Raw genomic sequence first — 132827 nt, 5'->3', positions numbered from 1 at the left:
CTATAGCCTTACAGAATATAGGAAAAGCTGGGTCCAAATCAAGCTCATCCAATAACAAGTTATTACTCATCTCTGGAGCGTCAGCTATTTTTTTCAATCTTGGCTTCTTTATGGCCTTGAAAGAAGCACATGTTATTACGCAGGTTTCCATCTTAATGTCTTTATTAAAAAGACAACCTGTCCTCCATATTGTGTTCCATATCATTCTTTTGTTATACTTTTGTAGAAGAACGACTCCATTTTGTAAACTATATTAGATTTGACTATTAGCTCTTTTAATGGGAAGAATGTGATTACACTGGGGAGAATACAAATGATACTGACAAGGTAAAGGATACTTTCAGTTATGAGGAGAGGCTGTGCTTGTCTTCCTTGGAGTGGAGGAGGTTCAGATGGGAGCAGATAGATCGGTGCAGATAGAGAGGATGTTGAGAAAGTTCGAAGACCAGAGGGCATAATGTTAATGTAACAGATGGGAGGATTTGAGTGGATCTAAGAGTGATCAGATTCTGGAGGACAGGAGAATAACTAATGTTGTTCCTTTCTTTAAATGAGGTAGAGAGAATCCAGGGATTATAGGCTGGTTTGGTTCATGTCAGCGGCAGTGAAGCTATTGGAGACTATTCTTTGGGATAGAATTTCTTCACCTTTTGAAGAAAATATGTTAATTAGACAGCATTTGGAGTTTTGCTTGCCATTCTGGTCGCCTCATTACAGGAAAGATGTGGAGTCTTTGGAAATGTGCAGAGGAGATTTACCAGAAGGATTAGTGGGTTTTAGCTACAGGGAGCTGTTGGACTTACTTGGATTGTTTTCTCTAGATTGCCGAAGGTTTTATATACTCCTATCAGGTCTGATATAAGTATATAAACTTGAGGCATGGATAAGATAAACAGAACCATTTCCCCAGGGTGACTAAATCACATACTAGAGTGCATAATTTAAGGTATAGAAAGGAACTGCAGATGCTGGTTTAAATTGAAGATAGACACAAAACGCTGGAGTAACTCAGCGGGACAGGCAGCATCTCTGGAGAGAAGGAATAGATGACGTTTCGGGTCAAGACCTTTCTTCAGACTGAACTTTAAGGCAGGTGAGAGGCAAAGTTTAAAGGATATGTGTGGGCCAAGTTTTTTTTAAACACAGAGGTGTTGAGTGACTGGAACATGTGCTGCCAGAGGTTGTTGCTGAGGCAGATATGATGGTGGCATTTGAGGCGTTTGGATTAGCATACGGGAATGCAGGGAATAGATATGGATTATGTGCAGGCAGATAGAAGTTGGTTTTGGTGTTATATTCAGCACAGACATTGTGGGCTGAAGGGCCTGATCTTGTGCTGTGCAGTTATGATCTATGATTTCTAATCTAAACTACTTTTTTCATTCTGCAGAATATTATGAGACATTGTTCCACAAATTGCACACTCAGTACCAGGAAATGCCTATCATGGGATTGCTGCTGATGTATTCAAATCACTATGTCCACCTGCTTGAGGTGAGTCCAGCAGGCAGTGCACAGTCACTCCCAGTGCACTCTGCAAATTTGGCCTCAAGCATCTGGGGGCCCATGTCTAAGATGGGAGAAGGACAGGTGTTGACTACGGGTGCTGTCTGTGTGGAGTTTGAACGTTCTCCCTGTGACCGCGTGGGTTTTCTCCGAGATCTTCGGTTTCCTCCTACACTCCAAAGACATACAGGGTTAATTGGCCTGGGTTTGTATACTTGGTTTAAGCCTAAATTGTCCCGTGTGTGTGTAGGCTTGTGTTAGTGTGCGGGGATCGCAGTCGGCGCAGACTCGGTTTCCGCGCTGTGTCTCTAAACTGAACTAAACTGTCCTGTAGACAGATGAAGAACCTGCCCCACATAGTTACACTCACAGAAACAGACCTTGCAGACAATGTGCCCATCTCCTCCACTGCAATCACTGTGTACATTCTGTACCACACATAGCACGGACATATCAGGGGTAATGGGTCGTGGGGGAGGGTGCAGCACTGGTGTACACGGGGGGGGGGGGAGGGGGGGGGAGGGGGCTGAAGGAGCTCAACAGGTCAGGCAGCATCTGTGGAGGGAAATTGACACATGGTGTTCGAGGTCAGACCCTCCAGACTGATGGTGAGGGAAATGAAAGCTGGAAAAATGAGGAAGGGATGGAGCAAAGCCTGGCAAGTGATATGTGGATGCAGATCATCGGTTGGCCAATGGATGGAGTAAGTGACAAAGGCTAGAGGTGAAAAGGAGATAAAAGGGCGTGAGATAAGGAAACAAGAGGAGGAGTGAACTGTCAAACCTTGTGGAGGGGGGAAAGAGAACAGTGGGAGCAGGGTTGAGGGGGAATAAAAAGGAAAGATAGGATTTGAATGGGAGGAGTAGAAGCTGAGTGCAAGGTGGAGGTATAAAGGAACAGGGTGGCAGGGTAGTGGGAGAAATGTGTGTGTGAGATGGGAAAGAGAAGAGTGGTCAGGGGAGGATATTGCTCAAAATATAAGAATTCAATGTTTATGCCATTGGATTGGAGGCTACATAGAAGAATGAGCTGTTCTTCTAATTTGTATGTGGTCTCAATCTGGCAATGTGTAAGTGATCAGACTTTTTGTTGGAGATGGACATTGGTGAACACTTTTGTGAGAAAATCCTACTTGCCACTTCCCACCTCATCCCAGAACATTGCTCAAGCCTTGTTGCATGATACAGGCTGCTTCCTTCATTTACGAGTTGCAAATGGAATTGAAGATTATGTAATCAATTAATATCCCCACTTTTGCCCTTATGATAGAAGGTGCTGAAGATGGTATGGCCAACACGTTGCTCTGAGGAACGTCTTGCTCTCCCTGGAACTCCTTCGTTTGCTCATCCCTTCCCACCCAATCTGCCTCCTCCATAAGCACTTCCCATGTAACCTCATAAGATGCAATACCTGTCCCTAACGCTGTTCTCTCACTTCTACCCAGGAACCCCAATAACCTTCCAGTTTTTGACAAAGGACCTCTTGCAACTCCTCCACCCACAGACACCAAATCTTCCCAGTATTTACCAACCATGTGTCCAAAGTGTGATGGAAAAATCCATTTGCCTGGATGAGTTCAGCTCCAAAAACTCCCAAGAAGCATGAGCAGGACAAAGTAACCTGCCCGATTGGCAGCCCATCCACCACCCTGAACATGGTTCTGATGACCTTTTTTCTCTTGTTAATTCCAGTCTTCCATTGACATGCTTTATTCTGTTATCCGGGATCTTGCCTCCCCACAGCCTGAAGATGGGTGAGTGTTCCTTGCTGTCTTTGCTGATTGAATTGCTGAACTACTTTATTTGGCTGAAACATTTATGATCAGGCATTGAAACTGCTGGGTGTGATGTCTGGATGTTTCTGATCAAGATACACTAACTCAAAGTTGGCCCACTTGTTCCCACCAACACTCTGCCCTCACCTGCCCGGCTGCAGGTCCCCAAGGGGGCCTCCGCTCTCTTCCGCCAACAACACTCTCCCCTCCCCCAACTCTATAACCCCCTTTATATTGACGATAGCTGTGCCTTCCACATTGTCCAAGCTCCTGGACCTAGGAATCAGCACGTCTCTCATTCTATGGAGGCCCACACTCTGTTACACGCAGGCCCACTCTATTACGAGCAGACGCACTCTCTGTGGCAGGCATGCCCTTGCTCAGTTATACACAGACCCACACACTATTACACATAGACCCACAGTCTGTTACATGCAGGCTCATGCGCTGTTATATACATGCCCACTCTCTGTCTCTGGTGAATTTATTATGGGGAACAAGGAAATGGCAGGAATTAAACAGGTACTTTGGATCTGTCTTCACTAAGGAGGAGACAAACAATCTTCCTGGTGTACTATTGGCCAGAGGATCTGGGGTGACGGAGGAACTGAAGGAAATCCACATTAGGCAGGAAATGGTGTTGGGTAGACTGATGGGACTGAAGGCTGATAAATCCCCAGGGCCTGATGGTCTGCATCCCAGGGTACTTAAGGAAGTGGCTCTAGAAATCGTGGACGCATTGGTGATAATTTTCCAATGTTCTATAGACTCAGGATCAGTTCCTGTGGATTGGAGGGTAGCTAATATTATTCCGCTTTTTAAAAAAGGCGGGAGAGAGAAAACTGGGAATTATAGCCTGACATCGGTGGTGGGGAAGATGCTGGAGTCAATTATAAAAGATGAAATAGCGGCACATTTGGATAGCAGTAACAGGATCGGTCCGAGTCAGCATGGATTTACAAAGGGGAAATCATGCTTGACTAATCTTCTGGAATTTTTTGAGGATGTAACTAGGAAAATGGACAAGGGAGAGCCAGTGGATGTAGTGTACCTGGACTTTCATAAAGCATTTGATAAGGTCCCACATAGGAGATTTGTGGGCAAAATCAGGGCACATGGTATTGGGGGTAGAGTGCTGACATGGTTAGAAAATTGGATGGCAGACAGGAAACAAAGAGTAGGGATTAATGGGTCTCTTTCAGAATGGCAGGCAGTGACTAGTGGGGTACTGCAAGGCTCGGTGCTGGGACCACAGCTATTTACAATATTCATCAATGATTTAGATGAAGGGATTCAAAGTAACATTAGCAAATTTGCAGATGACATAAAGCCGGGTGGCAGTGTGAACTGTGAGGAGGATGCTATGAGAATGCAGGGTAACTTGGACAGGTTGGGTGAATGGGCAGGTGCATGGCAGATGCAGTTTAATGTGGATAAATGTGAGGTTATCCACTTTGGTAGCAAAAGCTGGAAGGCAAATTACTATCTCAATGATGTCAAGTTGGGAAAAGGGAAAGTACAATGGGATCTGGGGGTCCTTGTTCATCAGTCAATGAAAATAAGCATGCAGGTACAGCAGGCAGTGAAGAAAGCGAATGGCATGTTGGCCTTTATAACAAGAGGAGTTGAGTATAGGAGCAAAGAGGTCCTTCTGCAGTTGTATAGGGCCCCAGTTAGACCACACCTGGAGTATTGTGTGCAGTTTTGGTCCCCTAATTTGAAGAAGGACATTCTTGCTATTGAGAGAGTGCAGCATAGGTTTACAAGGTTAATTCCCGGGATGGCAGGACTGTCATATGCTGAGAGAATGGAGCGGCTCGGCTTGTATACTCAGGAGTTTAGAAGGATGAGAGGATATCTTATTGAAACATATCAGATTATTAAGGGTTTGGATAGGAAGAGGCAGGAAACATGTTCCCGATGTTGGAGGAGTCCAGAACCAGGGGCCACAGTTTAAGAATAAGGGGTAACCATTTAGAACGGAGACGAGGAAACACTTTTTCTCACAGAGAGTTGTGAGTCTGTGGAATTATTTGCCTTAGAGGGCAGTGGAGGCCAGTTCTCTGGATACTTACAAGTGAGAGCTAGATAGGGCTCTTAAAGATAGCGGAGTCAGGGGATATGGGGAGAAGGAAGGAACGGGGTACTGATTGTGGATGATGAGCCATGATCACATTGAATGGCGGTGCTGGCTCGAAGGGCCGAATGGCCTACTCCTGCACTTATTGTCTATTGTCTATTGTCTACACAAAAATCTACTCCCAGTTTCATGCAGGCCTCGCCGTTAAGCCTGCTTCTGCCCTGAGCTCCTTTACAGTAGTGCTGACTCGATGGATGATCAGATTCGGGGGTTGACTGTGGATAGGTTTACCTCTGGTTTTACAACCTTAAGCTAATATAACTCATTGCTCTACTTCTTAAAGTTGCCTCCTCCTACCTCTAGGGTGGTTCAGTCAGACATGAGAATCCTTGTTATGTCGCATAACATCCCAGATCGGCTGTATCGCCAGTGGCTGCAGCGACCGATAAATATGCCTGTCACATTAATCATGGACACTTCCGAGATAGAGTCAGTGGAGAAACTGGTCCCTGAGTGCCTCATTCTTCTGCTGAAGCTTGGGAATTTCATCCTGCAAAATCCAAAGGTCAGTTCCAATTTATAATCGGATACTGGATGAGTGCCAGGAACATGCTCGATGTCCCGGCGATCACTTTCTTTGTGAAATTACTGCTGGGTCATACAGTCCTCACTCCAGCCTGCCGGTGATCAGGAATATGGACACTTCACTCTCCGTACTGCTGAAACACTGCAGTGAGGTGAACCTTGTTTTCGGAGCACTGCCGTGTCAAGAGACATCCTATCTTTTCCACCACCTTGGAATGACATTACTACATTCCCATCGCTTGCCCTTAATGGATGCATAGGGAGCATAGACTCGGGATGAAGGGATGAGTTGGTAGTCTAGAGAAAAGGGAGTATAATTGGTTTGGGACAGGAGGCTATTCAGTCTATTGACCAATGTAGAGCAATCTATCCCATTGTATCAGACCTCTGCAGATTTTTCTTCACCACCGTGAGATCCAGGATTCTGTGTTAATGTATTTTATTGCCTAATTTTAATCCTTGTCCCACTGTCCTTGCCCCTCAGATCTTCAAAACCGCCTCACTATTTACTGCATCTGAGTCTATTGTGATTTTGTACATCATGACCGCATGAGACAATGATTTTCATGGAGAATAGATCGGCCAATCCCCAACCTCCTATCTGAAAGATGAGAGCACTTTGCCCAGCCATAGGAATGTTCCAGCACTGTGATCATTTACTTTGTTTATTTATGCAGACAGGATGGAAGAGGTCAGGAGGTTAAGAGGTCATTTGACCATTGGATCCATGCTAGCACATGGGGAAACAAACCCATGGTCCCCTCTCCCCTTACCTTGGTTCACAGTACCCTGCAACATCCTCTTACAAAGCTCTGTTTTTTTTGCCATTAACCTATTATAAGGGGTGATGTACAGCAGCCAAGTATTTTACTGGCCTTTGTCCAGATGTAGAAGAAATCTGTGGCGCTCAGAAAACCCACAGTCGCATGGATAATGTACAATCTCCATGCTGATGGTGCCCGATGTTGGGATTGAACCAGGGTCTCTGCAGCTGTCAGGCAGTGACAGGGCCTGCTGTGCCACGTTGCTGCCCCAAATTTTCTTTCAACCAAGTAAGGTTGTTTCATTGAAAGTTATTAATCAGCCTGCACTGAATTATTAATCTAAGATGAAGATGATTATGGCAGCACGGTGGCACAGTGGGAGAGTTGCTGCCTTACGGTGCTTACAGCACCAGAGACCCAGGTTCGATCCTGACTATGTGTGCTGTCTGTATGGAGTTTGTACGTTCTCCCCGTGACAGCATGGGTTTTCTCTGAGATCTTCGGTTTCCTCCCACACTCCAAAGACGTACAGGTTAGTAGGTTAATCGGCTTGGTATAAGTGTGAATTGTCCCTGGTGTGTGTAGGATAGCGTTAATGTGTGGGGATCGCTGGTCGATGCGGACTTGGTGGGCCGAAGGGCCTGTTTCCGTGCTGTATCTCTGAACTAAAATGAAGGAATCTCTGGTTGCTGAACACTCCAATAAGGAATGGTCAGTGTTAGATATCGGCTCTCAAAGATCACAGACATTTAAACAAGGGCCAGAATTCCAGTGGTCTGAGATTCTCCCACAGAACGCAGCTTGGCTGTGAGTCGCAGGGCATTGGTTGGGTGGAACATAGTCCAAAGAGACAACAGCAGCTGGGGAATATGTGTGAGAAAATTCTTCCACTGGGTCAAGATTGTTTGGAATCTTCCATGAACCTGGCATCTGTAACCTGCTTTATTGATTGATCGAGGGATTTTCCTGTTGCACCTCATTGACTGAAGCTACTTACCTGTCTCGTGATTCCTGTCTTATCTTTATCCTATCTTTGGTATCCCTCAAAATCCAATGCTCCCTGAACATATTACCTTTCACTTTTGCCTTTACCGGTACACGTTGGTCCTAAGGTTTAGTATTTCTCCTTCAAATGCTTCCCACTGTGCAGACATAGACCTACCTGCAAGAGGATGCTTTAATCTAGTTGTCATGTCCTATCTCATTTTAATAAAATTGTCCCTCCCCCCCCCTCCAATTTAAGATCTGTTACTAATATATCCCTACCTTTCCATAACCACTCTGGACATGCACCAATGCACCTATTAATTTTCTATCTCTCAACTTCTGAAGCTCCACAAGTTTCTAAGTTGGCAGATGACACTAAGCAGGTGGCACGGTAGATAGCAATGAGGGTTAGCAATCTTGATCAGCTGGGCAAGTGGGCTTTAGGAACGGATAATGGATGTTAATGCAGATGAATACAACATGTTGTATTTTGGGAAGCCAAATTTGCCCAAATTTAGAACTTCGCAGCCCTCTGTGCATGAAAAATCCCCGTCCCTCTGAGTGACAATATCCCTCAGCATCTCCATTCCTATTATGTTGTCGATCCTTTTAATTTGCAAAATCAATTTCCTTACTATGTTCCATTAAGTTTATATAAAAAGCCAGCCAGTTAACAGTGACTGTTTTCCACTCCCTTGTATAGAAGACCATCACCAAGCCAAACCTCTCCGTGTCTGATGAAGTCCGACACTTGATCATCAAGGAGAACACCATCAAGCATCTATGTGGCAGTTACGACCTCATGAGCCCACAGAGATTCCTCGAGCTCTATGAGAAATCGACACATGTTATCTTAGGCTCAGGTAGATTTTTCATTAGTCATGGCTGTGAATCTGGAGATGAATGTTTTGCCTTAATGTGCAGATACCGCTGGAGAGCCCCAGTGGAGGGCAGCTAAGTGCTTAAAAAAAACAAGCATTTGTTGCCGCAAACCTTCCAATCTATCCCCGTCATGGTTTTATTTCAGCCTCCTGCACTCCAAGGAATAAAGTCCTTGCCTGCCTAATCTCTCCCGATAGCTCAGGCCCTGGTCCTGGCAACATCCTCATAAATCTTCGCTGCACTTTTCCCAGCTTAATGGCATCTTTCCTATAGTGGGATGATCAAAAGTGAATAGGATACTCTGCAGGTAGACAAAAATGCTGGAGAAACTCAGCGGGTGAGGCAGCATCTATGGAGCGAAGGAAATAGGCAATGTTTCGGGTCAAAACCCAGTTTCTCCAGCATTTTTGTCTACCTTCGATTTTCCAGCGTCTGCAGTTCCTTCAGGCACAATACTCTGCATGTGGGCTCACCAATGTCTTGTACAACTGTAACAAATTCTAGACTCAAGTCCGTGCCAGATGAAGGCCAATGTGCCAAAAGCCTTCCTCACCACCCGATCCACCTGTAACGCCTCAGGGAACTATGTACATATTCCTAGATTCCTCTGCTTTACAACACTCCTCAGGGCCCTACCATTCACTGTGAAGGCCTTGACCTGGTTTCACTTTACAAAGTACAACATCTCTCATTAAATATCATTCATTCGTTTATCTGAATTAAACTCCGTTAGCCATTCCCACTTACCCAGCTGATGCAAATCCTTTAGTAATTATTAATAACCATCTACGATACCACGTATTTTAGTGTCATCTGCAAACTTACTAGTCATGCCTTGTGCATTCTCTTCCAAATTGTTGATATCGCTTACAAACAATTCATGTACCAATCATTCTGTCCAGAATGTGTCTCATTCCCCTGCAGTAAATGTAATTGCCAATATGAGTTTTGCTAATTCTTTGCTTTTGATCTGCAGAAATTGTTTGGCCAACTCCTCTTCATCTGTTTCTCGGTGGTTAGTGAATTCCTTTTGGCTCTGTATTGTCAACACACTGCATCTGATGAAGTACGCCAGCGCAATGCTTCTAGTTTTTCACGTAAATGTATCAGATTGTAATTAAATAAAAGAACTTCTCTTAAAACATCTACATTATCATGCCTCACTCTGTGAGTGAATTGTAAGAGTTGAATTCCACTCAGAGTTGACCACGTATACAACGGGAAGTGAAATATCTGTTTTGATCTGGTGCATGAGGCGATAGACCTCACACACATCCGTTCTCATTTCCTGTTTAAATGCTGCAAACTATTTTATTTCAACAGATTTGTCTTCACAATAATGAAAACACTATATCTTGAGCACCATCTTCCTGCAGTCAGCTGTAAATGACATGCTGTCTGTACAAAATTTATCATAGGGATAATAAGCCTTTTTTTTTTAACAACTTCAGTGTTTTGAGTTTGACTTGCTATTTTATATAGTACCAGATGCCATCAAAACAAAGACAGTACAGTAATCTGATTTGGTTGCCCTTTCAGGCTCCCACTCAGTGTTCCCTTTCTTACATACTGCTTATGCGCCAACTCCTATAGACACTGGACTGTACCTCTTGCCCGCTGTCCCTTCTGAAGTCATCAAGTCCCCTCCGCTGGCTCCCTTCCTGGATCAACCCCAAGCCTTCCATTTCTGCCATGCCTGTTCCCAGCCTTTGCCCCACTTTGGCAGCACTATCCTCTGCTGAGACCAGGTTTTGTGATGTGCTGTTCAGGACGTTCAGAGCTTTTGAACCCCACATCACCATGCAGTTCCTTCTTCAAGCACTCAACTCATTCCATGTTTGATTCAGCTCATTCAGTAATTCTGTAGATGCATGTCTTGATGACAAAGATTTCTTCTCACAGTCTTAACCTCTCCATCAGTTTTTCTCTGTTAATCTTTAATCACCCCGTAACAGTGCCTCATGGTGAGCCTTTTGCCTCTGCCCTTGCCTGTGGATTCTTGTCATGCATGGCATAGCTGTTGTCCTATCACTTCTATGAAATGGCTCTCTTGTACTGTGCAAGCACATCATGGACTCTACCTCTGAATCACTGGCCGTCAAAGTAAGTGAATCCTCTCAGTGTCCCAGGTGATGCCTCTGACTCAGGCTCCATTGACTGTACAGTCTTCCCCTGGCTGCAGATTCAGAACATCAACCAGGGAGGTCTCAACATTAACATTGGGGTGGTACGGTGATGCAGTGGTAGAGTTGCTGCCTTACAGGTGCCAGAAACGCGGGCTCGATCCTGACTGCAGGTGCTGCCTGTACAGAGTTTGTATGTTCTCCCTGCATGGGTTTTCTCCAGGTACAGGGGTTTCCTCCCACATTCCAAAGACATGCAGGTTTGTAGGTTAAATAGCTTCTGTAAATGATCTCTAGTGTGTTGAATAGAACGAGTGTAGAATAGAACTAGCCTTGGGGTTGATCCAGGAAGGGAGCCAGGGGAGGGGACGATGACTTTAGAAGGGACAGCGGGCAAGAGGAACAGTCCAATATCACTGATCAGCGTGGACGTTGTCCAAAGAGCCTGTTTCCATGCTGTATCGCTAAAAAATAACTACTTAGCTCTCTGTGCAGTCCAAGTTTCCCAATTGTCCTCAGGTGGATTCTGCTTGGAGTTCCACCTGCAATAATGCAGTGCGTTACTGCCCACAGTGCCGTCAGCAAACCTGGCCTTGTGCAGCAAGGTGAATCGGTCCGAACTTTATACTATTATATCACAGAATAATTTGTGGACTGTGGGAGAGCCGGGGTTATTGGATTGCTGGGCTTCCTCTGTCCTACAACAATTCTCTTAAATATTTTACATTTGCAAGTAATCATCTGTTTCAACAATGTTTGCCACAGGCGATTCTTTGTATGAAGGTGTTTTTCCAAACTTCCCTTCATTATTTTCGGTGCTTATCTCACATGTGGGTTAATCTGCTAATGCTTTAGTAGTAGGACTCAGTCAAACTTCTATTTTCAGACTGTTTCGTGACCATCTGATTGTGTCAGTGTGATGTGCCGTTACTGACAGGAAGAGGCCTGCAGTGTCTGTGCTGTCTGGGAGGCTGAGGTTAACGCGCACCATCATCAGTCTCTTCAAGCCCTTCACGACAGTGAATGTCAAAGCCAACAGATGTTAGCTCGATTTCCGTTAGCCCTGGGATGATAGTAATTGCATTACAGAGGTTGCAATTAGTTATAGGTAGAATTAATGAAACATAATGTGCAACTTGATACAGTTAGAGTGCAGGTTAAATGCGACTCTAAATTATGCTGCAGTTTCGGAAAACAGCAATAGAGTCCTGTTCCACCTTTCCTTTCTTATTAGATTCCATCATCTGCTGCCCTTTGTTATCTCCACGAATAACCTCCTATCATTTCTTTCTATCTCCACCTTTAACTCCCCCCACCTGACTCAATCTGTCAATCAATGCCTCCTCACCTGCAGGTCTTGTCCCATCCCTTCCCCGCATCTTTTGTTCCCAAGCCATCTCCCCTCTACTCTTTCAATCCAAAAGAAAGGTCCTGACCTGAAATGTCTGTACATTTTCCTCCACCGATGCTGCCTAGCCCATTGACAATTGCCTGCAGCAATTTGTTTCTTAATCACAGAGTCGATCGGCACATTTAGTTTATTATTGTCACGTGTACCAAGGTAGCCAAGTCAAGTCAAGAGTGTTTTATTGTCATATGTCCCGGACGGGACAATGAAATTCTTATTTGCTGCAGCACAACAGAATATGTGAATATGTAAACATTGTATATAACGGGAAAATAAGAAAAAGTTCAATAAATAACAAATAAAGTGCAAATAACAAATAATAATATAATCTTTTGCAGTTCAGAGCTCATAGCTTATTCGTTGTGTTTAACAGCCTGATGGCTGTGGGAAAGAAGCTGTTCCTGAACCTGGACGTTACAGTCTTCAGACTTCTGTACCTTCTTCCTGATGGCAGTGGTGAGATAAGTGTGTGGCCAGGATGGTGTGGGTCCTTGATGATTTTGGCTGCCTTTTTGAGGCAGCGACTACGATAGATCCCTTCGACAGTGGTGAGGTCAAAGCCGGTGATGGACTGGGCAGCGGTCACATCTTTTTGTAGTCTTTTTCACTCCTGGACGTTCAAGTTGCCGAACCAGGCCACGATGCAACCAGTCAGAATGCTCTCTATCGTGCACCTGTAGAAGTTTATGAGAAACCTCTTCGACATGCCGAATCTCCGTAATCTTCTCAGGTAGTCGCTGATTCTTTACAATTGCATCGTTGTGCTGGGTCCAGGAAAGATTTTCTGATATATGCACGCCCAGGAATTTGAAGTTATTGACCCTCTCCACCATATAAACAGGATTGTGGGTCCTCATCCTTCCCCTAAAGTCCATACTCAGTTCCTTGGTCTTACTGATGTTGAGAGCCAGGTTGTTGTGTTGGCACCATTTGGTCAGTCGGTCGATCTCACTTCTATACTCTGACTCGTCCCCATCTGTGATTCGTCCAACCACAGTGCTGTCATCGGCGAACTTGATGATGGAGTTCACACTATGACCGGCTACGCATTCATGGGTATAGAGTGAGTACAGCCAGGGGCTGAGCACGCAGCCTTGAGGCGCTCACGTACTAATTGTTACTGAGGTTGAAGTGGTTCCTCTAATTCGAACAGACTGTCGTCTGTGGATGAGGAAATCGAAGATCCAATTGCAGAGGGGTGCGCAGAGGCCCAGTTCTGTGAGCTTGGTAACCAGCTTGGAAGGGATGATGGCATGCTATCCAGTCAAAGACAATACTATACATGATTACAATTAAGCTGTCCACAGTGTACAGATAAAGGGTGCAACATTTAGTGCAAAATAAAGTCAGTTCAAAAGTCTCCAATGAGGTTTATGAGAGGTTAGGACCCCACTCTAGCTGGTGAGAGGATGGTTCAGTTGCCTGATAACAGCTGTGAAGAAACTGTCCCTGGATCTAGAGGTATGCGTTTTCAAACTTCTGTATCTCTTGCCTGAGGGGAGAACCGGGGTGAGACTCATCCTTGATTATGCGGTGGTTTTGCCGTGGCAGTATGCAGTGTAGATGGAGTCAATGGAAAGGAGGTTGGTTTCTGCGATGGTCTGGCTACGTCCTGACGGGACAGCTCTATCCAAGACCGTAAGAAATTCTGCATTCTTGAAGTCTGGGATGGAGCTGTTCCAATGCATCCCATTAAAATGCTTTCTATGGCGCATCTGTAGAAGTTACTGAGGGTTGTGGGAGACATGCCAAACTTATAACCATATAACAATTACAGCACGGAAACAGGCCATCTCGGCCCTACAAGTCCGTGCCGAACAATTATTTTCCCCATGTCCCTTCTGCCTGCACTCAGACCATAACCTTCCATTCCTTTCTCATCCATATACCTATCCAATTTATTTTTAAATGATAAAATCGAACCTGCCTCCACCACTTCCACTGGAAGCTCATTCCACACAGCTACCACTCTCTGAGTAAAGAAGTTCCCCCTCATGTTACCCCTAAACTTCTGTCCCTTAATTCTGAAGTCATGTCCTCTTGTTTGAATCTTCCCTACTCTCAATGGGAAAAGCTTGTCCACGTCAACTCTGTCTATCCCTCTCATCATTTTAAAGACCTCTATCAAGTCCCCCCTTAACCTTCTGAGCTCCAGAGAATAAAGACCTAACTTATTCAATCTTTCTCTGTAACTTAGTTGCTGAAACCCAGGCAACATTCTAGTAAATCTCCTCTGTACTCTCTCTATTTTGTTGACATCCTTCCTATAACTGGGCGACCAAAATTGTACACCATACTCCAGAATTGGTCTCACCAATGCCTTGTACAATTTTAACATTACATCCCAACTTCTATACTCAATGCTCTGATTTATAAAGGCTAGCATACCAAAAGCTATTTTACCACCCTATCTATATGAGATTCCACCTTCAGGGAACTATGCAGTTATTCCTAGATCCCTCTGTTCAAATGCATTCCTCAATTCGCTACCATTTACCATGTACGTCCTATTTTGATTTGTCCTGCCAAGATGTAGCACCTCACACTTATCAGCATTAAACTCCATCTGCCATCTTTCAGCCCATTCTTCCAAATGGGCTAAATCTCTCTGTAGACTTTGGAAATCTACTTCATTATCCACAACACCACCTATCTTGGTATCATCTGCATACTTACTAATCCATTTTACCACATCTTCACCCAGATCATTGATGTACATAACAACAGTGGACCCAACACAGATCCCTGAGGCACCCCACTAGTCACCTGCCTCCAACCTGACAAACAGCCATCCACCATTACTCTCTGGCATCTCCCATTCAGCCAATGTTGAATCCATCTTGCTACTCCTGCATTAATACCCAACAATTGAACCTTCTTACCCAACCTTCCATGAGGAACCTTGTCAAAGGCCTTACTAAAGTCCATACAGACAACATCCACTGCTTTACCCTCATCAATTTACCTAGTAACCTCTTCAAAAAATTCAAGAAGACTAGTCAAACATGACCTTCCAGGCACAAATCCATGTTGACTGTTCCTAATCAGACCCTGTTTATCCAGATGCTTATATATATTATCTCTAAGTATCTTTTCCATTAATTTGCCCACCATTGAAGTCAAACTAACAGGTCTATAATTGCTAGGTTAATCTTAGAACCCTTTTTAAACAATGGAACAACATGCGCAGTACGCCAATCCTCGGGCACTATTCCTGTTTCTAATGACATTTGAAATATTTCTGTCATAGCCCCTGCTATTTCTACACTAAATTCCCTCAATGTCCTAGGTAATATCCTCTCAGGATCTGGAGACTTATCCACTTTTATATTTTTCAAAAGTGTCAGTACTTCTTTTTCTTTGAATCTCATAGTATCCATAGCTACTCTACTAGTTTCCCTTACCTAACATAATTTAATATCCTTGGTGAATACCGAAGAAAATAAATTGTTCAATATCTCCCCCATCTCTTTTGGCTCTGAAGTGATCACTGGACCCGAAGTGCTCCCCAACGCATACCTCCGCCACCTGACCTGTCTCATTTCCTAACAGGAGGTCCAGCACTGCCCCTCCTCTAGTAGGTACCTCTATGTATTGCTGCAAAAATCTATCCTGCACACATTTTACAAACTCCAAACCATCTAGTTTAAAGTCTCCCCAGTAGCCTTTGCAAATTTCCCCGCCAGGATATTGGTCCCCCTCGGGTTCAAGTGCAACCCATCCTTTCTGTACAGGTCCCACCTTCCCCAAAAGAAGTCCCAATGATCCAGAAACTTGAATCTCTGCCCTCTGCACCAGTCCTTCAGCCACGCATTTATCCTCCACCTCGCTCCATTCCTACTCTCACTGTCGCGTGGCACAGGCAGTAATCCTGAGATTGTTACTTTTTTGGTCCTTAACTCTCCTCCCAACTCCCTAAATCCTCCCTTCAGGACCTCTTCCCTTTTTTTACCTATGTCATTGGTACCTATATGTACCACAACCTCAGGCTCCTCTCCCTCTGATTTCAGGATATCTTGGACGCGTTGAGACACGTCCGAGACCCTGGCACCAGGCCGGGGTCTTCCTAAGTCTTCTAACTTCCTAAGTCTTCTAAGGAAGCAGGTGTTGGTGTGCTTTCTAGGCCATAGCATTGATGTGGCTGCTCCAGGACAAATTGCCAATGATATTTATACCCAAGAATTTGAAGCTCTTAACCATCTTTACTTCGGCGCCATCAATGGATGTGTGTGCAGCTTTGCTCTCTGAAGTTAATCACAATCTCCTTTGTCTTGCTGACATTGAGGGAGAGTTTGTTGTCTTGGGACCAGGTTACAAGGTTCTCAATCTTCTTCCTGTAGTCCGTCTCTTCATTATTTGATATCCAGGCCACGAGTGGTATCATCTGCAAACTTGTAAAAAGAATTGGATTAGTATTTGGCTGCATAGTCATGGATGTACAAGGAGTATGGTAGGGATTGAGAACACAGATTTGTTGAGAATGTAGAGGATGATTTGATACCTATCCTCACTGATTGTGGTCTTTTGGGCAGGAAGTTAAAACAAAAAAGGATCCAGTTGCAGAGGGGAGTGCTGTCTCGTAAATTCCACAAGTTTGGAGATGAGCTTGGTTAAGATAATGGTACTGAAAGCAGAGCTGTAGTCTAAATTTAACATGTACGCTGAATTTAACGTGTGCCACAAATCTGCCTCCTGAAGCACTTCATGATGATGAATGTCAAGGCCATTGGATGGTAGTCATTAAGACATCAAGAAGCATGGTGGAGTACATGATCCAATCGGCATCAATGGTGCCGAAGTGGAAATGGTCGAGAGCTTCAAGTTCTTTGGCTTTACATATATCATCATAGAAAGCATGCTGATAGGTTGCATCACAGCTTAGTTTGGGAACCAAGGCCACATGAAATTGCAGAGTTGTGGATGTAGCCCAGTTCATCACAAAGACCAGAGTACCCACCATTGACTCCCATCTACACTTGGTGCTGCCTCGGGAAAGCAGCCAACATAATCAAAGATCTTTTCCTCTCCACTTCCATCAGGCAGCAGATACAGGAGCAGGATACTGCAGGTGCACGCCCAGACTCAGAAACAGATACTTCCCCCGTTACCAGGCTTCTGAATGATCCTTCCGTAACTTAAGATACAGTCCGATTCGTGTCTACCCCATTGGAGACATTGGATCTCTGAAACTGTTGCGCTGTAATGCCGAGAACTAGATTCTGCACTCTGTAGCTTTCTCTTTGTGCTACATATTGTTCTTGAGTTTGGCTTGATTGTATTGTGATTTGATTGGATAGCATGCAAAATAAAGCTTTTCAGCACATGTGATGACAATAAACCTAAAATAAACCTAAAACTAAACGTACATACGAAGCTGCACTACATATGTAGCAAGAGAGCTTGCAGTGGCAGGGCAGTGATCATCCCATGGATCAGATCATAGCTATGAAATGTTACCTATCTAATCATGGACAATGAAATAGCTAACCAGTGGGGGGAGCTCCAAGAACATTCCCATTCTCATCAGCGGCAGGGACCAGTACCAGAGGAGGCAAAATACAAATCTCCGGAGGAACTTACCAGTGGAGTGAAAGGAGTTGTAAAGTTTTCTGGTCAATGAGAGTCGAGAGGTTATAGGTATAAAGAGGGAAGATGAGGCTGGGGCCAATAGGTGAGGCTGGGGCCAATAGATATAAGCCTGCTGATAGCAGATGAAGGATAATGTGAAAATGTAGCCGAGATGGAGAAACTGGGAGAAAGGGATGGCATCCTTACAAGCGACATGGTGGGAAGAGGTGTTGTATAGGGATTTTCAGTCCTGATGCAGGATCTCAACCTGAAACATCCACAATTCCTTTCTCCCTATAGATGCTGCTCAATTTGCTGAGTTCCTCTAGCAATTAGATTTTCTGTGCCAGATTCCAGCATCTGCAGTCTTGTGTTTCATGGGCTGGAGGTAAATCATGTTTGGTGGAACTGTCATAGTCAGAGGGTGCCCTGAAGCCCAGGCCCTCCCTCATGGCATATTGACCAGGTCTTGCCCTGTAGCTGGTCTCCTTCATTGCAGCCATACTGTGAATTGCTTGCTGTGTGTCCATCTTTAAACGGCCAAGGCTCTCCGTGACTGCATGAGTTTCCTTCCACATCCAAAATATATGTGCCTTAGGTGGTTGATTGGCTGCTGTAAATGACTGGGTGTTGAATCAGGGAGGGAAACAGAGGTAGTGCATGGAAATGGTGGAAGACTGGAATTATTGTGGATGGGTGCTTGATGGTCATAGTTGATTGATGAGTCGAAGGTAATGACTCTCGACTATTTAGCATTTGTTTCTATGTATGCCTTTTTTTTTTGCACTACATTTTGGCTGTTTTATGATGCTTTGCAGGGATTAGTGTGTACCACTGTCATGTTAAAAATGCCAAAAATAGTTGAAATTCATTGTCAAGGCAGATTCGGTGTCAATTTGTCCAGAGAAACTCAAAACAATTAAACCGTTGGTTTTCAATCGTATTTGGAATTTATAAATTGAAATTTAACATTATTCACTCAGTATCCCCCATATTTGCTCTGAATTGGTGGTATCTATAATTGAGGCCTTGGTCTTTCACTGGCTGTCAATTCAATAAAATAGACCATGGACATTCAGACCATGTCCACAAGCAACCAGCTTAGTGGTTTATTTTATTTCTTTTTTAATACAGAATTTCAACTTATGTGCATTTTCCAGACTGCACATGTTTCTAATTCAAAACAAATTTTCAAACTGATGAAAACAATATTAAGCTTAACTATTTGTTCAGTTTTAATCAGATATAAAATTGCCTTGAATGCAAAACAAGACTTTTAAGGCAGGAAGTGCACTTCATGTTAAAGAGAGGAAAAAGCTTCAAGGTGAACACCAACCTAGTATGGTTGGTTTTACATTAATCTTACCAGCAATCTGCATTCAGGATAAATACAAATGTACAGATTGAGCAGACTAAATTTCAGCACAGTACCATTCACATGTGTATGTCAAACTCAACACAATAATAATCTTGTACAAAATCTGGACATTGCTTAAAGTACAATTTTTAAAAAGAAAAATATAAGACCACTGTAAATTTCCATCTGGAAACTTGAAAATTGCACAAGGCACTGTTAATACAACTTCAACCTATGAGTGGCTATTCATCCAGAGTCAAAATCCCGTAGGGCAATTGCTTTTCATGCAACCTAGGTTTTCCACAAAGAGACAATATCTGTCAGAGCCATCTCCTGAATACCAAGGGTTTGGAGCAGTACAGAGTCCACATTAGTGGTATTGATGAGCCCTTGAAATTAGATTCCATGCAATATGAGCATGTCTAGTTGAGGAAAAACAAAGTTTACTTTGCTGAAAGTTGCACTTTGGAGATGCAGCAAAATTAAGACAGCAGCAGATGAAGCCTTGAAGAATACAGTATAGTGGTGCAAATGTTGCAGACTGGCGACCTTTCACAAAGCAGTGCTCTCCGTGTCATTATCGACATCCTGCTGTTCACATATTCTCATTTCCACGATCTCTGGGGCAGACATCTGCTCCAAGGGTGATTCAGAGTGTTTCCAGTCCTGCTCTTTCACAGTTGAATCGGAATCTAGCAAACACAAAGCATTAGTGAGTTTTTAATTAAACATTCTCGGGATGATTCCTGTGCATCATCTGATTTTCTGATGCCTGCACCACCACAGCAGAGGCAAAGGCTTTAAAGGCTGGCATCAATGTGAAAACCTAATTTTTCAAGTTTGTATTAGATAATTCCTATACAGCCTACCACCTTGTGGATAATACATCAGCAGTCTGTTACCTGCACTATAATATTTCTTGCACTGTTGTGCAGGTTTCTTAACACTCGCTTAATGTACAACTCACATCTCTATTGGAAACTTCAGAAAATTGATGTACACCATACAAAATTGCTGCAATACTTAATACAAAAATGAAGGCAGCGAAACTGCTATAATCTATGCATAAAATGGAATGGTTGACTGCTTTCACAGTGCAATGATTTCAATGCAGATTTAAACAATTTATTGATGTCCTGAGAAACTGTCTATACCCATGCATTATTAGTGCAGGCAAGCAGCATGATGCAGGGTTAGTAATGGCTGGAAAACATGCATAAAATCACCACTGCGGATTAGCAGGATTAATTGGCCAATCAGTTGCCCAAATCTTACCATAGCTTTCCCAATTCTGCTCAAACTTTGCTGGTCAAACATCTGCATTTTTCAATAGAATAGTTTACAATTAGAAATCATTGTTGAAAAGATCTTTCACATTGGAGGACAGTCTGTGAAGTGGTAAAAGTGCACGCAAGTGCTTATCATACCCACCATATGCATGGAATGCTTAAAGGCTCTGTCGCAGCCTGAGGGCTGACAGTTATGAAAAGGTTAATCTGCTGGCACATGATCCTGCATTCAAATTGCTCTCTACCATTGAATGGCTGGAATGGCCCACCAATTTGAAAGATGCAACTATATGCACCGGATTGATGTTTTAAATCACAACAGGACAGGTCTTTGAATTGCCTTAAACTGCACCACCACCTACCTGATATTGGTCTGTTAAAATTGACCAATATCTTCTGAAAGTAGGATGCAAAGTTAGCATTGACATAAAGTCAGCACATTTAATTTTAATAAGATTTCAAATGTTTTCCCTTTTCCTGTTTAATGCACATGATGCTCCATTATCCCACCAGAACAATGACTGGTGACTAATTGGAATGGCATTGGGGAAGACACTAAGGATCTTGTTTATCATAATTTGCAATCGTTTAAAAAAAAAGGCTCTATCCTTTGTGGAAAATGCAAACATTTTTCATTAGCAGGATTTTATTTGCTTCAATGTTGACCCCAGAAGGCACACATTTACTGACAAATCAATTTGCCTAGTTGACTGACCCAAATCTGAAAAAAAAAAAAAATGCACAACATTGAAATTAGCTATTTTAATCCTAAAAAAGCCATTTGGCCCACCATGGTGGTACATCGTACATTGGTTTTAAATTTAAATTAACCTATCTTAGTTTGTCTTCCCCACTCTTTTACATTCTTTATGAATTAGATTTTATTTTTACCTATGTAATGTAATTTTTGTTTCTATTATTAATCCGTTTTAATTACCTTTGTTACTTAGCTGTGAACATCCTCCAATGAAGTAACAACTCCCAACAGCAGCTGAATGCCCTGTTGGAGGCTGGATTTTGCTGAACAGCAGCATGAGCTGCTTGGGTCCTGCTGCGACCTGGTGTCTGAATAAGCTTCTCACCGCAGGTCAAATTTACCCATTGCATTCGGAACTTGGTAGAATTTGTTGCATTTGGTGCAGAAGTTAAAAACTAGCTACAGAACTACTGATGCATTAAAGACGAACATCACTGGGAACCCATTCATCCTTTGAAGCTATCATCCTTTGAAGCTATTTTGGTTACTGAACAAGGCCCACACTTTTGAACCATTTGCAATTCCTTGATCTATTATCCCTTCACATTGGTACTTAATCTAACCAAATGTTTGGAATTTTAATTTGACAAAACTATTTCTAATGCCAAACAGCAAATCTAACAGAATCTGGGTAAAGAGGCTCGAGGGAAACTATTTAGTTGCGACTAAAACTAGAACTTTCACAGCAAAGTCACATAACCAAGAAAGCAAAGAAACTGCACAATAATTCTAGCTCAGGGTGTGGGGAAGTGTTGGGTGGGTGACAATTAACATTACAGCATGCTCTAAAGTCATCATGCAAGCTGCAAATATATTGACCGTTACCGGAATTAAAAACAGCATACAACACACTGCCCCTATATTCGGGTTACAATGCCATTATCACTGCCGTTCAATATTTCACACAAGCATTACTCTGGTTAGGACAGGGAAGAAATTACATCTCAATTGATTCAAAATATGAATAAAGATGCAATACATAACAATTCTGATTTCATGTTCATTTTGAACTAGAATCCGCCACTTATAGTAAGGACACTTCTAAATTACTCCTTTGGCTGCAAGACACTTTAGAGCAATGAGGGTATGGTGTGGATATTGAGGATGCGTAATGGGAAAATATTGTTTTAAAGATGTCTTCAATGTAGCTCACTATTAGATTTCCTTTAACTTGTGGTTTTCATTTGCTGTGGTGAGCAAGTGGTTCAAAAGAGGCAAATAAGTTGCTTCCTGTCTAGTAGTTGGTTGACCAGCTTGAACGTATTTAGCTGACGCTAGTGTGAACTAATTCAACTTGTGGATTCTGGAAATAAAAGTATGTGGTCTCTTCTGAAGTGTAGTGTGCTTAGGGCAGTGTGCAGTGTTGCCTAAGTGCGGTATGCTCTGTGGCAAGTAAGGAACTTTAGTGAGAAAAGGCAATAGATCAATGTTTTATATAGAGAAAAAACAAGGGGACATTGGAATGTCTTTTAAATGTTGTTATAGTTTCTGCCATAACTACCTCCTTCAGCTGCTCAGTCCATACACCCACCACCCTGTGTGAAACAGTTGAACCTCAGGTTCCTATTAAATCTTTACCCTCTCACCTTAAATCTATTATTTCTGGTTCTTGATTCCCCTACTCTGGGCAAAACACTAGCCTATCTATTCCCCTCATAATCTTATACACCTCAATAAGATCACCTCTCATTCTCCCACGCTCTCAGGAACACAAGTCCTAGCCTGCCCAACCTCTCCCTACAGCTCAGGCCCTCTATTCCGGTAACATGCTCATAAATCTTCTCTGCACTCTTTCCAGTTTAACATCTTTCCTATAACAGGGTGACAAATCAAAACACATTATTTTAACTGTGGTCTCATCAGCACCTTGTACAGCTGTAACATAACATCCCAACTACTATACTGAAATCCCTGACTGATGAAGGACATGGAGCAGGGCAGGCTAGGACTTTATTCTTTGGATTGCAGGAGGATGAGGGGTGATCTTATAGAGGTGTACATAGAAGGGAATAGATAGGGTAGATACAAAATTGGGGAATTTTACCCAGAATTGGGGAATCAAGAAACAGAGGACATGGGTATACAGTGAGAGGAGAAAGATTTAACAGAAACCTGAGGGGCAACGTTTTCACAAAGTGGGTGGATGACATATGGAATGAGCTGCCAGAGGAGGTAGTCAAGGCATCCTCGCATCCTCAATATCCACACCATACCCTCATTGCTCTAAAAGACATTTGGGCAGTTACACAGATAAAAGGTTTAGAGGGATATGGGCCAAACGTGTGCAAGTGAGATTAGTGTAGATGGATCATCTTGGTCAGCATGGGCAAGCTGGGCTGAAGGGCATGTTTCCATCCTGTATGACGCTATGACCTGCATTTACAAAGGAGAGTCGCTGGAGCTGGAGATCTTAGTTTTGATGGTGAAACTGTTAACGCATTCATTGAAAAGGAGTTGAAGGTTAAAAATAATGAGGTTTTGTTATATTCGTACAGGGTGTTGGTGAGGCCCCATCTGGAATAGTGAGCATAATTTTGGTCCATTTACTTAAAAAGATATAGCAATGTTGGAGGTCGAACAAAGGATTAATTCCTGGGATGACCTTAATGCAACAAGGTATAAGTTGAAGGTACACAAAATTGCTGGGGAAACTCAGCGGGTGCAGCAGCATCTATGGAGCGAAGGGAAAAAAAAAAAAAAAAAAAAAATGTATAAGTTGAGATGTTTTCATTGGTAGGAGAGGCTCAAACAAGGGAACATAACTACTCGGGGGCAGTTCACTTAAATCTGAGGTGCACAGAAATTTCTTCGAGCAGAGGGTGATGGTGCATCAGGCTTGAGGAACTTACATAGAAACATAGAAAATAGGTGCAGGAGTAGGCCATTCGGCCCTTCGAGCCTGCACCGCCATTCAATATGATCATGGCTGACCATCCAACTCAGTATCCTAGTGGATAAACTTGATGGCTTACTCCTGCATCCAAATTGCTAATATGTCCTGCTGGATCAACACTGGTGCAGTAGTTAGACCTGTTGCCTTACAGCCTAAATGGCTTGGCACGCAGCTAGTAGAGCAAATGCCTTACAGCGCCAGAGACTTGGGTTCCATCCTGAACGCCAGGAATGTATACTACTTAAAACAGCAGCACATTCTCCCTGTGGCTATGTGGGTTTCCTCCAGATGCTTTCAAATACACGAACGTCATAGATTAATTGGCCACTGTAAACTGCCATGAGTGTAAGTGAGAGGTAGAATCTGAAGGGTGGAGTGATGAGAATGTGGGGAGAATATAAAAAAGGATAAATGTACGATTGGTGTAAATGGGTGGTTGAAACTCAGCAAGGACTCAGTAGACTGGAGGGCCAATTTCCATGGTGCATTGTTCCGTCTGTAGCTTCAGGTTAATTCCTCAGCTCGAGTGCTATCTGCGTGGAGTTTGTAAATTCTCCCTGTGACCGTGTGGGTTTCCCCTGGGTGCTCCGGTCTTTTCCCACGTCCTAAAGATGTGCTGGTAGGTTAAGTGGACACTGTATTGTCCCCAGCATTTGTGAGCGGCTGGTGAATTGGGAGTTAATAAGAGAATGAGACTGCTGGGAATACTCTATGGTTCCCATAGAGTCCCATAGAGTCCCAAAGACTATGGTTAAATGGCCTCCTCTATATCATATGAAGATGTGAAAGTAGTGCTTTATCAAGAAAAAAATACTTTACAAACTATGTGAATATGGGCTAGGAATAAACTTTGGATTTTCTAGACTCACTGGATTGCATTTAATCAACATACTGTTGTAGAGCAGATTGGCAGTACAGAATCTGTGAGGGGTGGAAATTGAGATGTATGTGACTTAGCTATGATAATACAGAGAGATAAGATTCACTATAATAAAATTCTGTGGTAACCTTGAATACCAAAGGGTTCTGGAAATATTGAGTCATTTCATACTCACTTAACCTCGCTGATGCTTATTCAAACTCAAAAGAGATGAGGTTGTCTCTAGTGTGCAAAATTAAAAATTAATACTTTTCTTTACCTGCAGGGTCCAAAGTTTTGGAGGGAATGACAGACATTGTGAAATGGAATGCGTGGTCTTGAATGCCACTGGGGATATCAGTACACCGTTGCAAATTTCAGGATACACAGAGTAAATACAATACCAGATTTCTGTTAAATTTCTATACATGAATGTAAACGACACAACACAACTTTTTGGGCCCACTTCCTATTCAAGCTGTGGTTTGTTTAGCCAGTACAGACTAGTCAGAAATCAGAACTAAACATAGGCATTAATCACCAAAGTAAGCTTTGCACTCTTCACCTACAGGGAACTGAGAGTAAAAAATGAACACTAGGGAGTTTCAATTTCAAATGTTCATCATTACATTCTACATATGCAGTAAAAGGTCAAGCACTAATTTTAGCATAATATCAAAAGCAGTCAAGCTTTGACAAACAATGCTGAGCGAACAGCGAGGCTAACTGCAAGTATAAAAGTGCTTGAAATCCACCAACCTCACTGCAGAGTCTTCTCCCAAACCTGTGGAGGTATTTGCCAGTTAAAGTAATTAGTCAGAAAATAATTGTTAATGTCTTCCCAATCTTATCTGGGAAAGAACGTCCAAGAAGAACAGAACACTTGAAATTATAATAAAAATCAGGTCCTCATTTTGATTTCTGAATGTAAGAATCTTGAATTGCTGGAAGATTCTCCTCATGGATAATGCACATATAACCACAGAGAATGCTTTCCAGCTACTCAGGGCCCCCACCTTCCTCTCCTCAAGAGTATTACCAATTATTTCCTCAACACTTGCTTGTGTCACCAGTTTTCTCATTAGCAATTACTTTCTTCTTGTCCACTTTAGATTGAAAGATCACTCTACAACCACATACACTGGAACTATCAAACCGTTTATCCTACTCCAACCCCTTCTGGCTTGAACTCTAACTCCTTCCCATTGCTGCAGTTTAAAAAAAAAAATGCTGTAAACTTCTGCCTTTTTAAAAACACTCACCAGTAACTATTTTTGAAGCTGTAGCAGCCATGTTAGAAACCGTGTGCTCTGCAGGAATGGAAGAGCTTGCTGTGGTGGCTGTTACTGGTGGCTGCGGAGGTGGTGGAACATTGGGTCGGTTTCTTGGTTTTGGCACCGGCCGTGCCCTTGGTAAGGTGGCAAAATGAGGAGAAGGCTGGGACTGTAGGTCCTGATTTGCAGGAAAACCCTGGGCTTGTGTAAAGTGCTGAGTTAGCTGGAAACCGGCACCATGTGTCCCTAATGGAGGTGTGCTTGGGGGAGTGGGTGTGCCAGGGGGACTGCTGGAGGACTGATCCACTGCTTGCTCACAAGAAGCCTTGCAGGGATATGGATTAGTAGGCTGCGCTGGAGGTTGAGGAGGGGGGTGATTTGGGGCCTGAATAATCATCTGATTATTAGAATGTCTGCGAACCTGGATTGTGGGTTGCGAAGGCGACTGGCCATGGGACTGTAGAGGACTATGGTTTCCAGGCGGAATTGGAGATGTACAGGCAACTTGGCCAGGCTGTTTTGGTGAATGTGAAGAGGCTTGGTTAACAGGCGGACCTGTTCCATGAGCCGCAGGCTGTCCAGGTGGTGGATTTGAAGGCTTTGGAGGAGCAGGAGCAGGCTTCTTCGTTGCTAAAAAGGAAAACAGAAGTAGTTAGTTTAAACATATACGAGATAATACCTAATCGCAGGAAAACCCTACGTTTCTCGTACTCCTTTAACATTTTTCCATTCACTTTGTACTCACTTTATTTTCCTTATGAAAGGGCATTTAAAAAAATATTTTGACTGAATTTTGTGTTTGGTTGCATTTTGTCTGCTGTGTGCCCATCCATTCCAAAACCTGGTTTTCCCCTCAATATTCCATTGTCATCCTCCTTATGTCAGATTTGCTTCCAAATTATTAATTAAAGAACACTAGTGCTTCAAATACATAATCCTGGAGGAAATCATTACTACATCCCTCTCTCCAGTCATTCCTTTACTCCAGCTGACTATTAACTAAGCGCACTTTGCGCTAGACTCCTGGTTCTTTTGCCTGTCCACAGCCTTCACTGACAAATGCGTGCTTTTTGACTATTGAACCGATCAAGAAATTGATCATGTGGCAGTATTTAAAAAAAAGAATCCGATGAAAGATCATCAACGTGAAACATTGTTTCCCCCACCGCCCCTACCATCGGACACTGACCGACAGTGACTATGTACAGCATCCTACATAGGTTCTCCAAAGGTAGTGGGTGAGTGGTGGTCTCATCCACTGGGGTTCAACATTTATAAATGACATGGAATTGCAGCTTTCTGTCCCATCATCTCAGATTTCCAATAAAATAGCTGTGTACCACTGGGAACAGTGTTGGAAGCATTAAATTACAGTAACAGATTAATGAATAAGCAAAAATGTGACAAATGAACTTCGAAGCATACAAATCCAATTTGGCTAAGAAAACTGGAAGAGATTCTCTAACTGACCAGTACCAGTGATCTGACAGATTTGGGAATCTAATCATATAGATCAATAAAATGTCATAGATAGATCCAAAGTATAATCAAAGGAAGCTAACGGAATGTTGGGCTTTACATACGGAGGACTAGAGACAAGATGATGAAAACTACACTGCAGTCCCTGGTTGGACCACACATAAAGAACCCAGGATATGTGACGATATGTAAATTACAAGGAAATAAAATCCTCAATTCCTCAATCTTTCAAATATTTATTAACTTCCACAATAAATCATTGAGCATGTGCAGCATGGAAACAGCATGGGCCAACTTGTCCATGCTGACCAACATGCCCCATCTACACTAGTCTAATGATCTACATTGCATCTAATGATCTCACCCTTCTGAGGCAAAAATTCCAGAGACTTTCCTCTCTCTAGTTCGAGATTCTGACTATTCTGTATATGCCCCTCATAATGTTGTAAACCTCTGTTAGATTACCCCTCCACATCCTGCATTCCAGTGAGAACAAACCCAATTTATTTTGCAATATTTTCCCCTGATTTGTCCTGAATGTTGTTCCTTTGTTTAAGAAAGGTAGAGATAAACCAAGAAATTATAGACCAGTGAGTGGTTGAGAAGCTATCGCAGGGGATTCTTCAGGACCGGATTTACTTACATTTGGAAGAGAATGGGCTAATTAAGGACAGTTATTGTCCGTGGCAAAACCGTCCTATGAATTTGAGGTTTTTTTTTTAAGATGACGATGAAGGATAGGACAGTGTTTGCTGGGATTTGGATAGGTCAGTGGATGTTGTCTACTTTTTAGTAAGGTATTTGATAACCTCCCCTCTGGTAAGCTGATCCAGAAGATTGAAACATGGGATTCATGGCGACTTGGTTGTTTGGATTCAGAACTAGCTTACTCATAGAAGATGGAGAGTTTTGGTGGAAGGATATAAAGAGAGATCTTGGAGTACAAGTCCATAGCTCCCAGAAAATGACAACAAAAGTAGATAGAGTGGTAGGGAAAGCACACAGTATGCTTGTTGTCATTGGTCAGGGCATTTAGTATGAGAGTCAGGAAATCATGTTGCAGCTTTATAGGCATTTAGTTAGTTCATATTTGGAGGATAATGTGCAGTTCTGGTCATCCCATTACAGAGTTGACTGGAGAATATTTTTCCCAGGCTAGAGATGTCAACAAAGACTAGAAGATATAACTTTACGGTGAAAGGGACAAATTTTAAAGGAGATGTGTGGGGCAAGCGTTTTCTTTTACACAGAATGGTGGGTGCTGGAAGTGGGTATGATGGTGGAGGCAGATACGATTGTGGCATTTAGGAAGCCTTTGGATAAGCACTGGCATATGCAGGGAATAGAGGAATATGGATCACGTATAGTCAGAGATTAACTTGGCATCATGTTTGGCAAAATCCTTGTGGACCGAAGTGCTGTTCCCATAGAGCACTGCTCTATGAGTGTTCTATTTGGATTCTCCCACCAGTGAAAACATCATCACATACTCTGTCAAATCCCCTTAGGATCTAATTTCTCTGAATAAGGTCACCCATCAATCTTCTATACTCCAAGAAACACAAATTCAAATCAACGAGCCTCTATGTCTAGCTGCCTAATTTGTTGAGCGCTTAAAGCATTTTCTCTTTATATAGAAGATAGAACAGCACAGGAATGGGTCCTCCGGGCCACAATGTTTGTGCCGAACATGATGCCATGTTAAACTGACCTCATCTGCCTGTACATGATCCATATTCCCCTATTCCCTGCACTTCCATGTATCTATCTAAAAGCCTCTTAACCGGCACTATCGTGTCTACCATCTGCCTCCACCACCACCCCTGGCAGTGCGATCCAGATCCCACAACAATCTGTGTAAAAAAACTTGCCTTGCACATTTCCATTAAATTTTCCCCTTTTTACCTTATAACTATGGCCCTCTAGTGTTGGACATTTCCACCTTGGAAAAAAAAGGTTCTGACTGCTTACCTTATCCATATATCAAATTTAAAAATCGGCCCAATTTTGCTTTTTGATAGATATTAAATTGATTGGCTAATAATCGTGGGAGTTTTTGGCGAATTTGATGTAATTTCTGCAAATCTCCAAATCCTATGTGACCATCCTACATCTGACGAGGATTGTACAGTGCCTTCCATAATGTTTGGGACAAAGACCCATCATTTATTTATTTCCCTCTGTGCTCCACAATTTGAGATTTGTAATAGATAAAAATCACATGTGGTTAAAGTGAACATTGTCAGATTTTAATAAAGGCCATTTTTGTACATTTTGGTTTCATCATGTAGAAATTACAGCAATGTTTATACATAGTCCCACCATTTCAGGGCACCATAATGTTTGGGACACAGCAATGTCATGTGAATGAAAGTAGTCATGTTTAGTATTTTGTTGCATATCCTTTGCATGCAATGACTGCTTGAAGTCTGCGATTCATGGGCATCACCATTTGCTGGGTGTCTTCTCTGGTGATGCTCTGCCAGGCCTGTATTGCAGCCATCTTTAGCTTATGCTTGTTTTGGGGGTTCAGTTTTCTCTTCAGCATATAAAAGGCATGCTCAATTGGGTTCAGATTGGATGATTGATTTGGCAACTCAAGAATTTACCATTTTTTAGCTTTGAAAAACTCCTTTGTTATTTTAGCAGTATGATTGGGATCATTGTCTTGCTGTAGAATGAACCGCCAGCCAATGAGTTTTGAAGCATTAGTTTGAATTTGAGCAGGATATGTCTATACCCTTCAGAATTCACTATGCTAATACCATTAGCAGTTGTATCATCAATGAAGATAAGTGATCCAGTAGCTTCAGCAGCCATACATGCCCAGGCCATAACACCCCCACCACCGTGTTTCACAGATGAAGTGGTATGCTTTGGATCTTGGGCAGTTCCTTCACTTCTCCATACTTTGCTCTTGCCATCACTCTGATACAAGTTAACCTTCATCTCATCTGTTCACAAGACCTTTTTTCAGAACTGTGGTTGCTCTTTTAAGTACTTGGAAAACTGTAACCTGGCCATCTTATTTCTGCAGCTAACCAGTGGTTTGCATCTTGCAGTGTAGCCTCAGTATTTCTGTTTATGAAGTCTTCAGCAGACAGTGGTCATTGACAAATCCACACCTGAAGAGTGTTTCTGATCTGTCGGACAGGTGTTTGGGGATTTTTCTTTTTTATAGAGAGAATTCTTCTGTCATCAGCTGTGGAGGTCTTCCTTGGCCTGCTAGTCCCTTTGCGATTAGTAAACTCACCAGTGCTCTCTTTCTTTTTAATGATGTTCCAAACAGTTGCTTTTGGTAAGCCTGAGGTTTGGCTGATGTCTCGAACAGTTTTATTCTTGTTTCTCAGTCTCATAATAGCTTCTTTGACTTTAATTGGCACAATTTTGGTCCTTATGTGATAAACAGCAATAAAAGTTTTCAAATGTGATGGAAAAACTGGAGGAAAGACTGTGTGCTGAGAGCTCTCTTTAATCTGCATTAAGGAGGCAATTAAACACACCTGAGCAATTACAAATGTCCATGAAGCCATGAGTCCCATACATTATGGTGCCCTGAAATGGAGGGACTATGTATAAACGCAGATGTAATTTCTACATGGTGAAACCAAAATGTGTAAAAATGGCCTTTAATAAAATCTGACAATGTGCACTTTAACCACATGTGATTTTTTCTATTACATGTCTCAAAATGTGGAGTACAGAGACAAATAAATAAATGATGGGTCTTTGTCCCAAACATTATGGAGGACACTAAGTCTGTGGTCTGCACCTTCTCAATCACTTTTCTTATTTCCCAGTTATCTTGGACTGAGTGACACCTCTCGTTTAAAGTACCATCAGTGTTTCATAAACCTCATTTATCAAGGGTTGATTACCTTCAGCATCTGAGCTATAGCTTGGAAAATATTTCATCCTAAAATAATGATACCCTTTAATAACAAAACACTTTCACAGTTCCCAAATTCACAAAGAGGATATGCTTCTACCCATGTGACTCTAGATGCCACCTATTTGTAATAAAAATGGTGTAGAGAATAGTTAGTAATGAGAACGTACCTCTTCTGATTACATGTGGGCTAGGACCAGATGTAACTGGCCCTGGAGCAACAGGGAGCAGACCAGCTCCTGTGCCAGTTGGCTGTGATGGATTCTGGCCTGTACTGGCTATGCTGGCACCATTCTTCAAAGGTGGCAAGGTGCTAGCAGGATCTTTGGACTTTGAAAAGCTGAAAGGTATAAAGATTGAGATATGAGATTGAGTCAGGACATGAACAAAATACAATTACTTCACAAAGATTTTAGAGCACATTTCATCTGGACAGTTGTCCATTTTACATCTCCACATACCAATCGGGATGGTGAAGATAGTGGATCCCACAACTCTTTGGGCCAAAAACATTGTTGGTAATTTGCAAGGGTGGAAAACAAACTAATCAAAAATAGTGGCTTAAAGTCTTCTGACATTACTCATTAGATTGTGTGCCCTGTAACAAATGATGTATCACTGCAAAGTAAAATAATGCCCCAATATTATTTCAATCGCATCAATGGTGCCAATGTAGAGATGGTTGAGAGCTTTCATGTTCCTTGGCATAAATATCACAATGTGTCTTGGACCAACCACACTGAAGCTATGGTCAAGAAAACACACAAATGCTTTAATTCCTCAGAAGACTAATGAAGTTCAGCATGTCCCCAGAGATTCTTTATTTTTTTTTAATATTTATTTTATTAGAAGCAACTGTACAAGGAGAAAGTAATTGACATAACAATTATACAATTTTTGTACAGCTTCAATTTTAACATTTTATAAACTAATAACTAAATCGGGGAAAAAAAGAAAAAAGGAAAGAAGGGGAATGAAGAATAAAAGAAAAAGAAAATAATTTCGAACAGGAAAGAGAAAAAAGAAAAACCCTGAACTAACGAAGAAGTTAAAAAAGCGGAGATATATCCCACTACCCTTCCCTAGCGTCGGTTTGTCCACAGAGATTCTTACCAGCTTCTATAGTTGCACCGTAAAAAGCATCCTGTTGGGATGCATCACAGATTGGTTTGATTACAGTTCTGCACATGATGGCAAGAAATTGCAGAGTTGTGATGTAGCCCAGTCCATCACAGAGAACATTCTTCCCCCCCCCCCCCCCCCACCACTGACTCCACCTCGCTTCACGATGGCCTTATCACCCTGGTCATTCGCTCGTCTCTCCTCTTTCATTGGGCAGAATATATAAATGTTTGAAAGTACGTACCATCAAATTCAGGAGCAGCTTCTTCCATGCTGTTATCAGATAACTGAATGGTCCTCCTATAAACTAAAGAGTCGTCCCAATCTTCTAACCTATCCCAATGCGAACCGTGAACTTTTTCTCTGTGCCCATGACATCATAATGCTGTAATACTATATACTGCACTCTGGTATTTTTCTCATTGTTATATCTGTTGTGCTGTGTTTGGCTTGATTCCACTCATGTATAGCATGATCTGACTAGATAGTATATGGGCTTTTCACTGTATCTCCATACGTGTGATAATAAATTAATATGAATAATAGATGTCCCACTGTATAAGACAAAATCTGCAATATAAGTTATTTGCTAAAATATGTGGGGCAACCTTGATGAAGCTAATGGGAAAGAGAGTCACAGAGTTCATGCTGGTCATTACGCACCCATTTAAAAAAAATTCCTTCCATTTCCAGCACATTCCTGTCAACTCACCCCATATTCTATCATCCACCTACACACCAGGAGCGATTTGGCACCAATTTATTTCAAGTCCCCAACATTGGTACCTATGATCTTCTTTCAGACTAATTTCCTTGCTACAGTATCCTTCAGCACATTTAGTAACGTTGGTAAAGCCACTCCCAGTAATCTGTGCCAAGAATTGGAACAGGGTATGACTTGCATAGCTCAATCAGAAAAAACAGGCAACCAGATGAGGGCCAAGTCCAAAACATATTGGGTTTGCAGAATTAAACCACACGAGGGCTTGACTTGACTTGGAATCTTCACATAGACATCAAATGCACATAAACATAGTACAGGTAGACTCATTCTGCTGTTAGCATGGAAATCTAAAAACAGTAGTTTAGATGAGAAAATCAACCCTGTGGCCCCTGTTTCATACAATCCAGACAGTTTCACCTTCAAATTACTTATTTTGAACAGTTGCAAAAGTTCTTATAAATCTCCCACATGCAACATGAAATAAACACAAATTCATGTGGGAGAGGGAGGAGGGGTAAGGGGGAAACTGCTTCCCAGTCGCTTCCTGGCTATTTCTCCGAGGCGCGTCCTCACCCCCCCCAGCCTACCAGCTGGATCGGAGCGGCCTTTCCTACCGGAGACCGGGGACAGGACCAGAACTTCGGCAGCGGCGGCGTGGCGCTGGATTCACCGTGGAGCAGGCGATGCCTTCCTGGATCGCCGTTTGAAGCGTTGGGCCCGCTGCTCCAACATCGCGGGGCTGTGTTCACAGAGCTCCCAACACGGGCGGCGCTGACCGACATCGCAAAATCCCAGCGGCCATTTGCCGAGGGCCGCCAGCATTGAATCTCCGCCCGGCGAGGCCTGGGGACGTCGGGAGCTGCGGACTCCGGTGGGAAGCCGAGGTTGGCCTCCTGTTCCAATGTCGGAGTGCCAACATCCTGGCCAGCGGGCCTGAGCGGCGGAATGCCCGTAGCGGCGACTGCGGAGGGCTCCGGAGGGTGAACATCAGAGGAAGATGACTGACTTTGGTGCCTTCCCTCACAGTGGGAAACGTTTGATTCTGCTGTGTGGGGGTGTTTTATGTTGAACTCTATCGTGTGTTGTGATCTTTATTTTATTGTATGGCTGTATGGTGATCACATTTCACTGTGCCAACTGGCACATGTGACAAATAAATGTATCTTGTATCTTGTTGGTGACTGCATGAACCAGATATCCAGTAACAGATAACTCATCAGAACACACGCCCCCATGCTGGAATGGAGGACTTTAAACTGAGACACTCCCCCAACAATCCTGTTGCTCAACTCCAATTTGTACTTTAGCCAAATATTTTTAAATGCAACACAAATACAAACTTCTGAAATACTTCTGAGATGTAAAAGCCACAGGGCTATCATAGTGAATGATTTTCACTTCCCCAAAATTGACTGAGACTTCCTTAGTGCAAACGCCTTAGATGGGGTAGAATTTGTTAGGTGTATCCACGAGGGCTTCTTGAAACCGTATACAAGTAGCTCAAGGGGCCACACTGGACCTTGTATTGAGAAATAAGGCTGGCTAGTTCCAGTGGAACAGTATTTGGGAACATTGGTTAAACTGATACATTTTAAGAAAGTTCTGAATAAGGATATGTCTGGACCTTGGGGGAAAGTACAGAAGATGGTGAATGTCGGGAATGCGCTACCGGGGGTGGTGGATGAAGCAGACACATTAGTGGCATTTAGAAAATGTTTGGATCAACATAGGGAATGGAGGGATCTGGGTTATGTGCAGGTAGATAAGTGATGGCCTTGGCATCATGTTTGATACAGATATGGTGGGCCATAGGGCCTGTTCTTTTGTTGTACTGTTCTATGTTTTATTACACCTGATTTGAATGCCCAGTGTTTATGCAGGTTAAAGTCTTGCATGATTACTGCATGATGGACTTGGACCCCAAGATCCCTCGAACTTCGATGGTGCTAAAGTGCATGCCATTAATTGTATATTTTCCCCTTTCATTCAACTCCTAAAGAGCAACACCTGACACTTTTTCGGATTAAACTCCATCTGCCATTCCTCCATCCATTTCTGTAGCTGATCTATACACTTTGACTGCCTTCCGAACAGTCTGCGACCCCAGCAGTCTTGGTGTTATCTACAAACTTACTAACCAACCCGACTATGTTTACATCCAAGTGAGGGAGATGAATTCAATGAAGGTGTTTCTGGATCAATATGCTGGAGTAACTAAATAAAGAGAGGCTATTTTGAATCTAATTTTGTGCAAAAAGGGGTTGATTGATAATCTTTGTGGAATCCTGACGGTAACATAGTAGAATTTTACATTTGTCTTGGAAGTGATGAAAAACTAATTCTATACAAAGAAAATTATGAAGGTGTGACAGGAGAGTTGGCTATGATTGATACAGAATATTCATTCATATAGCAGGTGAACAAGCCCTTCGGCCCAACTTGTCCATGCCCACCAAGATGCCCAATCAAGCTAGTCCCATTTGCCGTGTCTGGCCCATATCTCTCCAAGCATTTGCTATCAATGTACCTGTCCAAATATGTTTTAAATGTATTTTACATGTAGTTGATGAATGACAGCAGAATTCTAGGGCTGCATGCTCCTATTTCCCATTTTCTGACTTCCAAAGCAGGTTGATATGCTACTTGGAGGAGAAAATCAGGTTGATATGCTACTTGGAGGTGAACTGGTGACCACATGTGCCTGCTGCTTTTGTTTTGCTGGACAGAAAATGTGGCGGGTTTGGGATGTGACGTTGGAGTAGCCTGGTCAAGTGACTGCAGTACATTTTGAAAATTGCATGCACTGTAACACTGTGCACCAGTGGTGGAGGGAATGAACGTTTAGGTTGGTGGATGGGGTGCCAATCAGATTGATTTCTTTGCCATGGTGTTGAGCCTTTCAAGAATTGCATTCTTCTAGGCTAGATGAGAGTGCTCTATTACACTGCTGACCTGTGCTTGTAGATGTTGGAAAGGCCTTGGGCTGCTAAAGGGGAGTCACTACTGCTGTATATATGCCCTGTGAGCTGCAGCTGTAGCCGTTGCACTTATGTGAATTGTCCAATTGAGTTTCTGGTTAATGGGGACCCCACGATATCGGAGTGGGTTGGAAGACTCAGTGATAGTAGACATCATTGTAATTTAGCCTCCCTCTGGTGCAAAACATTACTTGCCTAGCATTTTCTGTGGTGTGAATGTCATATGTCACGTATCAAATGATGCTTAAATCTTGCTGCATGCAGGCAGGGGCTGCTTCATTTTATAACAGCTGTCAATGGAATTGAACAACTTAACATTGGAGAACACCCTTATGCTTGACGCTATGATAGCTGAGCCAAAGTCACTGATCTGAGGAACTCCTTCAGTGACTCTGGTACGATTACACTCCTTCTAATCATGCTTTGAGATCCCACACTTTCCCTAGGCCTGAGAAAATTAATTGTTGGTGTTTAAAATAGAATAGACATTGAAATAAAGGTAGACAACCTCAAAACCATATAAAAAATGACCAATCCATTTCCTACTGATGGACTGAACATTTTCAAACACCATTGGTCAGTTATTGGTCCTTTTTTGCAGTTTCTGAAAGAATTCCAGTGTTATGATTCAGTGCATAATTGCAAACAAGAATTTAATTGCAGACAAGAAACAAATCAAAAAAATCTTGGATTTTACTTTACAAATTAATCGTATAAATATTCATCTCTCTAAACCCCAACATTCATTAAATGTGGAGTTTATACCTTATTCGACCTCATATACTTCTGTCCTGTTCTGTTACATCTAGAATTCAACAATAATTTCATTGATCAGACTTAACTTAGAGTAATCAATAGACAGGGTATTACAATGTCATAGATTTCCAGGTGAAGGTACACTACAAGGTGAACAAAAATGACAGCCCACTTTTAAACACGACAAACAGCTAGCTAATGTTGAAGGAATGCAATTATATTAACTGATGTTAGATGTAACAAATAGATAAAGTAATTTCTTGTTTACTTTATCTAAAATTAAGACTCGGGTATGGAAACCAAAGTTAGTTGAACTACATTTAAAACAGATCAGACAAGGAGCAGAGAGAGCAAAGCAAGAAGTTGCAGGTGCTAGAACCTGAAACACAAAAATAAACTGTTGGAAAATCTCTGTGATATTTAGGAGTCAAAACCCTACATCAGCATTAGAGATTGAAAAGGAAGGATGGCCAGTACAGTAAACCCTTGTGTTATGGAGGGATTGCATTCGTAAGAGAACCATCTGCGCCTTGATTTTCCATTATGCTAGCCCATGAGAAAAATTGACAAAATGTAATTTCTGCTGGATTTTGTGTTTAGTTTTCTTTTTATTCTTATGTAAATTTTGAGCATATTTCTATTCTGTATCACAAATATTTTGGTAGTGATTCATGAATTATTTAAGGTTGAATTTATGATACCCAAACTGCTGTAACACGGCGGTACACTGCACATAAGGTATTTGAAATGTCGTTTCTTCGGGAAATGTGGCCTCCTCTCTGCTATAGTTGATTATCACGTCACGCACATCCACCATTTCCACAGGTCTACTCTTACCATCACCCTCCTCTGACAAAGCAGAGATGGAGTTCCCCCAGAACCTCACCTTTCACCACATATCCAGCATATTACCCTTAACCACTCTGCCAGTCATTTCTTCCCATCAACCTCTCTTTGGTCATCGCAGGGAACACTCTCTGCGTGTCTCCCTGATCCACTCATCCCTTCCCTCCCACCTACCCTTCTCTAGACCATGGGACTTTCCAATGCAAGGAGGTGTAACACTCGTCTCTGTACCACTTCCTTCATCAAATCTGGTTACCAAAACGGCCCTTCCACATGATAGAGATTCACGTGCATTATCCAACCTCATCTACATTATCTGGAGCTTGCGGTTTGGTCCCCTATATTGATGAGACTAAACATAGACCAGGCCATTTTGCAGAGCACCTGCACGGTCACTGCAGTGGCTGCCTGTAGCTCTACGTTGCATGTCATTACATCTCCCCTTCCCATTCCCACACCATCCTGACTGTTTTTGGCCGACTTTATTGTCACCATGAGGCCAAATGCCAATTGGAACACCACCTCAAATTCTGATTGGGTGGCACAATGGTATGAATACTGAGTTTTTCAATTCATGGTAACCCATACCCCAGTGTTCCCTTCCTACTTCCATGAGTTCTCCCAGATTCTCCCCCAAATTTGTTCACCTTTTCCCATCCTTTCCTCCTCTACCTGGTTCTATTTGTCTCCAATAGATGCTGCCTGACCCACTGAGGTACTCCAGCATTTTGTGTCTACCTTCTATTTTTCCAACCATTCCACCCCATGCTCTTTCCCCCCCCCCATCAGGTTCCACCTATCATCTACCAGCCCCTGTTCTACCTCTCTACCACACTTCTATATACTGACCATCTTTCTTCTTCATCCCAAGATTTGATACATGATTTCAACCTGAAATGTTGATACATCTTTTTTTCCTACACAGATGAGTTTTTCCATCAAATAAGGAGCATGCTAAATTAGATTTCGGTGAGCTACCTTTTTGTTCTGTTCATCTGTCAGCAATCTTTTTTTCCCAAATGTGTTCACTTCTATTTAAGAAGAACGAATTCTGATCCAACCAGTTTGCAATGGGGCATTACCTTACAGAATCTATACCACTTACATTCGTTCAGTGACAGCTTATTTTGTCAAATATCAAATAAATTATCCAAATCATTTATAATTTGAAATACCCTTACCAGCTGAAATGTCACAATTTACAGTGGAATATGGATCAATGCTTTACTGTTAAATAAAATACCAATCCCATAGCAATCAAAAATGACAAAATCCCTTTGTTAAAATAATGATATATAATTGAAATAATCTCTGGATCAGATATTGGAGGCAAAGAGACAGTCGTATTCCAAACAATGGTGAACCGTGGCTTGAACAGGAAAACCTTAATTGCCCTCTCTTTTCTAATTCTTTAGGTTAGAGCACTATAGGATTCTACCTGCATCAGTGACATGGATGCACTTTCTTCAACAGCCACAATATGTAACATGGACCATTACCAAGTACATACAATTGGGTGAATCATTCAGTTCAATCCTATTTTATAATTTCTTTCAGAAATAATTGGATAGGAAAAGTTTAAAGAGATATGGGCCAAACGTGAGCAGGTAGTAGTGTAGATGGGTCATCTTGGTCAGCATGGGCAAGTTGTGCCGAAGAGCCTGTTTCCATGCTGTGTGACTATGAATCTATGACTCTAATGTTTACTTTCTTGTTTTTGTTGTGGGCAAAGGCATGTCTTGATTTCTGCTAAAATATCTATATGCCTGATCCTTTATAGAGAGATCAAAGGTTCCAGATTGAAGTACAACTGTATTCAACGCCGTTTCTTACCTGTTTTCGTCAGCTTCCTGAGTCTGAGGCTCTGTCACACTAGCAGAAGATAGCGCAGTGGCTGGGCAAGGGTCAAAGCCCAAGCCGGGTTGCTGCTGCTCAATGATAGGTACAGCCTCGATAGGAGGGGGAGGCGGCTGGACAGTTGGGGATGTGTGCTTCCTGGACAGAGTGCCAGCTCTGCGAGGATTCAACTGAGGGTCAATAATCTTTACACCAAGGCTACAGAAAAGAGAGAAAATGGTCCATGCAGGTCACAGCTAGCATACACATGTAAACTACAACAAAGAGCACCACAATAAATTGCAAAACAGGGAAAGGATGCACGACAAAATGAAAGCTTGAACTTACAGACGCATAAATGCAAGAAAGCTTTTAGTCATGACTTACAGGTACACAAGTTAATCCATGCAGTTCAGAGACTGGATGCTTTGACTTGAACATGACAACCAAACACAGCAGGGGAGCAAGAAGGATGTGAGAATTATCAGAGTTTTAAATAAGTATCACTTGCAACTGCCCTGGATTTAATACATGATGAAATAAGGAAACATGCTATATTATATATAATATTCTGAAAGGTTTAATTCCCCTTGAAAAGATTCTACAAGTCTTCTTCACATCACTTGCAAAGTAAACATGGCCATTCAAATAGTACTGTGATCTCAAAAGAACACACTGGGCCTTTTGGCCTGCTGACTGAGAGTCTACGGCCTCTTGGACAGCAAATTTTAGCAACACATTGTATTTACTATTCACCCCAAAGCAATGAGACATTCTGCAAAACATTTGGAAAAGGGGAAAAAACAAATTTTAATACCTTGAAACCTTCCTTATGCTGCAAAGAGACGAGTTGTTTTTGGTAGGAGAGGGGCACGTAGAGAGAACAATTATTAATTATCTACTTCAAATTAACTATATTAAATAATCTGTTGGTGAAATTACTTAAAGTTGACTAGATAGTTCAGTTAAAACAATTCTCTATTTCATCTGATGGGAATCACGTTTATGTATAGAATATATGCAGCGGCACATTGACTTTCCAAAGAAAGTGCAGTGATTGTGAATTACAACACTTTGCAAATTTCAGACAGCATTTTTCCATGTCATTACTACAGTGCATTTGGAAGGTATTCAGACCCCTTCACTTTTTCCACATTTTGTTACATTACAGCCTTATTCTAAAATGGATCACATTTTTTTTTTAAATCATCAATCTACACACAATACCCCATAATAAAAAAAGTGAAACAGGTGTTTAGAAATTTTTGGAAAGTAATTAAGAGGAAGTAACTGAAATATCACATTTACATACGTATTCAGACCCTTTACTCAGTACTTTGTTGAGGCACCATTGGCAGCGTTTACAACCTCAAGTCTTCTTGGGTATGACGCTACAAGCTAGGCACACCTGTACTTGGGTAGTTTCGCCCAATCTTCTCTGCAGATCCTCTCAAGCTCTGTCAGGTTGGATGGGGAGCCTCGATGCACAGCTATTTTCAGGTCCCTCCAGAGATGTTCGATTGGGTTCAAGTCCGGGCTCTGGCTGGGCCACTCAAGGGCATTCAGACATGTCACGAAGCCACTCCTGCGTTGTCTTGGCTGTGTGGTTAGGGTCGTTGTCCTGTTGGAAGGTGAACCTCCGCCCCAGTCTGAGGACCAGAACGCTCTGGAGCAGGTTTTCATCAAGGATCTCTCTGTACTTTGCTCCGTTCACCTTTCTCTTTATCTTGACTAGTCTCCCAGTTCCTGCCGCTGATAAACATCCCCACAGCATGATGCCGCCACCACCATGCTTCACCGTAAGTATAATATTGGCCAGGTGATGAGCGGTGCCTGGTTTCCTTCAGATGTGACGCTTGGCATTCAGGCCAGAGTTCAATCTTGGTTTCATCTGACCAGAGAATTTTGTTTCTCATGCCTTTTGGTAAACTCCAAGCGGGCTGTCATATGCCTTTTACTGAGGAGTGACTTCCGTCTGGCCACTCTACCACAAAGGCCTGATTGGTGAAGTGCTGCAGATATAGTTGTCCTTCTGGAAGGTTCTCCCATCACCACAGAGGAACTCTGGAGCTCTGTCAGAGTGATCATCGGGTTCTAGGTCATCTCCCTGACCAAGGCCCTTCTTCCCCGATTGCTCAGTTTGGACTGGCGGCCAGCTCTATGAAGAGTCCTGGTGGTTCCAAAGTTCTTCCATTTAAGAATGACGGAGGCCACTGTGCTCTTCGGGCGTACAATGCTGTAGAAATTGTTTTCTACCCTTCCCCCGATCTGTGTCTCGACACAATCCTGTCTCGGAAGTCTATGGACAATTCCTTCGTCTTCATGGCTTGGCTTTTGCTCTGACATGCACTGTCAACTGTGGGACCTTATATAGACAGGTGTGTGTCTTTCCAAATCATGTCCAATCAATTTAATTTACCACTGGTGGACTCCAATCAAGTTGTAGAAACATCTCGAGGATAATCAATGGAAACAGGATGAACCTAAGCTCAATTTTGAGTGTCATTGCAAAGGGTCTGAATACTTATGTAAATGTGATATCTCAGTTATTTCTTTTTAATTACTTTGCAAAAATTTCTAAACACCTGTTTTTTCATTCTGGGGGTATTTTGTGTAGATTGATGATAAAAAAAAAGAATTTAATCCATTTTAAAATAAGGCTGTAATGTAACAAAATGTGGAAAAAGTGAAGGGGTCTGAATACTTTCTGAATGCATTGTAAATGGTAGTGTCTGCCTTTCTCACAGCTCATTGAGGGCTGGGACACAAAGAAAGCCACTCATCGACATATAGTTGATGCCGGCATAGACTGGATTTAATTCGAGAATTCACATTACATTGAATAATATTTATAGAAACCAGGACTTCCTGATTTATTGCTTATTAATAACAGAAAAATACTGCATGTAAACAGGCTTGTATCTTCCGTTATTTCAAAAGTGAATCACTTGGCAATATCTTATAAATTAGATGAGGAAACATATCCATTAGACACTAGAGGCATAATCATTTTGTAAGAACGTATGCCATTTCTGTAAACAGTATGCAGAGCTAATAAAGACCATGGGTTAAATAAATAATGAACATTTTTTGGCAAATAAAAATTTCCCTCGTTCTATACAATGTCTGTTGTATTCTAATAACTTAGCATGTTATATAGTTGGAATAATAAAATCAAAGAGCAAATCAAGTTATTCTGAGAACCAGTACAGTTGCTGCAGTCTGAGATGAACTGGGGATGCAACTATTTGTGTTCAGCCACATTGAATTGCTTATTATCTCAGTTGCTGCAATATACACACCCTACATGCATTGAAGGCAAAAATAGACACAAAAAGCTGGAGTAACTTAGCGGATCAGACAGCATCTCTGGAGAAAAGGAATAGGTGACATTTCGGTTGAAGACGGGTCTTGACACGAAACATAGCTTATTCCTTTCCTCCAGAAATGCTGTCTGACCCGCAGAGTTACTCCAGCTTTTTGAGTCTATCTTTGATTTAAACCAGCATCTGTCGTTCCTTCCTATACATTGAAGGCATATCCATTTGTACCAAATGATGGTTTCTTTGGTCATCCTTGTCCAATAACTTTGTCGAGTCAAACCCCAATTGAGATTTCACCATAAAATCCAGTTCACCTGCTTCATGAAAGAAGCGCTTTTGGAACATAAAATCAAGACCTTGTGGCTTCAGGAAGAGGACTGAAGGGCATCACTCCATATTCTGAGACCGTTGGAGACTCAGTTGGTGCTCTGTGGTGTCACCACCAAGGTAATTTTATTATTTGATTTTTGTAGAAACATACAAACAGGCCGTTGTATTAACATTACTGGTGCTTCAAATAAAAATAATTATGAACCTTTATGAGTTTGTTAGCTATTATGACATAATTCCTGTTCTTTCACATGAGCATACCTTTCTTTTTTTGATAAATCCTCAACAGCTGTCACACTGATAGGCCTTTTCCTCTCCAGTGTGTTACTGTCAGTGTCACCACCAAACATAGGTAGGTTATTAAGTTGATTGGCAGGAGTCATTGGTGTAAACATGCCTGACACGTTGAAATCCAAGTCTGTTACAAACAGGAACAAAATACTAATTATATTTGTACAATTAGGGCAAAGACTACAAAATGCAAAACAATGCTACCACATCTAAACTGTGTCGGAATAAATTAATGTGGTCGCAAAAATATACAGTGCCCTCCATAATGTTTGGGACAAAGACCCATCATTTATTTGCTCTGTACTCCACAATTTCAGATTTTTAATAGAAAAAAAAATCACATGTGGTTAAAATGCACATTGTCAGATTTTAATAAAGACAATTTTATACATTTTGGTTTCACCATGTAGAAATTACAGCAGTGTTTATACAGTCCCCCCCATTTCAGTGCACCATAGTGTTTGGGACACAGCAATGTCATGTAAATGAAAGTAGTCATGTTTAGTATTTTGTTGCATAACTTTTGCATGCAATGACTGCTTGAAGTCTGTGATTCATGGACATTACCAGTTGCTGGGTGTCTTCTCTGGTGATGCTCTGCCAGGCCAGTATTGCAGCCATCTTTAGCTGATGCATGTTTTGGGGGCTAGTCCCCTTCAGTTTTCTCTTCAGCATATAAAAGGCATGCTCAATTGGGTTCAGATCGGGTGATTGACTTGACTACTCAATAATTGACAATTTTTTAGATTTGAAAAACTCCTTTGTTGCTTCAGCAGTATTTTGGGATCATTGTCAAATAAATAAATGATGGGTCTTTGTCCGAAACATTATGGAGGGCACTGTATGTTGTGTGTAGCTAAGAAGCAAAAAGTAGCGACTCTAATGTCAAACTAACCGATATGGAAGAGAGCACCAAGCCGTACTTACCATCTGGGAAGAACCAGTCAGCATGCTGGATAATTGGATCAATGATTGTAACCACATGGACAGAGGTAGCTGCAGCCAGGTCTGCAGGAATCCTTAAAAATGAGAAAAGAAAGAATTTCTTAGATGTTCTTGACTATATAATTTATTTACAGTTCCTATCCCAAAACAGTAAAATGCAAAAGGTTCCACAGCAACTTTTAAGAAATTTGAAATTTTGTTACAGGCACATACATATCATGGGTTAAATAATGAATATTGTTTAGTAACAAATTGTAAATAAATAAAATTCAGACATGAAAATACATTGAATAAGAATTGTTTTGCAGCTTGCCGTTAAATATCAATCAGGTTTGACTATTGTACCGACTGCCTTATGTAAGGTGCTGCATTATCAATATCTGAACACAGAACATGGAACGGACAGCACAGAAACAGGCCTTTCCGCCCACAATGTCTGTACTAAATATAAAGCCAAAACCAACTCTTACCTACATGCATATAATCCATATCCCTTCATTCTCTGAATACCTTACCTAAAGTATCTTAAATGCGACTATTGTATCTGTCTCCATCATCATCCCAGCAGCATGTTCCAAGTACTCACCATCCACTGTGTAAACAAAAATGCCTCACGCATCTTAGACAATAGAGAATAGGTGCAGAAGCAGGCCATTTGGCCCTTCGAGCCAGCATTCAATGTGATCATGGCTGATCATCCCCAATCGGTACCCCGTTCCTGCCTTCTCCCCATATCACCTGACTACGCTATTTTTAAGAGCCCTATCTAGCTCTCTCTTGAAAGCATCCAGAGAACCTGCCTCCACCGCCCTCTGAGGCAGAGAATTCCACACTCACCACTCTCTGTGAGAAAAAGTGTTTCCTCGTCTCCGTTCTAAATGGCTTACTCCTTATTCTTAAACTGTGGCCCCTGGTTCAGGACTCCCCCAACATCGGGAACATGTTTCCTGCCTCTATTGTGTCCAAGCCCATAACAATCATATGTTTCAATGAGATTCCCTCTCATCCTTCTAAACTCCAGAGTGTACAAGCCCAGCTGCTCCATTCTCTCAGCATATGACAGTCTTCTTTAAACTTCGCCTTTCTCACATTAAATCTATGCCCACTAGTATTTCATTTCTTCATCTTTGGAAAGAGTCTGACTGCACCTTAAGTATCATATTTTTATTTTCCTTTATCAGGTTTCCACGCAGCCTCCAATGTTTCAAAGAAAACAATCCAAGCCTGTCCAACATCTTGTAGCTAATGCCCCCTAATCCTGGCATCATTGTGGTAAAATGTGTAGAAAGGAACTGCAGGTGCTGGTTTATATCGAAGAAAGACACAAAATGCTGGAGTTACTCAGTGGGTCGGGTGCCATCTCTCGAGAAAAACGATGGGTGACGCTTTGGGTCAGGACCCTTCTTCAGACTGAAAGTAGAGGGGAGTGAACAGGTGGTAAGAAAAGGCCAGAACAAAGCAGAGCCAGATGACCAAGGAAGGGTGGAGCCCATAATGGCCCATTGTTGTCTGGGGAAGAGATGATAACGTAAAGATACAAGGTTGCAAAAAGTGGAACTAGTAGGAAGACTAGTGGAACTAGTAGGAAGACTAGTGGGGGGGGGGGGGGGGGGGAGAGAGATAGAGAGAGAGAGGATTGCAGGGGATACTTGAAATTAGAGAAATCAACATTCATATCACTAGGTTTGTGAACTGCTCAAGTGAAATATGAAGTGCTGTTCCCCAATTTGCATGTGGCGGCCTCCAATCTGCAAGTAGATGCAACCTCATCTATTGTCTCCATTGCTCTCGGTGTGGGCTCCTCTATATCGGCAAGACTGGGCAATTGTTTAGCTGGACACTTACGCTCAGTCCGCTTTGGCCTACGCTATCTTCCGGTTTCCAAACATTTTAACTCCCCTTCCTATTTCCATACTGACCTTTCTGTCCTGGGCCTCCTCCACTATCAAAGTGAGGCCAAACGCAAATTGGAGGATCAGCACCTCATATTTCACTTGGGCAGCTTACAACTAAGTGGTACGTTGATTTCTCTAATTTCAAGTAGCCCCTGCATGCCCTCTCTATTCCCTACCCCACCCAAGTCGTCCTACTAGTTCCACTGTTTGCATACGACCAAGTCTGTTAATCCCATGATTCTTAATCTATGGAACAACCTACCATGGGAGACTTTATCATACTGCCCCACCGTCATCGATCACCTCCTCAAAAAACTGGATCAAGTTAGGATCAAGACATGACCTGCCATGCACAATGCCATGCTGACTGTTCCTAATTAACACATTCTTCCGAACGGGAGAAATCCTATCCCGAAGAATCCTCTCCAATAGCTCAATAGCTTCCCTACCATTGACGTAGGGCTCACTGGGCGATAATTGGATTCCCGCAAATTCCCTTCTGTCCCAAAGGAACAACTGGCCACTCTCCAGTCCCCCTGGACTTCACCAGTGGCAAGGCAGAAAGATCTTTGTCAAGATTGCTGCAATCTCTCTGCTTGCCGCTCTCAATAACCTGAAATAGATCCCATTAGGCCCTGGGGATTTGTATTTGAGGACACCTTAATATTCTTCAAGCCCCAACATCTTCTTCTTAGCATATTAATATTCTCATCACTGTTCTCACGGTCCTCCATGTCTCTCCCCTGGATGAAAACAGATGCAAAGTAGCTGTTTAGTATCTCGCCAATTTCCACCGACTCCAAGCACAAATTCCGTCCTTTATCCTTGAGCGGTTCTACTTCCTCGCTGCTACCCTCTATTTAGGCAAGGTTTATTATTGTCACATATACCGAAGTTTAGTGAAGAGCTTTGATTTGCATGCTATACAAAACAGATCAAATATACCACACATCGATACAATCAAGTCAAACTCAAGAACAATAGATAAAACAAAGGGGAAGATAGTGTGTGAAGAATATAGTTCTCAGCATCGTAGCGCATAAGTTCCTTAGACAAATGTCCTTAATAGGGTAGAGGTGAATCAAACAGTTCCTAGCTTATGGAAGGGCCATTCAGAAGCCTGATAATGGAAGTAGAGAAGCTGCTCGCGTGTTTTCAAGCTTCTGCTGGATGGGAGCCGGACCTTCTGCTAGTGGAAGCAGGGAAGAGATAGAATGACAAGGATGAAACAGCTCTTCAATTATGTGGCTGCTTTTCCGAGGCAGCATGCATATTGATGGAGTCAATGGTGGGAATTCTGGTTTGTGTGATGGATTGGGCTGCATCTAAAACTCTGTAATTTCTTGCGGTCCTGGGCAGAGCTATTCCCAAACCAATTTGTGATGTAATCCAACTGTATGCTTTCTATGGTGCATCTGTAGAAGTTTGTAAGAGTCACTGGAGACATGCCGAATTTCTTCAGTCTCCTCAAGATGTTGGGTCAATTGGTGTGCCTTCCTGGCTGTCGCATCAATGTGGTCCGTGACAGATCATTGGTAACGTTATCGCTAAGGAACTTGAAAGGTTGAATTTATTGTCACATACACCTAGGTGTAGTGAAATTCTTTTTGCCAATGCAGCACATAAAAAAGAATACAAACATAGCAATAATAAATAGCTTCAACATAAAAACATAAAAACATCCCCCCACAATGGTTCCCACACAATCGTCGCGAGATCCCAGGCTCCCGATGTAAGTTCAGCGCCGCCGCCCGCAGCTCCGCGATGTTTTTACCGCCGGTCCCAGCTCACCGGAGTTCCAGCGCGGCGACCCAGGCAAGGCACCGCCCGCCCCGCAATGGCGCTCCAGCGCTGCACCGCCGTCCTCACACCCGCAGCTCTGCCGCCGCCGATGCCGCCGCCACCGCCGATGCCGGTGCCGCCGATGCCGAGGCTCAGGGCGGTCCCCTCGCTCCTCGGACCCGCAGCTCCGCAGCCGCCGCCGATGCCCCGGGCGGCCCCCTCAGGAAACGCCGCTCCAGGCCCGCTGGTAGGCCGCAAGGACGGGTCGAAAGTGCAGCCCGGAGAAAAGCTGCATCTCCAACCAGGTAGGGACCCTGAAAATTAGTTTCCCCCTTCCCCCCCCCCTCCCCCACACATAAAAAAGCTAGAACTCCTCAAAAACAAAACACTAAACTAACTAAAAATAAGAAAAAAGATGAAAAAACAGACAGCTGCAGGCTAGGCAGCCATACCCCCTACAGGTCGGCGCCAGGAAGCTCTAAACCATTTCCACATCCGCACCATTGAAGTTGATTGAGGCATGAATTCCACTATAATTCTTGAAGTCGATAACTAGCTCCTTCATCTTGCTAACATTGAGGGTAAGGTTTTTGTCCGACACCATATCACTAAGTTCGCTATCTCCTTCCTGTGTTCCATTTCATCATTGTTCATGATTTAGCCCACCACAGTGGTGTTGATTTCAAACCCGTAGATGGAATTAGAGCTGAATTTGGTTGTATACTTGTTAGTGTAAAGGGAGTATAGTAGGGGGAAAGAGAACACATCTTTGTGTTGAGAGCTATTGCAGAGCAGGTTTTGTCATCTATCCGCACTAATTGAAGTCTGTGGGTCAGATGTCGAGGATCCAGTCATAAAGGGGGGAGAGCTGATTCCTAGGTCCTGGAGTTTGGACATGAGTTTGAATGTGATTGTGGTGTTGAAGCAGAGCTATAGTCGATAAATGGGAGTCTAATGTAAGGATCCAAAGATGTGTTTAGTGCCAGGAAGATGGCGTCTGTAGTCGACCTATTATGATGGTAAGCAAACTGCAGTGGATTAAGGCTGGCTGGGACACTGAAGTTAGTGTATGCCATCACCAGCACTTAAGAGTCATAGAGCATGGACACACACCCTTCAGCCCAAATCAATCAAGATGTACAATTTGCACTACAAGCCCCACCTACCTGCTTTTGGCCCATATCCCTCTCAACCTTTCCTACCCATGTACCTGTCCAAATCTATACATAACTAAAACTCTGATCACGTTATCGTCCGGTTTGGCAGTCATTCTATTTGCGCAAAAACGGTTCAATAGACAATAGGTGCAGGAGTAGGCCATTCGGCCCTTTGAGCCAGCACCGCCATTCAATGTGATCATGGCTGATCATCCCCAATCAGTATCCCGTTCCTGCCTTCACCCCATATCCCCTGACTCCACTATTTTTAAGAGCCCTATCTAGCTCCCTCTTGAAAGCATTCAGAGAACCTGCCTCCACCACCCCCTGAGGCAGTAATTCCACACTCACCACTCTCTGTGCGAAAAAGTGTTTCCTTGTCTCTGTTCTAAACGGCTTACTCCTTATTCTTAAACTGTGACCCCTGATTCTGGACTCCCCCAACATCGGGAACATGTTTACTACCTCTAAGTTTGCGATAGAGCTACGATTTTCGCCAGTTCACTCACCGTTCTCCTGTGCTGCGATTGCACCAAGTTTGGTTCTGATCGGTTGAATGTCGTGAAAGTTAGCGAGGTTTAAAAATCATAAAAACTGCGCGTGCGCAGACCGATCTCTTCGCCTGCCAGTCAGTGCCGCGTGGATTAGTCTCTTCCCCTGTCACTCCCCGGGACGGCCCGCCCTTCCTGCGCCATCGCGTCTCTACTGGAGCTGAGGATGACCTGCGGAGGTTTCCAACCGAACATTCGGAGTGACCCGAAGCAGCCCAGCCCCGCCGCAAGCAGCCCAGCATCAGAGACCCTGTCCAGCGCAGCCCAGCCCAGTCGGATTCCCAACCCGGAGTCGGAGATGTCACCAAACGGAAATGGGAGACTCCGATCCCGGCGGAGAACGACCAGCGACCGCTGCGAGTCCCCATCGCACTGCCAATTCCAGCCACCTGGTCCCCCTTGCTGGTCTTTTTGAAGCAATTGGAGACTCAGAATGGAGTAGTGAGAGGGTAAAGATGTTTGTGAAAACCTCAGCGAGCTGATCTGCACAGGCCCTGAGGACGCAGCCAGGGACTCTATCCGGACCAGTTGCTTTCTGCGGACTCACTCTCTAGAAAGTCAATCTTACGTCTGTCTCAGTGGCCGTTGGTGCAAGACTATAAAAAGTCTTGAGATTTTCTTTAATCTGATTCACTAAAGCCATTCCAAAGACCCTGTTGCCCCATCTAATCGCCCGCATGAGTTCCTTCCTCCTTGGTTTATATTGAAAGTAAATTATACAAACAGAAACCAGAAGGGTTGTTGCATGTCTCCACATGCCTGTGTATGCCAGAACTTCTATGCACAAATTTTCAATCTATATCCACACCAGTGCTGAGATTCAGTCCCCTTAGTACCTCGTATTTCTGGAACAATATCAAAGCAAGGAGGTCCGTACCCAGTTAATATCAATTCTGCACAGATTACTTGATGGAACTGATCGTACTGTATATGCCTTAAATGTAAGTGATAGAAGATAGAACAGATATGTCCTTGATCAGATGGTCAAAACATAAGCACATGTCTGACACATTATGTGCAATACAAGTTAATCACAGTTCAAGTGGGAAGAAAAATCCTAAATTTCTGCTCCTGTGAGTCCTTTAATAAAAATAGTTCATTCCAGTTATTTTTCAGTGCTTTTTGTTGGTTATGTGTATACAGAATATATCTGAATTGGATAAATGCTCTCTGGGTTTACACAAAGAACTTTTGGTTCAGTTCGTCTGATGAAGGGTGTCGACCGAAAATGCTCCCTATTGGTCTGAAGAAGGGTCTCAGCCTGAAACGTCACCTATTCCTTTTCTCCAGAGATGCTGCCTGACCCACTGAGTTACTCCAGCATTTTGTGTCTATGTTCACTTGGGCACGTCAGCAATCTGTCCATGTTGAGAATTGATGAAGGGTCCTGCACAGATGCTGCCTGATCCACCAAATATTTCCAGCATTTTGTGTTTTACTTCAGGAAAAAAGTAAACTTGATCAATACAACCATGAATAATTTTGTTTCTCAGGATTTCAGAGGTTTCACTCTATAATATTCTAAGAAAAATTGTTTTTTTACTTTAATACACAGCTTGCTTTTTCTGTCTGCTATATTGAAGTGTTTTCATTTGTTTAGCTCTCCTCAGAAAATTAAAGCCAGGCAGCACCTCACTATAAAAGCAGCAACACACTTACCCTTCGTTTTTAGCCCATAGTAGGTTGGGTCCCAGCACAATTGCAATGTTGCTGGGAGTCATTTTGTTCGTCTCACTATATTGTGCAAGTTTTGAGAAAAATTTTATAAGATACCTGTTCAAAGAGAACAATTTCAGTTACAATTCTGGAAACATTTTATGCTGAATATTAAAGTTTGAAAATTCAACCAATCTCTTCAACTTATTTACATCACTACGATTATTAGAGTTTTACAACAGGGCATTCTGGCTCCTCTTTCATTTCCTTACATTTACTGAATACCATAATAATAATAATCATGCTGGGTCTCCTAAAGATGACAGTGAAGATATCCATTTGAAGCTGCTAACGAACACAATAGGCAGTCCTTGTCTCCCAAACCACCACATAAACACTTGCTTTTCCGGAGAAGCTCCTATAATGCCCCAACCTCCTTAATGGGTCTCACAGAGCAGCCGTGCAAGGCCCTTCACAGAACAGCATAGAGTATTCAGGCAATTCACATAAAGGATCCAATTACAACAGGATGATCTCAAGCACAGCATAACGCCCTCAATGAAACCATCCAGATACTTCAGGAAGCACTCAAACAAAAGGAATGCATTATGAGCATAATTGATTGCTTTTGGAAACTAAATCTCATTTATTTTAATGGAAATAATTATTGAGCAAGAGTCAAACAGCATAGAAACTGGCCTTTTCGCCTAAGCTTATGTCACATGTCAAGCATCCATCGACACCCATCCTATTTTATGCTTCACATTATCCCATCAACAGCCCCTACATTCTATCACTCAGTGACTGGGAGTTGTGATGTGGAAGCTGCACTGCAGCAGTCAGTGGCACCTTGCTGCAAAGTCAGTCTAGCACTATCTCATTTTACTCATTGCTGAAAATATTCAGCTGAAAAATGGTACTCTCTTCACTTATTTTTTTTAATGATTGAGAAACTCTACCTGAAGTTAGAACTGTGGGACTTTGGCATTTTGCTGCAGATTAACCAGAGGGCTTGCAGTTTCTTGTCTGTTTCTGGCACACTGTGAGGGGATAGAATCAACGTTAGTGAGTGTTCACTGGAAAATAGGCAGTTTAGCAATCCACAGGTGCTTTATTTTAACATGCCCACACTTTATGTTCCAAAAATTATATTGTACAAAACCAAGAGTAAATGTGTAGGATGAGGTATTAGCTCTCACCTCGCAGCCTGGACCCACTCATCGTAGAGCTGGAATGTCAATAAAGGTTCGGGAAGTTCTCTCAGATATGATTTTAAGGCACCTGAAGGCAAAGAGACACCAACTATCTGTAATTACACGTCATCAGGTACATCACCTGAACAGGTACATTTTCCTTTTTAGGAGATGCCTCTGCATGTACATAATGCATGCTATAATTAATAATGACAGTCAACATGAAGTGATAAATGGAAATATTACTATTCCAAAGTTTCCCCACATACAGAATTTCTGATCCACGGGCCCATCAATTAACATTCAGTATCCTGAATATATCAACTGAATATTGTCAGAATGCTACTCAAAACAGACCACTGTTTACTGGTACACCATCCCTAAATTCCACATTCTAATTTGTCACCTCGATTGATTTTCCAATTAATGGGTGTTGTTAATATTTAAAAAAAACATTAATGCTAACTCTTTCAAATTATTCTCACTATTAATGTCTATCCAACGTCTAACACTGCTGAAATGTGTGAACACATAAAATGTCATGAAAAGCACCAAAAACTGCACCTAGTGGAAATCTGAAATAAAAACAGAAAATGTTGGAAATACTCAGCAGGTCAGGCAGCATCTGTGGAGAGAGAAAAATACTTAATGTCTTGGGTAGTAGAAGACTCAGGCAGCTAAGTTAAACCATTCACCCATTTCATCCCAAAAAACATTTTGGGAATCACATTTTTCATAAATATTAACTGTTCCATTTACTTCCAAAATGTATTGACTTTTATGTTGTACACCCACCTGCAACTGCATGTGGGTCAGAATAAAATTCCTCAAGCTGAGAAGTAGAGCAATCCAGTGCAGCTTTTAGTTTTTTCAGTTTGGAGGCTCCAGGAGCAATCCGGAAAATGCCCTGCATTACAATGAGGAATTTTCATTGCCCAAACAAAAATAATTTACAACACACAAGATTTTTACAGACTGCACCAAAATATGATCACAATAATAAATATGGCCCAAAATGTTACATGCATGGGATCATGAATGCATCATGCTTTGAGCCTATAATAATAATAATATATTTTATTGTCATTGCACATAAGCGCAACGAGATTTGGTATACAGCTTCCATCCGATGTCATAACATAAATAACTAATAAAATATTGATTTAGATATTTAGATACCCCGAGAACATGGATTGTAAAAAGAACAGTAAAATAGTCAAAACAGTTCAAACAGACTAATCATGTTGCATGCATGAAAATGATCCCAAATTTCAATGGGTACTCTGCGCAGTATGAGGAACATAATTGTACAATTTAAAATGGAGATTTTGATAAAAGGTACCCTGTGATATAGAACGTTTCACAACCAGATGACCCATGATTCAAATGGTTCAACTGACTAAAGGAGATAATTTATTTCTGTTCCTGATGTTCATAAGATTCAATTATGATCTTGAAAGAAAGGTGGAAGTAGGGTGGCAGGTATCTAAGAATGAAAATAAGAATTTAATCATACATGTTTATATGTCTTAGTCAATTAATACCCACCTCCTCTTTCATACCAGTTTCTAACAGCATCATTACACAAGCCTCAATCGGGAGAGCTATCTCACGACCACTACGCTTCAGGTGTTCTTCCAGTTCCGTTCCAAATGCAGGCTTCTCTGTCCATGTATCTGGCAGAAATTAAACAGAGACAAAAGCAAATTAATCCAGTAAACAAAATAAATCAATGCATTAATCTCCACAAATAGTTTTTTTTACCTGTAATGTCTCACTGATGTTTCACTTGGTCTCTAATATTTAAAATATTTATTTAGTGTACAGATTACGTGACTAAATAACTGATGCAAAGCATTTTCAACGCGCTGTTCAAAGGCTCTTTATTTAAAATAATTAAATCGATCATCACCTACCACTGTTTCAGTTAATCGGCCATGAAATTAAAATGGAAAAAACATTAACAATCTATAGTAATCACTAATCAGCACTAGCACTGATCAGCGGACAAAAACTAAGTTGGAAACACAGCTGATAAAATTATAGAATAGGTATTTATCCAAAGGGTGCAAAGAAGTGAACAATAAAAAGCTGATAACATGCTGCAATACCTTGCTGGTTTTGGATCATTGGAAGAACTCGATCTAAGACTGTTAGTGATTTTCTATGGTAATCTGCTTGTGCTTCCAGTAACTGAGAACAGAAACCACATTGTCAACAAAAATTCCATTAGCTTCAATGCTTAGCAAAGTATTAACTCGAATTTGTTAAATGCAGCTCTGCCATATCTTTACAAATCAAAATGTTAAATTAAATGAATGTAACAAAGAGCTAAATGCTTACAAAGTGTCAGTGCTTACCGTTACAAAATATCTTGCATAATCACCTTCTTTGGAAATAAAGTTGTACATATCAGCTGCAAGTTGATCCTGTGGACAGAGAACCTTTGTTATTGCATTCAAATAGCCAGCTTCTCAGATAATACACAATAGATAGGAAAATAGATTAGCAATACGAAACTACTAGTTGATGACATACAATGTTTGAATATTCAGATTGACCTGGTAGTTACAAATTGCTTTACATTTAAGAACAATTATTTGTAATCCTCATTTAAACAAACATCAATACAGATGAAGGTACACAAAATTGCTGGGGAAACTCAGCGGGTGCAGCAGCATCTATGGAGCGCCCATCAATACAGATGATGTGATTACTGAGCTCACATTATCTTTTCTTGCTGGAGTTTTAAGATTGCCTTAGCTGCTGTACCACCAGAAGAGGATTTTAAGATTTCAAAACCAAATTGAACATAGAACAGTACAGCACAGGAATGGGCCCTTTGTTCCACAATGTTGGTGCCGAACATAATGCCTAGTTTAACTGATTTCATCTGCATGTGCATGATCCATTTCCCTAAAAGCCTCTAAAACACCACTATAATATCTGCTTTCACCACCACTCCTGGCAATGGGTTTCCAAGCCCCCGCCACTCTCTGTGTACCCCCCCACTTATAGCTATGGCCTATATACTTCTATCATGTCTCCCTCAACCTCCAGCGTTCCAGAGAAAATAATCCAAGTCTATCAAACCTCTCTCTGGAGCTGAAACCATCTATCGAGGCAGCATTCTGGTAAATCTCCTCTGCACCCTTTCCAAAGCCTCCACATCTTTCCTGCAATGGTGCAACCAGAACTGCATGATATACACAAATGCAGCCTAATCAAAGTTCTATAAAGCTGCATCATGGCTTCCTGACTCTTATATTCAATGTAGCAATGAAAGCAAGCATACCTTCCACCTTCTTTACTTGTGCTGCCACCTTTAGTGTGCTATGAACTTGGGATTCCAAAATCTCTCTGCACATCAATGCCATTAAGAGTTTTGCCATTAACTATAGACTCTCTCCTAACCTACAATCTCTCAAAGTGCAACACCTCATACCTGCTCGAGTTAAACTCCATCTGCCACTTTCCCACCCTTTTCTACAGCTGATCTATATCCCATTGTATCTTCTGACAGCTTTCCTCATGGTCTGCAACTCTTCCAATTACGGTGCCATCAGCAAACTTACTCACCAAACAATCTACATTTATGTGCAGGTCATATGTATATGTAACAAACAGAAGTGATCCCAGCACAGATCTCTGTGGAATTCCACTGTTCACAGACCTCCAGCCAGAATGTCTACCATCCACCAGAACCCTTTGTCTTCTATGAATCCATACAACTAAGTCACCGTTAATCCCGTGCATCTTAATCTTCTGGATCAGCCTACAATGAGGGACATTATCAAAAGCCTTACTGAAATCCATATCTAAAATATCTACCGCCCTAAATCCATCAATCTCCTTCATTATCTCCTCAAAAAACCCAATTAAGTTAATAGTGAGCAACACAGGGTCTCCACAGGGGACGGTCCTCTCTCTCTTCCTGTTCACCATCTATACCTCGACCAGATATAACTCGGACTCTGCCACCTGCAGAAATTCTCGGATGACTCTGCAGCAGTGCGTTGCATCAGTGAGGGGAGGGAAGCTGAATACAGAGGTGTAGTCAACGGCTTTGTTGAGGAATGTGGGTTGAATGACCTGCAGCTCAACATCGACTAGACTACGGTGTTAGTGGTGGACTTTAGGAGGAGAGGAACGCCCTTGTCCCGTCTCCATCAATGGTGTGGACGTGCAGTTTACCAAGGAGTACAAATACTTTGGAATTTACCCGGACAGTAAACTGGACTGGTCCAGGAACGCTGTGGCCCTGTACAAGAAGGAACAGAGCCGGCTGTACTGTTTGAGAAGGCTCCGCTCCTTCAATGTCCGCAGAAAGATGCTGCAGATGTTGTACCAATCGGTGGTAGCCAGTGCCATCCTCTTCGCTGTCATGTACTTGGGCAGCAGGGCGAAGGCCGCGGATTAACAAGCTAAATAAAGTTCTATCGTATCGTAAGATACGATCTTCCATGTACAAAGCCATGCTAGCTATCCCTAATTAGCCCATTCTCTTCCAAATAGATCCTATCTCGAAGAATTATCTCCAATAGTTTTCCCACCACTGACGCAAGGTTCACCGGCCTATTGTTCCCTGGACTTTCTCTACTTCCCTTCTTAAACAAAAGAACAACACTGATACGTTAGTGGCAGTTAAAAGATTTTTAAATAGGCATATGGATATGCAGGGAATAGATGGATGTGGGTTATGTGCAGGTACATAAATGATGATCTTGGTATCATGTTACAGGCTGTACACAGACATTATTGTGTTGTATTGTTCTACATTAACATAGCAACCAGCTTTATTGGCACCCAATCTACCCGACACCAACATTCACCAAGGCAACTTCTCCAACTTGCACCAGGGCAAGAGAAAAATGGCACAGAGGAGCATCTCCACGTGTAGGTTCCTTTTGAGGCCATAAACCATCCTGCCTTAAAAATGCATTATTACTTTGTAGTTATTGGGTGCAAATCCTGTTGCTCCATATCCAATAGTACTGTGGGAATACCTTTACCTAAAAGATTACAGCAGATTAAGAAGGTGGCTTAGCAAAGCATTGGTCAACAAATCCTGGCCAGTTAAGTTCTGATCTCCAAAATGTTCAAACCAAAATGCCCCAAAACAAATACTTCTTAAATAAATCATTGTTCATTCCCTCAGAATTTGCAAGAAAGAAAAAATGCAAAAAATATAATGTTTTGTCTGTAGTGGAAATAACGTAGACGTTTAGAACTAGCACATCCCTCACAATAAAAATGATCTAAATAGTCTGGGTGTGAATACACACCAATCATAATCAGTGCACCCAAATCAAAACGGGTGTTTAAACATTGATTATCCAACATTGATTATCCAAAAGCACATTTTGGTTTCTGCATTCGGACTGCCACACAAGTCGGGCGACACAGTGGTGGAATGAGAGCTGCTGCCTCTCTGCGCCAAAGACCCAGGTTTGAATTCTGACTACAGGTGCTGGCTGTGCGGTGTTTGTACGTTTTCCCTGTGACCGCATGGGTCTCCTCCGCAATCTCCAGTTTCCTCCAAAAATCGCAAAGGCGTACGGGTTTATAGGTTAATTGACCTCTGGTATGTAGGGAGTGGATGAGAAAGTGAGATAACATAGAATTAAGTGAACAGGTGATCGATGGCCGGCATGGATTCAGTGGGCCGATGGGCCTATTTCCATGCTGTACCTCTAAACTAACTAAAGTGATCGTGTTGGTCCTCTGGTTGCCTCCAACATTCCAAAGACTTGCCGGTTTGTTGGTTAACTGATTTCTGTAAATTGCCTCGAGTGTATAAGATGCGAAAGTGGAATAACATAGAATCAGTGTACGTGTAATGAATGGTCGGCGTGGACTCGGTGGGCCGAAGGGCCTGTTTCTCTAAACTAAACTAAACAAACCTACTTTACAGAGTTCCACTTTATTTCCAGCTTCATCCATTTCCTCCCTGAGGGAGTCGATCTTTGCTGCTATTGCCTGAAAATTGGCTCCTGAAAACGCGGCTTTGTGTGCTTGGTTATACCTGGAATAAAACAGGCCATGTATTTACTTTAAGTTCCAAACTAGGCACCACATCAAGCAGTCACAACAGTCCTTTAGCTAAACCTAATCCACTGCATGTTTTTCTTTAGACCCAAATGTAAATTTGCCGTCAAATCCCTAATGCTCAAATAAAATGATGCTGAGCACTCTTTGGAACCAAACGAAATATAGTGTCATGAAAACTAAATTTCTCATCTTTTACAAACCCCAACAAAGATAGTCTTTTATTGAAATAAACCTCCTTTTGATTTGAATGATCATAATGTAGCAGCCATGATCCTTTGATGGGCATAATCACTAATATCAGAAATGAAAACATACAACTGGCTAACAACCTACTTGCAAACACCAATAAATTCATCACCATTGGTTTGAAATGATAATTGCATTGTTCAGTCAAAGTACAATTTTAAAAATCGTTACCGCATTTTTGCTGAATCCCAGTCAAGTACAAGTTTAGCCAACTGTTTCCTCTGCTTCTGAATGTTAGGAATCTCCATCTTTAAAAGGATATACAAAGACAAGTAGAATTTTACAAAGATAACTCCAATAAGACAGGCTTCCTATATAGTTCCAGATAGTGCTCTGGTTTGACATGTTTTGAGCAGCTAACGATTATATGTGGCTCTTGATCGAGAAGTTTAGGGTTCAGATGCCAAGACATTTGACATCTAGACGGCACAGTGGTATAGTTGTTGCCTTATTGCACCAGAGACCCGGGTTTGATCCTGACTACGAGTGCTGTCTGTATGGAGTTTGTACGATCTCCCCGTGACCTGCGTGGGTTCTTTCCGGGAGCTCCAGTTTCCTCCCACACTCCAAAAATGTAGAGGTTTGTAGGCTAAACAGCTCGGTAAAATAGTAAATTGTCTCTAGTGTGTGTAGGATGGTGTTAGTGTACGGGGATCGCAGTTCAGCGCAGACTCCGTGGGCCGAATGGCTAGTTTCCATGCTGTATCTTTAAAATTGAAACCAAAAAAGTTTCACTTATATTCCAGAAGTTGGAGCATTGCTTACAGGTCAAAGAGTATTCTAAAGCTGAGTAACACAAAGAGAAAACTGGAGCTAAACATTAAAATTTCTGCAGTGCAGAGACAAAAAGAGCAACACATCTTTTTTTACTCACCTCTGCTAAATTGCTGAATGGATCAAGGATATCCTTCTCAATTTGAAATTCATAATTAGCAAGTTCAAATGCCAGTTTATTCTCTGCTTCACTACATGTTTCCAGCAATTTCCTGAAACCAAATGTTTACAAATGGTTACAAAGTATTACTGTGAACCTGTTTTTGAAAAAGCTCAGATACCTTCACTTTCTTTTTACTCTTTCTCCATTGAGTGTGAAAATTCCAGCCTTTTGGTATTGGGAAGAAAAAGGAATAAGTGTTGGTCTTAATGAGAGAAGGACGAGAGATGTGGGTGCTTATATCTACAGATTCCAAGTCAGAAATGATTGAAGAACAAAAGTGAAATGGAATGAGAGAGAAAGGCCAATTTTGCAGAATCAGCAATGCCTTTTCATCTGAGGGGGCAGTAGTTGCTGCAATGGGGTTTGTTAATGTTGTTTATAATAAAGCAATATACTTTTACCACATTAAATGTCCCAGTAACAGTCCATCATTATGCTGCAATTACGTGAAAGGCATGGCTGAATCGATTCCAATATATGAAATCTTGGATGCAAAATGCATACCTGCTCAACTATTTCCTCTGGCAGCATGTTCCATACACCCTCCACCCTTTGTGTAAAAAAGTTGCCCCTCATGTTCCTATTAAATCTTTCCCCCCTCACCTTAAACCTATGTCCTCTGGCTCTTGATTCCCCTACTCTGGGTACAAGTCTCAGTGCATTTACTCTATCTAATCCCCTCATGATCTTATACACCTCTATAAAATCACCCCTTATCCTGCTATGCTCCAAGGAATAAAGTCTAGCCTGCTCAACCTCGGCCGAGAGCTCAAGCCTGGCCACATTGTCATAAGTCTTCAGCTTAACAACATCTTTCCTATACCAAAACTAAAGACAATACTCCAAATGTGGCTTCACCAATGTCTTACTGAATATAATCGTAACATAACCTCCCCACTTCTGTACTCAATTCTCCAACTGATGATGGCCAATGTGCCGATAGCCTTCTTACCCACCCTATCTACCTGTGATGCCACTTTCAAGGAACTATGTACCTGCACTCGTAGATCCCTCCGCTCTATAACACTCACCAGAGCCCTGCCATTCATTGTGAAGGTCCTGCCCTGTTTTGACTTCCCAAAAATGTAATACCTCGCACCTAGGAAGATACAAAATATCTGGAGTAACTCAGCGGGTCACACCTATCTGTATTAAACTCCATTCATCATTCCTCAGCCCACCCGCCCAACTGATCAAGATTCTGCTGCAATAACCTTCTTCACTATCCATGATACCACCCACTTTATTGTCATCTGCAAACTTGCTAATCATGCCTTGTGCATTTTCATCCATATAAACCACAAACAGCAAAGGGCCCAGCACTGATCTATGAGGCATTCCAATAGTCACAGGCCTCCAGTCCAAAAATCAACCTTCCACTATCACTGCTTCCTTCCATGAAGCCGATTCTCTATTCACTCCGTAAGCTCTGCCTCGATCCCACCAATCTAACCTTCCAGAGGAGCCTGCATGCAGAATCTTATCAAAGAACATTATTAGAAACATAGAAAATAGGTGCAGGAGTAGGCCACTCGGCCCTTCAAGACTGCACCGCCATTCAATATGATCATGGCTCATCATCAGTACCTGTTCCTGCTTTTCCCCATATCCCTTGATTCCGTTAGTTAAATCTAACTCTTGCTTGAAAACGGTCAGTGAATTGGCCTCCACTGCCTTCATTGGCAGAGAATTCCAGATTCACAACTCTCTGGGTGAAAAAGTTTTTCCTCATCTCTGTCCTAAATGGCCTATCCCTTATTCTTAAACTCTGACCCCCTGGTGAACCTACGCTGCACTCCCTCAATAGCAAAAATGTCCTTCCTCAAATTAGGAGACCAAAACTGCACACAATACGCCAGGTGCGGTCTCATCAGGGCCCTGTACAACTACAGTAGGACTTCCTTGCTCCTAAACGCAAATCCTCTCGCAATGAAGGCCAACATGCCATTAGCTTTCGTCACTGCCAGCTGTACCTGCATGCTTACTTTCAGTGACTGATGTACAAGGACAAGGACACCCAGGTCTCGTTGCACCTCCCCTTTTCCTAATTTAATTCAGATAATGTGTATCGGAAAGAACTTGGATAGGTTGGGTGAGTGGGCAGATGCAGGATAATGTGGATAAATATGATGCTATCCACTTTGGTGGCAAGAACAGGAAGGCAGATTATTATCTGAATGGTGGACACAAAATGCTGGAGTAACTCAGCGGGTCATGCAGCATCTCTGGAGAGAAGGAATGGGTGACATTTCAAGTCGAGACCCTTCCTCAGAATGTAGGGGAATACCACCCGCTGAGTTACTCCAGCATTTTGTGTCCACCATTCTGATAATAATCTGCCTTCCTGTTCTTGCCACCAAAGTGGATAGCATCATATTTATCCACATTATCCTGCATCTGCCATGCATCTGCCCACTCACCCAACCTATCCAAGTCACCTTGCATCCTTCTCACAGTTCACACTGCCACCCAGCTTTGTGTCATCCGCAAAATTGAAGATGTTACATTTAATTCCCTCGTCTAAATCGTTAATATAAATTGTAAATAACTGAGGTCCCAGCACTGAGCCTTGCGGCACCCCACTTGTCACTGCCTGCCATTCTGAAAAGGACCCGTTAATTCCTACTCTTTGCTTCCTGTCTGCCAACCTGTTCTCTATCCATGTCAATAACCTACCCCCAATACCATGAGCTCCAATCTTGCACACTAATCTACTGTGTGGGACCTTGTCAAAGGCTTTTTTGAAAGTGCTAATACACCAATCCACTGGCTCTCCCTTATCCATTCTATTTGTTGCATCTTCAAAAGATTAGTCAAGCACGATTTCCGCTTCATAAATCCATGCTGACTTTGTCTGATCCTCTCACTCCTTTCCAAATGCACTGTTATTACATCTTTAATAAATATGTAGCTGTGCTTTAAATATCATTTGTCACATGGTGTTTTATCAGTAACGCGCTTCATTTCATATTTTATTCTTTTGTGGATTACCCTCTATTATTTGAAGTCAAGAATTTTAGCTTGTTGTGTCAAAAGAACCTGATTCTAAGGTAGTATAATTACGCAAAAAGTACTTACGTAATGAGAGAGTCATCGCCCAAGTAGCCGAGTCCTTCTTGCATGCTTTGGGATAGAGCCATAAGTGGCAACTTTTTCTGAAAATATTTAAAAAAATTAAATCTTTAAGGAAAATCAATTCACAACTACACCACTGAGTTTGACAGAAGAGGTTATCTTAACTCCCATTACCTAAAGCTCAAGCAATCTCATCTGACCCAATTCTCGTCAAAAACATTCCCTTACAAACCCATTTCATTCTGTTGCTGGATACACGTCCTATCGAAAAGATGGGTAGGTAGGCAAATGGGGGTAAGGTGGCTCTGTTGGTAAGGAATGAACTCCAAACTTTTGCAAGAAACGACATAGAATCAGAAGATAGACATAGAGCACAGAAATAGGGCTGTCGGCCCAGTTTGCCCATGCAGACCTAGTTACCCCTGTGTTTGGCCTCTGAACCTTTCCTATCCATGTACTGTCCAAATGTCTTTTAAATGTTATTGTAGTGCTCTGCTTCAACTATCTCGCACACCAGCTCATTCTATATACCGACCATCCTCTGCATGAAAAAGTTTCCCCTCAAATTCCCATTAAAACTTCCCCCCCTCACCTTAAACCCATGTCCTCTGGTTCTGAATTACCCAGCTCTGGGTAAAAGACTCTGCATCTACCCTAACTATTCTCTTCATAATCTTGTACACCTCTATAAGATCACTTCTCATCATCCTACATTCAAAAGAGCAGTCCTAGCTTGCCTAACCTTTCCCATTAGCTCATGGCAGAGCTGCCAAGTTTTGTTAGAAGATTTCAGTATTCTAGTACCTGAAAATCAGTATTTTGCTGAGGAAATCAGTATTTTAACATGGTGCCATTTTGCTGAAAAAAATGTTGTTTTTTATGTGCAGTCATACCCATGTAAGAGTACAAGAATGCATAACTTTGTTACCAATTGACGTCTTCTACGCACCTTACCTGACAGTGCATTCATTGCCATCTTTGTATACTGCTGTTTGAATGGCTGCTTCCTGCTTTTAGCACCAGATGATGATGTAGAAGCCATTTTGGAAGCCTCCCTCTCCCTCCCTCGCTCTCTCTCTCTCCCCCTCCTTCCCCTCTCTCCCTCCTTCCCCTCTCCTCTTCCTTCCCCTCTCCATCCCTCTCTCCATCCCTCTCGCCCTCCCTCCCTCTCTCCCCCTCCCTCTTTCTCTCCCTCCCTCCCCCTTTCCCTCCCTCTTCCTCCCTATTTTTCTCCCTCCCTTGTTTATTCCCTCCCTCCTTCTCCCTCTCCCCTCTCTTTCCTCTCCCTCTCTCCATCCCTCCCTCTCTCCCCCTTGAGCCCACCCACCGTTCTGTAAAATCAAGGCCAATCCCAATGTAACTGCAATCCCACTGGTAACCTTTCACCACTAGGCTTATCCAGGATTCTACCACTGCCTGAAAATTAATCAAAGGCTCAACTACCACTGAGAAAGAGAATTCCGAAGACTCATTGTCGTACGACAATCCCTGTTTATTAAATAGGCAAGGAAATAACTTATTTACTGGAGATTATAAGTAAATAATACTTTAGAAAACAAGCTCACGTTTACATCTTCAAGAGAAATCATTTAAAAATGAATTGAGTTAAAATACCAGCAGGAACATCTCATTGCCCACCCTGTCATGCATGCACAACAGTATTACTTACACATCGTTTGTCCACGTCGGTGCCCTGTTGAACTTGCAAACACGCAGCCAGTCTTTTATGAATAGTATGAGAAATAATTCTGATTGTATCCATCCGCTTCTCAATCTATGTCAGAAACATGGAGGACACATTACATTAGGTATTACTCTCCATTTTCTGATCATAAAGTACAGATATCAATGCTTTGTTATATATGTTTTGTTTCCTCAATCTATAAATTCATGATAGTTATTACACTAGAGTACAGGAGTAAATATAAACAAGAAATTAGGAAAATAATCAGTTTGGTAGCATCAACTGACCACCACTTGCAAATGAAACATCAAGAGCTCTTTGGTTTTTAAAATAAAATATACAAAGTTTGTCTTAATATATTTCAATATATTTCAATAGCATGCCTTGCAATTTGAAAAACATAAATAAGCACCAATAGTTTGTTGGTGATGGATTCCGACTCCACTTCCAAGGCTTTATTAGTTAATCTGGGATAACACAGCAAAGAAACACCGTGGACATTCTGCCACACAATCTCCAACCACCTCACCTGTATCCACATATCAATTGCCAGGTTTTGTCCTACCCCCACCTCTCTTCCAGTTTTCGCCCCCCCCATTATGATTCAGTGTAGTTTGCACATCTGTGTAGAGTTTGCATGTTCTACCTTTGACTGCACTGGTTTCCTCCAGGTGCGTCAGATTCCTCCCACATCACAAAGACGTGTGGTGGTCGTACCTCTTGCCTGATGGGAGAATGGAGAAGAGGGAGTACACCGGATTGAGACTGGCCCTCGATTATGCTGGTGGCCTTGTCAAGGCAGTGTGAAGTGTAGATGGAGTTAATGGAAGGGAGTTTGGTTTGCGTGATGATCTGGGCTACGTCCACAACGTTCCACAATTTCTTGTTCTCTTGGATGGAGCTGTTGCTAAACCCGGCTGTGATGCATCGTGATAATAGAAATTGGTGACATGCTGAACTTCCTTGGTGCACTTTCTTGGCCATAGTTTTGATGTGGTTGGTCCAGGACAAATTGCTGGTGATACTTCGGCGATTTCAAATGTATGTGTACTGCTTCGCTTCCTGAAGTCAATCACAATCTCCTTTGTCTTGCTGACATTGAGGGAGAGAATGTCTTGAAACTAGGTTACAAGGTTCTCAATCTCCTTTCTGTACTCCATCTTGTCATTATTTGATATCGGGCCCACTACAGTGGTCTAGTCTGTGAACTTGTAAATTGAGTCTGAAGAAGGGTCTCGACCAAAAACATCACCCATTCTTTCTCTCCAGAGATGCTGCCTGTCCCAATGAGTCACTCCAGCATTTTGTGTCTAACTTGTAAATTAAGTTGGATTGGTATTTGGCTGCACAGCGATGAATGTATAAGGAGTATAGTAAGGGGCTGAGAACGCATCCTTGCGGGGCACCGTAAACTAAACAATCTGAAATGCTGCCTTTCAGAAATGGCATTAAGTTCTATTGAGTGACTCGTTGGCACTATTTCTAGAGCAGGGAACTAACATAGAAACGTAGAAAATAGGTGCAGGAGTAGGCCCTTCAAGCCAGCACCGCATTAAATATGATCATGGCTTACCATCCAAAACCAGTACCCCGTTTGGCTTTTTCCCCATATCCTTTGATTTCCTTAGCCCTAAGAGCTAACTCTAACTCTCTCGAAGTCACCCCAGTATTATCTTTTATCAACACCATACAATAAACTGTTTGCAATCAGGCTGTTATCTTTGATTACAACAGTGACACTTCTAAAACACTTCATTGTTTGTCAAGTGTTGTATGACATCTTATACTGTGAAAGGCACTTTATAAATGGTAACTATTTCCTTTCTTGTAAACAGTGAGATTTTATCCAAGACATGCCAGTAAGCCATCACCATAATGTCTCACTTTCCCCCCCCCTAAATCTAATATTTTCACGGGCTTCCTCCTTGTCCATTTCCTCATCCACCTTTCCATTTGTATCCAGCAAATGTTGTAAGCATCTAAATTTCAAGGCATGCTTCTTAATTTTGTTCTCACTCACACTGTGAGAGTGAGAATTTCAGATTAGTTTATTATCACATACACCCAGGGTGCAATGAAATTCAGAGTAAACACTACATGTAATAACGATAGATATAACAATAAGAACAATAAATACAAACAGCAGTATGGTGAAAAGATTGTACTGCAATCTGAAGTAGTGCAATAGAAAAACTAAAGTACAATAATGGAATAACTGAATGAGGAGAGTAAAGAGTAAGTTTGTGGCAGCATATCCGAGAATGGGTTGTGGAAAAGATGACTGGTTCAGGAGTCTGACAGCAGACATGATTCATGTGTTTGCAGATGACACTAGGATGGGTGGTATCGTAGGACGTGCAAATGATTTATCAAGAATGTAATGACCTGCCGACTCATCCCTGGCTCCCACCATCTCCCCAGCCATTTGAAGACCCGGCTTCCGACCCTACTCTTGACTCACAAGGTGCGAGCACCACACTCACCAGCTGCTGTTTCTTGCTGTCGGCAGTGACTATATCCGCTCCGTGCACGATCACGGCCACCTGTTTCTCCGGTCACCCTGTCCAGTTAGCCTCTTCCCCCCCCCACACCGTTGCCTACTCCTTCTCCCCCATAGTCACCGACAGAGAGGGGAGGAAGCCCCACAGATATCAAGCTTAGTTTTAAACTGAAATGATACAAAGCGCAGAGTAACTCAGCCGACTGAATCAGTCTGAGGAAGGATTCCGATGTCGCCTATCCATGTTCTCCAGAGATTCTGACCCGCTGCACTACTCCAGCACTTTCAGTCTTTGTCTATTTACCATAATCTGCAGTCATCAGCAATAATGGACATCACTCCCTCCGCTATGGTCCGTTATAATGAGGGTTTACTGTAAATGGAAGGGAGTGGTGTCCGTTATTGCACTCTCCAATCCCAACATCAAGAGGATCTACAGGAAATGCAACCTCATGAAAGCAGCTAATATAAAAGATCCACACAACCCTGGCCACACTCTCATGTTGCTGCTAAAGTTGGAAATAAGGTTACATGAGCTGGAGAATAGGGACCTCCAGAAACAAGAACAACTTCCTCCTATCGTTGCCTCAAAAAGGCTGGCAGTATCATCAAAGACCCACACCATCCTGGCCACACACTCATCTCCCTGCTACCTTCAGGTAGAAGGTACAGGAGCCTGAAGACTGCAACAACCAGGTTCAGGAATAGCTACTTCCCCACAGCCATCAGGCTATTAAACCTGGCTCGGACAAAACTTTGATTATTAATAACCAATGATCTGTTATTTGCATCTTATCATTTTATTTATTCATGTGTGTATATATTTATATTATATTTATATGGACACATTGATCTGTTTTGTAGTAAATGCCTACTATGTTCTGTATGCTGAAGCAAAGCAAGAATTTCATTGTCCTATCAGGGACACATGACAATAAACTCACTTGAACTTGAACACTATCAACTATCAGGCTTGAATCTCACTGCATAACCCTAACCACAAACCTGACCTTGGCAACTATCTATTGTGGGCTTTATGTACGTTGCACTATGTACTTTGGTCTGCAGTACAGGTGCACAACCTTTTATCCGAAAGCCTTGGGACCAGACACTTTTCGTAATTCAGAATTTGTCGGTCTTCGGAATGGAAATATTTTTGCGTAGATTTTAATGGCTGGCTCAGTGGTAGAGTGCTCGGCTCATATCCGCTAGTTCGCGAGTTTGCGCCTTGATCCTGGCAGTTACTCGATCGCGAGTTTGAGTCTTCAATGTCGTTTTTTCTTGCAGAATAAATGTTTATATGAAATGCAGTGTAGTAGAGGTGTACTGACTGTGTGGGCAGAACTTTGGAAGTGATTGCCCACCAGTCTAAAAAGCCGCTGTGTCTCCCTGTCCCTGGGATAGCAGGGGGCGATCAAATAGCACAATACCCCTCTCCCCCTCCAACTCCAGAGGAATCCGTTCCCGATGGGCCGCTACGGCGACAAGTGGCAGTTTGCCCACAGCCCGAGCTGCGCCCCCTCATCCGCCACCCCAAGAACAAGACGTACATTGCACACCATCAGCTTCTGCCCCTACGTGTTCCTCTGGAGTTGGAGCGGGGCTGGGCTGGAGTTGCTGCTGGCTGTGGGTCTCTGGGATCTCCGTGCTTGCAGTGGGCCTGGGGGTCGGTGGGCGGCGGTGGGAGCTGTGGACCTACGGACCTACCTCCGTGGAGCTAGCCAGCTTCGGAGCGTGGAGAGCTGCGGGGGCGAGCTGCTGCGACCCGACTCCGGTGGATGATGACACCGGGAGCCCGCGGGTCCCCGATGGGAGACCGTTTTGCGGGGCACCGGCAGCGGCGACTTCTCCCGCCCGAATTACGGGGTTGAGAATGACCTGGAGGGGGGCCTTACAACGTCCGGCGTGGCTGAGTGGCCGCGGACTTGCTAGCGCCCGCCGGGGGCTTTGACCTCGACTTCGGGAGAGGAATGGAGAGCAGGGGAGAGACAAGTCTTTGCCTTCCATCATAGTGAGGAGGAGACTCACTGTGATGGATGTTTATGTGAATTGCCCTCTCCCTCTGCAAATGCAAACAACCCCACTCTCCTGCAAGGGCGGTACAGTTCCCGGAGGATGGCAGGTGGCCGGAGACGTCAGGACCAACAGGAACCCGCTCCCCGATGGGCCCCTACGACGCCCCGAGCTGCGCCCCGTCATCCGCAACCCAGGTTCCTCTGTAGTTGGAGTGGGGCTGGGCTGGGCTGCTGTTGGCTGTGGGTCTCTGGGATCTCCGTGCTTGCGGTGGGCCTGGTGGTCGGTGTCCAATTGGTCCTGACGTCTCCGGTGACTGGCACGGCCGACGTGAAGACAGTGCAAAGCCCCCGCGCCGGTGCATTGGGCGGGGAGCTGGAGAGGGGAGGGAAGGGGTCACACACATGGCCGGGAAGCAGAGGGGTGTAGGTGGGGTGAAACTGAAGGGAGCGACAATCTGCACTGTGTATCGTGAGTCTACCGTGGGAACTTTTTAACTCAGCGGGCAGGCAGCAGCATATTGTCAATTATTAACCCTCCCGTGCAATATACCCTCACCTTCTCTTTTATGAATGGGGATTTAGTTCCCCTTTCTTCGAGGACCGACCGGAGGTTCCGCTGTCACCTCTGCGGGCCGCCCTCGGTGAACGTTTTCAAGGACCTTTCTTCAAGGACCGAAAAAATGGCCGCTATTCGGAGGTTTTCGTTATTTGGATCTTCGGATAAAAGGTTGTGCACCTGTACTATGATTTAGTTACCACTATTATTGATAATTTATTGCAATATTTATTGTATATTTATTTGTTGTTGCACTGATGTGTTTCTCAAGATGCAGCAAATAAGAATTTAATTGTTCTGGTCCTGCTGCATATGATTCTTGATGGCCTTTCTTAAATAAAAAATCTCATAACCTTCATTACCTTTTACTTTGTTTTACGCAAAATAAAGTGATTGAATTAATGTCCTCTAATAGGATGCTGTATTTTCATGAATACAGGAAAATGTACACATCACTCACAATTAGTGCATTCACTTCAATGATATATTGCTTGCTACCAACAACAAAATCAAAAGATTACCTGCAGCAGGTCATCGCTAAGTACCTCAGTCTTCTCAGCTCTGAAACGTAAAACACCAATGATTAGAATCACATCTGAAATCTGGAGGAAGAGTAGTAAACCCAGTTACAGGAATGTCTAAAAGTTTAAACTACCCTATCTACTTGTGGTGCCAAGTTCAATGAGCCGTGTGCTAGGATTCCAAGATCCCTCTGCACATCAATGCTGTTAAGGGTCTTTCAGGGTTTACAGCCTCTTTGATTACCCACAGCATGCTGATCCAGCACTTTGATCAACGGGCCTGTAAATGACTTCCACATGTCATCTGTGGACTTTCCCCAATAACAACTGCTCCCTAGTTCCTGCCTAATGACATTGTGATCTGCTTTGCCCCAATTTAATACATTCCCCCAACATCTAGATGTTTCCCTGTTCAAAACAATCTTAAAACTTATGGCGTTGTGATCAAAAATGCTCTTACACCATAACGCCAGTCACCTGGCCAGGCTCGTTTCCCAATATAAATTCCAGTATGGTCTACCTGGAAAATATCCAGCTTATAGAATTTTAAGGAAGCACAAGAAAGATACAAGAGTAAGGGGGTGCCCTACAGAAAATTCAATGTGGTAGAATAGGGAAAGGAAGGGAAACGGCAGTGACTGCAGATTTATGGCCTGAATCCTTGCGAGCTCCTCATTCTCTGCTGGAAATTAGCATGATGAAACAGAGGAAAGAGTTTAGGAAGAGATGAATACAAATACATGTTCAGTTAATCAGATTATTTCTGACATCCAACTGGGATTGGAGCAAGCCCACTGCTGAACATCATCTTAAATCAGCCTTGTTATAAGATACTCCCAAACATAGGAACTAAGATTAAAACCGAGTACCAATGACTTACACACTGCTTCAATGCTGCACATTATTTTAGACATGCTGAGAATAAAGATCCGTGTCGGTAATGGCGTGTGGCTCATTCCACGCATCTTTGTTCCATGCTCAGCTATTTTGCTTCATCCTGAGGCAATGTTCAAAAACAAGATAAAGGATCGAATGTCCCCAACTCAGCCATTCTTTGGAAGATCAGCCAAATTACCGCACAATTGAAGGAAGAAATTGATGAGACCGGCAAAATATTACAAAAGGAAATCCTGTGGTTGTTGAGTCTACATCCAGCATCTGTATTTTAATCATTCCTCAGAGGCCAGTTATTTGTTAATACTGGGCCCATGCAACTTGAAACAAGTTCACAGGAAATGCTCTGCTTAACGATTTGCCAAATTAATGTAGCAACAACAGATTTAAATTAGTCAGGTTGTATTTGCATTTGTGGCACACTGCATTCAGTATTAATAATTACTCTGCTCATAATTCCAGTGTTTAGCTGAATTGTTTTAATATTCATTATTCTTTCTATTTATTTCAACCCCTTATTTTAATGGAAGATTAAAAGGATGATGAAGAAATGGATACAAGAAGAGGCCTTGCTATAGTCCAGAGCTTTAGTGACACCATAAAGAGCATGGGTCTCAGTTTTGATCTTATTTCCAAAAATTAACTTCGAAATAACTTGTTGTAAACAACTTTCTTTTATGTAATTTATGACCTTGAATCGACTGGCAATGTTTAGGATTCCCATCATCAATACCCTGGTGGACACCATTGTCAAATAACTCAACTGGACCAACCTCATAACTCTTGGCTGCAAGAGAAGGTTAGAGACTGGGTATCCCGTTGAAAGTAATTCATGCCTTGATACCCAAGAGTGAGGAGTTTGATAGATAATCTTCCTTTTTCTTGGAAGACAGCAGTGCCAACAACTCTGAAGTACCTTGATATCATCTGGGACATAACACTGTGCTTTATTGGTATCCCATCCACCACCTTAAACATTAAATCCCTCTTCCACCACACTGTAGTTGCAGTATATGCCATCTGTAAAATGCACTGGGTAGTTACTCATCCAGACTGCGCCTATATCTTTTGACACCTTTGCAAGAAACAACAAGGGCAGCAGGTGGATGTGAATACCATGAGCTGCAGGACAAGTCACACACTATCACAAATGGAAAATATATCAACAGGCTTTCTTCTTTGCTGGATCAAAATCCTGGAACTTTGTATCCAACAGGTTACCAGCTTCTAAAAAGTTCAAGTTCAAGTGGGTTTATTGTCATGTGTCCCTGTATAGGACAATGAAATTCTTGCTTTGCTTCAGCACACAGAACATAGTAGGCAAAACAGATAAGTGTGTCCATATCTATATTACTAAAACTCTGTTCTTGACCGCTTTTCCCGATCTGTGCTGCGATTTCCGAGAGAACGCCGCCACCTACGGCCGTCATTTTTGGCCACCTCCCTCAGAGCCCCATTCTGCCGCATGTGTGCCGAGGATTTTTCCCCTCGATTAAATATGACCGAGATATTAATGTTTTTACATAATTCCCCATTCTTTCTGCTGCCCCCGCTGGCGGCAGGGGAGGGAGGGACTATAAAACCCGGAAGCGTCCTGCTTCAATCACTTTCTTCCCGACCACGAAGTGAAAGGGTCACAGCTCTCTGAGCTGCAGCTCTGCATTGATATGTATGTTATTCACCATGCTCTGAAATTTCTTGGCATTTTGTTGGTAAGAGTTTGTATATTTGTCTATCTTTATTGTGTTTGAACTGTGAATTGAAAATAAAAAGCATTTGTATATTTGTCTATCTATATGTGTTTGAACTGTGAATTGAAAATAAAAAGCATTTGTATATTTGTCTATCTATATTGTGTTTGAACTGTGAATTGAAAATAAAAAGCATTTGTATATTTGTCTATCTATATTGTGTTTGAACTGTGAATTGAAAATAAAAAGCATTTGCATTTGTATATTTGTCTATCTATATTGTGTTTGAACTGTGAATTGAAAATAAAAAGCATTTGTATATTTGTCTATCTATATGTGTTTGAACTGTGAATTGAAAATAAAAAGCATTTGTATATTTGTCTATCTATATTATGTTTGAACTGTGAATTGAAAATAAAAAGCATTTGTTATTGTTATAAAGCGTTTTGCAAATTTGTTTACTGTTGGGTTTTAAAATGGTTGCACCCGTTTTCAGGTAACTAAAGCATGATTTCTATTGTGTTTGAAATGGTGATGTAAATTGAAATGCATTTGTCGCAACGTTTTCAGGCGAGTAATGCGCGAAAGAAGCTTTTTATTTCGACCAGAACTGTGTTTAAATTTAAAATCGGCGCTCATTTTGTGATTTTGGCGGTTGCAAGATGGCGGCGATCGATAAGCCGACGGCAATTACGTCATTTCCGGCGATCGGGAAGCCGGCGGTGATGTCATTTCCGGTCGGAGGCAAGATGGCGGCGATGACGTCATTTCTGGTCGGAGGCAAGATGGCGCTGAAGACGGAGTGCACGAGGTGTTGAATAATTCTACAGAACTGGTAAGTGTTTGTTTGTTGCATCCACAGCGGCAATTGTGTTTCAGCTACAGACTACAACAGGATTTGAAGATTCGTTCAAATATTCGGCTGCTTTCTCTATGGTAAGTCTGTGTTTGTTGGACGTTATTTAAAAGCAGCATTTTGTTTCAGCAAAAGACTCTACAGCATGATTTGAATATTCGTTTTGCACAGTGTATTTTAGTGTTGTGTGTGTGTGTGAATATATATGTGTGTGTGTGTGAATATTTATATGTGTGTGTGTGTGTGTGTGTGAATATATATATGTGTGTGTGAATATATATATATGTGTGTGAATATATATATATGTGTGTGTGAATATATATATATGTGTGTGTGAATATATATATATGTGTGTGTGTGCGAATAGGTGTGTGTGTGTGTGATATATGTGTGTGTGTTATCTATGTGTGTTTGAATGTCGTGTGTGTGTGTGGTGTGAATGAATATGTGTGTGTGCAGTGTGTGTGTCTGTGTGAGAATGTGTGTGGTGTGTGAATATATGTGTGGTGTGTGGAATATGTGGTTGTGTGTGTGTGTGAATATATATGTGTGAATACGTGTGGAAATATATATGTGGGTGCATAGTTTGTGAATATATATGTGTGTGTGTGTGTGAAATATATGTGTGTGTTGAATATATATGTGTGTGTATGTGTGAATATTATGTGTGTTGTGTGTGTGTGAATATTATAGTGGTGTGTGAAATATATATGTGCATGTGTTTGTGAATTCTATGTGTGTTGTGAGAATATATATGTGTGTGAGAATATATATGTGTGTTTGCATGTGAATAGGGGGTTGCACGTAAGGTCACAAGGTAATAGGACTTGACGCACGGAGCCGCTCAAACCATCTGAAGACATCCGTCATTTCCAGTATATGTTATTAATGCAAGAAACGCGTACTTTCCTATCTGTTAAAAACCTCCAAAATGTTGAATTTGTGCTCTGAAAAAAATTGTGGAATTTGGGGTAAGTGTGAGAGACATGTACCCAACATTAGAATTCCAAACGTGAAATGAAATGTAGGTAAAGAGAAGCGAGAATTGAAGGGACAACAGCAGCTAAAGTGCTTGGTAAAGATTGGCTGTGCAGATATCGTAATTGAAAATATTGGAATTATCGTGTTTGCTCACTGCGTTTCATCAACAGTAAGGCGTTATTCGTGTTTTTTCTTGATTCCTTGGGTATCTAAAAATTCTCAGAAGTGATAAATCTGGCTGTAAATTTTTCTTCAGATGCGTTTTCATTTTGAACGTAAAAACCCACTTGAGAACCATGGACGATTTATTTTAAAAAAATACAGCAAGATTTATCACTTCTGAAACTTTTTAGATGCCAAAGGAATCAAGAAAAAACACAAATAATGCTTTAGAGTTGATGAAATGTAGTGAGCAAACGGCCAATGTTCGCTAAGCACTCTGTTGTCCCTTCAGCTCTCACTTCTATCTACCGTCATTTCTCCTCACTTTTGGAATTCTGAAGTAGGCTAAATGTCTCACACGCTCATCCCGATTTCCATAATTATTTGCAGCGCAAAAATGGACATTTTCGGCGGGTTTTAACGGACCCGCTACGTTCAGATTCAGATTCAACTTTAATTGTCGTTGTCAGTGTACAGTACAGAGACAACGAAATGCGGTTAGCATCTCCCTGGAAGATGGAGTTGGAAACAATGGTAAGTGCCTACCTGCAGTACATCGCGTGTAATCCATTTGGTGTAGCGTAGCAACAGTATGGGTCATGGGTCGTGACCCGACTGCCGTGAAACCTCCCTCTGTGTGTGTGTGTGTGTGTGTGTGAATATGTGTGTGTGAGTGTGTGTGTGTGTGAATATTTACGTGTGTGTGTGAATATGTGTGAGTGAATATGTGTGTGTGTGAATATGTGCTTGTGTCTATATGTATGTGTGTGTACATGTGTGTGTCTGAATATGTGTGAGTGAATATGTGTGTGCGATTATGTGTGTGTGTGTGTGTGTGTGTGTGTGTGTGTGTGAATATGAGTCTGTGTGCATATGTGTGTGAGTGCATGTGAATATGTATGTGTGTGTGTGAAATAATATAATATTTCGTAGTTCAGAGCTTATTTGTTAAGTTTAATAGTGTGATGACTGTCAGGAAGAAGCTGTTCCTCAATGTAGATGTTACAGTTTTCAGTTTACATAAGTCGGACGTGACTCCAGAAGTCGGGCATCAGTCAGTCCACAAGCTGTGAGAGTCAGTCCAAAGGCCATGAGTTAATCCCAAGGCAGTGAGTCCACAGGTCATGAGTAAATCGCTCACTGCCCCCTCTCCTCCACTGACACCTCAAGACGCTGCCCTCCGCCTGGCTATAGGATGCACCCCCTACTGAAGCCGTCCACATCCCCTGCATGAGGACACCCCACCCCCTTCTCATCAGTTCACGACAACCCCCGCCTGAAGCTGCCCTTGGCTGCACGACATTTACCACCCATAGGGCAGTGTCTTGAGGTGGGGGATGAGTCTGTGTATGTGTGTGTGATTAAGTCTGTGTGTGAGTGAGTCCGTGTGTGTGTGTATGAGTCTATGTGTGTATGAGTCTATGTGTGTATGAGTCTATGTGTGTGTGGGTCATTGAGTTTGTGTGTGCGTGAATGAGTCTGTTTGTGAATATGTGTAGAGTGTGAATATGTGTGTGTATGTGTGAGAATGTGTATGTGTGTGTGTGTGTGTGTGAATATGTGCGTGTGTACGTGTGTGTGTGTGAGTGTGTACGTGTGTGTGTCTGAATATGTGTGTGAGTGAATGTGTGTGTGTGTGTATGAATATATGTGTGTGTGTGAGTGCGTGTGAATATATATGTGTGTGTGTGAAATAATATAGTATTTCGTAGTTCAGAGCTTATTTGTTAAGTTTAATAGCGTGATGGCTGTCAGGAAGAAGCTGTTCCTCAATGTAGATGTTACCGTTTTCAGTTTACAAAAGTCGGACGTGACTCCAGAAGTCGGGCATCAGTCAGTCCACAAGCCGTGAGAGTCAGTCAGTCTAAAGGGCATGAGTCAATCCCAAGGCAGTGAGTGAGTCCACAGGTCATGAGTAAATCGCTCACTGCCCCCTCTCCTCCACTGACATGCCCCACTTCCGCCTGGCTATAGGATGCTCCCCCTACTGAAGCCGCCCTCATCCCCTGCATGAGCCCCCCCCCCCCCCCCCCCCCCATTTCTCATCAGCTCACGAGAACCCCCACCTGAAGCTGTGCCCCTCCCTTGGCTGCACGATGTTTACCACCCCCCACCCCACCCTGACAACCCCTACCTCAAAAAAATGTTTTGCACAAATCTTCAGTGTTCATTAACAACTGAAATTGTCTTTAGGCTGCTTTTTCAACATCATGTCAGGAAATGTTAGAGGTCAAGGTGATGTGGCTATTGCTGTAGTATCCTCTAGGATAGCAGCTACATTTCTGCCTGGTGGAAGAACTACACATTCTCGATTCAAGATACCCATCCAAGTGGCCGAGGATACATTGTGCAACATCGAGAAGAACTCTAAGACGGCACATTTCACGAGGCAAGTGAAAGTCATTGTTTGGGATGAATGTCCAATGATTAGGAGAGAATGCTTTGAAGTTGTGGACAGAACTCTTCCAGATGTCTTCAGCAACACCAAGCATTTTGGTGCCTCCCTGCCAGTACAGGCCTCAGTGACTGAGCTGCCAGCCCTCAATGACTGAGCTGCCAGCCCAAAAATCCATTCCGCCCACAAACTCCATACTAGCCCTCTGGAAACCAGTACCTTTGGCCCAACATGCTAGCTCAACAGAAATATGAAGGGAAATGTCAAAGGTTTCCTGAAGGATGGAACATCGCCCAAGAATGTTGTCATTAATAGCGTGCTTCGTTGAATGATGACTTCTGAGATAAATTCTCAGATTTTCCTTCTTAAAATTTGACCACTGGCTTTCTCTATATTAAAATTGTCTCTTTTTATCAACAGGAAATAGTCATCAAGAGGCAGTGAGCAGCAGAACACAACAAGACACAACAAGTAAAAACTTAATAAATCTCACCTTTAAAATTTAAATTGTTCTTATATTTTAAGAGTCATTCACATTTTAAACTTTAATAAAAACCTTTTGCACTTTTAATGCCGTGTGTTCTTCATCACAATAGAACCTAATAGGCAGGAATGGCTGCTCTGTGGGAGAGCCACTAAGAGTGCATGGGGGGGAGGTTGTTTGGAGATGCACTGAATGTGTGGGTAGGAGGGAAATGGCAAGGAGCAGAGTGGGGAGGGGGGGGGGGGGGGGGGTGAAGGTAGGTGGGGTGACTGAGTGAACTGCCAGCGTACAAGGCGTGAGTGACTGCACTGCCAGTCCACGAGCCGTGAGTTAGTGAACTGCCAGCCCACTAGCTGTAAGTGACTGAACTGCCAGCCCAATAATCCATTCAGTCCACCCTCTTCCCCCTTCTCTCTTACAGTCGGTCACCTGTTGTGGGCAGAATTTCTGGCAGTTTCTCAGCCGCCAGCCTGCCAGGTCCGAGTGATTGTACTGCCAGCCCTCAGTGACTGAGCTGCCAGCCCTCAGTGACTGAGCTGCCAGCCCTCAGTGACTGTGCTGCCAGCCCTCAGTGACTGTGCTGCCAGCCCAAAAATCCATTTGGCCCACAAATTCCATACTAGCCCTCTGGAAATCAGTACCTTTGGCCCCCAACACTCATACTAGCGCAACAGAAAGCCCCCCCCCCCCCCCCCCACCACCGGCCAGCAATATTGGAATTGGTGGAGAGGTGGAATATTGTGTTGGGTGTCCAGTCTTCCCGTGTGATGCCAGGACCCAACGGGTCCCACTTGGTCTAGTACCATAATATAAATATATACACATATGAATACATAAACTGATAAAGTGCAAATAACAGAAAATGGGTTATTAATCAGAGTTTTGTCCGAGCCAGGTTTAATAGCCTGATGGCTGTGGGGAAGTAGCTATTCCTGAACCTGGTTGTTGCAGTCTTTAGGCTCCTGTACCTTCTACCTGAAGGTAGCAGGGAGATGAGTGTGTGGTCAGGATGGTGTGGGTCTTTGATGATACTGCCAGCCTTTTTGAGGCAGCGACTGCGATAAACTGCGATAAAGTGCAGTTCATCCAGAAGAAATATCTTATTCTAGTACACCTTCACATTATTTCACTTTAAAATAATTGGCCAGCGGTACAGCAAATATTTAGGAATGCTAATGTGATGTTAGTCTTTATTACAAGGGGTATAAAGTATAAACACAGTGAAATGTTGATGCTACTTTACATATGCTGACAAGACCGCAACTGGAGAATCCACATTTAAGGATAAAATTGCATTAGAGGTAGAGCAGAAATGATTCACAAGGACGATTCCTGTGATCAAGTCACTGAGCACATCCAAGCTTACTGGAGTTGAGAATGAGTGTGACCTTATTGAAATTCTGATTGAAGCGTATTGATGGTGTGGAAACCGAGAGGATGTTGTTCCTGTTGGGGTATCTAGAATTAGGTGGCATTTTTTTCTGAATAAGGGTTGCCCATTTAGCACAGAGGTAAGGATTTCTTCTCTCAGAGACTTTTGATTTCTTTGAACATAAAACTATTAATGTGGAATCATTGACTATATTGAAAGTAAAGATTGACTGATCACCGATTGACTTCTCAACTGATTTTCAGTCTTTTTTCTTACACTTGAATGTATCCCCACTTATGGGTTGCAGAACTATATGAGCTTTCAAGACAAATCTGAAAATAAGTCACAAAAATAAAAAATAATCTGAAGTTAAATAATGTTGCGGCGCCATTACTGTTTTCAAACAGTCTGGCCGCTTCTTCTGCCTTCCAATATGCAAAAAAAAATAATCCTCTATTACCGATGATGTACCGTGGTGTCATGAAATTATGTTGGTGACTTTTCTTATTCCTTGTGTTACCCCCATTATGCTGTACTCCATTCAATGTAGGTTTTGCAAGCCCGCACTTGCAAAATTCAGAATGAATACCTTATGCATACATTCTTCAGTTCAGCTTGATGAAGCATGAATTAGAACGATCAATTAGGTAGTAACATTAATCTAGTCGGACAGGTTCAGGGACAACTGCAAATGTAAACAGTGAGCATGCTGTCTGCAAGGACAATGGAGGATAAAGGTAAATTATTCTGCAAGTTTAACACTCACAAGTTTGTTGAGTGAGCATTTAAGGATATTGATCTGGAGTTCAAAATACTAATACTCTGGTCTGACACTGGGAGGCTATTTTAAATTTCCACGACAGAGCATATCACATGTTCAGCTTTGGAAATGTACCTTTTTTTCCCCTAATTATCTTGGGTGGTAAGTTAAGAGCATGAAATAATAAAATATAAAAGCACAGTATTAACAGCAACGCAAGAACCATTATCTGAATGTTGGAGGTTAGAGACACAACGCTAAGACGTAGGTATGTTGCAAAGCCTACCTGAAGCGTCGCTGAAAATCTGTCGCTGCGGGTGTGCGCGATTTAGGCGCCGTTTAGAGGGGGGCGGGTTTAAAACGCGATTTTCTCTAGGCTGTTCAAATCGAAGATGTTCAGCCTTGTTAATTATTAACGAAAAATCGCTGGAAGACCCCGTCGCAAAAGCTATTATTAGTTTTAAAGGCGTTGGATAATAGTTATAGTAGTTTAAAAATCAATCTCTAAACCCGCGACCACCGACAGCCGTCAGGGTCCCATAGAGCAAACCACAAAAGGTATGTAGCTTATTTTTACATTAAAAAGGGCTTCTTAAGATCCCTTTATACAAAGTTTAATATTGCGAGTAGCTCATTTTGGGCCCATTATATCCCGCAGTATTTTTCTGGGCATTTGAAGGCACAAATCTACCGCAATGTGAACGTTCTAAACCAGCGCGTTCACAGGATCCCACTAGAAAGCTGATTTAAAATGGACTTTAATTTACAGCAATTGAACACTAAATTCCTTCCATTTGGCCTATAAATTAATGTAAATGAGATTTAAAAATCATGTTTTATTGTGAATTATTTATGAATATTATTTGCACACTTAGGCTATTATAAAATGTTAATCATTTATTAAGAAATGGATAGATGTTTAGATCTAGTAATTGAAGTTTGAAATTAGCTACACTTGGGTAACTAACTAATTATATGCTTTAATTTCAGGTCATCCAAGTAAGATTATTTTATATTTGTTTCAGAATGCTTCAATCTATGATAACTGAAAATTTCATTCAGTTCTCTTAATTTTTAAGAAAGTTATGGGCTTTTGACTGTCCACGATCACAGCTTTTTTGTTACGTCCATAGAAAATCAATAGGGAACAAGATGCTAATTTCCGAGTATGAAAATGGCCATAACTTTTTAAATACATGAGATATGAAAGTGAATTAGGTGTCAAATTAAACTTCTTTTTATGCTTTATCTGATGGGATAAATTACAGACTTGATTTTTTAAATCTCAAAATTTTGTACCATTGCTACTAAGACGTTTTCCCCAAAAATACCAACAGCTATTTTTAACTCAAATGTCATGTTTCAATTGTAATACAACAGAAAGAGACAAATGTCCTCAAAAAGTACACAAATTTCACAGAATTTTATATTACTTAAAGCGGGTAACATTCAGCCATGCCCTTGGCTCAAGTCTTGTAGGACTTTCAAGAGCCCGCACAATGTTTGGGATTGTTCACAAAGCTTGAAGGCATAACATTCACTAAGGAAAGACATTTAATGCCGAGGGCAGCAATTGTTTGTAGTAACTCAAAACCTGGTATGGGCACGTTTCTTTCCTAGGTTGAAATATGGGTTCCTAAAAAAGGCTGCATTGTAGCCTTCTTATAAACATAGCTAAGTTTGTAATGAGACATAAAAACGAAGTGAGAGAAAATCTTTGGAATTACTCGCTTTATGCCAGGATTCTTCAGCTAAATATTTGTGTGAAATGGGTGCACAAATTATTTGAATATAAACTCGCAACAAATATTTTTTTTTAAAGGCACAACATATACGTAGAATGGCAATGCATTCACAGACATGTACACCAAATAACTATTGCTTGTAAACAAGGAACAGAAATAAGCCAAACTTACCTAGTGAGTTACCAAACTTCCCCACAGCCATCAGGCTATTGAACCTGGCTCGGCCAAAACTTTGATTATTAATAACTAATTATCTGTTATTTGCACTTTATCATTTTATTTATTCATGTGTGTATATATTTATATTATAGTATATGGACACATTGATCTGTTTTGTAGTAAATACCTACTATGTTCTGTGTGCTGAAGCAAAGCAAGAATTTCATTGTCCTATCAGGGACACATGACAATAAACTCACTTGAACTTGAAGTGCAAAGAAAGCACAGCAGCATCCCTGTGGCTACTTTTTCATCCTTAGATGTTTTGACTGGTTCTTAAAACTGCAGATTATCCAGAATAAATGTCTCTGTGGTATGCTTTCAAATAAATTGCCTTTTTCCAGAAAAACAAACCTGAGGATTGTGGAATTCATTTACCCTGTGCCCCGACATTTCAATCTGCTTCATATTTAGAAATGACTGAATAATATAGCCGCCGTTAATCATTGAGCTCATTAGAGAGAAGCAGCATCAAGAGATCTGATATTAGAAGTGAATGGATTTAAAGAGACATTATAACTTGTAAAGGTGGGCATTTGTGTCACGAACTTGTACGAATCACCACAAAAATGAATCTGCATTGCTGTACTCCAAGCTGGAGAAGCCGGTCAGGGTTTCATTATAAATGCACCAGAGAGTGCCAGATGTTGAGAAGAGAAATCTTTGATGCCAGAAAGGTCTCCATTCATAACACAAGCTAACATCAGGCAAGTAGCTCCAGAACGGCGATGCAATGCGGGAAAACGTGCATAACAGAAGGAAGTTGGAACGGACTTAAGTAGCATCAAATTTAACAACTCTAATTTAGTTATTTAGAAAAACAGCGTGGAATCAGGCCCTTCAGCCCACGCTGACCAGCGATCACCCATATGCTAGCTCTATCCAATACACTAGGGCCAATTTAAAGAAGCCAATTAAGCTACAAACCTGCAAGTCTTTAAAATGTGGGAGGAAACTGGAGCACCCAGAGAAAATCATGCAGTCACAGGGAGTAAGTACAAACGCTGTACATATATTACCCGAGGTCTAAATCGACGCGGGTCTCTGGCGCTGTAAGGCAGCAACTCTACCGCTGCACCACTGTGCCGCCCATATCTTGACATCTACCCTGTTGTGCCCCATTACAACCTTACATTGTCTTAATGGGTTGGGAGATTGCAACCTTCACGTGGTCCACCCCGTTTCGACTAATGCAATCAACCCGACGTGCACAAACAAAAGTTCAAATAGAACAAGTTGACCTACAACTTTAGGATGTGCACGCCATACGCAAGAAGAAGAAGTTTGTCTTAATATGATCATTCCTCATTCTTCTCAACTCTGAAGAATACAAACCTAAGTTTTCCGCCTCTGAGTAAAATACAAAGTGCTGAATTTGTAGCAGGTCAGGCAGCATCCACCATGACAATGGACAGGCAACTTTTCGGGTTGAGACCCTTCCTCAGACTGAAAAAAGATCCCAATCCAAAACTGAAGAAGGGTCCCATCCCAAAACATGAGCTCCTCCAGCACTCTGCGATCTGCTCAAGATTCCTGCACCTACAGTTCTGTGTGTCTCCCATTTATAGCCTCTCTGGTCCCTGGATTTAACCTTGGGAATCTCCTTTGGTATGACTCAGTCATATAGCACAGAAACAGGCCCTTCATCCCAACTTTCCAATGCCGACCAAGATTCCCCATCTATGTTAGTCCCACCTACCTGCTATTGGCCCATATCCCTCTAAACCTTTCCTATCTATGTATCTGTCCAAGTGTCTTTTAAATGTTGTTATAGTACCTGCCTCAACTACCTCCTCTGATAATTTGTTCCATATAACCATCATCTGCTATCTCCTTTAATAGGCAAGGTAAAATTGTGCATGGTATCCCAGGCATTAGCTCACTATTGCCCTGTACAACTATAACAAAATGTTCTTCTTTCTAAACTCCAACCCTCTTGCATTAAAGGCCAATGCAACATCTGCCTTCTTAACTGCAAGGGGCAATTGCCTGTTAACGTTTTGGTTTAGTGTCATATTTTCTTTGTTCACGCTCCTTAATCACATCTTAGAACGGAATAGTTCTCAATTCAGATGCCCAGCATTCATTCTTACCAAGTATGGTAATAGTTGTTGCAAAGGAGCACAGAACAACTAGGATTTATATAGCACATTTTACATGGATAGCATGCTTCACAAAAGGATTATCACAGCAAAACCTCTCGCAGAAACTAGAAACAAGGAAATGCACAGCCTGACATGCAGAGTATTTTCTACAGCCCTGCATTTTGCAGCCTTTATATTCCTTTGTTTGCGCTCATTCTAAATGCTTTCATTAACGTATCGCCCGATAACTTCATCAACCGCCAATCATTACAGCCACCTGATCAAAGATATTCTCTTTGGTCTCTCCTCAGCCGAGCTGCAATTGGAAACTAATCTGTTGATCCTCTTTCCTAGTTCCGAGAGAAGTGTGTTTCAGCTGCATTTCTTTACTTTGTTTCTCTCCAAAGATGCTGCCTGACCGCTCAGTGCTTCCAACATTTTCTGCTTTATTTCAGATTTCTAATATTGCAGTATTTATTTAATTCCATCACAATCAGGCAGATTCTCCTAATCCATCGAAACTTTTTCTTTCCCGCAGGTGATGCAACAACCATAGCTCATGATACGGTCTTTCACAATGGGTGATCTTAAGCAGTGGTCTTAACCTTAGCATTTCATACTGACATACTTCAGTAGAGCAACCCCTTTCCATGTCTCTGCCAGCTCTCAAAAGTAATCCAATAAATCGCTCTCCTTATAGAAGCCAATTAACCTGCACATCTTCTGGTGGTCAAGATTGAACCTGTGACTACTGAGGCAGCAGCCCTACTTGCTTCACTATTGTCCTGCCTCAAGATTTGGCTGAGTTAGTGATCTTATCTCTCTAGAGTGATCTGGTCCACTCCATCTAAAAGGGAGGACACGGTCCAACACATAATGAAATACACCAGGAGACTGTAATGACAAGGATCTAAATGGGTAATAAACAAACCTTCAATGTAGAATCAGAAGTGGAGCTAATGGCAAGCTCCATGGTGGGGATGCATAGAGAGTCATAGAACCATACAGCATGATAGCAGCTCCTTTGGCCCAACTCATACATGCCGATCAAGATGTAAATCTGAATTAGTCCCATTTATCTGCATTTGGCCCACATTTCTTTGAACCTTTCCTGCCAATGTATCTGTCAAAGATATTTAAATATTGTTATAGTATCCATCTCTACCCTTCCTCTGGCAGCTCGTTCCATATATGTGCCAAACTGCATAAAAAAGTTGCCCCTCAGATCCTTAATAAAGTTTTATTTTTCCACCTTAAACCTATGCCCTCTAGTTTTAGACTCTAACTAACCCTAGAGAAAAGATTATGACCATTCACCTTATCTATGATCCTCATGTTATAAACCTCTATAAGGTCACACGTCAGCCTCCTGTACTCCAAGGAAAAAAGCCTGTCCAAATTCTCTTTTAAGAAAAGGTGAAATTAATGGGTTCACTGCTCAGTTGGAGAAAGCCATGTGCCTCAAAATTCAATCATTTCTGAATAGTCACACCAAATACGTGTTGCACAATTAATCCAGCTGGTTTAGCTGGGATGTAATATTTCATTATAATTCTACTGAAAACGTGGATTGCTTACCTGTTTAAAGTGAGTCTCAGCATACCAGACTTCCCCAACCCAAGGGCTCCAGCTCGGAAAGGATACAGATGGAGAAGGGTACACAGAGAAGTAGCAATATCTTTGTTTAAATATAGTCAAATGGAGGTGGGAGCAAGCTTCTGTCCAACATTATGGTACAGACTGTTCGTCAGAGTCTATTAATGCAAACGAGAACCAGGCCACAAAATAATCTATTCTAATTTGCATGCAGTTATCAAACAAACACCATTGTTTGCAAAGGTTGCAGGATATTGTCTCTCAATTATCCTATGTCAATTGACAAAACAATCTTCTGTTGATATTTATCCAAAGTTCTCTTGTTAAACAGTGTAACATCCAGTGATACTTTAGGACACTGAAAATAGTAATTCTCTGTCGGACATCCTGGTTTTATACCATGGCCATAAAATCATAGAGGGATGGTAACAGACCATTCGGCCCACCTCGTCCATGTGGGCACCCATCTGTATTCATCCCATTTTCCAGAATATGGCCTGTATCCTTCTCTGCCTGGGCAATTCAAGTGCTTGGCCAGACACATTAAATACTCTGCAGTGCATTCTAGAGACTCACCACTCTGAATGAAAGAGGACACCTCACAGCCCCTCTAAATCTATCTCTACGACTTTTATCTACCTCCAACATTTCCTGTAGTCTACCCTATCTATATGCCTCATAATGACTAAATATCAGGAGTCACATAATCCCTTCACCAATTTCATCCTGGGTCTATTCAAAATAGTGTGATTATTCGTTGTTATTACATTTATATATTATTCCACTGTATGTGATTTACCCTGGATTGGTTTTGGTACCACGGGTTAGTGTGTATAGGAATAGATGGAAAAGTGAGGAGAATGCATAACTGAAGGCCTGTACAGCCTGGATGGGCTTTACGTTTGTAGATGATTGGACCCTTTCTGGGAAAGATGTCTGTAAATACTCCTGCCAGCTGGTCTACGTAGGTTGTGATGACACGGCGGGACTAGTTGCTTTCTGTGGGTTCACTCTCAAGAAGGCCGATCTGAAATCTGCGACAGTGACCATGGGTACAGGTGCATCCTAAGGGTCAGGGTGGAATGACGTTATTGCACTGACCTTTTCATTGAACGCATTGAGTTCATCAGAGAGGGACGTGTTATTGCCTGCAACCCTACCCATTAGATCATGCAAGCCACAATCAACAGTTCAGAACCCACAGAAAGCAACTAGCCCAGCCGTGTCTTCAGGACATGCGTAGACCAGCAGGCAGGAGTATTTACAGACATCTTTCCCAGAATCAACAGGCATCAGTACGGTTATCCCAGGGCACTAGCCTGGTCCAGAATTCCCTCTTGGCATCCTCGATGAGTTTGTCAAGGTTGTAAATCGATTTATTTTACTGCTTGGGATTGTTTGACTTGAATATCATAGACACAAACTTTATCTGAGAGTACACTTCACGATTCATCCACTGTTACAGATTGTGAACACTCGTATTGTCTGCTTTGGTACGCATTCCGCTACATATTTACTGATGAAGTCTGTGACAACAGTGGCATAATCATTTAGGTTGGCTGTTGAGACCTTGAATATAGACCAGTCTACTTACTCAAAATAAATTGTGAAGTATCTCATCTGTTTCCTCAGACAAAATAAAATAGGCAAGTCTAATGGAAGGAGTAGGCTAAACAGGAGGGGGAGCATGAGAAGACCGGTGGGTTTAACGGCATTTACTTTAGCGCAAGGAGCTCACAGGTAAGATGGATGAGCTAAGCATGGATCAGCATTGTTACAATCATGGAAACGTGGTTGAGGGAAAGGAATGACTGACAGCTCAATATTCTGGCCTACAGGTTTGATGTGCCATAGAGGAGCACGCGCAAAAGAGGGAGTGACGTACTGCTGATCAGGAAGGGTAGTGTCAAGTGGCATACAGCATACACTCTATATCTTTTCCTTAGGTCTACCTATTGTACTTGAGTTTGGCTTAATTGTATTAATGTATTGCATTATCTGGCCTGATTGGACGCATGCAAAACAACGCTTTTCACTATACCTCAGGACATGTGACAATAATAAACCTAAATCCTCTATTCCAGGCAAAGTCCTGGTGAATTATGATAATCAAAAATTACCCCCGAGTTGTGATCAGTTTGGCAAGTGGGCTGAGGAATGATCAATAGAATTTAATATAAACAAGTATAATAAGCATAATAAGTACAATTGGACAGGTACATCAATAGGAATGGGACTAGCTTACATGAGGCATCTTGGTTTGCATGGACAAATTGGTTCAAAGGTGCTGCATTTTGGAAAGTTAAACCGGTGAGGGATCGTCACAGTGAATGGCAGGGCCCTAGGGCGTGCTGTAGAGCAGAGAGATCTACCACAATATTTAAGACATTTGGACAAGATAGCAAAGGTTTGAAAGGATACAGGTCAAATGCAGGCAGGAGGAACTAGTGTAGATGGGGCATTTTGGTTGGCACAGTGGAGTTAGGTAGAAGGGTATTTCTATGTATGACTGGCTCTATAAGGGTTGTAGTTGACCTTGGATGTGAGAGGAGGTGTAGAGATTGGTGTGACATATCCTGCAGTGGCAGGGGAAAGTACCTGGAAAGTATTTGAGTTGGTTAAGAAACGATGAGTGAAACAAGCCATTATGGTGGAAGCGGCCATACAGGTGAGGGAGAGGTTCACTGCCAAGGAGAGTGTAGTAGAGGGGAACTAATTGGGTGTCTGTTCAAGGAAGAACTGAAGGGCCCTGAAGCCTTCCTGGTGGAGAATGGAGGTGTGAAGGCTTTGTTCAGATGGGTACAGTTTGTACTTAGTCAATTCATAATTCAGTGTAAATTATTTTAAGAAATTACTTCATGTTTTTCAATGTTCAGCACTTGAAAAAATATCACAGAGAAGTAGCCTTTGTTCATCCATGGGTAAGATGAGGCAGTGGGAGACTAGGAATTGAAAGATATTGAAGTGTTGGAGAGAATTTGTGGTATCTTGGATGTAAACCAGAAGGGAATGAATAAGCGGGATCAAGACATTTGGAGAGGAATTCTGTGGGCCTGGGACAGGCAGAAACAAAAGGGGCCCTGCTTATGGATTTTAGGAAGGAATTAGAAACGGACAGTGGTGGGGAGAGTGGGTGAGAATATAACATTATGGAATAGAAAAGTTGTGGAGGGTAGATCGCACGAGGTGTTGAGGTCAGTGACTGTCTGGGAGATGGTGGCCTGGTGTTCGTGCATGGGGTTGTGGTCAAGGAATATGTATGAGAGGGAGTCTGAGAGCTGACATCTAGCCTCAGCACACTGCAAGGGCACTTCCCTTGTCAACAGGATTGTCCTTGATCTCCTCCATTGCCAGTGTGAGGCCACATACAAACGGAGGAATAGCATCTCATATTGCACTTGGGTAGCTGAGAACCCAACAGTACGAACATTAAATTATTTGGTTCTTCAGTTCAAAGGTAGTTCAAAGGTTGCTCCTCTCACCAGCAATGTCCATATTGAAACAACAAATACTATAAAATGCCCTGTTGAACCAAGCAAGACACTTGCAGAGAAATGTTAGAGCCCAAACTGATCGTGTTTGGGCTCTAACATTTATGGTATGGTAGACAAAAATGCTGGAGGAACTCAGCGAGTGAGGCAGCATCTATGGAGAGAAGGAAAAGGTGACGTTTCGGGTCGAGACCTTTCTTCAGACTGGAAAAAAGTATTGTCCCTTTGCAATAATAAATAGCTTTATATTTTTTTTAATGTAGCAGCAAATGCGAAATAAATAACCAGAAAACATAAAATAATTCCTTGCATTCAACTTTTACAAAAGCTGCAATATTAGTGATGGGTGTGTTTACCAATTCTAGCACTGAATGATATTGGAATTATTGCAAGCACTTGTGGAAAATTGCATCGTTGGATCACTATAGGTTTTACTTTTCATGCCTCAAAAATTACATAGATGTTTTGTTTTGCATTATACCAAATTCTTGATTCCTCTAATTACCAGAAAATTACCTGATTAAGAATGCTGTTTCCGGGTATGGCCAGATATAGATTAGTTGGCAAGCTGGGCAATAGCAAATGGAATTAAATCTTAACTAACATGATGTAGTGGATTTTGGAAGGTTAAATAAGGGTGGGGCACATATATAAATGGCAGACCTCTGGAGTGATGCAGTAAAGATGAACTTTGGGGGAAAGCCCAAAAATACCCCAAAATGATATTACAGGTGAATATGGTGATGAAGGGAACAGATGGGATGAATTGAACATAGGACAATAAACTTGACTTGACTTGGAGACACAAGAGGCTTGCAGATGCTGGGATCTTGATACAAATAGTAATCTAAAATAGAGACCATTTTCCCCTCAACAAATGACAAATAAAGGATTCAATTCAATTCAATTCAATTCAACTCCTTGGTTCATTCATCCCTTCCCACCCAATACTCCCCAGATATTTTCCCCAGCAACCGTAGAAAATGAAAAACCTCCTCTCTTACTTCCATCCAGGAACCCTAGCTGCCCTTCCAGGTGAGGCAGAGATTCACATGCACTTCTTCAACCTCATCTCTGTATTCGGTGATCCCGATGTAGCCTCCTAGAATTCCTGGTTGCTAACCATTTTAACTGCCTTCCCACTCCCATATAACCTTTCAATCCTTGGCCTCCTCCATTGCCAGTGAGGCCACATGCAAATTGGAAGAACACACCTCATTTGGCTACACCCCAACAGTATGAAGATTGAATTTCAAGTGATATATTCCCTACCCATTCCTCTTTCCCTGCTCTCTTTTCATAAGTTCTCCCACCCCCAGGTACCGCATTTTTTGTTTATCCCCTTCTTTCCCCTCCTCCCACAGTCTTCCACCCACATCCCTTCCTCCAGCTCTACATTTCACTCCTCCTCTCCATATCTGATGGTCTTGTCTCCTTCTCACTTTTAACTTTTGTCACTTACTCCATCCATCTGCTAGTCAAACCCCCCTCACTACATCCTCTCTTTGCCAGCTTTTTCTCCCCATGCCAGCAGTCTGAAGAAGGGCCCCGACTCAAAACATCCTAATTTCATAAGTCATAGGAGCAGAAGTAGGCCTTCCGGCCCATCAAATCTACGCTGCCATTCAATCATGGATGATCTATATTTCTCTCCCAACCCCGTTCTCCTGCCTTCTCCCGATCCTTTGCCCATTGCTTCCAAAGATGCTGCCTGATGCAGTTCCTGCTTCACTCTGTTATTTTGACGAGAACATGGCCTGGATTCAAACATTTCAGTTATAAGGAGAGATAGGACAGGCAAAGTTTGTTTTCCCTGGAGTAGTGGAAAACAAGGGGTGACCAGGAGAGGTATATAAAATTACATATAATAGAAGCATATGGTATAACAGGCAGACAAGACATGGTGGGTTGAAATGCTCGTTTTTGTGCTCTATGACATTATGACACTATAACAGTGACAAAATATGTTGATTCCTGCCTTGAATGCCATCAATGTCCGATTTGCCACAGCCCTCTTGGAGAGAGAATTCTAAAGATTCACTGTTGGCCAAGAAGAAATTGTTAATTTCTGTTCGAAAAAGTCTACCTCTTATTTTGAGATTGTGACCCTCGTCCAAGACTCTTTACAGGAGAAGCATTCTCCCCAAATCTACGCTGTTCACAGATAAATGTGGGATGTTTCACCTTGACACATTTCATGCCTAAATGAGATAAAAACTCATTCTTCTTAACTAGAGCACAGAATCCTAGCCTACTCAATTTCTGTCATATTTCACTAGAAACAAAAACAGTAATCAGTCAGCAGAGTTCTGTCTGTGTGCTTAATTATGCATTGCACATACTTTTCCCCATCATGGCATGGTGGCACAGCAGTAGAGTTGCTGCCTTACAACACCAGAAACACGGATTTGATCCGGACTACAAGTGCTTGTACGGAGTTTGTACGTTCTCCCCGTGACCTGCGTGGGTTTTCTCCGAGATCTTCGGTCTCTTCCCACACTCCAACGACATACAGGTTTGTAGGTTAATTGGCTTGGAATAAACGTAAATTGTCCCCCGTGTGTGTGCGCGATGGTGTGAGTGTGCAGAAATCACTGGTTGGTGCGGACTCGGTGGGCCGAAGGGCGTTTCTGTGCTGTATCTCTGAACTAAACTAAAATGTACTGCACACGGATGGATTTTAAACCAGATTATAATTCAATCTTCTGACATTATAACATTTGGCACGGTGCGTCAAAGGCATAAACCAAGATGAGAATACAGTCTGTTCTCAGCATTTCACAATTCAGAATGCATTGTTCGACTTGTTGCCATTGTGTACTTCCTGCTTCAACTATTCCCAGCATTTGTTATGACAACATAACTAAATTTAAGTAATACAATTTAACAATGGCTCAAAGACACTGGGGAATGAATTGTCATCATGCATAGGTACGATAATAGTTCTACTTGCTCAAAATTTGCATGCCAATAATAATATTTCAGGCACTTAGTACCTTTATAATGTTAGCAATTTTTGTATTTATTTCAATATTACACTATATATGGTGCCACGATGGCAGGATTCAAAACAAAACTCTCAGTATTTGAGGTGCCGTTCTGCACAACTGCATTTTGCAAAATGCCCTCGAAGTTGGTAGCACTGTTCCAGTCATATTAGCAGTTGTTTTGAAAGTGCTGTGTGCATTGACTGGAACAGCTTATGACATGAGATGGCAACCTTGTTTCCGGGAAGTATTCTGGAGCTAGACACCAAATACTGGAGTAACTCATCAGATTTAACTTTCTGACCTGCTGTACTTGAAATAAGCTCTAATCATTCTTTACAGGTCTTCAATAATGAATGAAAAGGAATAAAGATGAGTTTGGAATGCATACACTTGGAAAAAGTAAGTTTTCAATTGTTCTATCATAACATGATTTTGAATATAGAAGTTGAGAGGTTATGTTGCAGTTGTATAAGACGTTGGTGAGACCACATTTAGAATATTGCATTCAGTTCTGGGCACCATGTCATAGGAAAGATATTGTCAAGCTTGAAAGGGTTCAGAAAAGATTTACGAGGATGTTGCCAAGACTAGAGTGTGAGCTTTGGGGAGAGGTTGAGTAGGCTGGGTCTCTATTCTATGGAGCGTAGGAGGATGAGGGGAGATCTTATAGAGGTATATAAAATCATGAGAGGAATAGATCGGGTAGATGCACAAAGTCTTTTACCCAGAGTAGGGAAATCGAGGACCAGATGACATAGGTTCAAGGTGAAGGGGAAAAGATTTAAGAGGAATCCGAGGTGGATGTATGGAAGGTAGTTGAGGCTGGGACTAGGACAGGTTTGGAGGGTTATGGACCAAGCACAGGGTAGTGAGACTAGGGTAGCTGGGACATTGTTGGCCGGTGTGGGCGAGTTGGGCCGAAGGGCCTGTTTCCACTGTATGACTCTATAACAGTAGAAGCTCAAAATATTTATGAATGCTATTGGGAAAATTATTTTAAAAATATTTTCTGCAACATGAATATCAAAACTTACTGGATCCTGAACGTGCAATTCAAACATCTTCATGTTGATATATTGAACTCACCAATATTTGTTCGTTCTGGGGCCAAGACATTGTTTGGTGCCTGGAAAACGGCATTAATTCAGCAGAGTGCAGAGGCCATTGAACATTTTGTTCAAAAGGCCCATGGCTGCAAATTCCAAAACACAATGGAAATGTTTGAGGTCCCTGGTGCAGGGTCAGAAATAAATTGTCTTAGTTCAAGTCAGGTTATGGACTCCAAAAGGGCTCCAAACACTTGCTGGGAAAAGTGTCAGTTATACAATTGAGAGGGAAATGTTGGGGTGCGCTTATGTATGTTAGAGGGCCTACCTGTTCCTAGTGGCAGATTACAAATTAGCAGCTTCCAATTTTTGGGCAATGGTGTCTCAGGTGACCTGTTCTGGGCCCAACATGTACATGTCATCACCAAGAAGGTGCACCAGTGCCTATACTTTTGTTGAGGTTTCAGGAGATTTGGCTCGTTAAGGGAATCTACAGATATATTAAGAGTAAAAGGGTGGCTGGGGAGAGAATTGGCCCTCCTAAAGATCAGCACGGCTATCTTTGTGTAGAGCCACAAAAGATCTGAGAAATATTAAATATTTCTCATCCATTTTATGAGGAAAAGATCATGTAGACTAAGGAAATGAGGCACTTTGCGTCTTTTCTTGTAAACCAACATCTGCAGTTCCTTGCGTCTCCGACTTAGCAGGGATAGTCAGCATGGCTTTGTGCATGGGAAATCATGTCTTATGAATCTGATCTGAGTTCTTTGAAGAGATCGCCAAGAGGATTGATGAAAGTAGGGCTGTGGATGGTGTTTATATGGTCTTTGACAAGGTCAAACATATTTGGCTGGTTTGGAAGATGAGATCCAATGGAATTCAAGGTGCTAGCCAATTGGATTCAAAATTGGCTTGGAGGAAGAAGTCAAAGGGTAGTTGTGGAGAGCCGGCAGATCCGTTCACATTGCTGACTTCCGAGGCTGACTTTGTGTGCCTGTTAGTCTGGCAATACGGATAATCCAGAAAGGCTCTGGAATCAAGGGTGCTGGAAAATCGTGGGTAAATCTGTACTGATGTCTTGTTTTAAAGTTTCTTTTCACTGTCTGGTACAATTCATGTTTTAGTGTGTTGTCTGCATCTATGTGCCTGTGATGCTTTTTATGTACCTTAAATTTAAAAGTACAGTTTCCAGTTTCAAACAGAAGATAAATCTAATAATTAAACTAGCACTGTGTGTATTGTGAAAGTCTTCCTAGTTATTTGTGAATATATCTGCAAATTGAATGATCCAAACCTATAATTCTAAACGATTTAGATTTGTATAAATGATAGAGAATCTGACATGCTGACTATTTTCTTGAGATAAACACAGGCTGTAATTCTTTCATCGTTCCGTTCCTGGTACATATGACAATTAAACACTCTTAACACACTCTACGCTCTGTAATAGGATAATTACAATGAGGTGTCACGTGCACTCAGAGAAAATCAGCCTACATCCATCATGCATAACTTTAACCTAACTATAAGAGGCAGTACAATGGTACAGTGGTAAAGCTGCTGCCTTACAGCACCAAAGACCCGCGTCTGATCTTTAACTCGGATGCTGTCTGTACGGTGTTTGCACATTCGCCCTGTGACTGCATGGATTTTCTCCAGGTGCTCTGGTTTCCTCCCACACTCCAGACATGCAGATTTGTAGTTAATTTGCTTTTGTAAAATATATCCCTGATATGTATGATACGGGTGAGTGTTGGTTGGTTGGCATGGACTCGGTGAGCCGAAGGTCTTGCTTCCACGCTGTATCTCAAAACTAAACAAAACTAACAAACATAATTTATGTTACCCTAACGCACAAGCTGAAATGAAGGAACAGGTACATATGAACACTGTTTTTAAAAACTGAAGTTCTCTGTTGTAGCTCAGCAATAACAATCGTACAAAATACAATTTGTAAACTAAATAATCCTAACAAAAACATCTTTGTCTTTGCAACCTGAAACGTAAACCATTCCTTGCCCCCACAGATTGGCTTGACCCCTTCCTCCAGCAAATGCCTGGAAGAGCTGATCTGTGAGAAAACTAACTCCCCCTCAGAACAGCACATTACATTTATTTCTGCATGTGCCACTTATTTCTATAGAAGCCCATTACACAAGGAGCAAAATGCTTATTAATATAAAAGAATAAAACCCAGAATTTCTATCATCATGGAAAAAGGGAAAAGCTAACATTTGCCACTTTTTTTGTTTTTAAAATGTTAAAAGCACATTATAAACAAAAAGCATAAAATGGAGAAAAAAACATAAAGTGCTGGAGTAATTCAGCGGGTCAGGCCGCATCCTTGGAGAACATGGATAGGTGATGTTTCGGGTCCCAACGGGTTGAGTTCCACCAGCATATCGCTAAATGTCGGGACCCGAAACATCACCTATCCATGTTCTCCAACGAAGCTGCCTGACCAGCTGAGTTACTCAGCACTTTAAGTCTATTTTTGTAAACCAGCATCTACAGTTCCTTGCATATGGTGTCATCAACATCCCGAAATCTATTCTAAGCATGCATTTAACTTTTGACCATTCTAAGCGTGCATTCAGCTTTGACCCATTGAAACATGTGCCAATTTGTGCAAGCCTCAAATTACACTCTTGACATTATTACTCTTAAGATTCTGCATTTTAATTTGGTGTCTTCCTAGCTCAAGAACATACAAGCAAAACTTAATTCCTAATATTACACTTGTTAATCCTAGATTCCTTTCACTCTGGTCTTTAACCCTTCTGCCTACTTGTGGGTCAAACATAATTCCTAACTGGAGGTTTAAATGCCTACTAGAACAAAATTCTCCTCTTACCTGACGTTCAGAGACCAGCTCAACAACTCAAGGTGCAGTACTTGCTGCTGATGTGGTTGTTGGAGAAGTTCCCAGTTGACACAAACTTCTAGACATTGGCCTGCCATCCCCGTCACGCCTAATATAATCAGTTGAAGTTTCAGTTCCCTTTAAATATTACCATGTGCCACACAGAAAGTTGCAGCTCGCTCATACGAGGGAAATGTGAGAAATGGGAACAGGATGCAGTCTGGGCAAGTGAAAGCAGTTTCTGTGAGATGCACATTGCACAATGCGTGTTCTGATATGTAGGAAATTCAAATAATTACCTGACATTTGGAAATTACTTTAAACACAGAGATTCACATTTTACATGTAGATACTTAGAAATCCTAATCCCAAATTCCTGCTGAAACATTAACTGCAGCTTTTTCTTTTAAATGCATCACTCAGCTTTAATTTGGCTAACTGTCCAACTTTAGTTGAGCAACCCCAAGCTATTTCTAATTCTGATAATGACTGCCCTTTTTCTTCCCATTATGAGGGTGTTACACTCTTATTAACTTTTTTGAGATAGTTACTTTTATTCTACATAGTTTAAAACATATATTTGTGGATACATCGTGCTATTGCTGGCCTCAAAAAGATCAACTATCAGTAATGTGTAGGAAAGAACTGCAAATACAGGTTTAAATCAAAGGTAAATGCGGGAGTATCTCTCCAGAGATGCTGCTTGTTCCGCTGAGTTACTCCAGCATTTTGTGTCTACCTTCAACTATCAGAAATGTTGTATTTAATCATATTGGTGGAATCAGCAGTATATTTCTCGTGACATCAATGATTTGGAAATGAACGTGCTATTTATCAATTCAAGCCACATAACTGGTCTCTCTCAAACTCTGATATGACTTTCATACTTTTTCCTGTATTCTGTCGTCAAATCAGTTCCAATGCTTCAGGCAGTCAGGTGCCCTGTCATATAATGTTGAGCAATATGCTCAACTTGTTACCACTAGGTTGTCTGAAGTCACACATGATTTATACTGAGTCTATAAATTATAAATTCAGAGTGGGAATGGTAATAATGTTTCTTTTTCCAACTAAAACTTTTATGATCAATGTATATAGTGTTCATTAAACAGATATAGCTTTCAGGCATTAGAACCCCACCCCCCTGCCCCCCCTGCCAAAACCCACATCAGTCTAAAGAAGGGTTTTGGCCAGAAACTTTACCTATTTCCTTCGCTCCATAGATGCTGCTGCACCCGCTGAGTTTCTCCTGCATTTTTGGGTACCCACATAGAATTCATGGCCTTTTACAATCGGATGCATTTGATTGGGGAAGGAAATTATATGGGCACATTGTATGTTAATTGCAATAACAGTTTGAAATAATAGAAAGGGGACATAGATCTTAAAATTTGTAGTATTGCTTAAAACCTTGATAACACAATATGATTTTTAAGTCCGTGAAATTCACATTTTAATCAAAACTAGAAATCACAATTTACAAAAAAATGTCCCTACATGTTCCCCATAGTCCATCACCAATCATTTTCCTCATGGATATAGTAAAACACGAGTTAAAGCCAGCTTGCAAAAAGTTCCAAGCTTCAACAAAATCTACACCGCAGGTAAACGGCATTTGTTAACAATCTACAAAATACAGTCACCACATGCTTCATTTTATGCGCTAATTTCCATAACCATTTACACATTGATCTTCAATTCCTTTAGATATAATTGCTCCTATTCATTGATTGCTTTCTTGCAATGTTGCTGCATGTGCGCTACTGATGTGTTTCTAGATAATGCAAATAATTATTTAAATATATATATTTCATCCTATAACTCTTAACCACATGGAATAGTAAGGATATATTAAATTTATGTATACTTCACATTATTTATTTATTAACTTTATGCAGGGCACATGCTGAACACAGTAAAGATGATCTAATGCAGGTTTCAAACTGAGAAATGTTTATCATTGTGATATTACCATCTAACATTATTCTATTGAAGGATTTTAGGGAAACCTCCAATGCAGGTCAGAAGTGGGGGAAGAAAAAGATTGTGAACAATGTTCTTTATCATTCAATAATCAAACAAACATTCTTTTTTCAAATTTCACCTTGCTGCTTGCAACCGCAATGGTGCCCATAGAGCCTGCAAGGCCAGTATATTGGCCTGGTCGTTCCCAAGTACATCCAATGTGGGCTGTCTCTAACCAATCCTATAGTGGATCTCAAAAGATGTCTGGCCGCTTAACTGCATATGCAAACTGAAACTTCAGGGATGGGTACTGGATGCCATTGTTTCTGGCCTTCAGAAAAATGGCAAGGATTATACATGAGCAATTTAATACTCTCAAAAATGTGGTTAATTGGCAGAATTCCAGTTTATACTCAATGATTATTGCTTGAAGACAAGCTTTAATAGTGTGCAAGACAAGACACAAAGTATTGGAGTAGCTCAGGAGATCATGCACTATCTCAGGAAAACATGGATAGATGATGTTTACCTCCAAAGCCATTTTTCTCCCACTATTTATTTCAATGAATTTAAGTGATTTTTAGTTTAGAGATATAACATGATTACAGGCCCTCGTCCAACCAATCGAGGCCAACCATGAATCACCCATTCACACTAGTTCTATGTTATCCCACTTTCTCGTCAAATCTCTACGTACTAGAGGCAATTTAGTGCCAATTAACCTACAAACCCACGTGTCTTTGGGACGTGGGAGAAAACCAGAGTATCCAGAGGATGCCCACAAGGAGAATGTGTAAACACCACACAGACAGCATCTGAGGTCAGGATCAAACCCAAGTCATTGGATTATTGAGGCAGTAGCTTTACCAGCTGCACCACTATACCACCCTTATTCAATTTTACTTCAACATTTCTTTTAATTCCATCCTATCAAATATTTTTGTCTCCAATCCTTACCTCAGGTATACAGCCAATTAAGATCACAACAATTAAGCCAATACGCCAATTAATACAGCCAATCTGCTATTCTTTTCCAAAATTCTTTCTGGCATTCTGAATTTTTATCTACACAACTCCATTGTGTTAAGACATACCATTTATATATTGTACAATTCTAGGAACTTTTCAATTATCATCTCTGCCTCACTGACTTGCATCAGCCTGACTCCAACATATTTACAGAATCCTTATTATTGACTCAATAACTGTTTTGCAATTCACTGAAAGTCCCAACCTTTACTTCTGCTGTGGCTGACTGTGATCACCATCTCCGACCCACCATAGTGAAAAAACTATGAAGCTCTTGTCTACCTGCACATTCTTCCACTTTCCTTGGGGAGATAGGAGAAGGAGGAGTGGGAACTGCTCTACTCCTCTCTGATGCCATAGGGAAAAACTGGAACAAATTACACTCACTCTTGCCCAGTTAAAAGCACTCTCAAAACTCCAGATCAGAAGGTTATGGGTTTGGCCTTTACATAGGCATGAGCAAAAAGAAACCCAACTGATACTTCAGTATTGAAGGTGAATTGAAAATTGGTCTGATTATGTGATAAACCCAAAACGGTCTGGTCTCTCGGGTGGATGTAAAAGACTCATGGCACAAAAGAGACTAATTATTACCAATATTTGCCCACAATTTATCTCTGAATCGACATTTCTGAAAGCAGATCACTTGGTTATTACAAAATGTTGGAGAAATTTAGCAGGTCAGGCAGCATATGTCAATGTTTTGGTTTGGGACATTTCTTCAAACTGAGTAAGAGGGAGAAACTGGAAAAAAGAGGTGGGGAAGATGCTCGAGTCAATTATTAAAGATGCAATAGCAGCGCATTTGGAAAGCAGTGACAGGCTCGGTCAAAGTCAGCATGGATTTATGAAGGGGAAATCATGCTTGAATAATCTTCTGGAATTTTTTGAGGATGTAACAAGTAGAATGGATAAGTGAGAGCCAGAGGATGGGGTGTATCTGGACTTTCAAATAGCATTTGACAAGGTCCCACAGAAGACATTAATGTGTAAAATTAGAGCACATTGTATTGGGGGTAGGGTATTGACACAGATAGACAACTGGTTGGCAGACAGGAAGCAAAGAGTTGGAATTAACGGGACTTTTTCAGAATGGAAGGCAGTGACTAGTGGGGTGCCGCAAGGCTCAGTGCTGGGACCCCAGTTATTTACAATATGTATTAGCGATTTAGACGAGGGAATTAAATGTAACATCTCCAAGTTTGCGGATGACACAAAGCTGGGTGGCAGTGTGAGCTGCGAGGAGGATGCTAAGAGGCAGCAGGATGACTTGGATAGGTTGGGGAAGTGGGCAGATGCATGGCAGATGCAATATAATGTGGATAAATGTGAGGTCATCCACTTTGGTGGCAAGAACAGGAAGGCAGATTATTATCAGAATGGTGTCAGATTAGGAAAAGTGGAGGTGCAACGCGACATGCGTGTCCTTGTACATCAGTCACTGAAAGTAAGCGTGCAGGTACAGCAGGCAGTGGAGAAAGCTAATGCCATGTAGGCCTTCATAGCGAGAGGATTTGAGTATAGGAGCAAGGAGGTCCAACTACAGTTGTACAACAGGGCCCTGGTGAGACCGCACCTGGAGTATTGTGTGCAATTGTAGTCTCCTAATTTGAGGAAGGACACAATTGCTATTGAGGGAGTGCAGCATAGGTTCATCAGGTTTATTCCCAGGATGGCGGGACTGACAGATGATGAAAGAATGGGTCGACTGGGCTTGTATTCACTGGAATTTAGAAGGATGAGAGTGGATCTTACGGAAGCATATCAAATTCTTAAAGGATTGGACAGGCTTGATGCAGGAAAAATGTTCCCGGTGTTGGGGGGAGTCCAGAACCAGGGCTCACAATTTAAAAATAAGGGGTTTAGGGCTAAGATGAGGAAAAACTTTTTCATCCAAAGAGTTATGAATCTGTGGAATTTTCCGCCACCGAAGGCAGTGGCGGCCAATTTACTGGATGTTTTCAAAGGAGAGTTAGGTTTAGCTCTTAGGGCTAAAGGAATCAAGGGATATGGGGGGAAAAACAGGAACGGGGTACTGATTTTGGATGATCAGCCATGATCATATTGAATGGCGGTGCTGGCTTGAAGAGCTGAATGGCCTACACCCATTTTCCATGTTTCTATTGGCAGATGGCGGAGTATTTAAACAAAGTCTGGAGACGATATTGGCATTTATGAGGAAAAGGAACATGGAAATGCAGGGATTAGAGGAATATGGATCATATGCAGGCAGATGAGATCAGTTTAACATAGCACCATGTTCGGCACAACCATTGTGGGCCAAAGGGCTTGTTCCCGTGCTGTATGGTTCTTTGCTAACTCTATGTAACCTAAACTAAGATAGCAGAGCTACTACATTAGGTTCAATCATGACCTCTGGTGCTGTCTGGAGTTTGCACTTCGTCTGGGACCACATGGGTTTCCTGTGGGCGTTCTGGTTCGTACATTCCAATAGTTTTGGTTTACGTAGTCTTTTGGCCAATGGAAATTGCTTATTACTTGTAGATGAGAAGCAAAATCTGGGAGAGTTGATGGGAATGCAAGGAGAATAAATTACAGGTAGAGCTGGCAGAGACACAATGGGCTGAAATAGTCTCCTCCATGGTAAGGAAATAGAAATAAAAGTTGATGGTAATGATGCCATAATAAATGGATGTCTGATTTGTGACATATTTGAGCCTGTATAAAACAAAGGCTTCAACATATTTGTACTATTCTTGAGCATGTAACATTATACAGTCAACTTTAAAGGAGTAACTTATCTTGACCCCACTTGTGTGAAGTATCAATGTAAATTTGTTGAATCAATTGTTCAAGAAACCTTGCGGTGGCATATATTTTTCTAAGCAATATAAAACCGACCAATCAGCATAATTAGTCATTATAATCTTCAAGTCGTTAAGTATCCCTTTGGGATTGAGGCCAACTTGCTTCCACTCCAGTTCTGCAGCTTCTGATGAAGCGTTTGTGGGAACCACAGACACTTCCATCGATTGGCCTGGAGGTACCTGATGGGACAGGCGGCAAGTAGCTTCTGGAGGTATTGTGGTACACCCTGTTTATATTGCATTCTGCATATTCCTGACACACAGACTCAATGCCATCCTGAATACTCCTCCTCTCCTTTCAGCAGTTAGGAACAGAGATCCCAAAAGTGGGGAAATTGCAATTTATCCAAAGCTCTAAGCAGCATAATGAGTCTAGTTGAGTTTATTGTCATGTCACCAGTACAGTGATGAACATGTATGATGAATGAGCAGTGCAACTTACAGCAAAACATGTTTATGTACTATCATAATTTTCCTGATAACCGTACAAAAGACATCACCAAAAAAGAGTTTGATCATTGAACATTAGTTAAAAATGTGGAGCTTTAACACAAACTGTTTTCATTTCTAAGTACACAAAATTGCTGGGGAAACTCAGCGGGTGCAGCAGCATCTATGGAGCGAAGGAAATAGGCGACGTTTCGGGCCGAAACCCTTCTTAACACTTCATTTCTAAGTACATTGCTGTTGAATGTGCAGAGACCTGTTGTAAGACACTGTAGTTGTATAAGCCCACAATAATATCACAGCAAGTTATGATAAGCCTCGGGTAGAATGAGTCTAACAGACTTGATACATTCTGAAATGTCTACTCTTCTTAAAGGGCCTGTCCCACTTAGGCGATTTTTAGGCGACTGCCAGCGAAGTCACAGTCGTAGCGGGATGCCGAAAAAACGGCTTCTCTGGACCCACCCTACGACAATGTCTACAACAAGCTCCCACCTAGTCGATGCCAAGCTACGTCAACCGGCGACACAATTCCTTGTGACTTGGGACGTCCACACCAACGACAAACTTCGACCACACAGGCGACAACTTACGACGACCGAAGTCCACTTATGTCCACCCACGACAAGATACGACAAGCTACAGCCCTGACGGCGACAACTGAAGACAGTTGATCGCTGGTACCTGTCGCCGGTTGACGTAGGTAGTCGCCAATGGAATTCACCGGTTAGCACCCGGCGACAACCAATGTCACCCGGCGTCAACCTACGACAGCACCTGCGACAGAAGACAGGCAACGACAAGCCCACTGTCGCCGAAAGGTTTTGAACAGCATCTCAAAATAAATACCAAACAGGAGTTTTATTTCAAAATCAGATCAATTGGAAATATCCAAAAGAACGAAAGTAAACTAAACTGAATCTCTTTCCTTCCCATTTCTGACAAAGGATGCAGACCCAAATGGTTAAGTCTTGCTCTTCTACAGAGCACCTGCCATTATGTAATGCATAACTACTTTTCTAGCACTGATCATGACAACCCCAGTCGAAATAATGACAGCCAGAACAAAATCTGATCCACAATTAGAATCAATCCACATGTCAGACTGTGAAATTAAAGCATAACTGGTTTGAAACCAAAGCACAGCGAACAGACCAACCGTCAATGAATTCAGCTTCCTTCACAGGCAGCTGTTGGGAACCAGCTGTCCCTGCAGGTAGCTTTGTGGAACATAGAACAGTGCATCACCATTACATGCCCTAAGGCCTGTGCCAAACTTGCCAAGTCCAATCCTTATCTGCCTGCACATAATCGATATCCCTGCAGATCCATGTGTTTATTCAAAAGTTTCTGAAAAGCCACTATTGCATCTGCCTCCACCAACACACCCTGCCAGCACATTTCAGGCATTCACCATTCTATATGCAAAAGCACTTGCCCTGCACATCATCTTTAAAGCGATGCCCTCTAGTATTCTGATATTTCCACCCTGAGAAATAATTTCTGACTGTCTACCCCATCTATGTCTCATCATTTTATATACTTGAAGGTCTTCCCACAACCTGCAGAGAAAACAATCCAAATCCGTCCAACCTCTCCCTGTAGTTTATGCCCCTTAATCCAAAACTCATATGCCAGGCTGTTATTCATTGATTACAGCTCGGCATTTAATACAATCATCCCCTCCAAGGTGGTTACCAAACTCGCAGAACTGGGTCTCTGTGCATCCCTCTGCAATTGAATCCTCGACTTCCTCATTCACAGATCAGTCAGTTCATATTGGTGGAAATGTCAGCCCCGATAACAATCAGCACGGGAGCTCCTCAAGGCTACGTGCTTAGCCCCCCGCTGTACTCACTCTATACTCATGACTGCGTAGCCGGTCATAGTGCGAACACCATCATCAAGTTCGCTGACGATACCACTGCTGTGGGGAGTATCACTGATGGGGACGAATCAGAGTACAGAAGTGAGATCGACCGACTGACCAAATAGTGCCTGCACAATAACCTGGCCCTCGGCATCAGCAAAACCAAGGAACTGATTGTGCACTTTGGAAGGGGGAGGATGGGGACCCACAGTCCCGTTTATATCAACGGGTCGATGGTGGAAAGGGTCAAGAGCTTCAAATTCCTGGGCGTGCATATCTCTGAAGATCTTTCCTGGTCCGAGAACACTGATGCAATCATAAAGAAAGCACATCAGCGCCTCTACTTCCTGAGAAGATTACGGAGAATCAGTATGTCAAGGAGGACTCTCTCTAACTTCTACAGGTGCACAGTAGAGAGCATGCTGACTGGTTGCATCGTGGCTTGGTTTAGAAACTTGAGCGCCTTGGAGCGGAAAAGACTATAAAAAGTAGTACACACTGCCCAGTCCATCATCGGCTCTGACCTCCCGTCCATCGAGGGGATCTATCACAGTCGCTGCTTCAAAAAGGCTGGCAGCATCATCAAGGACCCACACCATCCGGGCCAGACACTTATGTCCCCACTACCTTCAGGTAGAAGGTACAGGAGCCTGAAGACTGCAACATCCAAGTTCAGTAACGGTTTCTTCCCCACAGCCATCAGGCTATTAAATTCGGCTTGGTCACAACTCTGAACATTAATAGCCCATAAACTGTTTATTTGCACTTTATCTGGGAGATCATCTAGGCCAAGACGGATTGAGCGGAACTGGAGACACCCCGACTTTAACCCTCAATGCAAATCCTATATATGATGATAGAGTGTGACACTCTCTCTTGACTACACTCTAATTCGCAGTTATGTTCAGATACTGTTTTCACCAAGAACATGCTGTGCACTACAGATTTTTGGTTCTTATTAATTCCCAAATGATTTTCCTTTTAAAAAGTCTGAATCTTTTACATCCTTTTTAGAATGCAATTAATCTGTGAGCAGGCATAGATTCAATGGGCCAAATGCCCCTCCTCTCCACTGCAAGGAAACATGAGGAATACCAGGAAGCACTTAAGGAATCAATGGAAGTCCATCAATCGACACAGGCACTTGAGATGTGTCAGCATTAAAATTAAAGGGCCCACATACATTGCAATATTCATAAAAGAATTATGAAAAATATTCACAATACACAAGCTTGGCCACATTTATAGACGTGATGTTACAGGACCCTTTCCAATCTGACCTGAATTGAAGTAACCGATGGGCATTCAGTAACATGCTATCAACATCTGAGAGGTTTTAAATAGCAAACAGACTACCATGGGGGGGGGGGGGGGGAGAGGAGAGGGGGGGAGAGGTGAGGGGGAGGAGGGGGGGGGGAGGAGGGGGGAGGGGAGGAGGATGAGGGGGGGAGGGGAGGAGGATGAGGGGGAGAGGGGAGGAGGATGAGCAGAGGGGGGTAGAGGGGAGGGGGGTAGAGGGGAGGGAGGGGATGGAGGGGGTAGAAGGGAGGGGAGGGGGTAGAGGGTAGAGGGGAGGGGAGGAGAACAGAAGGGGGAGAGAGGAGAGGGGGTAGAGGTGATGGGGGGGGGGGAGAGAAGGGGGTAGGGAGAGAAGGGGGTAGAGATGGGGGGGGGAGAGAAGGGGGTAGAGATGGGGGGGGAGAGAGAAGGGGGTAGAGATGGGGGGGAGAGGGGAGGGGGTAAAGATGGGGGGAGAGGGGAGGGGGGGTGGGGGAGAGGAGAGCGGGGGGGGGGGGTGGGGAGCGTGGGATGGGGGGAGAGTGGGATGGGGGGGGGGGGGGTGCAGTGAGGGGGCTAGCTGGGGGGCCGGGGTGGAGGAATATCTAAAAATTTCACCGTTACCGCGTTGGGTTTCGGAGGAGATGTGAAAGAGAAACAGACTAACGAAGAGAGTTTTAACAGTTACTAGACCAAGGGAGACCCGTTGGATTCCGTCCCCTCAACGGGGGTTGGGGGGACCTGCGGCGTCACACACACACTAACCACCCTCCACACACACACGGGGGGGGGGGGGGGGGGAGGGGGTATGATGATTGAAAACATCTATTGACATGCTAATAACAACGCACTTGTCATCACCTCACTGCTTTACATACAACCATAACATAACTTTATGATAAGCTACGGGAAGCAGAGGCGGAGGGAGGGGGCAGCAGACGTTGAAGGGTGCAGCAGGGGAGCAAGATATAGGGGGCGAGGGGGGGGGGGTGCACAGAGGGCAGAGGAGTGTTGGGGGCAGTAAGGTCAGTCATGGAGCACAGCGGAATGGTGGGGGAGGGTAGAGGAGTGGAGGGGGGAAGAGGAGTGGAGGGGGGAAGAGGAGTGGAGGAGGGAAGAGGAGTGGAGGAGGGGAAGAGGAGTGGAGGAGGGGAAGAGGCAGTGAGGGGTGAGGGGGCAGGGGAGTGGTGGTGAGGCGGCCAGTTCTCCAGACACGCCCACTCGCCGGGTCCGGGATTCTGATGAGGGAGGCGACTGCGGAGGATAGGGGGCATCACGGCAACCTGGGCGTCTCCGCGCTGCCCGCCCGTCCTGGACCCTCGACCCCCACCCACCCACAAACGCCCCGATCGCCCCGCCATGGCGCGCCCCAGCCGAGCACACTCGCCTGCCCACGGTCTGGTTGGCCAGCTGCCGCATTCGGTTGAACTGTTTCTTCATGGTGCCTCCGGCCCGCGGCCCTCTGAGTTAAGCTGAGTTAGCGGCTGTACCCCGGCGTGCGCGCCGCCGTGCCCACCATGGCTCGGGGACCTCGACCCGTCTCCACGCTCGGCCTCGTTCCCTCGTCCGCCCCGCGCTCAACCGTCACAAACCCCGGCCGCCGGAAACTGCTGCGCGGCGCACTTCCGCTTCCAGTATCGGGGTGGAGAGTGGAATCAGAAGGTGTTTAATGTACCCGGGGGTTGTTTATTGGTGGTGGGGGAGACAGAGACATGTACAAAACGGCTGCAGTTGTACGGCAGTAGGACTGTACTTTCAGTATTGTCTTCGGTTTTGATCACACTGAGGGTTTTACCAGGACCAGTTTCTCTGCTTTATGACTGTTTATTGGCACGATGAAATTCCAAACATCCTTCCACCGCCTGTCACATCTTGATACAAGCAGTTACAAAGATCACTCCAACTGCAGTCATCAAAATGCAGTGTGCAGAGGCTGCTTCTTAAACACAGGGTGGTAGAGTTGCTGCCTTGTAGTGACAGAGACCTGGTTTCTAACCCGATGCTGTCTGTACGGGGTTTGTATTTAAGATCCTATATCTCCCTGTGACCGCGTGGGTTTTCTTCAGGTGCCCTGGTTTCCTCACACATTCCAAAGACGTGGAGGTTAATTGACTTCTGTAAATTATCCCTAGCGTGTAGGATGGAACTAGTGTTTGGGGTGATTGTTGGTTGGCGTGGACTCAGTGGCCGAAAGGCCTGTTTCCACACTATCTCTGATCTAAAGAAGTCCACTGAACACAGGAGACAATGAGTCTGAAACATCTGCAAGAGAAAGCTCTTTTGCCAACCTACTCCTGCCGTACAACCCCACCACCCATTCTCCAACAATCAACTGGTTAATCAAGCCTTAACATGGTGTTCATAATTATACATATGCCTAAATTAGTACTCTGGCCATGTTCTTGAAAGCCAGTAAAATTCCAAGTCAGCTCACTGACTATTGTGAAATCCCAAGTGTACTGTGTCTGGCTCATGAGGTGCCCCATTTACCATGTTTCCATGGAACTTTCCATGGCTTTGGTTCCTGGGCTCCTTTAAACTTACTTGCTTCATTGGAAAACCTGCTATTCGACTGTGTAACATCCAGAAAAATTGAATGAATCTATGTTGGAGTATTAATAATGAACAACATCCAATAGTCCAGATAACCTCCAGTCTTGGGCCCGCAGCTCCCAGCCGCCAATAGTCTCCAGTGTGATGGATTCTCAGAATTTTACTGGATCTCCCAATTTCTTTATTATGGCAGATCAATGCATGACTGGACTCAACTACCTATATTCATTCTGTTTGTTTAGAAAATAAGAGGTTTCATTTTGCTCTGTAATTTACACCCTTCAATTGCCAAATATGAGCATTACTCCATATTTCAATTCATCTATTCCCATCTTAAATACAGCAGTACTTCATCCAAAAGGGCAACACAGTGGCGCAGCAGTGGAGTTGCTGTCTTACGGCGCCAGGGACCTGGGTTCGATCCCAACTACGGATGCTATCTGTACAAAGATTGTACATTCTCCATATGACCACGTGGGTTTCCTCCAGGTACACCAGTTTATTCCCACATTCCAAAGACGTGCAAGCGTGTAGGTTAATCAGTTTCTGTAAGTTTCAAGTGTGTAGAACTGCTGTACATGATTTCTGGGCAGCACAGACTCGGTGGGTCAAAAGGTCGGTTTACACACTGTATCTCTAAACTAAAATATCTTCCTATGTAAATATACTTCTTATCTATGGTATTTCCTTGGACTATTCCCAGTCAAATTAATCAAATTTGTTGTTCTTCCAAAACTGGACATTAAATATTTGTTGCTCACTTGAAAAACAAAGACTGCAGAAGACCTGGAATCGTGCCAGATGTAGCACATTTTGTAAGTTGTGCTGTATTTCTAAGTGTATTAAATTCATATACTGGGGATTAATATAACTAGAGATAAAAATAAATAAAAGACAATTCATAATAATTCCCTATAGTTTTATTGGATTTATTGCAAAATGAGAGATGGATGTTATTATACCCAGAATTTTATGCTTCTTATTTATTAAAACAGATTGAGGCATTTAATTATGGGTAAATTGGGCTAATTGGATTGAGCTTTCTAATAAATATTGGGAAATTTTTTATTATAACTTTGAGAACTCTATATAAACATTATTCAAACACTTATTGAGCAATCATCTGCAATATTCCACAATAATTGTCTTTCTTGCCATCTAATGGCAGTAAATGTCACTTCGAAACATACTTAGAAGTATAACAACCACGTGGAAGTTCTGACCAAACCTCTTATTGCTATTGGGAATGTAGACACAAGAAACTGCAGATGCTGGACATGCAGCATTTGTGGAGGCAAAGGAATAATCAATGTTTCAGTTTGAAACCCTTCATCAGGACAGAGCTGGTAGAGGGGAGTTAGCCAGTATAGAGAAGGGTGAGGCATGAGCTGGCAGGGGTTAGGCAGGACCTGATGAGGCATCAGTTAATGGGCAGATGGAGAGGGGTGGTTCGTAGGCAAGGGTTGATGAGTGATAGGTAGAGACAGAAAATGATATAGAATAAAATGATAGAGACAGGGCAGAAGGTGATAAGTGGAGACACAAATGTCTGCAGATACTGGAAGCTGAGAGGTTAGGAAGGAGATAAGTGGAATCAGATATGGGGGGAGTGGGCAACTTAAACCAGTTGGAAGAGAATGAAATGGTATGGGGTGTTGAGAGAACCTGGCTGCATCAGAAGAGAGAAAATAAGTTTTGTGGGTTTTCTGTAATTGGAAAATTCTATAATCGTGCCACTGGGTTGCAAAGGCAGAATGAGGGGTTATTGTAAGGCTAGTTGCGATATGTGAACCCAGGGTAGAGTTTAGAGTAGACTTATTGTTACCAGCTCTGGTCCTCTTGCAGCCATGTCTCTGTAATTCCCACATCATACTTGCCAATTTCTAACTGAGCCTCAAGCTCATCCACTTTATTTTGTATACTTTGCGCATTAATATACAACACTTTAACTTTGGTATTCACCTCCTCTCTCACAACGGTCACTATTGGCCCTGACCTTACTCTCTTATTCCTTCTCAAACTATCCTTCCCGTTAATTCGGGAGTCTTTGGTAACTTTTCCTGTACTCACTTACCCTTTAACTCCATCTTTATACTCCCAATTTGTCAACCTTTCCCCCCCCACTATTTAGTTTAAACCCACATTTGTAGCACTAGCAAACCTGCCTGCCAGAATGGTGTAACCCATCCCTTTTTACAGGTCACCCCCACCCCAGAAAAGATCCAGTGGTCTCTAAATCTGAATCCTTGCTCCCTGCACCATCCCCCCCCCAGCCACACATTCAGATCCCCTATCTTCCTGTTCCTGCCCTCACTAGCAAATATCATATAGCAGAGCAAGATGGCCTCCTCTCACGCAAACGCGTAGTAAGGTCATGGGCAGATTCATGGGCGATTATAGGAACCATTTTAGCTATAGGATCTTTGCTCACTAGCACGAGGTACTGGTGTTAATATGTGTTTATTGTCGTTTTTTATTGTATTGTATTGTATGTATGACTGCTTCAATTTCGTTCAGACTTCGGTCTGGATGACAATAAAGACTATCTAATCTAATCTATCTAATCTGGAAGCAATCCAGAGATAACCACCCTAGAGGTTCTGCTTTTCAATCTTCTTCCCAAATATCTAAACTCACGTTGCAGAACCTTCCCGACGTCGTTTGTGCCCACTTGCACAACTACTGCCGGCTGTTCACCTTCCCTCTCGAGGGTGTTCTGAATTCGGTTCATAACATCTTAAACTCTGGCACCAGGGAGGCAACAGACCATCCTCGAGTTTCGCCTGCCGCCACAGAATCTCTTGTTCGCAGCCCGGACAATGGAGTCACCCACCACTATAGCTCTGCCCGACGTCGGTCCTGGTCCTTGTCCTGGTTATTGCCAGTGTGACCAGGTCAGGACTTGGTGTGCCTAGAGATCCGTTTCCATGCGGGATCTCCAATCGGTAAACCTCCAGCAGATAGACACAAAAACCTCGAGTAACAGGTCAGACTATCTTTAGGTCAGACAGCATCTCTAAAGGTAAGGAATATGTGACGTTTCGGGTCGAGACCCTTCTTCAGACTGAGAGTCAGGGGAAATTGAAACGAGAGATGCAGGGATATAGAACAAATGAATGAAAGACACAACATACTGGAGTAACTCAACGGGACAGGCAGCATCTCTGAAGAAAAGGAATGAGTGACGTTTCGGGTCGTGGCCCTTTTTCAGACGCGAAAAGTCACCCATTCCTTCACTCCAGTGATGCTGCCTGTTCCGCTGACTTGCACTTGCATTTTGTGTCTATCTTCGGCGTAAACCAGCTTTTTCCTACACACATGAATGAAACACATGTAAACAGTAACGATCTCTTTGGTAACGATGACCACCTCCGGCCCCGCCCCCACAGCACGCACCACCCAATCCGCCTGCCCCATCATTAGCACCAATGGGAAGCGGCGCTGGGGCGATGTGGGAGGTAGCCCGGTGACGTCGACGGGAATGGTAGGTGTTGCTCCAGTGCCGAACCGAGTACAGGGGGGGTTATGGGGAAGAGGGTCTACAGCCTTACTCAGCGCAGAGGCCTCGGGCATATCGTCCGAATTACCAGGAAGGTGTTATGAGTGTTGGTTTGCCCCAGCTTTCCTGTCCCCCCCGCGTGGCGATACCTCGCTACAGCAGCAGCAGTGCATCCCTTCGTGCAAGAGCAGTGTACCCCCAATCCCTCTCTCCCAGCAGCTTGCACCAGCAGTGCTCTCTCTCCCCCCCCCCCAAAAAAATACCCCTCTCTCCCAACAGCTTGCACCAGCAGGTTTCCCAATCCCTCTCTCCCCGCAGCTTGCACCAGCAGTGCTGTTCCCCCAACCCCTCTCTCCCAGCAACTTGCACCAGTGTTCCACCCCCAATCCCCTCTCCCATCAGCTTGCACCAGCAGTGTTGTCCCCCCACCCCTCTCCCAGCAGATTGCACCAGCATTGTTCTTCCGCAACCCGCACTTCTTTCTCCCAGCAGCGTACACCAGCAGTGTTCCACCCCCAATCCCTCCCAGCAGCTTGCACCAGCATTGTTATTGCCCCACCCCAACACCTCTCTCCCAGCAGCTTATGGAAGTAGTGCCTCCCTGCAATTGCTCACCACCAAACCTGCAGAAGCACCAAAACACAGCAACATGTACTATCGGAACAGATGCAACATTTTCATACATTATTTGCAAGCAGGGGTGTTAAATCATATGACTGACAAAACAATTTACCGAATGGCATGATTATTAATTTAAAGATTAAAAAAATAACAATTTAGGTACTTCAATGCATTTAACTTTCAATTAAATTTGAAGAAAAATCATTGTTGAACAGAACAAAGCTAACAAAATCAAAAATATGATTGTATTTTGCAAACTCTTAGAAATTTTGGTTCAGAAGTTAATGTTGGTCTGGATACTGGGGAAAAACCTGCCTTCTCTTTGTATTGGTGAATACATTTCTGGAAGGAAACATAATCAGCTCAAAATAATATTTGTTGAATATTTTCTGCCTCCACAGAGTAAACTTCAAATGGCAACCAACCACTCCTACACAGTGTCAGATGATACAGCAGACGAAGCTGTTCGGTCCACGTGTGAGGATGCAACTATTTGTAAAAGGTACGAACGGTAGTGCTGCAGATAGACTGGGGCAGTCTGATAACAGAGTATTTTTTTAGTGTATTGTCCAACATTAATGTATGGGGACAAAAAGATGGAATAACTCAGCGGGACAGGCAACATCTCTGGAGAGAAGGAATGGGTGACGTTTCGGGTCGAGACCTTTCTTCAGACTGGTCAGGGATAAGAGAAAAGAGAGATATAGACGATGATGCAGAGAGATAAAGAACAATGCATGAAAGATATGCATAAAAGTAACGATGATAGCAGAAACAGGCCATTGTTTAGCTGTTGGGTGAAAACAAGAAGCTAGTGAGACTTAAGTGATAGGTGGGATAGAAATTTGAAGAATTAAAGCACCCCATTGGCAGCAACTAACTGGTCCACTGGAAGTGTGGGAGCCGATTCTGACAAAGTGTAGTGGAAGAAAAAAAATTGGAAAGATAGAGAAAAATCAACTCATCTAAATTAACATAAACTTATTGCTGTTTTATTCAAGTTTGAAATATAGATTTAAATTCAAACATGGAATGCAGACATGTACACTATAGCCCTTTGATTCCCAGAGTTGACTATACTTTCTATAAGGACTTGTTCCTTTTTCTATTAATTTTCATAATCCCGTTTTCCACATAACTACATTGTATATGTTTCTTAACAAAGGAAACCACTCAGTCATAGTTAACACAGTGCTTATTTGTTGTGAGGCCAAGGCTCCATCACCGTCACCAAGGGTCCACCGATCCAGGCAAGCTGCGCCTACCGACTTCTCCGCGGCCTCCTGGGAGGTGTCCTGGTTTTCAACTCTTGTAAAATGCAGAATCTGCTGTCTTACCTGCTCCCAATTTACCATGCAAGGTCCCAAATACATTCAATGTGCAACAGCAATTTGTGCAAGAAGGAACTGCAGATGCTGGTTTAAAATAAAGATAGACACAAAAAGCTGGAGTAACTAAGCGGGCCAGGCAGCATCTCTGGAGAAAAGGAATGGGTGACATTTTCAGGTCAAGACCCTTCTTCAGACCCTTATTCAGCATACCATACTGACTAATCTTGAGCAGGCTAAGAATGGATTGGATGACCACCATTCAAAATAAAAACATCCTCTGTTTGCAAATATCACCCAGAGCTTCTGGCTGCCTTTCATATTATTACTGCAGCCCAGTGCTCATTGACTGGCCTGGATTTGATATGTACTGCTGAAGCTGATAATTAACAGCTAATTAAGCATAATTGGAGTGAAAGTAAGTGCAGGTAGTTCTGCTATAATGTGTGTTTTCATATTGTGAATTAGGTACTATGTGATTGAGGAATCAGGGAATACTATTTGTATCATGTGGGTCGAATTGGTTATAACTTGATTTTGATCGGGAGCTAGACAGTCACTTACAATTTACCGAGGAAATTGGCAAGTAGAAAAATAGCTACCTTTGGGAGGGGTGGGGGAGAATCCTGGGGAAGTATAAGAGTTCCATTCAAGTTCTTCACAGTGATCTGACATCATTGTTTCTTAAGAACTGTCTAACAGTTTCACTACAGGTGGCTATTGAGATTGGCAGCAATTACCTCAGTTGACCCGTGATAATATACTATTATCAATGTGACATGCAGGTAGTATTTTTAGCCTGCAGTAACAATAATAAAATTTCAGTGATTTAAAGACCTTTGTTTTTGAAATTTCTTTGAAAAAATATTTTGTTATTGTGAGTCTGAAACTTTAGCCTCTAGTGCTCTTTTCCCCATGGACACAATTGTTTTTATAACACAATTTCCTATAACACAGTAGATCTACCAAAATTGAGACCTGGACTTGATACCGTTTATACAGCGCCCTCCATAATGTTTGGGACAAAGACCCATCATTTATATATTTATTTGCCTCTGTACTCCACAATTTGAGATTTGTAATAGAAAAAATCACATGTGGTTAAAGTGCACATTGTCAGGTTTTAATAAAGGCCATTTTTATACATTTTGGTTTCACGTTTCAGACAAAAATCTATCCATGATCTTTTAACACAAAATTTTGAATGCACATCTAAGCTGCATTGAATACATTTTCATTTAGGTAATTATAAAACTTCTATAATAAGTACAATGTTTCTGGTCACGATAAAACCTTAATGAACTGTTGTTCATTGCTCTGTAAATAAAGTGGTGGATGAGTTTTAATGCAAGTTCCTGATTGTTCAACTTGGAGGGGATTTTCCCATTGATATTTCTCCCTTCTGTTTGACAGATTTGCAGTGAGTATGAACTACTGGAAGGATCCTTATATACAGTACTTCACAAAGCAACCAAATGAAAGGAAAGCACCTGAAATAAACAGAGGTAGGTCCGATTTGATTAGGGGAGATGTGTGTCTGGTTGTATGGATCCGATTGTCAAAGATTGTCATGTCGTGTGTATGTGTCTCTGATTGCATCATAGTAATTATGCTTCTCATTGAGTTGGGTCACATTTATATTGCACTAAGCCAAGTTGGCACCACATAGCTTGATAGCATGCTTATGTTGCATTTTGTTTGGCATTCTTACTTTGCATTTCGTCACACATGCTTGTGCTGCATTTTGTTGCCCATGCTCACGATGCTTATCGTCGGGCATGATGTGAAAATGAGCCCCAATGCCCCAATCCTCAAAGGATTTTTGTCGCAATGTGTCAGGGATCTTATCTGATTTGTTGTACATGTTGGCACAAATGATATAGGCAAGGAAAGGAATGAGTACTGCAAAATAGGTATAAGGAGATAGGTAGAGGGTAAAAAGCACGACAGTTTTGTATGTGGGAGAGCGTGTCTCACAAAACTGTTTGAGTTCTTTGAAGATAGACACAAAGTGCTGGAGTAACTCAGCAGGTCAGGCAGCATCTCTGGAGAAAAACATGGGTGATGTTTCAGGTCGGGACCTTTCCTTAAGAGTTTTTTTAAGATATGACCAAAAAGGTTGATGAGGGCAGAGCTGTAGACATTGTATAAATGGATTCAGCAAAGCATTTGACAAGGTGCACTACTCTGGAAGGTTCAAGTTCAATTTTGCGTTTATTGTCACTTAACCAACTAAGGTACAGTGAAATTGAGTTGCCATACAGCCATACAAAATAAAATTTAACATAAACATCCACCACAGTGGAATCAACATTCCTCACGTTGATGGAAGGCAATAAAGTTCAGGCATCTTCCTCTTTGTTCACCATGGTCGAGGTCTTGATCCCTCCGCAATTGCCGTTGCCAACGGTCCGATGTCCAGGCCCTCTCGTCGGGATGATCGAAACTCCGGTGTCGGGACGCCTTGGAACATGGAGCTCCCGAGTTGGCCACTTCTTACTGGAGAGCGCAGGCTTCGCGGTGTTAAAGTCCACAGGCCTTGCGGTCGGAGCTCTTCTTCTGGCGATCCTTGGCAAAGGCTGTTGGCGAGGCGGCCATTAGGGGTGCCACCCAGTGGAGGTTAGGCCACATTTAGAGTATGGTGTTTAGTTTTCTTCACTCTGTTACAGGAAATATGTTGTTAAGCTGGAAAAGGGTACGGACAAGATTTACGAGGATGTTGCTTGGACTCGAGGGCCTGAGCTATAGGGAGAGGATGAGCAGTGATCTTATAGAAGTTTACAAGATCATGAGAAGAATAAATAGGGTAAATGCACAGAGTTTTAGCCAGGGGAATCAAGAACAAAGGTGAGGTGGGAAAGATTTAATAGGGTCAACTTTTGTTGCACAAAAAGTTGTAAGTATATGAAACGAGCTGACAGATGAGATAATTGAGGCAGGAACCATCACACCATTTAAAAAACATCTGAACAGGTATGTGGATAGGAGAGGTTTAGAAGGATATGGGCCAAATGCAGGCAGGTGAGACTAGTGTAGATGAGATGCGTTGGTCAGAGTGGGTAATTTGGACCGAAGGGCCCTCTTTCGATGTTATATGACTATGAGTCATATACAGCATGGAAACAGACCATTTGGTCCAACCAGTCCTTGCTGACGTAGATGCCTCATCCAAGCTGGTTCCATTTACCCTCACTTGATCCATATTCCTCTAAACCTTTCCTATCCATGTTCCTGTCCAAATGTCTTTTAAATGTTGTTATTATACCTGCCTCAGCTAATTCCTCTGGAAGCTCATTCCATTCATCTGCCAGCCTCTGTGATAAGGTTGACCCTCAGGTTCCTATTATATTTTCCCCTCTCTTTAAAACTATGCCCTCTAGTTCTTGAATCCCCTACCCTGGGAAAATAAAAACTATGCATTCACCATTTCTGCTCTCCTTATGATTTTATATACCTCTATAAGCTCCATGAAATAAAGTCCTAGCCTGCCCAACCATTCCCAATAAGTCGCGTCCTCAAGTCCTGGCAACATCCTCATAATTCTTCTCTGCACTCTTTCCATCTTAATGACAACCATACTATAGTAGAGAGAAGAAAACTGAACACTATATTCTATGTGCGCCCTTCCCAATGTGTTGTGCAACTGTAGCTGTAGTCTGCGTGTTTGCTTCTTATTGTATAGGTGAGTATCTTGTTGAGGAGCAGGGTTATATTGTGTAAAAGATCCTGTGTTGTGCTGTTGTTGCATTGGGAGTGGTTGCATTGCAACACATTGGTGCACATATTGCTTTGGGGTGTAAGTGTTTCTGCTTCCTTGTGGAGCCTACGCTTCATGTTGTGCCATGTAGTGTTGGAATATGCTCAGGTTGAGTTTGCGTCGGGTTGTGTTGATTGCGGCTGTGCCAGGATGCCTTGGAGCACAGTATAATTGCACAATGCCGTTGTGTCATGTCGAGAAACGTGTGTGTTTGCGTTGGGGTGCATGTATTATTGTGTCGGGGTACGATTGCATCATGTTGCTTTAGTGATTGTGTCTCTGCTTGTGCCGGTTGCATTTGCATGATACATTGGGGTATGCTTCTGTCGTGTTACATCACGGTGTCAGGTGGCCTTGAGGGCATTTGTGCCAAGTTGTGTTGCAACATGTTTATTCCCGTTGCATCTGGGTGCACTGCTTTTGTTGGGTTGCATTGGAGTGTGGTTGCCTCTGGGAATATCTTGGTTGCATTGAGTTTGTGTTTTGGTGGAATTGCCTGACAAGTGTTTTAGTTGGGATGTGTTCAGGCCCATTTGCATTGGTAAGTGTTTGTGTCTGGATGTGTCGTGTTGCTTTTGACAGTTATGTCAGAGCACGATCGTGTTTGGGGTGCATTTGCAATGGGTTGCACCAGGTGCATTCGGGTCTAATTGTGTCACTGCACCTTTGGGTCGAGGGGCATATTTGCATAAAGTTGCATCATGAAGTGTTTGAATGAGGGCGCTGATCTATCGGGTTACGGCAGTTCTCAATATGTTCAGGTAATGTCAGGACCCATGTGCAATGGAGTAATATAGGATTCTTGCAGCAAAGAAGTCCTGAGATAGATCGACCATTATCATCTTGAACAAGGGAGCAGGGACAAGGAGCTGAATGGTCTCTCCTGTTTCTATTTCTCAGTTGCTTGGCTTCTCCTGTTACATGTTACGCTGAGGAATGACCCCCCCAGAATGTTGATGGTGGAGAACTTGATTGGATTTTTTTTGGATAACCTGCTGGCTTGCCCAAATGGCTTGCTTTAATCTGTGAACCCGAGTGGTGACTATCAGCCACAATTTGAACATGGAACGTTGCACGATAATAGCTGAATTATTCTTTGCCTGCATTCACTGTAGGAGAACCACTCGATTTACTCTGTCTCTCGTTAATTTGAACTGCTACTTCACTAGATAGATCTTCTATCTATACATAACGAAAGCTCTGATCTTGTGCTCTTCGGGTTTGCGTGGTATTTCTATTTGTGCAAAAATGGTACATGATAGCGCTACAAATTTTCGCCTCCTTGCTCACAATTCTTCTGTGCTGCAATTGCAACAAGTTTTGTTCCAATCTATGGTATATTCTAAAAGTTATTAAGGTTTAAAAATCGTAAAAACCGCGCATGCGCAGATTGGTCTCTTCTCCTGTCAGTCAGCGCCACGCAGAGTAGTCTCCTCTCCTGTTAGTCAATGCCCACGACCGGAACGGCGACGCCCCCTTCCTGCACCATCGCCGCACTGATTGGCTGCGTCAGCTGTCACTCACCGGCGGCACCCGCCTCGCTTGGCGATAGCCACAGCCTATCGGCCAGAGGGGACATCCACAGCCGCCATGGCCCACAGCTGCCAGAGTACGCTGCACCCAAGGCAAGGTAGGCCACAGCCTCGGGCTCTCCCTCTGAGGCCTGGGCGCTGAGCCTGGCTCTGAGGGCGGCGGCGCTGCTGGCTCTGGGCACGCAAGGAGAGAAAGGAGCGGCAACCTCGCGATCCTGGGGAGGTGAGAAGGGAGTGTGGGGGGATCGAGGGAGAGGAGGGGGTAGGGAGGGAGGGGGGGGAAAGTGGTGGAGGTGAGGAGGGATAGTGGGGGGGATAGGATGAGGTGTGGAGTGGGGGAGGTGGGATAGGAGGAGGTAGGTAGGGGAGAGGAGTTATGGAGAGAGGGAGGGAGTGACTGAGGGTAGGGGAAAGGAGAGGGAGGGAGAGGTGAGGGAGGGATTGAGGTAGGGGAGGAGGAGAGGGGAAAGAAGAGGGCGTGCTTGGGGATGAAGGAAAATGAGCCGCGCCTGCGCAGATGGGGGCTATGGGTGAGTAGTGAAATATTGCGTTGGGGAACTGGTTGCGTTGGGGAACCTGGCCTCCCATGTGACAGGGACCCAATGGGTCCCACTTAGTCTAGTTTAACAATAAACATACATTGGTTGTTTAGTTTAGAGATACAGCGCGGAAACAGGCCATTCGGCCCACCGGGTCAGCGCTGACCAGCGATCCCCGAATATTAACACTATCCTATACACACTAGGGACAATTTTTACATTTACCAAGTCAATTAACGTACATACCTGTACGTCTTTGGTGTGTGGGAGGAAACCGAAGATCTCAGAGAAAACCCATGCAGGTCACAGGGAGAACGTACAAACTCCGTACAGACAGCACCCGTAGTCGGGATCGAACCCATGTCTCCGCCGCTGCACATGCTGTAATGCAGTAACTCTACCGCTGCGCCACCATTCCGCCCTATTAATCTTCTAAGCCAGGGAGTAAGATTCTAACTTGTATTTGAAGATGTTGTTTTTCTTTTCAGGATATTATGCCCGTGTAAAGGCAGTGAATTTATTGCTGGATGCTTTTATAAAGAAAACCAACTGTAATTGTCAAGTTATAAATCTTGGCGCTGGTTTGGACACAACATTTTGGAGGCTGAAGGTATTATTGGATTGTTTATAATCTGAGTAAATATATATTTTGGTACATATTAGTCAAAGCTGTATAGTTTCTAAGGTTGAACTGGTCATTCAAACCACAGATAATTCAATGCTAATTGCTCTTAAGATTTAGGACATGTCGCGTTTGAATACAACCTGCAACAATGATATACTACCAGATGATTTCAATATGCAGATAGACTGGGAAATCAGGTTGGTTCTGGATCCCAAGAGAAGGAATTTGTTGAGTGCCTACAAGATGGTTTCTTGGAGCAGCTTGGAGTTGTGCCTACTAGGGAAAAGGCAATTGTGGATTTTATATTGTGTAACAAACCAGATGTGATTTGGGAGCTTAAGGCAAAAGAACCTCTAGGAGGTAGTGACCACAGTATGTTAAAATTTAACCTGAGAGGGAGAAGATAAAATCTGTATTACTGTTGAGTAAAGATGACTGCAGAGGCATGAGGAAGGAGCTGGCTAAAGTTGATTGGAAAGGGACCCTAGCTGGAATGACGGTGGAGCAGCAATGGCAGGATTTTCTGGGAACAATTCATAAGATGCAGGATCTTTTTATCCCAAAGAGGAAGAAAGATGCTAATGGGCCTGTCCCACTTACGCGACTTTTTTGGCGACTGCCGGCACCCGTCATAGGTCATTGCAGGTTGCCGGAAATTTTCAACGTTGAAAATCCAGCGGCGACCAGAAAGACGCTACGCCTCTTTGGGCGACTGAGGAGACTACTCACGACCATACAGGCAACATGTTGTGGGGTGAAGCCTGCATGGTCGTGAGTAGTCGCCCAAAGAGTCGTGCCTTGTTCTGGTCGTCGCTGGATTTTCAACATGTTGAAATGTTTCGGCGAGCTGCAACTACCTATGACGGGTGCTGGCAAGTCGCCAGAAAATTTGCGTAAGTGGGACAGGCCCATTTGGGGAGTATGAGGGGATTATGGCTGACAAGGGAAGTCAAATACACCATAAAACTAAAAGAGAAGACATATAATATTGCAAAGAGTAGTGGGTAGCTAGAGGATTTGGAAGCTTTTAAAAAAGCAAAAGAAAGTAACTACAGGGAGAAAAATTGAAATAAGAAGGTAAGCTAGCCAATAATATAAAAGAGGCTAGCAAAGTATCTTCAGATATATAAAAATAAGTGAGGCAAGAGTGGATATTGAACTACTGGAAAATGACACTGGGGAAGTGATAATGGGGAAAAATAAATGGCAGAGAAATTGAATAAGTTTTTTGCGTTGGTCTTCACAGTGGAAGACATCAACAACATGGCTGAAATTCAAGAGATTCAGGGGCAGAAGTTAGTCAGGGGGCAGAGTGGCTATTACTTAAGGAGGTGCTTGGGAAGCTGAAAAATCTGAAAGTGGATAAGTCATCTGGACCTGATGGCCTATCTCCCAGGTTTTGGAAAGAGGTAGTTTTAGAGATTGTGGAGGCATTGGTGGTGATCTTTCAAGAATCACCAGAGTCAGGAGTGGTTCTAGGGGATTGGAAAATTGCAAATGTTACTCCACTGTTCAAGATGGGAGCAAAACTAGACGGGAAACTATAGGCCAGTTAGCCTGACTTCAGTGGTTGGTAAGATTTTAGAGTCCATTATAAAGGATGGGGTTTCTCAGTACTTAGAAGAAACTTGATAAAATAGGCTGAGGTCAGCATGGTTTTGAGAAGGGGAGATCTTGCCTGGCGAATCTGTTGGAATCTTTGAGGAAGTAAATAGCAGGATGGACAGTCAGTGGATGTTGTTTTCCTGGATTTTTAGAAGGCCTTTGATAAGGTGCCGCGTGTGAGGCTGCTAACAAAGATGAGAACCCATGGTATTAGAGGGAAGATACCAGCATAGATAGAAGATTGGCTGAATGACAGACGGTAAAAAGTGGGAATAAAGGGCGCTTTTTCTAGTTGGCTGCCAGTGCCTAGCGGTGTTCCGCAGGGTTTGGTGCTGGGATTGATACTCTTCACATGGTATATCTTCACATGGCTGGTGCCTGTTTTCCGGAGCTCCCGTTGCAACAGCTGCGTCCGCTGGACTGGAGGGCGGCAGCTTCGACCACCCCCGGGCCGCGGAGCTTGAACCGCGGGACTGATACCATCGCCCGGTGGGGTATCGCCTCGGTGCAGTGGGAGAAGAGGAGGGAAGAGACAGTAACTCTAAGACTTTTGCCTCCATCACAGTGAGGAGGTGTTTGGTGAACTCACTGTGGTGGATGTTAATTTGTGTTTATGGTGTGTTGTTATTATTACATGTATGGCTGCAGGCAACAGCATTTCGTTCAGACCGAAAGGTCTGAATGACAATAAAGGAAATCTAATCTAATCAATGATTTGGATGAGGGAATTGAAGGATCTGACCAGGTTTGTGGATGATACAAAGATATGTGGTGGGGCAGGCAGTGTAGAGATGGCAGGGACTCTACAGAAGGACTTGGACAGGTTTGGAGAGTGGCCAAAGCAATGCAGATGGAATACAGTGTAACAAAGTATGGAGTCATGAATTTTGGTAGTAGGAATAAAGGCACAGACTATTTTCTAAATGGGGAGAGAATTCAGAAATCGGAGATGCAAGGAAATTTGGGAGTGCTGGCGTAGGATTCCCAAAAGTTAATTTGCAATCAGTAGTAAGGAAGGAAATATGCCCCTGCCCCACTTAGGAAACCTGAACGGAAACCTCTGGTGACCTTGCCCGCGACCCAAGGTTTCCATGAGTGGCCGGAGGTTTTGGTCACTTGCCTGGAAAGCTCGAGCTGGATGGACCGGCCAAAGATCCTATAGGATCTTTGCTACCGACTGTGTGCGCGTGCGCGCGCGCACACACACACACACACACACACACACACACACACACACACACACACACACACACACACACACACACACACACACACACACACACACACACACACACAGTGGGGGCCATGGAGAGCGGAGGAGCGCTGTCTCCGCGATGAAGAGGAAGGTAAACGGCTGCCACAGAGCACGGTAAGCCCTTTAGAGAGGGGGGGGAGGAGTGGAGACAGTTTTAAGAAGTTTAATAACGTTTAGCGGGCATTTTACCTTCCGGTGGGTCTTCTAGGTCGTGAAACTCCAATGAGCCAATCAAAATGGCCGGTCAGCGAAGGAGATTGCCTTCGACTGCCTGTAAGTAAATAGCGACCCCACTCCACTGGCTTCGACCAAACGGCAACCTATTTTTAGTCGAGGCCGGTTTTGATTATGTTGAAATAATCGAAGCAACCTAAAAGAAGCCTCGACCACTTTCGACCATTAGGGAGAGTGACCAAAACCTCCGGCAACTCATGGAAACCTTGGGTCGCGGGCAAGGTCACCAGAGGTTTCCGTTCAGGTTTCCTAAGTGGGACAGAGGCATAAGGAAGGTAAGTGCAATATTAGTATTTATTTTGAGAGGACATCAAAGGTTGATTAATCTGTGGAATTCATTGCCACAGATGGCTGTGGAGGCCGTCATTGGGTATTTTTAAAATGGAGATTAGTAATTCTTGATTAGTAAGGGCATTAAAGGTTGTTGGGGAAAAGGCAGGTGAATGGGCTTGAGAAGGATAGACAGATCAGCCATGATTGAATGGCAGAGTACACTTGATAGTCCAGCGATGCTGCCTGACCCACTCCAGCACTTTGTGTCCATCTTCAGTATATCCCAGCAGCAGTAGTTGGTTTCTACCTCTAAACACATCTGGAATAAATGAATGAAGGATATGCATATCTTTCATTCATTTGTTCTATATCACCCACTATATCTCTCATTTCCTTTTGCCCTGACTTTCAGTCTGAAGAAGGGTCTCAATCCGAAACGTCACCTATTCCTTTTCTCCAGAGATGCTGTCTGACTCGCTGAGTTACTCTAGCTTTTTGTGTGTATCTTCTATTCAAATTACTTCCAGTGTTAAATTTGTATTAATCTTTTTTTAACCTCAGGATCAAAATATGCTTCCAAAAAAATACTTTGAAGTTGACTTTCCAATGATTGCCATGAGAAAATTGCACTTGATAAAGTAAGTTCATTTAATTAAATTACCAACTTAATTTCCAATTTCAGTTCCCTCAAGATAGAGAATGAGAAATTATAACGCTGTTTTGACAAACTTGTCTTACTATTATAACACATTCCCGCAGAAGTGGCACTGTAGTGCTGCTGATGGAGAGAGGGACCAACTCTCGACGATAATATCTTTTGATATTGAACAAGGAAATATATTCCAAGTATTGTGAATACACACATATTTTTCTTAAATAAGTGCCATTGGAACCAGCTCTGCCTGGGAGATAAAGCTATTTGCAACAAGCCAAGCTAAAAAACATTTGAGACTCTCAACATTGTTTCCTGCATTAATTCATTGTTTCTTAATGTTATCAATAGGCTTAATTCAACATTTTGTAAAATAAATGTTTTCCACCTTTCCCAAATTTGCCAAGATGCTGTTTTGCCTTTCATACATCAGTTATAACTATCTATAATTACCCCATGTACTAATAAGTAAGGAATATTCTTATTAGAGCATTGAACAATACAGCACAAGAACAGGACTTTCAACCCACAATGTCTATATCAAACATGATGCCAAGATTAACTAAACTCGTCTGCCTGCATGTGATCAAGATCCTCCGTTCGCTACATATCCATGTGCTTATCTAAAAACCTCTTAAATGCCACTATCCTTTCTGCCTCCACCACCAACCAAGTCAGTGTATTCCAGGCATCCACCACCCTCTGTGTAAAAATAAAACTTGCCCTGCACATTTTCTTTAAACCTTGCCCCTATCACCTTGTAGCTATACCCTCAATTATTTAACCATTTCCACCTAAGGAAAAAGGTTCTGACTGTCTACCCTATCTATGCCTCTCAAAATGTTATATACTTCTCCCAGATCTTCCCTCAAGCTCTGATGCTCCAGGGAATACAATCCAACTCTGTCCAACCTCTTCTTGTAGTTAATACCCCCTAATCCAGCCAACATTCTGTACATTCTCTAAGGCCTCCAGATCCTTCCTATAATAAGGTGACCAGAACTGCACGCAATAATCCAAATGTGGCCTAACCAAAGTCCCACACAGCTGGCCCAAGGAACTGCGGATGCTGGTTTACAAAAAAAGACACATAGTGCTGGTGTATCTCAGTGGGTCAGGCAGCATGTCTGGAGAACTTGAATAAGTGATGTTTCTTGAAAAAGGGTCTTGACCCGAAACATCACCAATTCCTTCTTTCCAGAGATGCTGCCAGTCCCGCTGAGTTAATCCAGCATTTTGTGTCTATCTTCAGTGTAAACCAGCATCTGCAATTCCTTCTTACTCAATGTTTCTCGGTAGATCTGGGTATGTCATTTGAATTAGGAATAGCTACAAAAGTTTGGATTATCTCTACTTTCTAATTTAGAGATGTTGTTTTACCATTTTAATTGTGAATCTGTTGTTATTCAAGCACACTTGTGCGCATGAGGTTATTAAACTTGCATTTTAATGTTTGTTAAACTGAGTCATTTGCCATTTTTAAAATCCTTTTCTTCTCTAGACTAATTATTGTGTTGTAACATTGTCAATAAACCACATATAATTGTTTCCTCTTTCCTCCAGAACAAAGCCTCCATTGTCAAAGCCTATTATAGAAACACATTCAAGTAGTAGTCTGCTGATAGGTGAGAAAGAAACATATTTTTATACCTGATCCCCTTCAAATATCAATGGGTTTAAATAGCTAACATGGACTGTTCTTTGGTGCATAGATTAAGTTTCTTCTTGAAATAGCTGTATGAATGAATCATACAACTCAGTTGCACCAATCCTGTTGAGAACCACATCTTAAGTCACAAAACCTTATGAGTTGCATATTTATATTCTGGTCCTGAATTTGGTCAATTTGATCAAAGTTCAACTTTAGCATGCGTGGTTGATAAATTGTATTACGTGACCATGTCATTCTTGGTGGCTATCTCTTTGTCACCATGCCTAGCTTGTTCCGATAGCAAAGCACATGGACTCCAATGCTTTGCACTCTTTCGGTATCACAAATTGCTTAACACCAGATACCCGTCAAGAATGCTGTGGTTTCAAATGAATTCAAATGATTTTACATTTGAACTTTGTTTTTAAATTGAAATTGTTGATAAGCATTGTTCAAGAATGTTCACTTCAAGATTTTGTCCATTTGCAAGATGGCTCCAACATGGATTCTAATCGCTATGCCATTATTGGGCAAGATCTCCGTGACCTCCCCGTGCTGCTGGAAAGATTGAGGAGATTTGGTCTGGATGCAAAGTAAGTATTTATAGTTAGTTAATGTCCCTATCCTGACACAACACAAACTCCAACAACATAATGAATCCCATTCTGGAACTGTAAATTTGTATTATTATCTCACTGTGGATCTCTCCGGACAGGTCTTTACCATGTCATAATACTGAAAGAATATGTGATTGTAAGAAGAGGAACAAGAGTAGGCCATTCAGCCCCTCGTGCCTGCTCCAACATGAAGCTGATCCAACTTCCTCAGTTTCACTTTCCTGCCCTTTCCTCATTTTGATTATACATCAGTCTCCACAGCTTTCTGGGGATAGGAATTCCAAAGCTCACAATCATTTGAGAGAATAATATTTTTCTTTATATCAGTTTTCGAGAGGACCTATTTAATTCTGACATCTCTGCTCCTCTCATGAGGGGAAAATACCAGTTAGATCCTGTCAAACCTTTGAAGAATTTATATATCCTCTCATTCTTCTAAACTCAAGCTATTCAGCCTTTCATTTTTTAAGTCTGTCTCTTCCATACCCCGCAACACTGCTCTCTCTCCCCATCCCCGCACTCGCAACAAGGGCAGAGTCCCCCTAGTCCTCACCTTTCACCCCACCAGCCGGCAAATACAACAAATCATCCTCCGCCATTTTCGCCACCTCCAACGTGACCCCACCACTCGCCACATCTTCCCATCTCCCCCCATGTCTGCCTTCCGCAAAGACCGCTCCCTCCGCAACTCCCTTGTCAATTCTTCCCTTCCCTCCCGTACCACCCCCTCCCCGGGCACTTTCCGTTGCAACCGCAAGAAATGCAACACCTGTCCCTTTACCTCCCCCCCTCGACTCCATTCAAGGACCCAAGCAGTCGTTCCAGGTGCGACAAAGGTTCACCTGTATCTCCTCCAACCTCATCTACTGTATCCGCTGCTCTAGATGCCAGCTGATTTACATCGGTGAGACTAAGCGGAGGTTGGGCGATCGTTTCGCCGAACACCTCCGCTCAGTCCGCAAGAACCTACCTGAACTCCCGGTGGCTCAGCACTTCAACTCCCCCTCCCATTCCCAATCCGACCTCTCTGTCCTGGGTCTCCTCCATTGCCAGAGTGAGCAACACCGGAAATTGGAGGAACAACACCTCATATTTCGCCTGGGTAGACTGCGTCCGGAGGGCATGAACATTGAATTCTCCCAATTTTGCTAGCCCTTGCTGTCTCCTCCCCTTCCTTAACCCTCGAACTGTCTCCTCGCATCCCCCCGCCCTCAGGCTCCTCCTCCTCCCTTTTTCCTTCCTTCTACCCCCCCCCCCACCCCCTATCAGTCTGAAGAAGGGTTTCGGCCCTAAACGTTACCTATTTCCTTCGCTCCATAGATGCTGCTGCACCCGCTGAGTTTCTCCAGCATTTTTGTGTACCTTCCATTTTTTAAGGCTGAGTTCTAAAATTCATAGCAGTTATTGTAAATAGGTGACAAAACCAACTTAATGAAAAAGCATATTAATTTTAAGCATATTGAAAAGCATATTGACTTTATTCTCCCGGTTTACATAGAAGCATAGAAAATAGGTGCAGGAGTAGGCCATTCGACCCTTTGAGCCAGCACCGCCATTTAATATGATCATGGCTGATCATCCAGAATCAGTACCCTGTTCCTGCTTTCTCTCCATATCCCTTGATTCTGTTAGCCCAAAGAGCTATATCTAACTCTCTCTTGAATACATCCAGTGAATAGGTCTCCACTAGGCAGAGATTCCACAGATTCACAACTGGCTGAAAAGGTTTTTCCTCATCTCAGTCCTAAATGTCCTACCCCTTATTCTTAAATTGTGACCCCTGGTTCTGGACTCGCCCAACATCAGAAAATGTTTTCCTGCATCTGCCCTGTCCAATCGTTTAAGAATTTTATATGTCTCCATAAAATTCCCTCTCATCCTTCAAAATTCCAATGAATATAAGCCCAGTCGATCCATTCTTTTATCATATGTCAGTCCCGCCATCCCGGGAATTATGCTGCACTTGCTCAATAGCAAGAATGTCCTTTCTCAAATGAGGAAACTAAAACTGTACACAATACTCCAGGTGTGGCCTTACCAGGGCCATGTACAACTTCAGTAGGACCTCCTTGCTCCTATACATTTCAATTCGTAACTTAATCGGTGAGAGTAACCATCACATTTAGTCATTGTACAGAGGTTGCATCAACACTCTGATTCTTCCATCCATTGTGCAACACCATCTCTCTCCTAAGTGAAGGAGGTTTGGTTAGTTCACTTTAATTTAGTCTATAGTTTAGAGATGGCATGTGGAAACAAACCCTAAGGACAATGAGTCTACACCGACCATTGATCATCTGTTCATGCTAGATTTACGTTATCCCACTTTCTCATCCACTCCTCACGCACTCAGGGAAATTTACAGTGCCAATTATTCAATTCAATTCAATTCAATTCAATTCAACTTTAATGTCCTTGCACAAATACTGAGTATGGGTACAACAAAATGCAGTTTTGCGTCAGTCCGTAGTAGTAGTGCATATAGAAATTTAAAAAAAAAGAAGATACAGAATAATCAAAAATACAGAATAATTAAACAATGGGGACGGAGGGACCGGAGAAATCTATCGGCGGGACTCCGAGTTCAGCAATGTGATGGTATAATTGTAGAAGCTGTTCCTCATCCTGCTGGTACGAGACCTGAGGCTCCTGTGCCGTCTCCCTGATGGGAGGAGGGCAAACAGTCCATGGTTGGGGTGGGAGGGGTCTTTAATGATCTTCCCAGCCCGTCTCAGACACCGTTTTCGGTGGAGGGCATCCATGGCAGGGAGCGGGGCACCGATGATGTGCTGCGCGGTTTTCACCACCCGTTGTAGTGCCTTCCTGTCCGCAACAGTGCAGCTGCTGTACCATACCGTGAAGCAGGTGGTCAGGATGCTCTCGATGGTACAGCGGTAGAAGTTGGTCAGGATCTGGGGGGACAGGTGGGCTTTCTTGAGCCTCCTCAGGAAGTAAAGGCGCTGCTGTGCCTTTTTGATCAGCTTGGAGGTGTTGAGGGACCAGGACAAATCCTCCGAGATATGTACCCCGAGGAATTTGTAGCTGGAGACGCGCTCTACCTCAGTCTCGTTTATATGGATGGGGGTATGACTGCCTCCTCTGACCTACCTGAAGTCGACAATAATTTCCTTCGTCTTCTTGGAGTTGAGGACGAGGTTATTGTTAGCACACCAGGTTGTCAGGTGCTGGACCTCCTCTCTGTAGGCTGACTCATCGTTGTCACTGATCAGTCCTACCACCGTGGTGTCGTCAGCAAACTTAATGATGGCGTTGGATCCGTACTTAGGGATGCAGTCGTGGGTGAAGAGGGAGTAGAGGAGAGGGCATAGCACACAGCCCTGTTCAGCGTTATAGTGGAGGAGGTGAGGTTGTTGACCCTAACAGACTGTGGTCTGTTGGTGAGGAAATCCAGTGTCCAATTGCAGAGGGAGGTGGAGATGCCAAGTCCGCTGAGTTTGGTGATCAAGCTGGCGGGGATGACAGTGTTAAAGGCAGAGCTGAAATCAATGAACAGCAACCTGATGTAGGAGTTGTTGTTGTCCAGGTGGGTCAGGGCAGAGTGTAGAGCCGCCGATATGGCGTCCTCTGTAGACCTGTTGGCCTGGTAGGCAAACTGATGGGGGTCCAGTGTGGGGGGGAGGCTGGCTTTGAGGTGAGCCAAGATCAGCCTCTCAAAGCACTTAGCAATGACAGGGGTGAGTGCCACTGGGCGGAAATCGTTGAGACTCCCTGTGGCTGACTGTTTGGGCACTGGCACGATGGTTGATGTCTTGAGGCAAGTGGGGACAACACCCTGGGCCAGTGAGAGATTGAAAATTTCGGTGAAGACTGGGGATAGTTGTCCAGCACATGCCCTAAGCACCCGGCCAGGGATGCCATCGGGGCCGGCAGCTTTGTGCTCATTCACCTTTCTCAGTGCATCTTGTACAGCAGAGGTGGAGAGACTGAGGGGTTGTTCATTCGGGGGTGGAGCAACTTTGATGGCTGGGGTTTTGTTGTCCCGGTCAAAGCGAGCATAGAAATGGTTTAGCTCGTCAGGAAGGGTGGCGTTGTCTGGGGGAGGGGTGTTAACTTTCTGGTAATCGGCAAGAGATTTGATTCCTTGCCACATGCGCCTGGGGTCAGAGTTGTTTTGGAAGTGCTTCTCAATCCGCCGTTTGTGATTGAGTTTGGGATTCCTAATTCCCATTTTGAGATTGGCCCTGGATGAGCTGTATCCCTCAGCGTCGCCAGATCTGAAAGCGGCATCGCGAGCCTTCAGTAGGAGTCTGACCTCCCTGCTCATCCACGGCTTCTGGTTAGGGAAGGTCTTTATCTCTTTGTGGGTAGAGACATTATCGGTGCAGGATTTTATATAGTCCATAACTGTTAAGGTGTATGAGTTGATGTCCACTTGTGAATTGAAGGTGGACTGGGTAGCAAACAGACTCCAGTCTGTCTGCTGAAACTGCTCCTGTAAAACAGAGACAGCCCCCTCAGGCCAAACCTTCACTGTCCTCATGGTAGGTTTCACAATTAGTCTACAACCCCACTTGTCTTTGGGATGTGACCAGAACTCACGGAGGAAACCCATGTGGTCACAGGGAGAATGTGCAAATACCACACAGACAGCTTCCAAGGTCAGGATCAAACACAGATCTCTGGCGCAGTGAGGCAGCAGATCTATCAGCTGCACCACTGTGTGTCCCAAACCTTTTGGAACAAATCTTGTAGCTCCAACATGGAACCATATTCATTGCCCGGGCACGGTTCATCTGGTAGTTACTGGGGGCCACTAAAAGCAGCCATAAAAATGTGTTCCACCTGTAACAAACTGGGAGAGTGAAGAGTGGCCCTTAAATATCTAATATCCAGAAAAAATTCTAGAGCATTTTATTAGATTAAAACAACACTATTAACAGTCTTACTGGGTATGAAGTGGGCTTCTGCAGAGCTTGATGAGATGTATCCCAGGCGGCTTAGTTTAGTTAGTTTAGTTTAGAGATGCAGCATGGACACAGGCCCTTCGGCCCACTGAGTCTGCGCCGACCAGCGTTCACCTGTACACTAGTTCAATCCTACTTACCAGAGACAATTTACAGAAGCCAATTGATCTACAAAAGTGCACGTCTTTAGGATGTGAGAAGAAACCGGAACACCTGGAGAAACATAGAAACATAGAAAATAGGTGCAGGAGTAGGCCATTCGGCCCTTCGAGCCTGCACCGCCATTCAATATGATCACGGCTGATCATCCAACTCAGTATCCTGTACCTGCCTTCTCTCCATACCCCTGATCCCTTTAGCCACAAGGGCCACATCTAACTTCCTCTTAATGAACTGGCCTCAACTACCTTCTGTGGCAGAGAAGCCCACATGGTCATAGGGAGAACATACAAACTCTCTACAGACAACACCCATATTCAGGATCAAACCTGGGTCTCTGACGCTGTAAGGCTGCAACTCTACTGCTACCATTTTATCTCCTCTTCCCATTTCCACTCTGAGCTTTCTGTCCTGTGCCTCATCCATTGCCAAAGTGAGGTCACATGCAAACCTGAGGAATAGCATCTCATATTCCTCTTGGGTAGCTAACAACCAACAGTATGAACATTGAATTCTCCACTTTTAGAGAACCCCCTATCCATTCCCCCTGACACACCCCCTCCCACTTCACTCCCCTATGCCCCACCTGGTCTCCTGCCTATTTACCCTCCACTAACCCTCTTCCCCCACCACGTTCCTCCCTCTAGCTTTACAATCCACAACTCTTCAAACCCGTCTCACACCTCCTTTGTTCCAACCATACATCTATCAAACCGCCTCTAGCCTTTGCCGACCTTCCACGCTTTGTCCTGCCTCTCCCCTTTTCCAGCTTTCTTCTCACCATCCCCCACCCCCCACCCCTACAATCGATCTGAAGAAGGGTTTTATCCAAAACGACACCTATCCATGTTCGCCTGGGATGCTGCCTGACCCACCTGTACTCTTTGTTTTCTTTTAGGAATTATGATTACTAAGCTTACTGATAACATAAAATTGGTGATGTTGTTGGATAGTAATGCTAGTCATAGGTTACAGAATGATATCAATCAGCTGTTAAATTGGTTTGCAATGGCAGATGGAATTTAATTTTGATTCGTGTAAGGTGATGCATTTGGAGAGGAAGCTCTATTAAGTCCACCATGAATAGCATGGTCCTCGGGTTTTGAAGAACATAGGGACCATGGTGTATAAATCAATTGATGCCAAAAGGTGGCAGCACAAGCGCATTAGATGGGGATGAAGGCATATGGGATATTGCCTTGTTGTGATATTGCCTTAATTGGCCAGGGCATAGATAAAATGCAAAAAGGTTGTAAAACTTTGATTAGGCCACAGCTGAGCATTATGTGCAGTTTTGGTTGCCACAGTATGTGATTGCACTGTCGAACATGCAGAGGACATTCACCAGGATGTTTAAAATAAAAACAGAACATGTAGTTTTTTTTAGTTTTGTTTGCTGGCAATACTCAGCAGGTCAGAATGGGAAACAGAGTTAATGTTTCAGGTCAAAGACGTCAAAGCTGGAAAGAAGGCGTAAGAAGTTTGTTGAGGTGGGGCAAGGGGGGTGGC

The 132827-nt window shown here is 42.9% G+C and overlaps 2 protein-coding genes across 8 annotated transcripts in view; one reads left to right on the top strand and one right to left on the bottom strand.

Moving 5' to 3' along the window:
- Positions 1-18751: 18751 nt before the first annotated feature.
- Positions 18752-107110, bottom strand: arhgap17 (Rho GTPase activating protein 17). 6 transcript variants are annotated; one of them, XM_033040746.1, is made up of 23 exons: positions 106881-107110; positions 70445-70484; positions 64838-64942; positions 63172-63248; positions 60031-60142; positions 59328-59404; positions 58767-58884; positions 55220-55288; positions 54971-55052; positions 54408-54535; positions 53655-53766; positions 52866-52947; positions 52626-52706; positions 51670-51783; positions 44608-44699; positions 43651-43807; positions 40554-40571; positions 39734-39955; positions 31645-31814; positions 26095-26736; positions 25592-25616; positions 20310-20351; positions 19589-19726 (listed from the first exon to the last, which is right to left on the bottom strand). In XM_033040746.1, the coding sequence occupies exons 1-22, from the start codon at positions 106931-106933 to the stop codon at positions 20330-20332; spliced, it is 2598 nt and encodes an 865-aa protein (XP_032896637.1). In that variant the 5' UTR covers positions 106934-107110; the 3' UTR covers positions 19589-19726; positions 20310-20329. The 6 variants fall into 6 exon arrangements, with proteins under 6 accessions (XP_032896636.1, XP_032896634.1, XP_032896635.1 ...); XM_033040745.1 differs by lacking the exon at positions 20310-20351 and having other exon boundaries at positions 18752-19726; XM_033040747.1 differs by lacking the exon at positions 25592-25616 and having other exon boundaries at positions 19463-19726; positions 106881-107109.
- Positions 107111-111473: 4363 nt separating this feature from the next.
- lcmt1 (leucine carboxyl methyltransferase 1) overlaps positions 111474-132827 on the top strand; it is a 27102-nt gene continuing 5748 nt past the window's right edge. The window contains exons 1-7 of one of the 2 annotated variants that reach the window (XM_033040741.1): positions 111474-111530; positions 112568-112668; positions 114908-114999; positions 119811-119932; positions 123876-123952; positions 125530-125591; positions 126108-126210. In XM_033040741.1, the coding sequence (XP_032896632.1) occupies positions 111528-111530; positions 112568-112668; positions 114908-114999; positions 119811-119932; positions 123876-123952; positions 125530-125591; positions 126108-126210 (560 nt within the window). In that variant the 5' untranslated portion in view covers positions 111474-111527. The other variant, XM_033040740.1, reaches the window with a different exon arrangement.

Source organism: Amblyraja radiata, chromosome 22, assembly GCF_010909765.2.
Source record: "Amblyraja radiata isolate CabotCenter1 chromosome 22, sAmbRad1.1.pri, whole genome shotgun sequence".
Classification (NCBI taxonomy): domain Eukaryota; kingdom Metazoa; phylum Chordata; class Chondrichthyes; order Rajiformes; family Rajidae; genus Amblyraja; species Amblyraja radiata.
The sequence above is the reverse complement of the archived record's forward strand: the minus strand, read 5'-3'. Positions and strand labels throughout refer to the sequence as shown.

Coding starts and splice junctions, on each gene's coding strand:
- arhgap17 (XM_033040743.1), bottom strand. CDS start 106,933: ATGAAGAAACAGTTCAACCGAATGCGGCAGCTGGCCAACCAGACCGTG. Junction 64,943..70,444: donor TTAGCGATGACCTGCTGCAG/GTAATCTTTTGA, acceptor TTTCTGACATAG/ATTGAGAAGCGGATGGATAC. Junction 51,784..52,625: donor TCCCACAGTTCTAACTTCAG/GTAGAGTTTCTC, acceptor CTCTTTGAACAG/GTATCTTATAAAATTTTTCT.